Source organism: Motacilla alba, chromosome 20 (assembly GCF_015832195.1).
Source record: "Motacilla alba alba isolate MOTALB_02 chromosome 20, Motacilla_alba_V1.0_pri, whole genome shotgun sequence".
Classification (NCBI taxonomy): domain Eukaryota; kingdom Metazoa; phylum Chordata; class Aves; order Passeriformes; family Motacillidae; genus Motacilla; species Motacilla alba.
In genome coordinates, this window is record NC_052035.1 from 9,105,570 (window position 1) to 9,208,184 (window position 102,615).

The 102,615-nt window shown below is 49.0% G+C and overlaps 1 protein-coding gene across 7 annotated transcripts; it reads left to right on the forward strand.

The window, feature by feature from the left end:
* The first annotated feature begins 37,451 nt into the window (after positions 1-37,451).
* MYT1 (myelin transcription factor 1) lies at positions 37,452-102,380 on the forward strand. 7 transcript variants are annotated; one of them, XM_038159169.1, is made up of 24 exons: positions 41,277-41,349; positions 42,003-42,467; positions 59,877-59,977; positions 67,019-67,073; positions 69,352-69,382; positions 72,574-72,636; positions 73,340-73,587; positions 74,414-75,286; positions 75,922-76,056; positions 77,418-77,508; positions 77,982-78,095; positions 79,534-79,748; positions 82,266-82,471; positions 83,475-83,744; positions 84,464-84,618; positions 86,534-86,596; positions 86,825-86,893; positions 90,889-90,951; positions 91,532-91,615; positions 95,826-96,047; positions 96,759-96,850; positions 97,728-97,831; positions 97,930-98,073; positions 99,674-102,380. In XM_038159169.1, exons 4-24 carry the CDS (start codon positions 67,019-67,021, stop codon positions 99,812-99,814), a joined length of 3,438 nt encoding a protein of 1,145 aa, XP_038015097.1. In that variant the 5' UTR covers positions 41,277-41,349; positions 42,003-42,467; positions 59,877-59,977; the 3' UTR covers positions 99,815-102,380. The 7 variants fall into 7 exon arrangements, with proteins under 7 accessions (XP_038015095.1, XP_038015099.1, XP_038015097.1 ...); XM_038159167.1 differs by lacking the exons at positions 41,277-41,349; positions 42,003-42,467 and adding an exon at positions 37,452-37,548; XM_038159171.1 differs by lacking the exon at positions 42,003-42,467 and having other exon boundaries at positions 41,247-41,349.
* Positions 102,381-102,615: the final 235 nt, after the last annotated feature.

Sequence of the window (102,615 nt, forward strand, 5' to 3'; positions counted from 1 at the left end):
TTTCCTTGTGCATCCCCAAGCCAAACCACTTCAGAACTAACTTCAGTGTCATTTATTACTGTTCTTTTTAACCCCCCTTGCGTTAGATTGGATCCCTTTGAGCTCTCCAGCATGAGCCCTGTTGCTAGTTTTAGGACAGTTCTGGCCTGGGTGGCAGCTCCTTTGGGAAGCCACTGCTTGCTCTGGCTCCTGCTGCAAATCCTTGGTCACCTGAGGGCTGTGTGTCCCCTTGTCATTGCTCCTTGGCTGGAACAGCTCTGCCCTGGCCTTCTGGTGTGGTTTGGCTTCCTCTCTCCCCTCTCTTGTATGGAGAAGGGACCCTCTCCACGCAGCCCACCACCCAACTAGCACAGGGAAGGAGAAACAGCAGAAAACATGCCTGAGGAGGATGAATGTGCAACTCAATCATGCAGAGGAAGCCCAAGATGATACAAAATGGGATTTTTTGACTCTAAGCCAGGAAGTTTCTCAGCCATTCTACTCCTGTCTCCTTTCCTCCTGCAGAGGCTCTGCGTGGTGCCCAGGGAGGCGCAGATGCAGGATTCTTCCATTTGCCATCAGCTGCTTCTGGAAGAAGATATGCAGGAGACTAAAAATGTTGGTGCTCCTGGAGGAGGAACAGGACTGAAACCCCATCTGGAGTTTGCAGAGCAGTTTTCAGAGTTGAGGGGGATGGCATTGAGAGGACCTTGTTCCCTCATTTCCTCTGACCAGGAGACCAGGGCAGGGGAGGTGAAGACCAACCTGCTTCAAAAACAGCGTAAGGGCTTTCAGTTCTGGGTGAGTTTTTGGGAGGAAAGGAGAGGGGCAGGCATCTTCCTGGACACCCAGCCCTGGATGTGCATGTCTTGTTCCCAGTGTTTTGGCGTGGCAGAGCTCTATTCCACCAGGAGTTTGGAGAAAATTCCTGGGGACACCAAAAATCCTGTTGGAGTGGTACAGGGTGGTGGTGGGGACCACAATCACTGGGGTTCAGGGTGCTCCTCACAGCAGGGAAGGACTTTTTGCAGTGACAAATTAGTGCTGGAAAACCCAGCTCAAAGAAGCCCCAAGGAGGTGCCTGAGGGGGTTCCAGCCTTTGTCCTCCCACGTCAGCCAGGGAGAAACTGCTGAGCAGGACACACTGTGCAGCACATCAAGCTTGGGGCTGGCTTTGGATCTCTTCTGATGGAGAAGATTTTTAGAGTGACGACTCAGTCTCCTGTTGCAGTCTCTGGGGTGTGTGTCACTCGTGTGCCATGAAGTGATTTCCATGCTGCCTGTTGATCCCTGTGCCCGCCGCCCTCACATCAGCAGATGGCAGCAGCTTCCCGGGAGCTGGCGGAGGAGCCTTGGCTGGGAAGAGCTGAGATAGACACTGGAGTTCAGCCTTTCCCTTCCCTGCCTTCCCCTGGCTCTCGGCCCAGCCTCCTGCCGCACTCCAAACTGTAGATGGCAGCAGGAAAAAGATTTTCCTATTTCTTTGTGGCTTCTGGGTAGTATTTTCCTGCTGCTGGCTCTGGGAGCCTGCTGGCTCTGGGTTTTTGGGTCAGATCAGAGCCCGGCTGACTTAGGTCACTTTGAAGGCTTTGATGAATGGGGTGAAAGAATTTTCTGTGCATGCTCCTGCTTCCAGCAATCTGCATGGGAAACTGCTGCAAGTGTCCATGGGGATGTGAAGGGGGAAGCTCCCAGCAAATCACACAGCACAGCAGTCCAAAAACTGCGGTACAAACTGGTGCCTCACAGCCAAGAGGGCAAAGTGGCTCCTGGTAAAGGAGACAGGGTTTAAACAACAGTTGTGCAGGTAGAGAGATTTTGTCATTTCCATCCTTGGAGGTTTTCAAAGCCTGACGGGGCAAGGCTCCAACATCCTGAGTTCATTTCAAACCCTGGTCAGAAAGGAGGTTGGCTCAGGGATATCCAGAGGTTTTCTTGTCAATCTCCTCCCGGACTTTCTGCTCTGCTGTGCTGATCACACTCAGCTGGGCTGATGTAACATGGTTTTCAGCGCCTTGTATGTGACTGCATCATCTGAGACCCCTTCTTGACCTGGGATAGATGAGTCTTCAGAAACTCCATCCAGGCTGTTTGACCCCTCACAAGTAACAGTCAGTGTGTCCCAGGTGTGTCTGTAGGACCCTGAGGCCACATCCATCCATCCATCCATCCATCCATCCATCCATCCATCCATCCATCCATCCATCCATCCATCATCTCCCAGGTATAGCCATAAACCTTCCTGAGATGCTTTTGAGACTCTGTTTGGTGAATTTTTTTAAAGTTTCACTTTTGATCAATGCAACTGGAGTTTAGCAAGCTCATGTCCTAAGGAACTTGGATCATTTGAGGAAAATACCTTGCATTGGAGGAGGAAATTTCACTGTGGCACTTGCCAGATAGGAAGAAAAATCTAGATTAAGGTGAATCACAGAAAACGCTGCCTTGAAATGAGAGCTATTAGCTATTAGAGTAACTCATGAGGAGAGAATATTTAGGCTATTTAATGCACCATAAATTACACAGGAATTCTCCTGCTTTAACTCAGTAGTCATTTGATTTAAATCTGCTTCTCTCCCCAGCTTCCTATAATTACAGCATAGCTACCAGCCACGTCCCAGCCACCTGCAGTGCCTGTTCCCAGTGAAAGGGACTCCCAGATGTTCGACACCTCTCGGCACAGGGTCCCACATCCATGGGGTCTCTGTGCTGGAGCTGCTGGGTCCCACTCCCACCCTGCCAGCGGCTCTTGAACCTCCCGGCTGCTTTTCACTCTGCCTCTCTCTTTGTGGAGCTGGGAAAGCATCCAGAGCAGCTGTGGTAGGACCTGTCAATCTCAAATTGCAAAGTCATAAGGAGGGAAAATAATCATCGTAATAATAATAATAATAAAGCCATCAACTTGTCTTACCCTCTAACAGAAAAAAAGGTTTTGGTTGGAGGTTTGCATTAGCTATAATTTTCTCCAAGCTGATTTCTCTCTGTGATGCCACTATACAGCCTCTAAACGATGCTCAGGCGAAATCTCCTCTGACATTCATCTCTGTTTACAGAGCTCATCCAAAAACAAGAGGCCTTTTCTTCACTTTATTCAGCATTGCCACGACTCGGTTGCCAAGGCATCAGCCTTTGATTCCTGCAGTTTGGCTCTCCCAGCGATGTCCCACACTTCCCATCACTGGCTGGTGAGTGCAGCCACCCCAGCATCGGCAGCGATGGCGCCGTGTCCCCAAGGTGGGACATCTGCCCTTGGGGAGCTCTTTCCTTGGCCTGGCATCAGGACCTGCCTTCAAGCCTGATTTGTCAAGGGCTAAAATGCAGGTGGAAAAGACTCTGGAAAAATATTTTGTCAGAACTTGTGCATTTATGGCTGTTCAGCCAAAATCAGCCCAATTCTCTGGCTGAATGGAAGGGCTGGTCAAGAAGACCCTGAGGCAGGGCCCTTGGTGGGTCAGGAGCAGAAGTGTGGCTGTTGTAAACTCTCCTGTCTGCTCACTCTCCCAGCCACACCACCTTCACCCCCTGAAGCACATCTGTCCTCCAACACCCTGGGATTTCTGGAAAAACAGTCTCTCCTTGCATAACCCCCTGTCCTGAGTCAAACAGTTGTTCAAGGTCTGAGCTGATCTTGGATAGGAGAGCTCTCTCAGCAGCCCCTCTAAGCCCCTCATCCCTGCACTGCTGCTATTTATTTATTAATACATAAATTAAAACAACCTGCCATTATTTATTAATAGCTCTGAATCCGAGTGTGATCCATGGAAAATTATGTTTCTCCTTTTCTGGTTTTCCACCAAAACAGAAACAGACATGTTCTAAGCTGCACAGCATGCCAAGGGAAAAGAGTGGAGGGAGGCAAGTTGGGAAGGGACAGAGAGTGAATCTTGATGCCTTTAAGTCACTCAGATGAAGTTCATTTCTCCTTGTCTGTACAAGGTTGGACTCTTTGCATTTTCATGGTAAATTTGTTTACTGAGCCGTTGTTGAAATTCTGGAAGCAGAGAAAATGCATTTGCTCCATAACCTTTCCGGATCTGACAAGTCCTATAAAATCTATTAAAGCCTTTAATGAAATCCCCGCTCGGAGCCAGCTCCCATGAATGAATGTGGAATCGGAATTTAAATTAAAATGTTGTTTTTGTAGTCTGTGGGCTTTAGCCTTGACAGAAATTAAAGGGACAGTTCACATTTTGGGGTCTGTTGCTTTCTCCCTGTACATTTTCCTGCCACAAAATGCCTCTCCTTGCAGAGGATGGGTGTTTGAAGCTCTTTTCCTCCTGCTGAGCCTGTGGCCAGTTGTGAGCACTCAGCTGCAAGAGCAAAACCTGCTATACTGAATAATTTTAATTAGAAATGAGTAAATTGCTTAATAGGCTGCCCTGTCCTTTAAACAGGATGCAGAACTCTCGTTACAAATGGAGGGGTTTGGGTCCAGTCCCCACTCTGAGGAGCACGGAGCTGGCCTTGCTGCAGGGATAACCACAGTGCCACTGTGGCCAAGAGCATCCTCAAACCCTTGCCTGTCCCCTGCCATCAGCCACTCGAGGACACTCTGGGGCTCAGCCCAGGAGCCTTGGCACTGTGGAGACACTTCCAAGCAAGCCTCAGTAAGGAGCCTGGTGTAAATCCACTGGCTGTGCTTTGCCTACCCAAGGATTTAATTTCCATATGTAAATACAGGTCTGCATATGCAGGGAGTGTGCAAGCAGCTCATTATTTTTGATCTCCTCTGCACTGAGCAAAGAGAAGTGTCCCACAGTGGAACATGTGTCTGAGCCTGGAAAAGAAAAGGCTGCTCAGGGCTTGGATCTCCTTCTCCTGAGCTCTGACCCTGCTCCAGCCTGGCCCAGCACAGGTCAGCAGCAGGCCAGGGTTATCTGGGTCTCTGACTCCTTTCCCCAGTGACATTTTGCCAGGGTTTGCTGGGTTTGGCTTCCCAGGGAGTGATGCCACCAGCTGTCCTCACTGCCTCTTTGGGTGTGTGTTTTCCAGCAAGAAGTGACAAAAGTCTGCCTTTGTTTCCTCATACAGGTTTACTCTTTTTTGACCTATTTTGGATTTACACATTTGTCCAAAACTGCATCAGCTCTTTCCGTACCCTGCAAGGAATAAACTCTTTATCAGCTCTGGGAGGAAACATCCATCCTCCTTTCCTAGGAGCCAAAACTTCTCCAGCTCTGGAGCTCCCCAGCTGCAGCTGCTCATCCCTGGGCTGGGACCTCACCCAAGGGGGCTGCAAAGGTACCCAATTCCCTTCATTTTGGGAATTTGAGATTCTAGTTACTCTTCTCACAGCTTGCAACTCCTTCTGTTTATGTTTCCCCTTTTGCAAAGGTTATTTTTATCCAGAGGGGCCCTTTGGCCTGGATTTATGCCATGTGGGGGCTCCTCTTGCCAGGCTGAAGAATCCTCACCCAACGCCTCAAACCCAATGGAGGATGCCTGGTACTTCATGGTGCCATGGGCTCGAGTGTTACTTGGCTGCTCCTTTATGTCCTTTCCCTGCAGGCTGATTCCAGGAACACTTTCCCAATCCCCAAGCCTGCCCTGGTCAGTGTTGGACTGCAGGGTCTCAGCACAGACAGTGACTGCTATGAGCAAGGCATTAGGAGGAGGGTTGCAGACCACAAATAAGTGTATAATAAACACATGTAAACAGTCATTTGGTTCATGGCTGATAAACTTTCATGGTCCATTTTATCACTGTGTGTGCAGAGGAGGAGGGCTCAGGATGCTGCTGGCTGTGGACCAACCCTCTGCTCTCTTTCCTGCAAGAGGTTTGGGTGGAATACCAAGTCATGAATCCCAGAACAGTTTGGATTGGAAGGGACCTTAAAAGACCATCTCATTCTTCCATCCCCCTGCCATGGGCAGGGACACCTTCCACTATCCCAGGTTGCTCCAAGCCCCATCCAACCTGGCCTTGGACACTTCCAGGGATGGAGCAGCCACAGCTTCTCTGAGCACCCTGTGCCAGGGCCTCAGCACCCTCACAGGGAAAAATTTCTCCCTAATATCCAATCTAATGCTGATCTCTGTCAGTGTGAAGCCATTCCTCCTTGTGCTAGCCATGCCCTTGTCCAAAGCCCCTCTTGATGTCTCTTGGAGCCCTCTTAGGCACTGGAAGGGGCTCTAAGGCCTCCCATTATTCTTCTCTTGTCCAGGCTGAGCACCCCCAGCTCTCCCAGCCTGGCTCCAGTACAGAGCAGAGCAGCTCCAGCTCTTGTAGCATCTTCATGCCCTCCCCTGGACTCCAACACGTCCACATCCTTATGCTGAGGGCTCCCAAGCTGGGCCCAGCACTCCAGGTAAGCCATGGACTCATTTGGATCATGCACCAGTTCCTCCAGCCTGGGATCCAGGCAGATCCAAAGTGTGGCTGGAGCCAAAGCAAAAGGATGATTTCTGGCTTGGGGGATAGCACAGAGATGGGTTTCACTCTGCAGGATGCTCAGCACCTGACCAGCAGAAGAGGCAGCTCGTCTTCCAAGGAAGCTGCTGGTGTTGAAACCTCTTTGGGCCAGAGGAGCAGCAGTGGGCAGGAGATCCTCCAGAAGGCAAGAGCCTGTTTTCAGTGCAGGAAAGGAGGGAAACTCATTAGTGCAATGTGAAGTGAAACAGAAAACGCCTAAATTTGTTGGCAAAATGACAGGAAGAGGGAAGAAAATGCTCTTTCTATGTCAATGTGTTGCTGGAAGGATGGTGAAAAGTTTTCTCCTTGTTCCTTTTTCTTTAACTCAGGTTATTACAAAGCAATCCATGATGTTACTAAGAAAAAAAATCATTAAGTTTCACTTTGAAAATGTCAAAACAAAATGTTTTGGCATTTCTGAAGTGAAACATTTCATTAAAAATGCTGCATCTGAGTGTTTTGACATTTTTAAAATTCACTCTCCTCCTCCTCCCATTTTCTCAGCCTAAATTTGTTAATATTTTTAGTCCTTCTGAAACTTAATTTCCCAGCAAATATAGTAGCACTGGAAAAATGAATTGCAGCTTTGTGTATACTGAAAGCTGTGAGCAATGGGCAACCTGGGCAGCCGAGCTGAGGTTGCCACTGTCTTCAGCCTGGGCTGTCCTTTCCGTGGTGCAAAAGGATTGTGTAATCATGGGACTGTGCAGTGAGAGCTTTGTTCCCTTTCGATTCCTTCAGAATCAGACTGCATACCTGACATGCAAAAGGTGGGGAGTGGAGCTGGAGCAGGTTGGGAGCTGGGTGATGATGCTGATGTCCCTTTCCCTTCCTCTTTCTCCCTGGTGACACTACTGCTTCAAGCAGTGGCTGCCTTGGAACACCAAAATGACCACAGGGAATTGTCCTGGTGCTTCATGCAGGGGAGCGTGTGGGGGTGGAGGGGGGGCAAACAGCCCTGCAATACAACAGGGTGGGCTGTTTCTGTGTGTTTCCCACCTGACAGCAGCCACCGCCACCCTTCCAACCCCCTGGCACACCCTGGGCATGCACGGGGCCCCTCCAGCCAGAGCCAACCACTGCTGCTCCGAGGCTGTTCAAAAATGGGCCGAGTCAAACGCCATCAAAAGCTGCCTTTCAAGTGATGCTTTTTGTGCAGGGGAGGGAAGAGCTGGTGGGACGTGTCACTTGTGGCAGAGTGTGATAGTCACCTACAAAGGCTTGAGGTGTTTGTCAAAGGGGCTGGGGAAGCCTCTGAAGCCAAGAGATGCTTTCAAGAGGAGAGCGCGCCGTGCGCGCCCGTCACTCGGAGATGAAAGGATCCAGGCTCCGCTGCATTGCTTGGTGCTGCAGCCCCAGCAATTGCACACCCTTTCCCTGCCAGAGCCTCAACACTGCCTAAATGAAAGGGGAAAATGGAAGAAAATGTGGAGGTTTTATATCTGGGTTCGAAGCCCCTGGCTGCAGGAGCTGGGATGTTGATGGGCACAGCCAGGACAAGCTCAGGGTAGCGCTGCTGCCTTGGCTGGTAAATCGAGTCAGTTCCCCCCAATCCTCTTGTCAGGAACCTGCCTGCAGCCAAACCAGAGTCCCACCACCAGCTCCTGCCACAGGAGAGGCTCACACCATGTTATAGATGGGGGTGATGGAATTTGTCACTTCGGCTGCTCAAACACAAAGCACCTGGTGCAGTGCAAAGTGTCCCTGCTCCTGGCTCCTGGCTCCTGGGGCTTGGATCGAGATCATCTTTAAGGTCCCTTCCAAGCCAAACCATTCCAGCATTTCTATGGTGACTGCTTGCCTTCTCAGGGCTGCGATGCCTTTGTCCTGCACCACTGTGCACTCGACCTCTGCAGAAATGACCTTCAAAGGTCCCTTCCAGCCTAAACCACGCTTTACTGTGCTCATCCAAGCCCGCCTGTCTCCTTGGAGCCCTCCACTTCTCTTTCCTAAACAAACATTAAGAAAATAAGGCGGAAGGGAGGTGGTGGTTCAGGAACATAAAGTCCCACAAAGAAAATTATCTCCCTTTCACTTGAGTTTTTTGAAAGCTGCTGGGTTGCAAAGGCGGTTCTGTTGATTGCAGTTTTAGTCCTTGATTATGCAGTAATGGAAGCATCAGAAATCATCAAGCTTCCTTCCTCAATTTGAGTTTGCCCTTCATCCCGTGGTTTCAGACTAAGGATAAAATGGTCATTTGGAAGAGGAAGGAAGGGAAAAAAAACCCAACACAATATTGTTTATCTCCCTTAAAGTCACAGCTCTTTATTTGCCATTCCCGTTTTACAGCTTGGCCATTTGACAGATCAATTAGCAACTGCCTTGTACAGCAGCAATAAAACCTTTCAGAGGGAAACTTTTCCCCAGGCTGAAAAGTACTTCTCTGTCCTTCTTAAGAAAGTGGAAAGGTCAGGTGGCTCCTCAAACCAGGAATTCCCAGGTAAGAAGTTCACAGAGGGTTTCAGAGGGGCTGTCACCCCCTGCTCACTGGGCTCTGGGCTGAGGATTGGCATCAGTGAGCAAGAAACGAAATCAGAAAGTGAAAAGAGGGGGAAAGCACCTGTAGTGGGAGGGTTTAGTGAACTTGCCCATCCTCTCCCTTTCAGTGTGTTCATTCTCTAATGGCTGGGATCACCTGGGTAGGGACCAAGCAGTTAAACCACTGCATTAGGTTCATTCTTTCTGGGGCAAAAGTACAGCTTGTATTTTAAAGTTTATATATGTGCACATCTATTTACCCACAGGATTTATAGATATTTGTGTAGATAAGGATGTAGATAAGGATGATCCAAAGTTCACAAAACAGGGCCAAAATTAATGCAAACCCCAATTTCAGGGCATTGCAGCTGAACAAACCCCTGGATTTTGGTGTACTGGAGCTGCTGAGAGTGACTCTGCCACCTTGGCACCTCATTTCTGGGGAGAAGGTGAAGCTTTGGCCATCTCCTGCCATTCCAGGGAGACTGCTCCTGCTCTCGTGGTGCCCCGGGCAGCTGATGGGTCTGCACCTCTCACATGGGCTGAGCACTTTTCTCTCTCTTGTATTCTTTTTTTTAAACTCCAATCTGTTTGCACTTCTCCCCCCTCCCCATCACCATCCCTTAGGCCTTCTGGGGAAAGAAAGAAACAGCCTCTCTGTTTTTAATCAACCTAATTAGTGTATCTTTAATACAATTAGAGGGAAATTTTACCGCTCCCCCCCCTCCCCCTGTATCAATTAAAGCCCCACAGTTGCAGGGTAAATTTTTAATCCATTTAGGACCATCTCCCCCAGCCCCACGTCCCCCTCCTCCTCCCGCCTGGCAGAGTGTTGCTTCCTCCTCCGTTTTCTTTGGGAGTCTGTTCAAACAGCACATTGTGAGGAGTAAATAAATTACTCTCTGCCCCCTTGCCCTCTCCTGCACGGCAGCCGGCCCCGTTCCAGGCAGCTGCCCTGATTGTAGGGCGGGCGCAGGGGGGAAGGGGCTCGCACAAAGCCGGGGCTGCACGCTCCGGGTCAGGGGGGGTCGCGCTGTTCATCCTCCTTTCTTCTATTCTTCCTCCCCTCTTCTGCATCCTGATGGGGTTTATTTTAATTTTTTTTTCAGATCTGGGGGTGGTTGAGGATTAGTGTCTGATTTTGAGGCATGTTTTCACCCCCCTTCCCCCCCCGTGGGTTTTTCTCCCCTCGGGGGTCTCAGTGGGGTGGTGGGTTATGGTCCTGTTGCAGTGGTTGTGGCTCCTGTCCCCAAGATGCTGCATGGGGAGTTGTGGGGTGCCAGTGTGCCTGGCTGCCTCCCCACAACTCCACTGCCATTCCCATGTGGAAAGAGCCTTGGGCTTAGCTAAATTTGGAGTGACCAGCCCCATGCCATCACCTACAGACCACCTGGCTCAGCCCCGTCCTGCCCTGCACCCACGAGAGCAGCCTGGGGAGCACGAGGAATCTGCAGGTGGAGCAGCACCTAAATAATGAGAGCATTTTCTTGGGTTTAGGATCTTTTCGTGTAATAAACACAGATGGCTGCTGGATCTGCAAATTGAAAACCACCAAATGTGGCATCCTGCAGTTGGAATCACAGAATTTCCCATCTCTGCTCCTCTGAAGCTCCCCGAGATGGTCCCTGCCTGGGATGCTTCGCTTCAGTTTCTGCAGGACTTGAGGAGCCATCCCAGAGAGATGCTTAATTAGTGCATGTTCATTTGCAGGCTCCTGGGATAGACTGGGGGCTCGGGGCTGGGTACCTGGAGCATGGCACCCCGAGGGGATGGAAGCTGGGAAGGAGCCAGGAAGGAGAAGGCAGGATTCCACCTTCCGCACTCTTTCCATGTGAGTGTAAGAGTTCATTCACAGGGGTGTGAGGGAAGCTCTGGGTGCTGTGGGGACGGGGGCTGACCCTACACAGTGCCTGCCTGGTGTCCCAGCGTGGGGTGGTGGCCTGGCAACCCAACCACAGCCAGCAACTGAGCTGTCCTCCAGAACGTCCTGCCAGTGGCTCGTTATCATCATGCAAACACAATTAGCGGCTTTGCTGCTGCCTTTTCGAGGTAGATGAGTGAGATTTCCCCTCTCTGAATTTCTCCCCAGCTGGCCCACAACTACAAGGTCCTGCCTTTATGGATCACCGAGTCCCTGCGCTTTCTTAATGAACCTGAGTTTAATGCTTGACTTCTCCGTGTCATGTTTAATTACAGCAGCTGTAACTTCCTCGTTGGCTGGCTTGAAATAATATCTAAGTGCTTCTGAGCTTTAGAGCCTTGTTATTCTTCTATAATTAGAGTTTTAAGGCTGGTGTGAGCCATCTCTGTAAAACAGGCAGCCATTTGCCAGGCACGCTTCGTGCCAGGCTTCAGGTTTCCCAAAGATGGGAAAGAGATGCTGGTAATGAAACCTGGCAGGTTTTGGTGGAAGGAGAGGTGAGCCTGGGGTGCAAGAGGTGGCAGCCATGATCTGTGGCTTGCTGGCACTGGAGCATCTTGCTGAGCATTTCAATACTCAAATGTCATCAAGGAATAGACACAAAACTGTTCATCAGGGTATGTCAGACACAGGAGCATGGGGTTTCTTTTGCTTCAGGTTGAGTTTGCCTCTTTTCATCTTTGAATATGCTGCTTTTCCCCTGGGAAGGGCTGGGGTTGGGGGACCTTTGGGGTCCTTGTTGTCTCTTCATGTCCCCTCTGCTTCAGTGTGTGCCTGGTGACCCTCCTGGGAACGAGGATGAGCATCAGCCTGTGTGAATGATCTTTGAGACCTGAGGTGACACGAGGGGTGAGACAGCAGCCAACTTTGCAGAACAAGTGGCCTTTTAGGACCTGCCAGCTCGGGAGAGAGGGGGCTTTGAGCGGGCAGAGAGCACCCCATTTACAGCACATCTGCGCTCCCACAGAGGGGCCCCAGTGTTCCTCCTCTCAATCTCCCCCTCTATATTTGCTGCCTTTTAAAGGAAGGGTTTTATTCCAGCTAAAGGGAAGGGATTGATGCCTTTTTCTTCACTTTCTCTTCGGGTACCTGTGTTGTTGAGGCAGCTGCAGCAAGAGGTTGAGCATGCAGACACCCAGCCCAGCTGGAGGGGCTGGTGTTGGCCCATGGGGGGGGGACTGAGCCCCAGTGACCCCCCAGCTCTGTCCTTGCTCTCTCTGGGGGTCTGGAGCTTCACGGGGGACACGGGACTTCTTGGCCCAGGAGTGGCTCCTGCCCTGGTGGGTACGGTGTGTTCCCAAGTGTTCCAGAGCCAGTGCAACCCCCAGAAACAAGGTGAGAAGAGCTCACATTCTCAAATAACTTTTCTGGTTTATATTAAACTCACACACTTTTAAAATTCCCAACAACTGGAGGGTCTCATTGCCCCAGATGAGGCAGAAAAAGCCCCAGCCTGTGATGGATTTTGAGCTGCCTCCAGGGTACAGTCTCAGCTGTGGTAAATGTGAGGATCGAGCCCCAGACCCCACAGGATGGGACAGAAATTTGGGAATAGACTGAGCTGCAGAGTGAGGGAAGCACTGGGCTCACGGGGCTGGGGCAGCTGTGGACAGGACACCCCATGGGCCACAGCAGCTCCTCAGTGTGGCTTAGGGAGGAGCTGTCCCCTCATCCCTTTGGAAAGCTGTTCCTCGGCAGAAAAGGACAGCCTGCTGAACCACCCTTAAATTGGGATTAGTTAAAAAAGTCCAGGGCAATCCACTCTGATCCATCAATTTACACTGTAAACTCTTCCCTGAAGCATCTGCATTTGGAGGCAAGATCCCAAATCCATCAGAGCTCAGGATGAGGCCACAGCATAGGACTTTGCACTCGTGGCCACGGAGAACCTCATCTCCTGCCAAGATCCTCATGAAGTACTGAGTATTAAGAGGGCTTTTTCCAGCGAGAAGGGGATGGTGAGGAGTGACAGTCTCTGAATTGCAATTTGAAACGTTTACAGCCCAGTCAATCCTAATTCATTATTAGCTGTAATTGTTTCAAAGAAAGTGTCCACTGTTATGTAAAATGCAGTCCCAGATGCTGCTAATGGTCCAGGCTCTCTGATTGCTGTAATTTGCAAAGCTTTCGCCTTTTTTTTTTCCCCCTCCCTCTGTAGTTATGATGTGCCTTTTATGAGCCAGCGAGGAAGAAAGAGAAAAGCAGCCATTAGAGGAAAATAATAATGTTGTACCTGAAAGGCCATTAGTAAGTCTCATATAGAAGTATGCATCTGGTCTGTGCCCGATGCTCCCTCACTCCCGGACGCTGCCTAGGGACTCTGGGACGGGGACACGGGAGGCTGGGGACAGCCCTGCTTGCAGGGACAGGGGCTGGACCCGGGCGTGCAGCCAGAAGTGCTGCTGCCCTCACCCAGGCATCAGCATATATCAATACCAGCATGCCTTAAAATTAATTTTCACGATTAATTTTCACAATTAGAGATGGATGTATGGGTGGGAAATCAGCTGGGGCGGGGCAAATTTTGGCTGCTGAATTTGTTGTGGGGGGTGGTGTTTCTGGTGAGAGGGGTTTTCTCTCTTTTTGACATGAAGGAAGCATCCGTTTCCCATTTGCAATCTCTGATTCTCCTTTGTGCAAAGGCAGAGCCACAGGGATGTCTCTCACCAGGACACCCAAGCTGTGAGCTGGGGGGCATTTCAAAGCTCTCATGACTTGCTGTCTTTCGCCTGCACCTCTGCTTTCAGCTCAGGTGTTTGTTTTAGCCTGTCTGTGTCGATCCTGTCACCAGGAGCTTCTTAAGTCCATAATATCAACCTAATTTAAGGAAGGCTCTACTTGATGAGACAGGTTTCAGCCCCTGCTGTGTGCAGAGGAAAGAAATGAAGGTTGATTTGGTGTTTCCATCACACCCTAGCCGAGGCTGAGCTCCCATGGGATGAGGCATGATCCTTGGGCTGAGTTTGTCAGTGCGGCTTGCCTGGATGAACTGTGCTACATCTGCAACTGGGATCAGACAAAGAGGCACTTTTAGTTTCTTTGGGGGTTACTTTTAGGCAAAAAAAGAAGAAAAAATAGAATAGAATAGAATAGAATAGAATAGAATAGAATAGAATAGAATGTTTCAGTTGAAATGGACCTGCAGTGATCATCTAGTCCAACTGCCTGAATAACACCCAAACTGACTGTGAGCAAGGCTAGCGGGTGTGAAAGCTGAGTTTGAGTCCAGCGTCCGCCCCATGCCTGGCAGATGCCGTGTCCGTAAATTATCTGGGGGAGACATACTCCGTGAATTGTGCTGGGATTTCCCTGGTTCCGAGGCCAGGCTGGGGGAGCAGCAAGACGGAGGAGCAAAGGGCAGGAGGAGCGCTGCGGAGGGCGGCTGGTGGGAGGGGAGCGCTGCCCTTTCACCCCTGCTCTCCCAGCGCTCCTCCAGGGCTCTCTGCCGAGCGACCCAGGCTTGACACTTCCCACCAGACAGCGCTGCCCCCTCGGCAGGAGCCGCTGCCAGGCAGGCTTTGTGCGGGGAAGATGGAGAGGCTGCGGAGCGGGGCGGCTGCCCCCCTTCCCCTCCGAGCAGGGTGGTCCCGGGGGTCATTGCCGGGGGCAGCGGGGCAGGGCGCCGTGCCATTGTCTGCTCGGGAGCCTCGGGACAGACCTTTGGCACGGAGAAAGGCACAGAGCGCCCATTCCAACACTTTCCTTGTGGCAGCCCCTGGCGTTCCTTGCCCTGCCCCGCTGCCGGAGGTTTCCCGGCGCTGCCAATAGAGGGGATAACTCTTATTCATAGGGAGGGTTTTACACGGGTTAGCACGGGGGCCGTGGGTCTGGCTCTGGCAATTAGCGACGTGCATGGGCTTGGAAGTGTCAATTAGGCTTTTGAGTCATTGTTTACTCATTAACACAAGGTCTCTAATTACCCTGACCTGATGCTATGGGGCTGCTGAAGTTGGCTAATCAAACATGTAGAGCCTTCAAAAGGAAATTAGGGCTCGGCATTGAGCGCAAATACCCTTTCCATGGCTAAGCCCGTGTTGCTCGGGGATTTATAACTTCGCACTCTCCATCCCAGCGGAGGGCGAGGAGGAGGGAGCGGATGGCCGGGCTCTCCAGGTGTCTCGCACGCTGCCGGAGCAGCCGGCAGGGCTGGGATCGCTTTATCGCCTCCGCTGTCTGCGGCAGAGCGGGGCCGGCAGCCCTGGCTCCTGCGGGAAGTGTTAATGCAGGTCAGGGCACGGCTGGACTCGCCAGCTCCGGCGGGATGCGGTGACAGCAGACAGGCAGCAGGGACATTCCCGCACCTGCACCGGGAGATGGGGTTCGTGTGGCTGGAGAGCTCAGCTTTGCACCGAAATGCGGATTTTTGGGGTGAGGTAAAACACTCTGAACTCCCCAAAATCGGAGCTAGAAAATGGATACCACGATCGTGAGCACGATGGTCACACAGGAACAGAAACAGCCTTCCTTGATTCCCCCACCCCGGCCCCCCCATCTCAATTAACTCTCTTTATTATTCCATCATGGCAATAGTTTGTGCCTTTAACGAATGGGAGGAACACTTGCAAATGCCTTTTTGTCTGAAAGCAAAGCTGCTTGGTGTTACTGAACTTCAAGGGATCATTCCCTGTTTCCGCTCCTCTCCCTTTCTCTGCTGAGGCAGAATGTAGCGTAACTTAAAAGTCAGTGATTCAGACTGCAATTATAACCTAAAAGCACAAATAAAAGATAAGCTGGCATCCTACTGTTCCCCATTTGCATCTGCGTCGCATGGGATGAAGGGAAAAATAAAATCTGCTTTTATAAAGTGTTGAGCCAGAGAATCTCGTCCAGCAGAAAGAAGAAAATAAACAGATCCCCCGAGGCACCGGCTGTTTGAGTTGCAAATGACAACTGGGGTGGAAGATGCACCAGAGAGGCACGAGGGGTTTGAACACAGGTTGGTCACCCTGGCCACAGATGGAGCCAAACCATAAACCAGACGCTGGTAAAAAGACACCTTTTGGGATTTTTTTTTTGCATATCCCGTAAGCACCACGCACCTTAATTGGGTATTTCCCATTTTCCCATTGCCCTCCCCCCCACCAATATTTGCTGTAATTTTCAGAAGTGAGGAAGGGAGGTGGTGGCTGCCCAGGTTTGCCCATCCCATCAGTCTCCCCACACAGCTGCTCAGGACCAGCAGCTCAAACCTTGGTCTGTGTTTTGGGGAGCAATGGCTCCTTTTAGCATCAGCAGAGATTTCTAATGCTCCTGTCTTGGTCGATTGAAAAATCACCTCCCAGAGTGTCTCAGGTTTCTCTGTTTGCAGAGACGGCTGGGAACTCACCAGGGCCCTGTAAATCCTCTTGCTGAAAATAAACAGATTTTTGAGACAATAGACACTGTTGGGTTTGTTTTTTGTTTTTTTTTTCCCCCAGAATGTGATGGGTTTCTAACTGAAAAAAAAAAAAAAATCCAAAGAGAAGGCAGAAGGAGGAGTGGTTTGCCTGGGACACTGAAGAAATCCAAAGGTGTCATATCTGGGGAGGCTGTGCTTTGTGTCTCAGGCTGGAGGGAACTGAAGCTCTGCCACCAAGTCTCAGCTGCAAGAAATTGTCTTCCAGCCCGGGAGCAGACTTCTTCCCAGCCAGGCACTGGGCTGGACAAGAGGAGCCACATCAATACAAAAAAATACTCTGGTTTGGTCTTCTAACAAGGCATCGTCCTTCACCTTCTGCTTTCCCAAAGACCTACACCGGTACTTCCTAAAGGCAGCTTGATTTTGCGCTGTCCCTATCCAAGACCCTTCAGCCATTCACGGCAGAGCCTGGCTGTGGAACGGGCAGCAGTGGAGCCTTTCCCTGAATTTGTGCCCTGCTTTTTTCGGGATGGCCGCGTCCCGAGCCCCGCGGTGTGCCTGGCCGGAGGGGCTCGGGCCGGCCCGGCCCCGGGAAGCGGAGCAGCTGTGCCGGGGATGCTCGGAACAAAGTGCCTCCTCTCCCGGTGCGTCAGCCTGTGATTTGCATACAGATGCGTAGGAAATCCTGTCAGTCCCGGCCTGAGGGGGAAGGGGAAGAGAGGTGAGGCTACACAGTGTGTGCCCCACAAACCTCCATCATCTTCGGGCAGACTGGGGCCCGTCAGCCAGGCTGGCCCAGCCTCCAACCCAGCAAGCCTGGGGTGCGGGATGTTCCCCCCAGTGCAGCACCATCCTGCCCTGTCTGTCTTTTCTCTCTTTCCTGACACTTCTCTTGTTCCTCCTCTTCCCTTCTCCCTCAGCCTGTTCTCCTGTACCCCCCTGCTGTTGTCGTATGCTGAAATTCCCGGGTAATGCCTCAAAGAGGTGTTTAGATCCTGCTCACCAGCTGTCTGACTGCTCTGCTGTCTCACCCAGAGCAAACCCCCACCTGACTGTGCAAATGATCTCAAACCCTGTCCCAGCACCTTTACTTTTTGAGTCCCATCCTATGTCAAAGGTGACCACCAGCAGTGGATTTTGCAAGTTAAGGAGAGTTGAACAAACCCTCTATCAACAAGCGGGGATCAACTGCAGCCTGTCATCCCTTCACCTCTCCTCAGCAGAGAGACTCCAACTGGAGACTGCCATGGTCCATCAACTCGCTTTACTTTAAAGAAAAGTTATCCATCAAATCTGTTTGAACAGCAAATAAATGCAGGGAAGCTGTGAGTGGCCATGAAGGGTCCTTGGGCAGAAGGGGAGGATGAATTTGTCAAACCCGCTGTTTGTACAGCTGAATCTCTGAGTGTTTTGCAGCATGCAGAAGGCCAAGGCTGACTATGAATGAAACCCTGAATTCATTCCCTGTTTTTCGTGTTCTCTTCCCCAGATGCCGATGGCTCCGAGTTGCCTTTGCTGCTGGACTCCAAATCCCACCTGACATGGCACTGGTGACAGAGGGACTGCTGACAGAGGGACACGCAGAATTGTGCAGCAGCACACGTCGCTTTCCCAAGCTTTCCACAGGTCTTGGAGAGGCAAAAAAAAATTGAGATACAAGCATCACATCTCAGTGAGGAGCTCAGAGAATCCCTCTCCTCCACACATGCAATTAAAGAGAACAAAACCCCACCACCGTGGAGGTGCTGGAAACGAGGCCACTCCCTCGCTGTCCTTGTCACTCCCATTAACAAATACTGTCCGTGTCACCCCAAACGCATGACCTCGGCAAACAGCAAATTGAGTCTGTTTGTCACGTGGCTCCTTGAGAGGTGCTTGCCTGGTGAATGGCCTTGGCATACATTAAGTGAATAAACCACCCCATTGTTCTGCTCCTTCAGCCGCTCTGCTCAGTTGACCCATTCAATAACTGTTTGTTTGCACAGATTTCCCCATACAAGTGCAACAAGCTGAACCCTGGATCTGAGCAGATGTGTTTGGAGTAGGCTCCCTCTCTTCGCTTCCTTCCCATCAAGGTGTATTGTTATGTCTTTTGAAAGCTCAAACTCTCCCGAGCATGACTCATTCAGGCAAAATTTCTGTGCTGTTCTCAGGCACCCTCAAGGAGTTCCAGGCATGATTCACCTCTTCCGTGGCCATATTTTGAGGCTCAAACCAACCCAAAACTTCCCAAGAGTTTTCTTTGTCTTTTATCACGGCGGATCTGCTCGTGAGAAAACAGGGAATGCAATGGGGAATGGAAAGGATGTGCTACTGTTGTTTAAGATCAGAATGTCATCAGATGTGCCAGCATCTCCTCTGCAAGGCTGTCTGGCTCTGCAGTAGGTGGCCTGAATTCCTCTGGGAAGGTTTCCTCTCAGGCATCCTTTGCCTTGGCCTCACAGCACTGTGAGGTCATCCCAGCCCTTCCCAGCAAACTGGAGCTCTGCCTGGCCTTGGAGGTAGGGAAGGCCCAATCTGTACTTCTGCAGTGCTGGGAGTGCTGCGGGTTGAGCTTCTCATTGCCCAAAATGATGTTAAACCATTTGGTTAAACCCCTGTGCTGTGGCCAGAGCTTGCAAGTGCCTTTGTTTCAGGAAGCCCATTTTCCAGACATGGGATCAAGAGGAGTTTCACAACTGCAGAGCTTCTCGGTCTGAAAATTGTAGTTTGACCCCTAAATCATCTGACATACAGAACCAACTGCTCACAGCTCATGTCTTGTACCCAGAAGCACTGGGTCAATGTCATGAGTTCAGGCTGATCAAGCACAATCTCGCCTTGGTGCAGGGACGTAGCAGCTGCAAGATTCATGGAAAAACAGTTTTCAGCAGGAAAAGTGAGGGGGTCTACCCTCGTGTTTTAAAAATGTGGGTGACTTGGTTTGCAGAAAGGGTGCATTCTTTAAAACAAAGAAAAGCTCTGGAGTGTGGGATGTTGCTGCCTGAACTCAAAGTCAGCTTGAGGTTGGCTAAAAATACAGTAGGCACGTTCTGTGGGACTGTGGGTGCCAAGGCTCTGTGAGCTATTAAAAGTTCTGGAGATTTTAAATCCTTTTTTTTTTTTTTTCCATTGATGCATCCCATGAATCACAAATACCCTCAAACGAGCCATTTGTGCATCTCCCTCCAGACGGAGCTGACAGGGGGATAAACCAAACGCATGCAAATATTATCTCAGGGCAGGCTGAGATTGGATGGGGTGAAAGAGAAAAGTTAAACATGGAAGCATATTTATTTCTGCATAATTTTGTCAGCTTTCTGCCGGCAGTGAGAGACTAAACTTCGGAGGAGCCTGACCCCGGGATTATCCGAGGGAAGACATGTGCTCGCTGTTTCGGAGTCACCATCTGCGAGGGAGATTTCGGGCAGCGAAGACGCGTGGCAGGGACACGGCTGCATCTGCCCAGCCGGGAGAGGAACCGCGGCTCCCTCAATTCCTGAGCATCCTCCCAGCCCTGCCCCGTGCTTTTATCGCCGCAACGAGTTTCTGCTTGACAGGAGGGTTCTTCAGCTTTTCTATTCCTTCCCCACCAACCCTCCAGCCCAGCTCCGGGGGACTTTCCCCCCTCCCTCAATCAGCCCCGGCGGGTCCATTTGCTTTTGTCTCCCATTAATTGCTTGCTACTTTTCATTGCCTGCTCCTCCCCCTTTTAAAGATAAATTTTAAAGCCCGAGCGGGGTGGAGAATGGCTGAGCCCGCTGTTATTTTTGACATTCGCCCCAGTGACAGCTGGACCTTGCAAGGCTGGGGCCGTTCGCACACAAAGCCTATTAGCTATGCCCACTCACTTAATGAGCCCTGAAGTCTGGAAGGAAAATTTCCTCCCCTAAGTGTGGCAGAGCCCTTTGTCATTGTAAACAGGCGCTGCTTGCCGAGCCCTGCCTTGCCTTTCTCCTTCCTGCCACCGTGGCTTTTCTATTTACTCAGGGAAACAAAAGCGAAGCCGTGTCAGCGCGCAGGGAAGAAAATGTACCCAGCGACTGGGGTTCACACGGGCCCGCCTCTGCCACCCACCCACCGACCGGGCCCGGGGCTCCCCGGTGTCACCGGCAGCGAGGGGACACCCCGGACGGGCTGCGGGAGATGTGCCCGGGTGTGCAGAACCTCCCCCTGCTCCCTGCAGCTCAGAGCAGCCCGGGGAAATCCTTCACCTGAGCGCCTGAAGGGTGATTCGGGTCTCCAGAAAATCCTGCAGATGCTCAAAGTTGGTTTGGAGGGGTGTTCTCTTCTGTGAATTTCTGTCGTTATTTTCTGGATTCTCTCCCAGCCCTACAAATAATTCACACAGGAATCTTTCCTTCTGCCTCTTTTGAACTTGCAGCCTGCCCAGGCTTGCTGCTTTTTCAGCCCAAACATGTTCTGTTTTGTGCCCATTTCCAATGCAAGTCACTACCCAACAGAATAAAACCTTAAGTGCCAATAAAGCATGGTAGAAATGGGAACACTTTGGTGTAACTGGCAGCACGTATTTATTCAAACTACTGGCAATTGCAAGAAAGTGGGAAAAAACCCCACCCAATTGCTTGCCCTGAGCAAGGCCATGTCACAGATGGGCTGAGGAGTGACCAGTCACTTGACACAGACCCTCTCACCAAGGGCAAAGTTACTGGGGTGAAAGATCTGGAATAGAAGTCTTGATTTGATTAAGAAGGTGAAATCTCTAGGTCTCATGATTTGCAACATAATCTTCAATATCTGCCAGGTGTAAAAACGAGCTGGAGTACCTGGTCTTCATCCAGGCTGGGAAAGAGCTGTCCCTGCTTTGTAGTGCCACTAAGGGAGCCTAAAGAACATTTAAATATCCTGCTCTGAGTGTGTGTGAGGGCAGGCTGAGGCTGCTGCAAGCATCACAGCCTGCACAGCCACAATTTGCTCTTCAGGTTCAAGTGTGCTTGAGAGCTGGACCTCGAGGATGTCCTCATGCCATTGCTTTCCTGGGCTGTCCCTGGTGAGAACTTCCAAGAGGCTTCAGAAAAGCAGCTCCCAGCCTGTGACATCTCTATATTCACTGGCACCCCTTCCCCCACTTCTTTTTTGTTCCTTCTTCTCCAGGGATTTGCTTGGTAGTTTTTAAATATTTGCATATTTCAGTGCTTTCTTTCTGTTGGTAACCAAGACTGTTTGGTAAAAGCTGAGATGTTTCTGAATGTAAGTCAGGCAAAAAATTACCTTTTTTGTGTGCTTTGCAATTATCACAGCAAAATGATTCCTTTCTTCCTCCCGCAGTCAGTAATTTATTTTTTAACAGAAAATCTAAAATGTTACTTCAAGAATGCTGGGTTAATGCTGTTCTTGTTTTGCCTGTGAAGTTAAGCTGGCTTCGTGACTGAAGTGTTTGTCTTCAATTTATAAAATTGCTTGTGGGTATGTCCCAGTTTGGGAAGACACAAGAAGCATTCACAAGCAAGAAAAGCTCAGGTTCCAAATTGGCTGTTTGGTAATGAAGGGAAAAGACCAATCTTCATCCCGTGTTTTCAACTTGCCTTTGCCAGCGTTTCTAAAGTGGCTTTTCCGTGTTTACTGCAAAAATCTTAAGGTGTAAAACTGGCTGTCAGGATATTCATAGGGATCTTTGATCAGCTCTTTCAGCATCTCCTGCTCATTCCTGACACCAGCCCACACAGATGAGGATTCCTGTGCCCAGCTTGTGGCAGCCTCTCCTGAGCAGTGTTCCATTGAGATATGATGGAGACAGAACTGGAATAAATAATCTTGGTGAGAAATTGCCAAGTCTTTCCCTTCCCAAAACCCACAATTGTCTTTCTGGTCCATTTGAAGTTCTGTTGGAGCAGAAAAGGGGATTTTCTTCTCCTGTTTGTCTTTGTGTCCACTGCTGGGACTTCTGTGGCTTTTGTGGGGCTCTTTAGTGACCACCCCACCCTGATTCCTGCCAGCTTGGGCCAAGACCACCCTTTGCAGCAGCTTAGTCTGTTTAGGGTAGTGAGGTCCTGACAAGCAACAGTTTGGCAATCCGAGTGCCCCAGTTTAATGAGTGTCCAGTTTAGGGAAATGTGGGTAAATGCTGATTGCAGAACAGGAATATAAAGGCCAGGGCTAAAATATAGATTTTCTGACTGCTTGAGTAAACTTTCCAGGTGTTCTGCTTGGCAGCTGCTGCATGTCCAGCACATGTGAAATCCTCTCAGTCACAGTTCTTCATAAATGCTTGGAAGTTTTCCCTAATGGCAATAGAGAACCATTTTGCTACACAGTCACCTTGTTATAGAATCATAGAATAGTTTGGGTTGCAAGGGGCCTTAAAGATCACCTGGGTCCCATCACCTTGCCTAAGGTGGTGACTGGGGGCAAGCAGTCTGCTGTTGCTCATTCCTGCTTCTTCTGCATAACTTGGGGGCTGCATTTTGACGTGGAGAGTCGATAGAAGCCCCTCTTTCCTCCGGGATCATTTAATCCCTGTGCACGGGGATTAAGACATGGCAAAGGAGCTGCAGAAGTCAGGAAGGAGGTCGAGCTACAAACCAAAGTGAGGGCCGGGAGCCTTTCCCCACCACTGTGGCCCCTCTGTCTCAATATCCTTCTAATATCTGCTAATCAGCTTTCCAGTGGTAGGCTCCGTTTTCAATCACCGCTGTCCGTGCCTCCGACATTAAGTTGGCAAGCTCGTGTCTGTGTAAAAACTGTAAGTCAGGACTGGCCAAACGGCTCCAGGAGTGCCGTGAGCCTGGCGTGTGTCGAGGGGATTTGCATTTTGAAGACGGAGCTAATCCCTTTTCTATGGTCTGCACTCGTAGGCAGCTGCCCCAGGAGCGTTTTGCCCGTCCTCTCCTCCATCCACCCTCGCTGTTGGAGGGGATTTCAGAACAAAGAGGGCCGTGGGTCAGGGCTGGGAGCACAGACCTGGCATGCAGGGACCTGGCTGCAGTCTCTGCTCGCACACAGCCACTCAAGGTGACCCTGGATAAATCCTGCAGGCTGCACCTACCGGGCACCAGGGTAGGCTTACGCATGCGGACACCCGATCCACCCATGAACCTGGCCCCCAGCCCAGCCCTGGCCCTCTTGGCCAGCCCAGGCCAGGAGACCTGCTGAGGGACACTGCTGGACCGGAATAAATACATAAACACCTTAGCAGCACTTCCAAGCAGCCTGTTACGACTTGAATTGCCTCCGCTCGGTATTGCTGGGGTTGTGTTGAGAGCTCTGTGGAAATCTGGGCAGGTTTCTGCTCCTCTGATCTGCAGAGCTTTCTAAAGAGCTGATATCGAGTGAGGGTTGTGTTTCATATCATCTCAGCTTGGTGATGCACATGCTGCAGAAGCTGCTCCAGCCAGCAGCTGACGGGGGAATGTCCAGGGTCCCTGGATGAGACACGATGTTCAAAGTCAGCTGCAGAATGCAGATCCTCAGCTCTCCCAGAAATGGAGTGTTAGAGCTAAATGTTCAGCTGGCTTTGCCAGGCAAGCACAATTCTTGTGAATATCCCTTTTGCTGCTCTTTCATTAGGGGAATTAACCTCGAGGTCTGTCCTGAAAGTGGGAGGATTGAATGCCAAGAAATTTGACTGGGTTTGACTTCTGTGCTTCATTTACAGAGGCCACAATGATCTTCCCACACTATGGGCGATTATTTGCCCCAGCCATGTGCAATGACACTCTTACACAGTTGGGATGAGGGATTTGGAAGCTGTGGAGGATTTTTGGAACCATTTCCAGCCCTTTCTGTGTGACTCTGGAGTTACCTGCCAGGTTGCTCTTAGATTCACAGAGGGAACGCTGCCTGCTTACCTTTTGTGGAGGAAGAGCTACAACACCAATTTCTGTTCCATGAATTCTTCCCTTTCCAACCTACATTATACAGTTGTGGGAGGGAAAATATTTCCCTTAGAAAATCTCCCAGCAGTTTCACAGCTCCACACCAAGCCCATCACTAGGTCAGGGAACTGTCATTATCAACCTTCAAAAATTACAAAGTTTACAACTGTAACAAACAAATATTACCAAATACCCAAAATTTAAAAAAATTTAAATAATCACGTGTCTAGAAACACTTTTTCAAATACAATTTTTACTTCTACACCTACAAAAAAACCAACCAATCATGTTGGTAAGTATGACAGTGTTTGGTCTCTGACCCCTTCTCTTGGAGTGGGAAGACTTGCACCAAAGCAGACAGTCCTCACCTCTGTGTTAGACCTGGGGAAAAAAGCCCAGTGCTGTCAATCTTTGATGTGATTTATTTCATATCACAAAGCTGGTGGATGCTGCCAGAGCAAGGAAACCACCCAGCACAGCGCAGGCAGGTGGCTCTTGTTGGCCATGCAGGATTGCAGGGGAAGAAAACAGAGATGGGTTGCATTTGAAATAAAGCTCATGTGAAAATTTGCATAATAACATGTAAAAAAATGTGCCATGAAACTAAATATAGTGCAGTGCTATTTTACCAACCTCTGGTTAATCAAAGTTAACAGCATTATAATGTAACAGACGTTGTCTCACTGCATATCAAATTTCCGTTCCTCCAAACCATTGGCGTGGCTCTACATAAAGAGTGCAGTGGAAAACAGAATCCCAGTGATACTACACTTCAAATCATGCCTAAACTCGCTTTTACATGATTAAAAAAAATTTCTTTCAGTCTCACCATGTGATCTGAAGCAAACCTTGGGGAAAGGATTGTGTGGAAGGGCTACTGGAAGGATACTCCTGTTTCCAGTGCTCTGGAAATCGTCAGGTTTGTCTGTCGTGGCTGGAACAGACATACAAATATTTACTTGAATCAAACCCACAGTTTTCTGTAGAAAGAAAGAATGTTTGCAGGTAAAGCCTTTCAGCTTGCTCTATTTAATCTGCAGTGTTTTGAGGCTCTCAGAGGAGCATTATCACTTTGAGCATTAGCCAAGGCTGGTCCTACAGGAAAGTCAGAGAAGAAAGCACCAATCCTTTCTTTGATTTTTTTGTTTCTTTTTTTTTTTCTTTTTTAAGAAACTTGTCCTCTAAATCTCACATCTTTCCATTTTCTCCTTCAGTTTCTATCACAAAGTGTGATCTCTGTCCTACCAGCTGCTTGCTGTGCATTGCACATACTTCTGTGTAATCTTGGTTAGGAAGCAGAGGTTGTGCTGTAAATCAGAGGCCGGGCAGTAACCCTGTGCAAGCCTCTCTGGCCAGGACAATCCCAACCTCTCCTTGCTGTTCCTGCAGGAGCTGACAGCAGCTCTGATGGGCTCTGTGGTGTTAGATCCCACACAAACTGTGCTGAGTGACACTCTCCAGTTTCTGAGCCGATGGTCGGGTGCCCTCAGCCGCGTTTGACGCCACGAGGGTTGGGCACGTTCCTGGAAAAGCCCGCTCGGAGCCCCTGTGGGCTGAGCTCCTCCACGGTGCTGTTAATAGGTTAATGAGCCCCTCGTCTGGCCGAGTTAGAGTGCCTGGCTTTCCAAGATAAAACTATCCAGCCACATTAGGAGGATGGGCCTCTTTATGACTGAACGCCATTCATCCTGAGTACACAAGAGCTCGCAAATTTAATAAGCAGAATCCATTTCAGCCCCGTGGCCTACCATGGCAACAGGAGAGAGGGGCTCCAGCCTCCGCTGCTCAGGCATCATTATCTCCAGGGCCATCTGCTCCAGAGAAGCACAATCCCAAACTCATTTAAATAGAGCCAGCCTGAAATATGTGACGACTTTTCCCAGTCTCCCCCTCCCTCCCTGACGGCTTCCCCCCCTCCCCACACACGTTACACCTCCGCTCACAAGCGGGAGGAGATGTAATATTCAAAGGGTGAGGAGAGGGTACAGGAGATAAGATTATAGTGATAATGAACTGAGGGAAGGAGGACGGGGGAGGGAGGAACTTTCTGCCTTTGGCTGCTGTTCCCTGACAAAGCAAGAGGTTGCAATAAATTATAAATGTATTTTTTCAAATTGTCTTCTTGGAAGAAATATTTCCTAAACAATGATTCATCATCTTCCCCAGAACTCTGCCTCTCTGGAACAATTAAGCAGTGAAGAAAACTCGCTCAGTTAATTCATCTCTTTCCATGTTTTCTGACTGACGGTTTACCGTCTTTGTCATAAGTGGATAAAATAAATTACTTAAATGTGTTCACCCCTTGTAACTGGTGACACTTCAGAAAGCAAATGGGAGGGGTTGGGGGAAAAGGATCCAGTGCTTTCCCTGTGGTAAGGATTTGAACCCATGCACGTGCTGTCTCATGCTAAGGGCTCCCAAGCCAAACTCTGGGACAGGGACGTGTAACAACTCGCTGAGATTGGTGGCCTCAAAGGACAGGGGCTTTGACAGAGGGAGATGAATAAGAGCGTGCAAAGTCTCACCGTGTCTCTGCTTCTGGACAAAGTTTTTCTGAATGGATCTTGCTTGTTTCAGATACAGGCATGGAGGCTGCAGGAGCTGTAAGGAGCCAAAGCAGGAGCAATGGGGATGCTGGCAGGTGGTTCTACAAATCATTGCTCCAACAGTGTGTAAAGTTTGAGGAGCACTTCAGGCTGTAGCAGGGAGGATATGACCAAGAGCAGGCACTGAACAGCCTTGAGGAGACATCCTGGTTGGCAGCCAGGCTGAGAAGGGTCTCTCTGCTTGGCCTGTCCCACATGGATGTTCATGGTGGGAGAAATGCAGCAGCCAGAGGGAAAAGAAACAACTGCAGGAATTTCTGAAAGATGCCATTTCTCGTTTGTTTGCTGTCAGGGCCTTCTGACCTCTGCTTGCTGGGTCACAGGAGTAAATCTGTCACGGGCTGAAAGCTGAGCAGAGCAAATTTCCTCCACTGAGGCAGAGGCAGCACCTGCCCACTGGCACCCCTGACCCTCCCCAGAGTCTGCCCTGTGTCTGAAAAGCCCTGCCCTGCTCTCACATTTCCAGGTCTGCAGGACATGAACACCAGTGCAAGCTCACATGCTTTGAGGTGCTCAGGTGGTGGGTGGGATGGGATGGGATGGGATGGGATGGGATGGGATGGGATGGGATGGGATGGCAGCTGCATTCCCTGTATCTTTCAGGCCAGGCATGCAGTGGGGTATATGACATTTCCAGCTCATTTCCATGCCTGTGTGGTGCCAAGGTGTCTCTCAGCTGGAGCTCTGACCTCCCAGATCTCCCAGATCCACTCTGTGGCACGTGGAGCTCGTGTGGATTATGCAGAGTGAAGCCTCAGTACATCAACAAGACCAAAGTGCAGCAATGCATCTAGTGGAGGGGGGAAATGAAATCATATATATTCATTACATTTACTTAGTGATGTGAAGCCTCCCAGAGCCCACAGCACCCCGTACCTGCCACCATCATTCACCCAGAGCGTGGCAGATGGCCAGGAAGCCAGCACAGCCCTGCCAGGGCGGGACGTGATGGATGCCTGCAAGGACAGGCATCTCCACCCCGGCCCCAGGGAGAGGGCAAGGAGGCAGAATGGAACTATGTAGCCTGGAAATAGGAGGGTTTCCCCCATCCATTGAGTCCTGGGGTATTTCAGTGTCCCCTCATGTGGAGAGCAGGCTTGCTCAAGTGAGGGAGTTGTGGTGCACACAGGTGCAGGAGGATCAAGGTGCCCAGTGTCCCCTGCTGGAGGCTGAAATGCTCTGGTCACATCACTTGGCACAGATATAACCTTTAAGTGTTCACTAACTCAAGGTGTCAAGTCATTGATCAGGAATGCAGACTCAGCAGACCCTGGCTGATAGATGGCCTGTGACATATTAACTTACACAGAAAGCATCTATTGCTTGGGAATCTTTTTAGGGTGATAAATTGAAGGATCTACCACAAAATCCATAATAATGTGTTTTTCTCTGTAGCACAGTTAGAAATGATAAGGTACCAAATGTTATCAGAGATGAAAAAGCTGCAAAGTATTTGCAGAGGTATTTTAATTTATTAAATCTGCAGAACAGTTGAAAATTTAATAAAAGTGGTTTTGCTGCAAATTTCTCAGCTTTTTCTTTTCCTGGACTGGCCAATGCCTTATAAAGACCTGAACCTAATCAAGCCTTTGAGTTCTCATCCTGGGCAAAGATTTGGAAAACAAACAAAAAACCCTTAAAAAGACACAACTTCAGCTCCTGCTTGGCTCTTATTTAGAAGAAACACTATTTCCTTTAAAGGAATTTTGAACCTTTGTATCTCCTCATGTAAATCCTTGTCAGAAATGTTTCAGGAATTGATGTTCACAGCAACACTCGGTGTCTACTCCAGATAACAGGAAATGCAGATATCTTCACAGAGAGACTGGTGCTGCCAGCTCCAGCTGATGCTCGGTGAGAGCTTGGCCTGGAGTCACCAGCCAGCCTAGACCTTTGCCTTAAGCACATGCATTCAATTATTTAACAAGGAAAATGGGCTCCTGTAACTAATAAAATATCTGATTTAGCTCCTTAATCCCACACAAACATCTTTAAACCACTGCCAATACAGGTGAGACCTCTGGGAGAGGAAAGCTAAATATTGCTCCCTACCCCGTGGCTTGCTTTCAATCCTACGTTTCATTCCATCTCTGTTGTTCAGAATTAATGTTGCAGGGAGAGTGGCAGAGAGCTTTTCTAGGAAAGCATGGCAAACACCCAGCTCCAGCAGGAACCAGCCTACCACCGTGCAGATCTGCTGGAACACGGGGAATTCATCCTGGATGGCAAAGGCTGGGCTGGTCTCTTTTTGCTTTTTGTTTTTGAATGCTCAGCTTTTAGAATTATGAGGAAACCAAGTTATGGGTCAAAGCTCTCAGAGCCAGTCTTTCTGCCTTATTTTTCAGGTTTTAAGAGATGAAGCCCAGCAGGTGGGAAGGGAGAGCTGGAACAGGGCAGTTTTTCATTCTTGCGTGAGTAAATTCTTGGTTGCAATCTCTCCAGCTCCTGGAGCGGGGGCCTGACGTAAGGAGACAGCAGAGCCCCAGCCTTCCCTGCAGAGCTGTGTGCTCGGCTGGGCTGACACCAGCAATGGATTTGGCTCTCCTGAGGCTCAGCTGGAGGTGGGGTGGCTTTCAAAGGGCTTAGGTTCTGTCCCAGCGTATCACCCCACACTGACTGATCACTTTTATTGCAGACTCTGACAAGAGGTAGGAAATTATCATTAAAGATGCCCCTCAGAAAGGCTCTGAGACATTTTCTATCAGATTTACACTGTGTTGGGAGGAGGAAGGCAATGAGCTTCTCCCTTCACACCCTGTCCTGTGTAGCCCATGGAGCTGGCTGGGTTAAAGGGATGACCCAGAAGGAAAACTGTGCTGCGAACCAGGTCTGGGAGATCAGCAGATACCAGTGCTCTGCTTTTAGTCTGATTCAGGTCAGCTCTCAGATTTGATCACATTAGCAAGAGTAAAAAAAAAAAAAAAAAAAAAAAATAGGCAGAAAGTTTGATATTTTCTGATTAAAAAAAAAATAACATTTGGGATGCTCATAGTGAAGAAGCATTGGGTTAAAAGTCCAGGAAAATGTGGGGCAGGCTGTAGCTATAAATGTAGCGAGCATCCTTCCCGGTATCTGTTCACACACAGCCTCGCTTTCTTGCGTATTTTCTATTTTTGTTTTCTTTAATGGGTTTCAGCCGTGATATTTTTAAGAGCGCTGTTCTGTGCATAGCAGCTGCCATTGCCATGCTCCCAGCCTGGTTGCCATGGCTGATACACGGGGCTTGTGCCAGCATTTTGTTGGTCAACAAGTCACTGTCAGCGCTGTTGGGCAGCGTGTTTCCATAGCTATCCGTGGAGAGGGGCATCCTCAGGTGATGGGATGCTCAATCTCCTCTTTAAAGGACTCAGCCTAAATGCACTGCAGGTCTGTAGTGTTTAATGTGACTATTTAGCACCCTAACAGCTGAACTCTTTCCAAATTAGCCGGAAAAGCAAGTGAGACAATTTTTAACACAGCACTGGTGGAGCAGCTCGTTTGTGCTAATCAAAAGAGAGTGATCAGCTTGAAAATGTCCCCTCTTAATTTAATTCATGGACTTCAAAAATAAGTTTCTTCAGATGCAGGTGCCTTGAGAACATCCGTTTTTAACTCATTTGAAGTAGTGAATTCCTCTCACTGGACTTAATTAGGGACAGGTATTAAAACAAATTGGGCAAGAAGACCTTAGAAGAGAAGTGATTTTATTAGGAAAGAACTGTAGGGCGCTTTAATTAATGCCAGAACAGCTGTCCTTAAACTGTTTCTCTCTTACGAACAGATTATCCCAGCAAAGGCTGAGAGGCTGTGGAAAACAAGGAGCAAGTTCTGTTCAGAGATTCTGGTCCCTGCCTGTGCCACAGTTACCAGAAATCACAGAGCATTTGTCAGGTCCTCCCTTGGATTGCAGCATTTCTCTGTTTTCTTACAGTGTAGACTCATCCCAGTTTGTTTCTGAGCAAATTGCTTTTTTGTTCATGTTGCATATTCCCCAAACAGTCGTATTAGTGGTGGCAGCATGTCATTTTGATGGTGTTATGACAGTGTGACGCCAAACTCGTATTAACATAACATTTCTTTTTAAATCTAGTCTGGAAACATATTGTTCTCCCTTGCCAGCGCTTCTCTGCTTCTCTCACCCCTTGCCATGGTTCTGGGTTGTCTTTTGCTTTAACTCAGTTGTTGCAAGAGAGTCAAAACACTGCATGTACAGAGAATTTTACTGATCATTCAGGTGATGGGACTGAGGGAAAAAAAGAACAAACCTGTTTGCCCAAAGCTGTCCAGAAGCCTCTCTTGCAGGAGATCTCCAAGCTCACATTTTTCTGGCTGGCATCCTCGTTTCTCTTATGCTTTCCTTTGGTTTATTGAGATTTATTGAGTTTAGATTTATGAAGTTTAGGTTTCAAGCGCTCCCATTGCTTCCACAGAGTTATTTATATTTCTTTGGTATTTCCTTCTACAGCCTCAATTAAAAGGTGGACTCTGACATCCCCAAATGGTGAAGTCAGTCTTAAATTCAAAGAACTGCACCAGGAGCTGGCAGGGAGCCCCAAGAGTGGAGGCTCAGCCTCCCTGTGGGACTGAACCGGCAAAATCTGGTGGAATCTTCCCCCAGGCCACCTCACCTCCCCAGAGGGGTGAGGATGCTGTGCTCCAGGATGGCTTGGAGTACTGCTGGCTGCAGGATTTTCCTGGCTCTCAGCCCATTAGTGATGAAGGGAGGATGGGATGTGACATGGGAAATCTCCCTGACAGTCACTGATGGGGTGAAACACCAACTCTGCTCTGCAGGCACCATCCCCACCACCCCTCCCTCTGCACCCCACAGCTCCTCCTGCCCCTTGTGCCCAGCCCCTTCCTCAGAGCAAACCTTTGCTCAGGTTCGATTTTTACCTGTTTGTTTTCCCCTCCCTCTGCTCCCTGACCTGACAAGTGCTCCTTTTAGCAGGATATTAATTATCACTGCAGTGCTGGGACTGGTAATTATCCCTCCCTTGTGCTTTCTGGGCTTCCCAGCACGAGTTGTGATGAGGACAGGGTGAAACAGCTCAGCTGGCAAAGGGGCTCAGGCTGTGTGTGTCTCAGAGCTGTGGTAATTTTCCTGTGCCTTAAAGACCAGAAAGAAGAGGAAAAGGAGAATTGTGTCCTGTAGTTAATGGAGAATGGAAGAACTCAGCCTGTAGCCTTTAACCAGGGTACTTTCTTCCCAGTGGCTCCCAGAGTTTATAATGGAGGAGAAAAATAGGAGTAACTTCAGACTGTCCACCAGGAGAGGGAGAAGCCCAGGAGGGCTGCCAGGATGATGATGTTTGCCAGTGCTGAGCTACTCCCTTGTAACAAGGAGCATGAGAAAAAAAATCAGCATAAAGCTCTTGAGAGGGGTCAGAAGATTTCAAGGATGTGGGGACACCTCTTCCTCTGTGTTTATATGGGGCAACTGCAACAAGTTTTGTTTTTTGGGGGATCACTCATGATTCCTCACAGGGCTCACATGGGCAGAGCAGGCATTGGTTCTCTCTGGTATTAATTACCATGCTCGTGCCTGGTTTACTCATTTAGGACCTTGCATTTCACTGAACATTTTAAATTAAAAACTCTGTGTTTAACTCTGCCCCCTCACTCCAGCACAGTAATTCTGTAATACTTTGCTGTATTTTGGTGCCAAAATTACCCAGCTAGGGCTGATGCTCTGAAATGTTCCTCATTCCAGTTCTGCCCTGGCCAAAGGGACCTGCTCTGGGAGGTGAAGGCCAGGCTGAGCCCAGAGAGGAGGCACCATGTGGGATGGCAGAGCCAGAGAGCATCGAGGCAGGAGCCCGGCTGCCTTCCAAGGCACAGAGCCACTGCCACTGCCAGAAATGCAACAGCTCTCTGACACCAACAGAGTGAAAAAAAAAAAAAAAAAATCAAAGAAAATACTCCTCTCTGGCCAAACCCGTGAATTTTTCTTCGGCAAAATGACAACACTGTGCTAGTGAAAATTGCCTTTCCTTGCAGCAGGGAGGGGAAAGAGAGATTAAAATGAAATAAGCTGTGCTTTCCTCCCCTTTATGTCTTTTTTTGCAAACATATAAGGATTCTTTCTGTGTTTGTCCCCCACCACAATTTTCTGCAACAATGAGAAGTTTTATTACAATTTATTACAATTTATTGGGCACTTGCCTAGTAATTTAGGGGTCTCAAGCAAATCACAGTCCCAGCCTGGTAAGCACAGCTAATAGTTGTAGTAAGAGGCAGGATGTGCTCTGAGCACCTTTTATTTGAAATAGAGAAGCCAGGTGTTGGAAGGAGAATGGATGAAGACCCTTTCCCATAGCCACCCCTCAAAAATCAGTGTCAGCAGTAGAAATGAAATTCACATCTCCCTCTGTGGGAAAATCTGTGCAGTGGGGAACTTTTCCCCCAATATTATGGATTAATTGCAGCAATGGAGATGGGATACTGAAGTCCTAAGCAAGAAACCAGCAACCTGCCCTGGCTGTTTCTCTGCCCCATGCTTGGCTTTGGGACAAATGACACATGGGAGACTTGAGGCCCTGCACTGCCCCACTTGTTCACTGTCAACAACATTCCCACATGCAGCATCTTGGAGGTGGGATCAAACTCTGCAGCTTTTCCCTATAGTGGTGCAGAGCACAGGAGGTTCTTGACTCCCTGGAGGACATTTATCCCACAGAGATGCCCTGAGCAGGTAAATCCCTACCCCATCCAAGCTGGACACCTTGTCTCTGGGGAATTAGGCATAGCTGTTTGCCCATCATTAATGGGAGCAGACAAAAACACCCAGGTGGTGATCAGCCCTTGGGCCAAGATAGAGTTATCCTGGGACATTTAACCCTCCAACACATAAACCTGGGAAATGTAACCCTCAGACACATAAACCTTTGCAGCAAGGGAACTCTGAGCCTCATCTCTGACACCATGGAGCCAGCCTGGCTCTTGGCCTGGGGGCTAAGGAAGGTGACTCTTGGCACTGAGCTCTGCCTGCGACTCTCGGTGTAACTTTGGTCAAATCACCTTGAGGAGGATGGAGGAAGGTTCAGTGCAGCAGCTCCTGAGGGTGGGCAGCCCAAGCTCCTGAGGGTGGGCAGCTCCAGCTTTCCATGTGCTTGAAGGATTGGAGCAGGTGGGCACCAAACCGGAGCTGCTGAGAGTTCCAGTATGGCTTCATCCTCCTCCTCCTCCTCCTCCTCCTCCTCCTCCTTCACGGCTGGTTTGGGGCAGCCATGGATAACAGGCAGTCTGCTTTGGCTGCCTCTTTTTTGGCTGCTCTGCCTCCAGCTCAGCAAAGACAGTCCAATACAATCCAGGATCACCACGTGCCTCAATTTCCCCATCTGTTAAGCAGGGACAAGCCTTGATTCCAGCCTTGTGCTGTCAGCATTGCCCTGCCATGCAGAACCTGACAGAAAAGAGAGGGGGATCAGCACCCTGGAACTGAGCAACTCCCCTGGCTGGGCATCCCCCATCCACGATGGCTCTGCTGATTTTGGGAATGTGCTCATCCTTTCTTCACGCCAGATAAGGAACTGGCTCAGGAAGCTGCATCCATCCTGCATCTCATGTGAAGGCAGATTGTTCACGGGCGGAGGAAATCTCCTGGAGAGTGAACCTTGTCAGCAAAAATGCAAATATTTAGAGACAAAGTGTTCATTACAGCAGAACTTGATTTCAGGGTCAACCCTTTTTGCAGCAAATTGTTAGCCAGCTAAAATGTTTATTGTCACCACACTCTGGCAGTTTTGACAGTACCTATCAAGTTGAGCTTGACAATATCTGCATACGGCTTCTCCAGCTTTCCCTCACGCAGCCATGAAAGGGATTTAAGACAGAATAAAACAGTCAAGAGATAATTGGAGCTATCCCCTCCTTTGTGGAAAAGCTGGGGTTGCCATTGGCCAGGGGAGATATTTAGGTTGCTGGTGAGATGCTGCTGGAGTACATAGAGCAATATCTTGGTGATTTTATTTATTTCAGATGCAAAACTGCACGCATGGAACAATAACCCCCTCCCAGTCTGGCAGTGCATCAACAGAAATCAGACTACAAAGGGATGGTGTTTCCTTTGGTCTTTTTCTGTGTGAGCCACATGGCTTCCCAGGCCCCTCAGCAGGGAACCACCCAGATATTAGTGGAGTTTCTGTGATTCCTCTCCATTCCCATTTGTGTTCTCTTCTGCTCCTCTTAATGCCTGCACAGGACTAAGACCAGTGGCACCTGGGAAGAGGATCACACTGCTGGCAAGCTCAGAGCTCACAGGGATGAGCTCCCATCTCTGCACTGTGCTCCAAGACTGGGGGATGGATGGGGCCAACTCTGCCTCGCTGCTGAACTGGGGAAAGGAGAGGCAGCAGCAGGAATTTTGGGGAAAAAAGAACCACGGTGAGATGCTGATGAAAACACCCAGGAGTGGATGAGGCAGCTACAGCCACATGGCCTCTAATAAAATTTTGGGGCTTGCTCTGCTAGACAAAAGACAGCAGCTTTGCAGACTCTTTTTATCCTGCTTTTGCTCCTCCATGCCTTTACCTTTTCCCCTAGCTAATGCTCAGGGAAGGTGAGCCAGTCTGGAGCCACTGTGAAGGGGTTTTGTTTCCTTGCTTGCTGGAGCTGAGTGAAGGCTGTTTCATCTCAACAGGCTGCTCCCAACACCCCTTAATTTGAGAACTCCTGCATGCAGGAAGCAATGGAGTTGAGTGACCTTGCTGAATCCCGGCCGCTGCAGCTGCTGGAGAACAGGGGAGGAAAAGAAAAGAGGGGAGGAGGAAGAGGCACTTTGCTGTCTCCCATTAAAGCCCCAAGAGGCTGAAGATGAGAGGGCGGAAGTTTCAAATTGCCAGAACGTAATTCTGAAAGTCATTTTCCAAGCGCAGAGCTCTCCGCAATGTCACCTCTCATCTTCCAAGGTGGGGATTGAAGGGACAATAAAGCACAGAATATTCTGCAAAGGCAGAGCTGCTAATTCAAAGAGGGAAGAGGTGCCAGTCCCCAAACGGGCTGTGTCACACCCCTTTCTGCTGGAGAGCTGTGCAGTCACATGGAGCTGTACAAAGGGCCCAGCTCCAGCTCCTTTCCCAAACCATATCCAGCCTGATGCAGGACCCAGCTGCCTTACCCAGCCCCTTTCAAGAGTGACAATTTCTCCCTATTCAAGAATTAGATTTTTAATTTGACTCAAACTCCTGACTTTCAGTCCAATGGCAATGATAATGATTATTGTGATCATTATTTTCTCAAACCTCCCTGAGACCAGCAGAAGACCATGCGTAGCAGAAAAGGTGCACTTTGATATTCACACCCCTTCTGCCTCAACCCATCAAAGCTGTCCCTCCCTGCTCTCTCTTACAGCCCTCTGCCTGCAAAGAAATCTGAATTAAGGAGTTAGATATATTCAACAAAGAGTTTGGCCCAGGGTCTTGCCTCAAAGAGTGAATTCTCCTCTTTTTCTGCACACTTTATCAACCTTTATTCCAACTGCATCCCCCACTATGTTGATAAAAAAAAAATCCAAATATGCCGGCATGTCCTGCTGAGATGAATTGCTTTCAAATCTCCCTCAGTTAACATAAGCTTTGTCCCATCTTTCTTATAATTGGTGCCAACTGTCCCTCCAAGCTCAGGTTTTTGCCCTTTCCCTTTCCCAAATTACTGGAGCTGAGACTGGGCCAGGTTTGTTCTCTTTTTGTAAATGCACTTATTTGTCCATCCAGGTGAAGGTGCTGAGTTTTTACACTGACAATCAATTTTCACCAGGAAATCCCTTCTCTCTCTCATTTTCAGAAATGTCACTTTTCCTTCTCTTCAGGCCAGGGGTGACCCATGGAAAGAGCTGGCCTTGTTTTAACCTCAGGGGATGAGCTGGGAGCAGGAGGACCACAACCTGGAGAGAGCACTTTGCCCTCTAAGCCAATGGGATATCAAAGTTCAGTGCTATCTCTGGTTAGTTTTATTATTATTATTATTATTATTATTATTATTATTATTATTATTATTATTATTATTATTATTATTATTATTTCCTGGTAACTATTTCCCTGCTTTTCCATCTGGGAGGCCAATGAGAGTAGCTGGCCTGCATCCAGTTTTCTCCAGCTGGGATCAGTTCAGTCCAATGTTGCCATCTGTCCTTTGAGGCAGGGGGACATCCTCTTCCATTCTGGATCTCTCCCAGAACCAATTCCCCCTTTCCCTTCCCCAGTACACCCTGGACTCGACCAAAGCATCCAACAAGTTCTGTGTGACCATGATTAGACTTGTGCATTTCTGAATTGACTGGGGCACGTCAGAGTCCAGTGACTGCTGGCTGTGCGGAGCCCTGCAGCCTGTGGGTTGCCTCAGGACAGTGGCTTCTGTCCCTGTCCACTGGGTCAGCTGTGGGCTCAGGTGTGCACAGGGTGCCCAGAGAAGCTGTGGCTGCCCCATCCCTGGAATTGCTCAAAGTCAGGTTGGATGGGGCTTGAAGCAACCTGGGATAGTGGAAGGTGTCCTTGCCTGTGTCAGGGGGTTGGAATGAGGTTGGGTTTAATGTCCCTTCCAACCCAAACCATTCCGTGGCTGGGTTCTCTGGGGATGCTTCGCCCGGGGTTGTGTGTCTGCCCCACGCCCCCCCCGCGCTGGGATGTGCCCGCTGTCACATCTTCCGTCCCCTAATTACGGGCAGGAGGGATGCGATGCGCGGAGCCCCCGCCCGCCGGGAGGACGGGTCCCTTCCCCTGCTCCCCCCGCCGCCAGCCCGCAGGGAGGGGGGCCCGGGAGGGGCCGGGAGGGGCCGGGAGGGGCCGGGAGGGGGGTGCGCATCCCCGGCCCGGGGGGGAGCGGATTGGCCGCCGAGTGCGCTGCGAGGATTTTGCGGCGCGGCCCCATTGGCCGCCGCCGCCCATAAGTTTTTGCTCCGGACGGGAACTTTTGCCAGGGATGATGGAGTAACCCCGGGCGGCTCCGCGCCCGCTGCCCCCGCCACCCCGGGCCAGGCAGCCACCGCCACCCGGCAAGGATGAAGCTCTGCGGGACCTTCCTCGGTTCGTAGCCGCTCGCCGGCGGATGCGGGGGGTGCGGTGGGAGCGCAGGGAGGATATTCCTTAGCGTGTCTCCCTCGTTTCTCCTCTCAAACTCTTGAGTTTCTCAATTCCGCTGAAGTCACGCCTTGGCAGAGGGGCTCGGTGGCCGAGGGCGGGGGAATAGGGACCGGCAAACCATCCCTCCTTGTTTTACAGCATTTTCCCCCAGTTAGGCGGCAGAAAGAGGTTCCCGAGTACATCTCGGGGCGCAGGTCTCCCGGGTTTGCGTTTCCCCAGCGAGGTGCCGGTCTCACCCCCGCCCCTCAGGGCTCAGCTGCGAGGGGGCTGCGGGTGCGGGGGGTGCGCGGCCCCCGGCGCTGCTGCTCCGAGGCACCGGAGGGGCTTTGTCCCCGCTGCCGCGGGTCTCACCTAATTGCAAAGGACGAGGAGCGCAGGGGAGGGGGACGAGGAGAAAATCCTGTTTTCTGCAGCTTCTGGTCGCAGTTCTGCCGGGCAAGGGGGTGGCGGTTGGTTTCGTTTGGCTTTATGGGCTTTTCCCACCCCTCTTGCACATTGCTGGGTAATAAAGGGGTGAGGGCGATGTTATTAAATAAAAAGTTCGTTCGTGCCCGTTCAGCTGGGTGTGTGTTTCAGCGCCTGCATTACCCGAGGCACAAAGGAGGAAGTTTTGGGATAATGCGAGGTGCCTTTTGCAAAAGATGGTGATTGCTCCAATTATTGTTCTTCAGGGAGAAAAGAGCTCTAGATTTGGCTTAGACAAAGGCATTGCCTCTTCGGGAAGGACCCGCCCAAATCGGAGCGAAGGGGAGCGCTGGAGAGCGAGCAAAGGGTTATTAAAAGTTTTTTTTGTGCCTGTGCATGTTGTTCCATCTGCCAGGGGCCTGTAGTGGGCAGGTTTCTTCGCAACCCTTCAGCTGTTCCATATACAATATTAATGCTGGCCATTTCTATTCGGCATACAACAGCACTAATTGTAGTCTGAGGCATTAAGGCAGCCAGCCCATCTGCATAGAAGCTTTCAGAAAGAAACAAGGAAAAAAAAAATCTTTCACCCCCAGCTGGTAACCGGAGAAGTTGGTGCCAATTACAAATGCGCAAAGTTTGAGATCTAATTTTCTTTGAAACAGACTCAAAGAAGCCAATGAAACACAGTGCGGTGGGTTTGTGGTTGTGTTTACACAAGCAAATGGAGTTTTATTTTAAATAATTTCCAACTTGAAGAGCTTGATCTGAAAACACGAGGGGGGAAAAAATGGCATGGAGAGCAGGGGAGGGGCGTGAAGGGAATCTGCTTTTTAAAATCCTCTCTGGGTTCGGCTCTGCAGGCACCCTGCAGGCAGGGACTCTCGGAGCCCCCGTCTTAAACCCCCCGAAGATGAAAATACACGAACATCTATTTTAGACCTCTTTGCTGCGCGGCTCCCTTTAGGGAAGCGACGGCTCTCTGAGACCTGGAAACGCACGATAATTATCTCCTCCCTGCAAACAGCTGTGGAGTGACTCCGGAGAGGTTTAGGGAGTGCGTGTGGGAGAAACGCTATTTAAAAATGGCTGGAAAAGACTTTAAAGGGCGAAACTGCGCGGGAGGGAGCGGGCGGAGCTGTCCGTGGTGCTGACCCGCCGCTCCCGGGGCCCACTCGTGGCTTTCGCGTTCCCCCCCGGGCTCCTCCAGCGTTGGGTGTGGGGCATTTGGCCTAAGCCGGAGATTTTCTGGGGGTAGGAAGGGATTTGAGGGCTGCGAGATGGGAATTCCTGCCGCTGCTAAAGTTGGTAGCAGCGAGAAACTCCGGGAGAGGCGCAGCTTCTTTGCAGCGTTTTGGGAGGAGAGCAGAGGGGAGTGCGGCGAGTTTGGGAACAAAGAGAAGCCCAACACCCTCTGGCAGCCCAGAGCTCAGCCGGATGCTATCAGAGCTGTCAGCTGCCTTGGGGCTCGTAGGTGCGTCGCGTGTTAATAAATGCAACAGCAGCAGTAATAAAATCCCTCTCTTAACGCTCGGAGAGGCACATGTGTGCGCTCATATCCATGCAGGCTGCGTGTGCTCCCATTTACGGGGGAGCACACGCAAGTAAACACACTTCCCCGCTGCCTCCCAGCCCAATCTATTGTGCTTTTGTTTCTCAAGTTTTAGCATTAGGGCTCTAAATGAAGCCGCGGTGGAGAGGAGCGGGCAGCATTGTGAGCGGAGGGGAGCCGAGTCCACCCAGCCCTCCCTTTGATTCTATCGCGGGTGCAGAACAATGGAGATGCAGTGTAGCACCAGGCCTGCTGCCTGCAGATAAGAGTTTAATAGAATTTCTGAATGCCAAAGGTTTAGGATGTAAAATATCCCTGTCTTCGTGGTGTGTCCAAAGGAGATAGAAAACAGCTTTTCAGGAGTACTCTCTGCTGAATATCTCCTTTATGTTAATGGTTCAGGAGCACACCAGGCTGGCGAGCCAAGGAAATGGGCATCCTAACAACCTCCAAAGCGGCCTCAACAGTTTAAAATTAGTATTTCTGCCACCCTCTCGTCAATAAAATTCCTGAGATGGGAAATGAAATCCTTCCTTCCTGCCATGTGCCCTGCAATGGCCTGTGAGTGACACGGAGCTGCCGGCAGCACCCACCCGAGACAAATTTGCCAGGTTTTGGGCAGTCTGAGCGGCTTTTCCCCCTCCTGCCTGCCCCTAACCCACGCAGGGTGGGGGTGAGCAGGAGAGGAGCCTGGGGCCCTGCCGTTCTGGAGCCGGAGTTTCCCACAGGAGAGTGCATCCTCAGCAGGATTCAGCTTTCCCTGCCAGCCTCTGCCTCCGCTCTCTGAGGACTCCTGGGGTTTCTGTCCATTTGTGAGCTCCCGCGTCTTTTTGGAAATCTTCATTAAGATGACAGGAAAGTCTTAATTGTCTCGGCGAGGCTGGGGATGGCACGAGGGTGCAGGGGAAAGCGCTGGGTAGGAAAGTGTCGCTCCCCCTCTCCTCTCCCAGCCCGTGGGGCTGCAGCCTGGCTGTGTTTTCCCTCGCTATTTCCGAAAAGTTGCGATCCAAGTGCTAATGCTCCCGTCTGGCAGCGGGCAGGGATGGGATGTGCTAATGCCCTTCCTGCCGCTCCGTGCTGGGGGCTCTCCCCAGAGACAGGCACGTTCTGCTCCCGGGGTGGCCGGACCGCCACGAAACAAGCATTTTTCAAGGAAAGACGATGCTAACTCCTGGAAAGTATGACTCTTTCTGGGAGGAAAAGATGCATAATGCAAGAACGTGCACTTTTATCACTTAAAACAACCCCTGAATGGTTTTAGTCACCGTTTTCTTTTAGGACTTTTCCTTATGTTGTTCTTCCCATCTCAACATCTATAATGTAAAATGTAAACCACTTCCCTCGGCGTGAGAAGTTGTCTGCTGGGAATACATTGTGTCTTTATTTTTTTTTTTTTTTTTTTTTTTTTTTTGCTTTTAAGGGGAGGCAAAAAAAAATTAATTAAAATATTTATACACCTTTTAACCACCGGCTTTTGAATATGTACATCAGCTAATATGCAATACTTCCAGGTTCATAGAGGCGATAAATTTCCCAGTCTGTTCTTTATGGTGATAGGTCATCTTCCTAACCACCAATAAATATTGTAAAGTACTTTCGCTGGAGCTGTGCTAACCCAGGGCATCTGTCACTCGCTGCTTGCTGCTATTAGGAATTATTGGGCCGTACCACGCGCCGGGATGCGCGGGGGGGACACGGAACGGCGCTCGTCGCGCTCGCCGTCCTTTTGTGTTGCCGCTGTCAGAGGAGCCCCGAGCCTCGTGCATATTAATTATGAATCAGCTCGGGTAAAATCATTCACCTTCTGCTGGGTCTCGGGGAGGGGGGAGCGCCGGGAGAGAGGGGCCGGCGGGGCCGGGAGAGCCCCAACTCTCGGTGCACTCAAGGCAGCCGCTCCATCTCTCTCGCTCGCTCTCTTTGATGCTATACTGTAAATTTATTTCACCTCAGAGAGTAAACAGATATATTGCAACCCCAAGGGTTCATGGGTAGTGTATTTACAAAGGGAAGGCGCAGCAAGCCCCCTCTGTGCCATTTCCATTAATGAGAGCGGTCATTAAGTAAATGAGACATTGCCTTTAGCAGGCTTAAGAGTTCACACACTAAGGAGTATCAGATATTTAATTGAAACCAACAACCCGTCTTACACGCGTGTTACTGGTGTAGGGAAGTGGGCTGCCCTCCAAGAACTCTCCCCCCACAACCTCCCCCATGCAAATTTCATGATTGGTTTCCGTGATGTCATTTTGTAAAGGGGCAGACAATAGCTGTGGGGAAAGGTAAGTCAATATTATGTTCTTTCGCTGACAAAGGCAGATAATGCTGGCTTTTTTTCTTTTTTTTTTTTCCTTTCTTTTTTTTCCCCTCTTCTTTTTTTTTTTTTTTTTTTTTTTTTTTTTTTTTTTTTTCCCCTCCCCTCCCCTCCCTTGGATTGAGACAGAGGGGAAAGGCTTTCGGAGCACACAGTTGATGTAAACAGACGCAGGCGTTTCGCCTTTACAGCACGAAGGCTGGGTTGTTGTTTTGAAAATTGCACTGGAGAACCGAGGGGATTTTTATGATGATCATCATGCTCCTAGGTCCATCTTTGCTCGCTCGCTCTCTCGCCGGCTGCGAGACGCTAGTGGACATGTTATGCTTCTGACTGAAAAGAGGTTGAATAAGATGAGAAAGGAGGAGATCTATTAAACAAAAAAAAAAAAAAAAAAAGGAAATAAAAAAGGCACTACGTCGCATTCAACCGGGAAACTTTCTGAATATTTCTGGAAGAGGATGCTTGCCGGGTTTGTGAACCGCGAGATCGGTGGATGTTTATCCGGAGGGAGGTGTTAGCAGAAGACGCTCCCGGGCGCCGGGAGGAGTTTGCGCCGGCGGCGGCGGCCCCGCGGCCGCGGAGCTCTCGGAGGTGCTGACCGGGCGGGACCGGGCTCCGCGCTCCCTCCCCGCGCTCCCCTCACCGCGGCCCCTCCTGCCCGAACTCCAGCCCGGCTCCGCGCTCCTGGGGCTGCGCAGCTCCGCGCCCCCCTCGCCCGGGGACGCGGCTGCGGAGGGCAGGCGGCTGCTCCCTCCTGCCGCCGCCAGACTTTTCTTTTTCTCCTTTTTTTTTTTTTTTCCCCTTTCCCCCCCTCTTCTTTCCGATTATTGCCTACTTTAGAGCTCTCTATTTATAGCAGCGAGGCGCAAGGGAAGTGTGCCATGTTTGTGGATTTCTCTCTATACGTTGACCACGACAGAAATCTGCGCGTTCTTATTTTTAGCTTGCTCGGAAGAGGCTTTGCTTGGCTAATCTCTTTATCAATTTTAGCAAAGTTTGTTGTGGTGGTTGTTCCGCGGTTATTCGCAGAGGGAGCGAGGGGCAGGGGACCGCTGCCTGAGGATGTGCTTGCGCTGCCATCGACGCCGGTCACTTGGGCTGAGTTTGGGGTGCACTTTGCCGCCGGGTAGGACGGACCCTCCTCGGGGAGGCGGCCCCAGAGAGGGGTCGGCACCCTCGGAGGCTCTCCCACACAAAGGGGCAGGTCGTGGCCATCAGCGCTCTCGGAGCAGGAGCCTTGGGGCATGCCAGGCTCCCCGGAGCTGGGCAGAGGAAGGGGGCAGGTTGCCCCCCTCGATGCGGCCGGGCAGCGGTGCGGGGGCAGCCGCTCTCCTCCCGCTATTGTTGAGCCCCTCGCTTCGAGCAGCCGCTGAAAACAAGTGCGAAAAGCCCCGGCTAAACCCTCGCCATCGCCCTGCCGCTACTTTTAGTTATTCTTTTTTTCTTTCTTTCCCTTTCCCTCTCTCTCGTTGGCTCATCTGCTGTTATTATCAGCCTTTTCCATATGGCCACTTTAATTAATGGCAGACAAAAGGGAGTTTGCGGGAGGGGGGAGGAGGAATCTAGGAATTAGAGTTTATAGTTGGTTTGTCTCTCTCTGATGCTGTCATAGAAACCAGAAGCAAAGATGCCGCCTTTCCACTTCTTTGTATGATCCTGTTTATTGTTCCCGAGCGGCGCAGATTGGAGCAGGCGCGTGTTGCAAAGCACAAACCAGCGCCGGCTGCTACCGCCGGGAAACCCGGGCACAACTTGTCCCCTTCGGCTCTTTCAAACCTGCCTGCCCTCCCCCCTTCTGTCCCCTCTTCACCTGCCTCGGGAAGAACAAGGAGAACTTGGTTTTCCTTTTTTTTCCCCCTTGTTTTCCTTTTTTTCTTTTTCTTTTTTTTTTTTGTTTGTTTTTTTTTGTTGTGTTTTTTTTTTTTTTTTTTTTTTTTGTGAGTTTATTTTTTTCCCCCCAAGTGATGTTGTGAGTCTCTGGGATCCCCGCCTCACAAAGAGCATCAAAACTCTCGAAAGTTGAGGTTTTCCCTTCCCAGAAAGCAGACGGGAGCTGTCCCCTGTGTCCCCTGTGTCCCGCTGGAGCTGGGGTCCGGAGCGGCGGGCCCGGCTCTGTCCCGGGTGCTGTCCCCGAGCAGTGCCCGCTCCCCCGGGCTGGGTGGCCGCGCTCGGGGGTGGCGATGTCCCGGGGGTCCCGTGGAGGAGGGGTCTGGGCTGGCAGCGCCGCTTGTCCCCTGCTCGGTCCCCGGTGAGGGGCGGGCATCCCTTGGCCCGCAGGGTCGCCGCTGTCCCGTGGCAGCTCTCGGGGAGCCAGGGGGAAGCGGGGACACCTCGAGCTGTCCGAGAGACAGAAATTCGGCCCCCTCTCCTCCCGCTGGGAGTCCTGGGGCTTGGCACGGCTGGAGGGGTGTCCCGCTGCGGGATGGTGCTTAAGGTCACTGCCAAGGGTGGCCTTGGTGACTCTGGGACCGGGGTGCTCCCTCCCCCTTTGGCAGGTCCTGGGCTGGAAGTGGGCGAGAACCACTTCTTCTTCTTCTTCCCTGAAGATCCCAATCCTCCCTCGTTCTCCCTCCACCACCTCCACTCCTGTCTGTCTGAGCGGCCCGGTCCCTTTGCCCCCCGGAACATCCTCGTCCCCGAGGCGGGGGGCACACGAAGCAGGGGGACAGCAGCCCGGGGGTCGGGACAGCTGTACCACCCTACATGTCCCGGTTCGTGTTTTGGGGAGCCGGGCTACACCCGCGAGTGGCCCGCGCTGGGCTGGGAGAGAAGGGGGACACAGGGACCTTCTGGCCTGTGACTGCCCCGCGGGGCCGGACTGTCCCCAACAGCCCGGAGTGACAAACTGGGGGCTGGGGTGGCAGGGGCAGGCGGAGCCCCCCCGGGTCTGCGCCTCCCCCGCCCCGTCCCGCAGAGCCCCGGGAGCCGAAGCTGTTCCCGGCAGTCAGATGATGATGATGATGGTGATGATGATGATGATGAGGGCAGGGCTGACTTCGCAAGACGTAGCTCGGCGTCAGAGCAGCTGCCATTTTAGCACACGGTGCTAAACCCCCCCTCCACCCCCCGGAAGGCTCGGCTTTGGGGTGCTGCCTCCAAACTTGGGTTCTGGATGGGACTTGCTGCTCTTCTCGGGCTTGGGGAGGAGCAGTGCGCCCTAAGTCAGCAATACTCTCAGGAGAGGCTGAATGACACAGCTTTAGAGCTCAGGAAATAGAAACTCTTTTCCCTTCCTGAAATCCCACCGCAGTTTTGCCTCAGGGCTTGAGGAGGGCAGGTGAGGTTACACTCCCGAACCCCCAAAACCAGCTGTGTAATGTAAAATGGTCTCTCCCTGCCCGGCGGGGGGCACAGCCCTCCTTTTGCAGCCTCGGGGGGCTGATTTTGCCAGGGATGCTGCCATCAAAGGTTGGGGGGACCGGGACCCTCTGTCCCCCGAGAGCAGAGCGTGGCAGGGGCAGGGGAGGATTTACAGTAAAGGCTGGAGCCAGGGCTGGGCTGGGCTTCCCAGAAGACACGAAACGAGGCGTGTGAAGGGGAGGGAGAGGCGGGGAAGCATCGCCTTGCCACGGGGAAGCCAGATGTGGAACTTTAGTGGCGAAGTGGGGTACAGGACCCGCTCTTTCCTTTGCTTTGTGAGTTTGTAAAGGCAAGGGTTTATTTTTCCAGCTGTAAGCTGAGTTGTTAGAGCCCTTTCCTTAATGACAAAGTGCATCTCCTCTCCTCACTTTATAGCTGTTCCTCTTTCTTATACACGGGCGCTGAGCATGGAGGATCCACGCTTCAGGCTCCCAGAGCTGTTACTGTGCCACTGTGTGTTGCTCTTCTTTCCCCAACAAATCCCCTTGTGGGTTATTTATTGTGCAGATGCTGTTTGCTCCCTGGCTGTGCGGACAAGGAGGGAGGCTGAGGCGCCCCACACTCCAGGTTTATTTGGCTTTTCTGTCCTACAGCAGCTATGAAAGTTTTATCAGCCTGGGGTTAATTGCCACACAGCCTCTCAGTTCCCAGGTATTTCTGGAGTTTTGGCAGGGTGGCAGTTGCTGTCAAGAAAATTTTTCCACCTTTTCCTCTGCCTTTTCCTTCTTTCTCCTGTGTTTTACTGGTTTCTATAAAGAATAATTTCACCCATGGTCTCATGCTGGTCTTCCTGGGTGTGTGGTGCAGAGTCCAGTGGTGTCTTTGACACCCTCAAGGTGGGATTGTATGAAATTTTTCCCATGTTGAAGTATTTTTTACCACTTCTGAGCCTATTTAGCTTTGCAAAACAGAAGTTTGATCTGTAGCCCAGGCCTTAGAGAGGAGAATCATGGTGTGAATAGAGAAGTGAAGTGATAAGCACAGGCTGTGAAAAGTTTCTGGAGTGCAGAAAGGCCTCAAATTCTTTGTTCCTAGAATGAAATGAATTTATGTGAGAGTTTCTTGTCTGGGATCTGGGAGCAGAGAGCAGAGCTGGGACATCTCTTCTGCTCCCTTCAGAGCTGGGAGGGGAATCTGTCCCCTCCAACTCCCCACAAATATTTTCACCAAGGAGAAAAGGGCTTTGTGGGTTTATAATTGGAGTTTCCCCTCTTGGCAGGTTAATCTGTCAAAGGGGATTTCTGAAAGTGCTGCATTTGCCCTTGCAGAGCTCAGGAGCTGCTTCTCTGGGAGCAGCTGTGGGGTGGCTTTGCCCTTTGGGACACGGCTGACACGCAGAAGGTGAAGAGCAGTTTCCAAGCATCTCCTCCCCATGCAGGTGCCCTGGCAGCAGCAGCACAGGAGGGCATCCCTCGGCTTCCCTGAGCTGCTTTCCCACAGTGTCTTGCCTGGAAGGGTTGTTGTTTCTGGTTTGGGAATAGCTGAAGTTGGGCACTGAGGTGAGGACATCTCAGGGGCATGAACATGTATTGAACAATTGTGTTTAAAGACTGTAAACATTAAAAATCACCAGAGTGGAGCAGATCCCCAAAAACTTTAAACGCTGTGGATTTTCTAAGGACTGTTTCTGAGAAGGCACAAGTTGGAGTTTTAAGGAAAAATGGCAAATACCCATCTCAAAATGAATGATTTTCTATTGTTGAGGTTTTTCATCCCTGCAATGCTCCTGTGACCCTTGCTTGGGTTTGCGGGACTGGGTGGGGAGGCAGAGAAGATTTCTGGGCTGGAGAGGTCCAGGCAAACACACTGCCCACTTTCTGTGAAATGCTGGTCTCTTGAAGCAGGAGTTTGCCCTTTGAGAGGCTGCATTTTGAACAGCTCTGGCTGCTTTTTAACACCATGCACCCCCCCATGCTACAGCAGCCTTTGGGGGGCAATGCCTGTAGGAAACCGGTCCAGCAGTGCCTGGATGGACCCAGCCGTGGGACCTGTGGCTGGTTTTGGGCAGACCCAAGAGGGAAAAGGCAGATGTGGCTTTTAGGGACAGGATGTGGGCTGGGGCTCCATCCCAGTGCCCTGCTCCTCTGCTGCTCCCATCAGAGCATCCTGGGTACCCACTGCCACACACACTTTCACGTGTGACTCCAATGCCAGGTGTGTCTTGTAGCAGCAAGGAAATGAATTAGCTGGGAAAGTTTGCCCAGGGAAGGTTGGTCTGGTGTGAAAGGATGTCAGGAAAGGGAAATAGGGAATTCCCAGGCGTGGTTTGGTTGAGGAAAAAGTGGCTGGGATCACCATGTTCTGCCAGTTGGGCTGTTCCCAGCAAATGTCAGTCTTAGAGCAGAACACTGAAGTGCTGTGCTCTGCAATCCTCTGATTTTCAGTTTGGTTTTGTTTAGGAAAAATAAAAGGAAGAAAAAAAAAGTTCACCTAAATTAAAATACTTTTGATCTTTGTCTTTCATTGAACTTTTTTGCTTCAGAGAGAATAGATTAATAAACACTTTCAAATGGAAAAACATAGTTTGGAAAGGTTCCCCTTTCATCTTTAACACAGAGTTTTAATGCTAACCGGAGTTTGAGTAGGCTGTTCCCCCATTCCTTTTCCCTCACCTATTTTTTTTTTTAATCTTAACAACAATAACTTTGCTTTTATTGTGATCATGCTGGCCTTTACTGGTCACTTTTTATTCTTTCCTTTTTTATTTTGAAGTCAGCACGTTAAAAGAAAAAAAAAATCGCAATGTTATTTTAATCAGACCAAATGAAAGAGCAAATCAGAGCGAGAATTTTAATCTGCCCCAAGCAAAACTGCCTTGTACATCTGTCATGTTGGGATTAGTGGAACTCTTTAAAGAAGCTGCAGACTTTTTAAACAAAGTATTAAACATTTGTGACCTGATTTCCATTCTTACAATATTCTCATTAATAAGAGTGCAGGCTGAGAAGACATCTGTTAGGTCCTATTTGTTTTAAGAATATTAAAGGCTAATAAGAATATTGGACAGTGGGGGTGGGTGGGGGGGGAGTTTAAATGTAATATTTAGAGCCAAATCTCAGAGCTGCAGTTTTCCAAAGTGATTTTGGGTCTAACTTGGTGCAGAGTACAGGGAAACACAAATCTTGGACCTCGGGTTGGATGCTCTGTGTTGTTGTTTGTGATTGATTTAGGCTGATGGTTCTTGTGTGAGCCTTCCCTTTGGGCTGGGAGCTTTGCCTGGGGCTCCATCCTTGTTTAGTGAGTGGAGAAGGGGAAACTCTGCCTTTCCAAGATAAAATTTAGGCTGAAATGGTGCAGAAGCAGGGAAACAGTCTTAAATTGTACACAAACAAAACTAGCATGCATGTCTCACCTGCACTCATCCAATGCTGCTTTGGACGAGCCAGGAAGCAGAGTAGAGAGGGGGTGAAAATGTCCTTCATGGGCTGGCTGCTTGTTTTTTGCTGAATGGGAAGGCAGTTAAAGTAAATGGCCTAGCTTGGACCCCTAAGGAAAAAATAAAGCCAGGCATGTGTTGGGTAAAGCACTCGCTGAAAGAAGCCTTCAGTATTAACGTGCATGTATGGTTTAAGAGAAGGTTGCTGTCGACTGCAATCTTTGCATCTTGTTTATGCTTGCTGGGTAAAATATTAACTAAAGCATCTGAACATAAAGTTCTGGTGTGAAAGAATATCAGCAGGGGAGAGCCATATGGTGCCAGGCTGCTAACAAAATACCAAACGCTGGAGATTCCTTTTTGCAGAAGCCTGAAAACTCTCGTTCCCATCCATAATACATGAGTTCACGCCTTTGATTACTCCAAACATTAGTCCAAGTGGTGCAGGAGTCTCTTTGGAGCTTACACAACTTAGGGCACGCTGTGCTCTTCCCCCCTCTTCCTTTACATAAAAGAAATCGATGTTGAGCTGTTAAGATACAAATATCCAATATGCTGTAAGACAATATGTTTCTGAAACTGCTGCGTAAGCTGCCTTCCCTCTAATTAAATATAAACTGCAGCAGAGACTCGCCTTTCTTCATTCCTCTGCTTGAAATTGTTTGGCAAGCATGTGGCTCTCCCTAGGACAGCATCTGCAAGCGAGGCTGGTGCCAGTTTTGGGGAAGCCTCTTGCTCCTTGTGGGTGCAATCAGAACCTCTCTGATCAATGCTGGGGGCTGTGATTGTCTCTCTGAGCAGCAGCTGCCAGGCACGTTTATCTGAGCCCTCTCTGCAAGCCCAGGTCGGGTGCATTCAGCAGCAAAGGGTTCAAACCCAGCATTAGGAGGATTCCCTGGGTGAATATTATTATAAGGTACAAGAGATGGCTCATGGGAGCTTTCATGCATGCAGTACTCAAAAAAACTAGTTATTGATGGCAAAATCTATAGGTGACAGTCTGAAGACTTTTGAAAATCTTCTCCCTCCTTTTAAACAATCCCTTGAAACCAACAATTTGACGCTGAACAACTTGTGCGTGTCACTGGGCTCCCTGAGAGCGTCTGGTTAAGGTTTGTGGTGAGCACCCCCTTACCTGAGCACCTACAGAGTGCAGAGAAAGCTCTCCAGCAGCTGCCTTGGTTAACCCACCTTTCAGAGCTGGAGCCTTTCCCTGCTCCTGGTGTTTCTGCAGCCTGGGAGATGCAGGTCTGGGGGCTGGAAGGCCGTGGCTCTCTGGCAGCCGTGGGTTTGGGGCCAAAGATTGCATTTCAGTCACCTATTTCAGGTCTTGGACATCCAAACCCTCTGGAAGCACATCAGGTTTAGCACCTAAATGCAGAATTAGGCTTTCCTTTCTTCCCATTGTGTCTGTGTGGGCAATGAAGGGTGATGGCATGGAATTAAGTCAGTGCCAAAATGCTGCTGGTTGAATGTTTGGCTGAAGTTTTATGGCAGGGAAGGGTTAAATCTGCAATACTGTGTCTCAAAGAAGGGCTGCTCTGGTGAGCTGCTGGGATAAGTGAAGGTGTCAGGTGAGCTTTGAGAGAAGTTGTCTGGTTTCAGCCTAAAACTGAATTCTAGTGGGGCTTGAAGGCTAAATTGAGCCTTCCTGAGGGACATGAGTCCAGTCCTTGCTCCCAAATACCTGTGTGGGAATGAGAGGAAAATAAATGAATTCACCTCCACAGCAAAGGAAAAAAATAGTCTTTATTTGTAGGAAATCAGAATCTTTGAGTGGGTGAGATTCTGGGTGAAGTTGGGTTGGGTGAAGTTAGCCCAACTTGAGTAGCTCTGCTACTCAAGAGAGGAAAGGATTCATCCCTTTAAAAGCTGATGTGGCCACGAGCACGTCTGGAGTCCCAGCTTCTCCTGCTTTTGCATACGTTTCTCTTTCATAATTCTGAAGCTTTGCAGCTAGCGAGCTTCTGGCAAGTGGAGTTAAAGGTTTGTTTGCTGCCCTCAATATTTTGATGTAATTAGTCAGTGAGCAACTCACTGCTTTTGCCCAGAGAAACGCGCTCTCCAAGAACACAAGTGACAGGAGAGGATTAATAGCCTTCTGGAGAGAGCTGCTCCGTTTTTTATTTAATAAAAAAGAAAAAAAAAAGTGCCTGGGAGCAATGTTGTTGCTTTAAAAAAAATGACATTTGAAATGGTTAACTCCGCCTGTGGTGTCTCAGTGGAGCACAGAGTTGTCAGCTCCTGTCCCACATTCCCTAGAAACTTTCATCTCCCTCTCATCACGGAGCAGCTCTCCTGGCTCCCAGGGAGGCAGGTGGCTCCGGCAGGCTGGCTGCTCCTGCTGCACTCACCCACTGTAAGGACACCCTGCCAGAAAGGGGGGGATTGGGAGAAAATGATTTGGAGAGGAGAGAAACTTCCAACTTGTGGGATATGAGCTTGGCTGTGGAGCCTGGGGGTGACTGCCCTGCTGGGGACTGTGGGCTCCCCCTGCTCCCGCCTCAGTTTTGGGACAAAACTGATGCAGCACAGAGGGCTCAGCCTGGGAAAGAGGCTGGAGGTGGGGGTGAAAGCTGCTCCAAGAGCAGTGCCCATGGGCATCCAGCTGCTGCCTCATCCTCCTCCTTGCTGTCCCTGTGCTGCATTCCCAAGCACGTGAAGGCTGCAGGAAGGACAGAAAGGTATCACTCGCCTCTGTTTAATTTCAATTACACAGAGCCTGCAGGAGCGCTCAGAGCAGTGCCAGCAGGGCTATAAACTCAACATATCTGATGATTCTCCTTTTTTTTCCAAGCAAATGGTGCACAGCAGCCGCCCCATTCAGCAGCAATAATCCTGGGGGGCTGTGACACTCGTGCTGCAGTGGTGACTGCTGTTTAATGAGCTGACCCTTCAGAAGGCATTAATTGCCTCATTTCATGGTGGGCAGCGTGGTACCCTGTGCCTGCCCCTGGTCTGGGGGTTCTGGTGAGGGAATGGTTTGGTTTGAGTGTGCCAAGCCCAGGAGGGTGAAGCTGGTGGGGGCTGAGAGCCAGCGGGCACTGAGCAGAGCTGCCTCGTACCCCTGGGGAGCTGTTGCTGCACGATGATCTCACCTCCTTTTATGCCTTATTGCTTCTGTCTCCCTGACTCCATATGACACACGCTTACGTGTCAACTTTTCACTTCTTATATGGCAGCAGAGAGAAAAGGCTTAATATCGTAAAGACAAGCTGGCAGCTGGGAAGTAGCCCATTTAGTCATCTAACTCTGCGTCAGAGGCACTGCCAGCCCCTTCCCTGGCTCTTCCAGGCAGCTTCTCCCTCCTCTGCCTGACCTGGTGTCACATGTGCTAGAAATCCCTGTCAGGAAAACACTTCCCTGAGCAAACACTGCTGTTGGACCCCAGTCCTGTGCTGGGGGAAAGGCAGTTTGTGCTCCACAAACACATCTGTGTGCCCAACTGGGGCCAAATTTGGGCAGAAACAATGTGGGGTTTTGTTTAAGTTTTTGGGGTTTTGCAGTTGTTTCTTACCCAGAACCTACAGGGCTGAGGGTGAAGTGTCACAGCAGAGTCCAAATAACTTGGGCTGTGACAGTCAGCACTGGAGTATCTCAGGAGATTTGGAGCTCAGAAGGAAGCCAAGAATCATTGACAGATAAATCTGTGGATGGCTAAAATGGCAGAGGAAAGACCAGTTCATATTTTCCATTTCTTCTACTCTTTCCCTACACACTGGGGAAATGTGTATTTGCTGCTCAGAAGCAGGTGCTGAACCTGTGCTGCCTCATCCCAGGAAGGTTGTCTGTAGCTGGCTTTTTACATTTGGCTTCCCCTCAGTGCTCAGCCTCGTGCAAGCACTGTGCTTGGTCTCTCTCTTCTCCCATGCCTTGGTTTCCAAAGTGATGATGGAGTGCTTTGGCTGCAGTGTGTCAGATACTCGCGCTGGATCAACGCCTCCAGCTCAGTCTGTTTGACATCCATCCATGCTGGGAGCACTTCCCTGTGCAGGCTCACAGCAGCTGTGGGGAAGGGGGCTTTGGTTTCAGCAGATGCTGATGCCTTCTTTCACCCCCCAACGTGTTGGGGTGGGCTTGTGTCACCAGTTTGGGGACACCCTGTCCCCATGCCCACAGGTGAGGAGATGCACAGGGGGCTGGTGCTGTGACTGCTGTCGTGGTGGAGCTGGAAGCTGCTTTCCACCAGAGGGGTCCCAGCAGCTGGGAGAAAGAGAGGTGAATTAGGGGAGCCTTGGAGCTGAAATCCCCACTCTTATTTGTTCCTCTGAATCATTGTGGCTCCTTCGTCACCAGCCCCTTCTTCAACCACCCTTCTCCCTGTTCATCTTCAGGCCCACGGTCCTAATGCTGACCTGGAGCCCCTTTGTACAGCACAAAGAGCACACACAGCCCTGAAGGTTGTCCCAGACCTCCTCAGGTGGGGAAGGACATCCTTACCCAACACCTGCACTGCCAGTGGACACACTCCTTGTTCCTGTTCTCACCCTGGCTTACACAGGTCGTTTTCCCACTCCTGAGGGCTCCTGACCAGCAGCACCACAGAAAGGGTTTTACAAGACCCTTGTTACCTCACCCTGAGCTGTCAGGTGGTTTCCTTCAGCAGCAGCTGTCTTGGGGCTGCTTCCTTCCCACTGGCCCAAGACATGCTTGCCCAAAAGCATCTCCAAGAATTTATCCACACAGAATTCTCCTGCTGGTGTTTCGACACGTTGGCTCCACAGAAGCTTTCAATTTGGTATGAAAAGTAATTATTGCCAGGGTGCAGTTTAGCTGTTGTGTTTTACAGTGCTGGTAAGGTTAAAAGAAATAATAATAATAATACAAGAAAGACTCAGCCAGAGTAACTGCCTGCAACATGCTATTTGCATTTTTAAGGAAATACTTCTTTGAGACAGCTTGGGTGAAAGGTCGGCATTTGCATATAAATGGAAAAGAAAGTGTGTGATGCTGGAAGTTACATCTATATTATTTTCTCAGCAGTGAGCTGCTGTTCTGGAGATTAAGGGACGCCGTTTGCATTTGGCTTTTGTTGAATAGAGAAGGTACCAGGAAAGGCAAATTAGAACAAAATAATGAGGGGAATGTGCAAGAAGAAAGAAGCAACATCCTGTTTCTGAGAGATGCTCTCCTGCATGTCTGACTCCTCACACCCCTGCTTGCACAGGCGCTGGGCACGCGTGGATGAGTGTGGCTGAGAGGGGCTCCCCTGCATGTACAAAAGGATGGATGCTGGGGAGGGGTCCCTGCTGTGCTTAAGCCTGGCAGAAAGGAGGATGATGGTGCTCATCATTTGGAAAGGATATGCTGGGGTTTGCTTGTTGTTTTTGGTTTTTTTTTTAAAATATTGCCATTTTCTATTTTCATCAGGCTCAGGTATGTTTGGGGAGGAATTATCAGCCATCTCAATGAGGTTCCTTCAATTGCAGTAGGAACATTCACACTTTGTGGCTGGCAGAGCAAAGGCAGGAGGCAGAGAAATCCTCAGCTCAGGTATTGCTCTTGCCTTGAAGGGGTCCACATTGGCTGAGGGATTTTCCAGGCCCTTCTGCTGCTGTCCTGGGCCTTGGAAACACCAAAAGGATTCTCTGGTAGAGAACCCCAGGGCTTTGTTTCCCCTCTTGTTGGTGGCCTCCCTCACCACACTCTGAGCAGCTTTGTGCTCTGACAGCTCCCCCACAGAGCTGGGGGAAAATCAGATGTTGAACAATGTTCACTCTTTAATCTTTTTGATCAATACTTAAGAACACCGTGCAGACAGCAGCGGTGCTGTGGGCACGCGGCTTTTGTTCCTCTCTGAAGAGTACACAAGTGGTTCAAGGATGGGAAGTGAAAAACACCTCCTTTTATACCTTCTGCTGTGTCCTGCTGCTGTGTACTGCGCTGCTGCCACTTGGTAGGAAAAGAAAAAAGGCTCTAATAAAAAACTCTTATTAACTGGCCGTGAACACTGGAGCATGAATATTGCTCCTAATGAGGAGACACCGCAGCCTCATTTGCTTCCCTTGCATTGTAGGTGCACAGGGCTTCAGCTCCTGCAGCCCTGGGTGACACAGAGGAACAGGAGGGAATGGTGGTCCTTCCCTAGAGCACAATTAGCTGTGCAGAGGTGCTGGGCAGGGGTGGAAAGAGGAGCCCAGATGAAGAGTGGCACAGCCATCACCAGGGTCTGGGGATGGCAGGTCCCATGGCAGGGTGATGTCTGTACCCTGCTCCTGGTGGATTTTGAGCTTGTAAATAAACCCCACACTGAGGGTTTTGCTCCCTCTCCAAGGAGCAGTTTGCCATGGTTCTTCACATTGCAACATGTTTTTGCATTTGGCAAATCTGAATCTTTTTGTGATTGAGCTAGCTGCTCACCGTCCTGTCCTGGAGCTGTGGGGAAGGGGTGATTCCCTGCTCCCACCGAGGACCTGACAAAGAGTTTAGGAGAATGCAAAGGTGCCAGGTATGACAGGACAAAGCATGAGCTGGCAGGGCTGAGGTGAGCACAGGGGTGACACAGCTGCCAGCATCAGAAGCAGGATGAGCCCAGAGGTGAGGTGGCAGGGGCTGGGAAGGAGGACATGAATCACTTGCACTTCAGGCAGTGCTGGAGGAGAGAGCCGAGGCTGGGGATGCTTCCTGAGCTGCAGGAATGGCTGGAAGGAGAGTGGCAGGTTCTTGTGGCTGGAAATGGGGAAGCAGCAGCACGGTGCTGGTGGCGAGCTGTCCTCTTTCCCTTGGCACAGTCTGGTGCTCCCCTCCTGTGTCCTGTGCCCCAGGACCCGCAGAGCTGAGCAGGCTGTGCTTGGCCGTCAGCACTGAACACCTCGGAGCTGTGCTGGTGCTGAGCCAGTGGCTCAGTGTGTCAGCAAGGCACAAGCTGCAGGGGGCTGCTTGGCAGGGAAAGCACTAGAAAGGTTTGTTCCCACTGAAATCAAACCCTTCCTTATAATAAATAAAAGGTCAGAGTGTGCATCACAGATTTCATGACGTCACAGCATGTGGTTTGGTGGCAGGGTAGGCTAAGCCAGCACTGTGTGTTTGTTGGGGCCGTGGAATCACAAATGCAGTTCACTGGTGCAGTGAGATTGGGGTCTCTGGACAGCCATGTGGTGCTGCAAGGCACCCTCTGGCTCTGTGCTGCCGTGAGAGGAGCCACGGCTGGGAACGTGGGGCTGAGGAGCAGAGAGCCCAGGAGCAAACTCCGTGAGCTCTGCAAACACAGTGACAGGGTTGGGGCCCCACAGCTCAGCCTCAGCTTTTAGGAGGAGACTGCATGTGACCCCTTAATTTTTCTTTTTATAGAGATTACAAACACATTGGGACTTCTTCCAGGGGAGAACGTCAAAGCTCAACATCCCCATCCCTGGAAGTGTCCAAGGCCAGGTTAATGGGGCTTGGAGCAACCAGGGATAGTGGGAGGTGTCCCTGCCCATGGCAGGGGATTGGAACAAGATGAGCTTTGTCCTTTCCAACCCAAAACATTTGATGATCTCCCTGGTGATTGCCCAGCTCCTCTCTAAATGTGATAAGGAAAACTATCTTCAGTTTAGCAAATGAACAAAGTAATCCACAATCCAGCCAGCCATGCTAGATCTCCCATCCATACATCCCATCTTAACTAATTATTAAATCATATTTGCTGATAAGTATGAGATGTAATATCTATTACACAGCTGTTAAACCTCAATTAATATGTTTTAATGATCAGTCGTGTACTGTGCAATATACAATTAACATCCGGTATTAGATCTTAAATTAAATGCGTGTTTGGGAAGCTAAATTTGCAGCACTGAACACAGCCCTGCTTCAGTAAACAGAGATAATTGCCTGGAATAGGCAGCACTCCTGTGCCCTGAGAGGGGGCTAAACCAACCCTCCTGGCATCAGAGACGAATGGAGGAGAATTGCTGAAAAAGCTGGGTTCTACTTGTTCAGTGTATTTTGATTCCTACCGAGGTTTTAATTCCTTTCCTTTGGAAAAAAGCACCCTGATGCAGAGCTGCTGCTCCTGCAAGTGGGAAGGTTGAGGTGCGTGGGGTGCTGGCTCAGAAGGGTTTTTACTTGGTTAATGTTGAGCAGGAGTGTGGAGCAATTAATTGTGCTGAGTCCTGGGGCTGTGTGAGGGTGTTCAGTGCTGCAGTTTGGAGCTGAGACTGAGGGCTTAAATCAAAGATAAGGCTCATGTTACCTGCCAGCAGGAAAGCTCTCATTGCACCAAGGGCTTGGGGCCGTGCAGGGAAGTAAATTCACTTATTGGTGTTCTCCAGGCAGTGGCCACAGAGCTGCATGTGTGGGCAACAAACTGCAAAATCACAGAAACACAGAATGGGCTGGGTTGGGACTTTAAAGTTCATCTTGTTCCAGTTCTCTGCAGTCAGGGATACTTTCCATGACTGCAGATTGCTCCAAGCCCTGTCCAGCCTACTTCCAGGGATGGGGCAGCCACAGCTTCTCTGGGCAGCCTGTGCCAGGGCCTCCCCACCCTCTGAATTAAGAACTTCTTCCTAACAGTGGACCTAAATCTCTGGTTTAGTTTTAAGCTGTTGCTCCTTTTCCCATCACTACTCACCCAAGTAAAAAGTTGCTCTCCCTGTTTTCTATAAAATGCAGGGGTGTCAGGCAGCCAGCAGTGCAGAGGGGTGCAGCAGTCCAGGAGTGCTTTCTCCAGATTAGAGAAGATGCAAAATTTGGTTTTGAGATTTTTTTTTTAAATTCATATAAAAGTTGGAGCCACAAAATGCTCCCTCTGATCCCTTACACTGCTGCAGGTGTCTGCTCTGAGAAGTGGGCCCACATTGTCTGGTGGGATGCTGAAGGACCAGCCCACTCTCAGCATGCTGCTGCCTCCTTAACTCAGGATTCACCTTTCCTGTGAAAAATGTGCCTGAGCAAAAATGAAGAAAAATTTTCCTCCCTTCTTTTTTCTTTTCTTACTCTTGGAGGAACAAATGAAGATTGATATGTTTTTCCTCTAGTCTTTCAGTTTGAATATGCAGTGATGCATCTTGCAAGGAAAGGAAGCCTTCAACCCCCCATTTTCTCTACAGAACCTTCCCCTCACCCCATCACTTTGTTATAGCAGATGTAACCTCTGCAGAGATTTGGGGATGAGGTGGGGCTGCAGCTGGGGCTCCCCTGGCACTGCGAGGACATTTGTGAGAGCTGACTGCCACGAGGCCCCCCCTTCCTCATTTTCTATTCATCCTCACCCCAAAGCTTCCTATGAGATTTGCTGTGTTTATTTTGGGGGGACTTTTCTGTGATTCTTTAGAGGGTTAATTTTTTATTTCCTGCCAAATTAATGCTTTCGTCTCTCTTTGGAAATGTGAAGTAAAACACACATGAGTCTGATTAACACTCCAAATTGCTGTGGTCTCCCTCCCAAGTTTCCACATCATCTTGTTTGGGGTCAGATGAAGATGTCTCGAACCTTTCAAAGAACTTGCTCTTTTGTACCAGGATTCCACACAACTTGCAGTGCTTTGGCTCACAGCTGTAGATATCCCAGAGGGGGACGGATAGATTCAAGGTTTGGGAAGAACCTCATCTGGCAGAGCATGGTGATGGCTTGTCATGAATGTTGATGGGGAAAAGCAGCCCAAGACTCCAGTGTGCGCTCCAGTCCTGCCTGGGTGGATGACACTGAGGAGGGAGGTTTCATTTGGGATTGATCCATCAGACCAGCTGAGCATCTCAGTCATTTTCCAAGGGGGTGTGGATGCAGGTGCTCCATGCTCTGACTTATCACTGTCCAACCTCAGTGTCAGGAGGGACCCCAGAATGTGCCATTCCCTCTGGGATCTGCCTCCTTGGGCTTAAAAAACGTATTTAAAACCACATCCCACAGCTGCTGGTGGGTGGCCCAGGCAGGGGTTAACAGACATGTCCTTCACACAACCAGTCAGCTTCGTTTCTGCTGAAGCCAGGATCCAGAGGGAGGTGGAAAGGGCAGAGCCGGCAGTGCAAGCTGATCCTCCCTGGAGACCAGATGCATTTAAGCAGCATGGAATAGAGGAAATCTGATTCCAGTGTTGACAGAGCTGCCTCGGCCATTCCAACTGGGCTGGGCAGAGGGTCTGGAGCAGGCTGGAAGGCTCTGAGCTGGTGTGGGCAACACACCTTCAGCCAGGCCAAGGCTCCTTGCCCCAGTACTCAGCCCTTTCCCGCCTCTTGCTTAAAGGGATGAAGGCATGGGACATCAGGATCCTTTGGCAAGGATAAGATGGCACTTTGAGCCAGATTTAGCCACAGCAGCTTCCAGGATTCACCCTTTACTTGGGCTCACGTGAGAAAACAGGCCCAGAGAGGATGAATCTGCACGTGTTGCTAATTTTTCCTCCTTGTGGTTGAATCTCATGACTTCTCATCCTTTCAAAAATCTTCTAAGCTATCTTTCGGGTTATACAGGATCCATTGTTTGTACAGTTTAACCCTCTCTTTGCTCCTGCCCCTACTGCATCCCATAGAGGATGCTCCTGTTTCAAAATGTGCAGCTGGGAGAAGGATGCTGAGGGAAATGCTTTAGAGAAGCAGGCAGGCAGTGCTGACCTATGAATGTGCTATCGAAACATCTTTATTTCTTCTTATTTGATATTTCCCCCCTCTGTTCTCCTTTCTTCTGTCCATTTCTAGCTTCTTTCCCTCATTTTTTTTTTGGTTTTCATCATCTGCTTGGCCATCTGTGCCTCCCCACTCCCTTTCCTCAGAGCTTCTCCAAAGCAGAATAATATTTCAGCAACTCATGGATTTTGTCTGCAAGCCCTGAGCCTTTTCTGAAGGTCCAGGCCAGAACAAAGTGCTTCAAACATGGTTTGGAGTCTCTAACACAAATGATTCTCCTGTGACACCTACAAAAGTTCCCCCAGCTGCCCTCTTGGCTTCAGAACAGCTGTTTTAGGACGAATACACAAAGGGGATTTTGACAGTCACCTATCTTAAGAACCATCTTGGATGTACATCACCCTAAGTCTGAATTATCCCAGTCTTTCAATGCTAATTTTCAACACTTAATAGTGTGTTTTCCAACTGAGGATTGAGCTGAGCAGAGCTGCAGTGTTTGGGGTAGGCGGAGAGTGGAAATTATTTATGGTTTGGGCTCTTGACCTTGGCACAGCACCCTGGGGTCCTGCTCGGGGCATGGAGACCCTCAGGATCTGTAAGGCCATTAAAGAAAGCAGGCAGGGAATAAACACTGCATTTCTACCTCTGGTGGGTGCTGCTGAGCGGGGCTGGGCTGACTCTGGGTCCTGACCCTGTTTTCCTCTTTCCCTCCTCAGAAAATGAGTTTCGGGGTGAGCTGCTGAACCAGAGGTGGACGTGTGGAGAGAAGATCAGCAGCTGCGAGGGAGCCGCCGGCCTGCACGGCACACGCATCAAGGTGGGTACACAAGCAAGGACATTTTTAGGACAGCGACCCTCCCACCACATGAGTTGGCCATGGGATAAGGGCTACATGTGCTCCAGCTCCTTCTGGACCAGCTGCTCCTGGGGGAACGGAGCCTTTCCGGTAGCCACAAAGTGATGGGCAGCACTTGGAAACCTCTGTCTCCTTGCTCCAGCCAAACCTCCTGTACAGTGAATCCGGGCAGGGAGGGCTTCCAGCTGTCGAAGTTTGGCTTGGAGTCCAGATATTTAAATTCTTGCCTTCCTCTCCGGTGCCATCCTTCAAGGGTGGCTCAGATCTGGGTATTTAGGTCGCTCCCAGCCTGTTAAAATAGGCCTTTTCTGCAAGGCGCCGGCTGGTCGGAAGGAGCCCCTTGAACACCAGGTGAAGCTGTGGTGCCTTTGGAGGGGACAAGCGAGCCATTCATCCCCACCGGGACCCTGGACAGCTCCTGGGGCTCAACACAGCCACTCATTTACTGCTGCAGCTGTGGCTGATGAAAGAGGTACAGCCAAGGCTGTCAAACCTCCCGGCAGATTCACTGCCAGCAGATTAGGAAGCTTCAATTAAGCAGAGAACTGGGCTGTTCACTGCACAAATGGTGCTTCCTGTCCTATTTTGGCCTCTCAGTAGTCAGGCACCCTGTCCAGTGAGTGGATGGACCCACCTGGATGATGAGGAAGCTTCCTTAGGTGACTGATGTTACCAGCATTTCCTGTATCCCTAGATAAACCAAACCCTGGGAAAATTCCAAACCAGCAAAAATCCTCACTTTAAAACATCCTTCTTCCCTAACAAGCTGTCAGCTGCATGCAGGTGTCGCCAGGAAAGCTCACACCTTCTTAGAAAGCAGAGTAAGCAGTTGTTGCTATATTTAAAATGAGCTCAATTAAGGCTTTTCTATTGAACCTGCCAAATAAGCACTTAGGTTAGATTTAATAAGATTGTCGTATGTTAATAAAGTAATGATTACAAAAGGTAACATTCCCAGTACCTGGCGCTCATCTGGTTCTCTGTCTCTAACAAGCACATCACGAATATTAACCATTTCCTGCAATCCTCAGCTCTGCTTATCTGTGTTTTATCTGAGTGCCTGGCTCAGGGGTGAGAGGAGGGGATGGGGAGGGGGAGTCTGAAGGGAGCCTGCATATTGTGTGAGTGTGCAACCCTCTTACCTCACAGGGGGAGAGGTCCTGATCACTCTCTAACCTTTGGATCTGCATTGTGTGCACATGCTTGCACTTCTCCGTGTGCTCATAAATACATATTGTATTTAAATGTAGTTTTTCATGCCAGTCACAGCTCGTAATCCACAGGGTGCACAGTGATGAAGGACAAGGGGATGTGGGGCACGTTTACTTATTTATTTTTGCCTCTAAAGAAGTCCAGGCATGGGATAAAATGTCCTGTGACAGGTTTGAAATGAGATCTCCGCAGTGCTGGGGAGAGCTGATCTCTGCACGGAGCCAGCTGAGCCCAGACACTGCTGCCAGGGCTCATCCTGGACCACGGTGTCTGGTGGCAAAAATGAACTTTTGCCTCCCAAATCTCTATTTTCCTGTGCCATTGGGGTGTAGCTGGGAGGCAGCTGAATAGCAGGCGGGTTGTTGGTGAGGGCTGACTGCTGTCAGGACAGGTAGGGTGGATGGTGGTGGGGTCACCAGAGCCCATCCCTGCTGTCCCCTTCACAGAGATCTCAGCAACCCCCTCACATTGTGCCACCCAAGGATAATCTCATGGAAAAGGCAGCTGGCTTATCACAGAGCTGGAAAACAATGAGGTTGAAGAACTACAATTATTTCCCCCCCTCCTTTTTCCTACCCCTCCTCTTCTGGCACGAGAGCCTTTGGCACGTACGGAGCCGCTTCGGTCTCGCCGGCGTTGGGATTGCGCGCTGTAGCGCTTCCCAAGAGCGGAGAGGAAGGTGTGTGTCAACTCCAGCCACGGCCTCTGCAATCAGCCAGCCTAATGCTGGGCTGTCAGCGCTGTGCAGGCAGCGGTGCAGCTGCGCCTGTGTCAGACGTGATGCTCAGGAGCAGCTTTTCTGCTCCGCTTCCCCCGAGTGTGGAGGATGCCGCTGCCATCGCGGCAGCGCTCGGGAAGCGCTTCACTCGCAGCACTGGGTGATTTTGGGGGGGGACTGGACCCTTTCTGCAAATGCAAAGTGACAGCACGGCTTCAGGAGGATGTTTGTGACACAGCTGGAGTGTCAGATTCGAGGTGGGTACAAGCTGTGGGTTTGCATCTCGACATGTCAAGGCAAAATCCTCCCCCCTCCCCGACTGGGAGCCCGGAACACCGTGCAGGGTGTCCTTTCCTGGAAGCAGTCAGAGCAAAAGGCAGACGGGAGCTTATTCAGCTGAGAACAGGACTCACAATAGGTGGAACGTCAGGAGGATTTAAATCAAGCAGCTTGGAAGACCCTAAAGGAAGGAGAGGGAAAAAAATCCCTCTAATCTCAGAGTGTGGTTATAAAATAGCAGCTGGGAGCTACGACTGAGCCTTTTTTTAAAAGTAGAGGCACTCTGTTGATCAAGAGTATTTCTTCCTCCATCATCCCTTATTTATTTATTTTAAAAATTCACAGCTAGAGAAGGTCCAGCAGGACAAAGTCCTCCTCACTTTCTGCAATGAACAAATATGCCATGGTGCTTTATAGAGAGGAAAGAGGAGAAATTTGGAGACCCAGATCCAGGTTTCTCCAGCTGTGCTCAGCCTGCAACAGCCAAGGAGGAATTCCTCATAAGAAACAAAAGGGAGGAGAAATCAGGATGGGCCATTCAAACCCATCCTCATTGAGAGGCAGTTTTGCTGCCTTTTCCCTTGAGTAGCTAAAGAAGGGACTCTTTGGATCTTCAAGAGGGGAAGAACCAAGCAGAAAACTCCTTTTCAACAATTCTGTAGGAAAAAATGTCATTTCTTCTGGCATTTTCCTTCTGCTGCTAGGCAAATATAAGTTGGGGGGGTTTTAAAAATTAAAAATAGAGGCACTGTGTGTCTGTCTGTCCCTCTAAAGCACAGATGCTGCTTCTTGCAATTGGCATTTTGCTACATCTACAAACGAGCACCGATGGAAGCTCTGCTGCTTTCAGTATAAAATAAATATTCCTGCTGAATCCTCACCTCCCTTTGTCCAGCTGAAGGGTTTTTCAGCATGTTTATTTTCTCTGAGCTCCGTGGTGCTCTTGAATACATATAAAGTATTACTGCTGACCGGGGGGAATTTCAGCAGGGCCTTTAATGGCAGATTTGCATAGAGCTGTCGAAGCCCAGGCACACCTGGGCATCAGCACGTGCTGGGCTCCCAGTGGGTTTGTGTTCTGTTATGTTCCTTGGGCTTCCAATGCAAAGGAAATGTGTATTAAGACAAGAAGAAAATGTCAAGCCTGTAGGTACTTCATAAAATGAAACTTCAGATCCGTGCTGTATTGCTGTCTTGGCAGCAGAACAAGACCTGGGCTGTAGAATCTGGCTGTTAAAATTCACACTGTGCTTGGGTTAAACTCCTTTTCAAGTTTATCTGTCTGAACATCATTGATTTAAGTCTGCAGCACTGACAAATTATCACTATAACTTGTATTCTGTTCATGTCAGGGAGCTCCTTAGTGAGGGTAAACAGGATAGGGGGCTTTTCTTACTTTTAGAGAGAAAAGAGGGGGGGAAAGAGGAACATGGAGATGAAGTCACGTTCCCAAGGTTACCCTGACTACCACTGATCTGAATCCTGAAGGGAGTACCCTGAGACCCAGCATAGGGTCCTTCCTTGTAATGTTGGGTTAGGAAACTTTCAAGATGCTGATTTTGATTTAATCTTAGAGATAACCCATGCATAAAGTGAGGATGTGTGGAATAAACCTCTGTCTTTTTCAGCCAGACTAATGTGCTTGTGACTGGCATCTGGCAGCAATAATTTATTCGCAGGTTTCCTTTTGGACTGCTTTGTTTTCATTCAGAGTTAAAGCAATAAGACTGAAATCCAGACAGCTCCTCAGCCTGGCTGTTATGTGAACAAGAGAGAGACCTAATGAAAATAGCCTGTCGGTCTCCAGGACTGCAAACATGCACTGTGTGACCTGAAATTTCACATTAAAACGATCTGTCTAGAGGGCTTCTGGCTGAGAAGGCAGCAATAAAGGACAACGGTTTCATGTAACCTTCCTGCATCTGAGCCTGATATCACAGAGGCTCCAGAAGCACAGTCAGGGCTCTGCCAGTTGTTTAAGTTGCCTGGGAGGAGCAGGGGCTGAGCTCCATAATGGATCTTATTCCTGGTGTTTCTGCACTTTGGAGGGAAATGAGGATTTTTGAGGATGATCCTGATGTTGGTTTAAGCTAAAAAAAAAGGAGCTTGATGGTAGAAAACAGAATCTGGGAGCACAGAGCTCGCCCCATCCCAATGGTGATGGGAAACATTATGAAAACACAGCAGTGAGGCTGTGTCAGGGTCTCTAAAAAAGCAATGTGGTGTTCCCTATGGAAAAAACTCCCAATAATCTAAAAATTTGGAGTTGGGTTGTTGGGTTGTTTTGTTGGGTTTTTTGTGTTTTGTTTTGTTTTGTTTTGTGTTTTTGTAGAACAGGCCAAACAAGGCAGCCTATTTGTCTTTTCCATTCTTTGGTCCTTAGCAAGGTTGGGTCACCAGATGTCCCTTCCAGCCCTGAGAATTATGTGACTCTGTGGGTCTGTCCCTGCCTTAGGTGGCTCCTGTCCCCTTTGCCCATGAATCTGCTCCTGCCTTTCCAGGGTGTTTGGTCCTGGCTTGAAGTAGGAATGGGAAGCAATGGGAGGAATTGCTCTGAGGTGCTGTGGTGCAGTGAGGAGCCTGCATGCCAGCTCACATGATATTTAACTCCCAAAGACAAATGTGACCTGAAATGGGATCTCCCCTATTTATAGATAAGCAGCTTGAGCCCGTCCCACCTGTCTGGCTAAGAAAAATGAAATTTTGCTTTGCTTTTCCATGCTGTCTGTGTGGGTCCTGGCCCCTCACAGGCGCTGCCCATTGCCCTTCCCACAGCCTGACCTCCTCTGCCCCTTTGATCTGCAGGAAACCCATATTGTCCTTACACACACCAATTCCCTAGGAGAATTGTCATAAAAGGAAATAAAAAAGAGAGAAAAAAGAAAGCAGAAGCCCTCTCTGGCATTCCTGTTGGTTGGAGGCTCCCAGCAATCCAAGGTGCTGCTGCGTTGGCGGCGTGCGGCGGCATCAGGGAGCGAGCTCAGCGCACGCCGGCGCTGGAAGGCTCATAAATGTAATGAAGTCCCTGTGACACCTGCTCCTCTCCACACTTTAAACGGGAGCCATTGGTCCACAGGGAGCTGGGGCTTTAAAAATACAAATTATAGTAATTGTCTGCTGTGTTATTGGGAAGATTGTAATAAACGTGGAGCACAACACTGCCATGCCATGAGCTGAATGCTGACAGGGTGCATAAATTGCTCCAGGTTTTGATTCCTTTCACCCCCCCTTATTTTTTTTCTTTTTCTTCTTTCCTCTCCAACCCCCCCATGTAACAAATCATTGCATGTTAACATTGAATTTCTGGAAGGTGGCAGTGTGAAGGAGAGAGGTGCCTGGGGAAAACTTCATCCGTCCTCTGTGGGGTTTTTAGCTGTGATGCCCCAAGGGCTGGAGACCTTGGTCCCCTCTCGCTGCCTGCCCCAACAGCCTCCCTCCCTCTTTGCTGCTCCCAAACTTCAGGGAAAGCACCAAGCAGTGCCTCCTTTGAGGGTGAGGAGCCCTGGCCCTTCTGCTGGGAACTGAGAGCAGCATTCATCAAGATGTTTGTAGGGTGCATGTGGGGATTCAGCAGCACGTACCCCACCTGCACCATCCCTACTGCCAGGGGAGCAGCACGTGCTCTACCTGCATGTCCCTTCCTGCCCCTGGAGCAGAGAGAGCAGAGGTGGTGTCCCTGCTCTGTCAGAGGTGCTGGAGCCATGGGACCTCCTCATTTAGGAATGATGCAGGAGCTGGTTTGTTCCTTCTCTAACTGGACCTGCAGCGGATAATCAAAGAGAGTTGGTTTTATTATGTCAAATCCCACTTGCAAATGGTTCTTTCACCTCCTTTTCTCTCTCCTTGTAATCTCTGGAGGAAGCGTCCCATGTGGTAATGCTGCAGTAAAACCCAAATTATCTTCCCAACCTAGCAGGCTCTGACCCCCTGCCCTGCTCACACCCCCATCTTGCCATTCCCCCTTGGCATTTACTGCCAAACACTCCTGCCTGCAGAGAGAGCATCTGTGTCAAGGGTGACACAGAAAGCAGTTCTTTGACCACTTCAGCTGCTCCTTTGGCAACGTTAATGAAATCCCATTTATATCATTCCAGCCATGCCATGGAGGTCCCTGCTTTCCTGCTCCCACCTCCAGGCACTGCCTGGTTTCAAAGGTGCTGTACCCCAGAGGTGGTTGCACTTCAGACTTCTGCTACCTTGTGGCATGTGGTGATGTTTAATTAATATCCAGAACTTTGAAGTCCCCGATGTTACTTATTCATGCCCGTGTTCCCTGCAGACCTTGTGTTTGATGTCCACGTTGTGAGTTATTTAGATGCAGTCATCTTTGTGGCGAATTTAACCAGAGAGGAGAGGTTGTTCTTTAGGGCACTTGTGAAAAATTGCCCTTTTTCAGGCAGGACATCAGCTCAGACACATATTCAGAGATTTCTGATTCTGTGTTGGCATTCCACCCAGGTGCTCACAGCAGTTCTGTGCTGTAAATCCAGAGAAATCAGCTCTGCCCTTAGCAAGGGCTATCTCATGCACAGCCAACACATCTGGGTGTTTGTTCTTCTGTGCTACTCAACAGACAAAGTCCTTCCTGTGTCCCAGGATGTGGAAACTAATTTAAAATTGCTAAATCTGGGCACTGTGGGTTGAACAACAGCATTAAGGTAAGAAGCCTCCGTCTCAAAAACACGGGAAAGTTTTCCCAGCCACCCACAAAACCACAACCACACACCAGCTTGTCCTTTAATGATGATTTTCTGGTTACCTTTCAGTAATGATTTTTTTTCTTTCTGTTGCAGATGAGTTTAGAAAATGATGATAAGAGAGCACGCACGCGATCCAAGTCTATCCGAGGTGAGTGGGAGCGCTGGGCTGTGCAGACCTCAGCTCCCTGCACTTCCCTTGTTCCAAATAGGCTTTGGTTTTTCAAGTCCAGGCTTAACTCTTCAAGTTATGCTCACTACCCTTGCCCCAGCCCCAATGAAATTTGTCTAAAAAAAAATCAAAATTCCCAACCACAAAACTTTATAGGTCTTTTTGATATTTAACCCTCATCCTCTACACTCAGCTGAAGGAAAATAACAAGCAAATAAGGAATAAAAGCCCCCGTGCCTGCTTTGCTGTAGGGGATGGCAATCACTGGAGCTTCAGATCAGCTCCCAGGGCTTTCATCAGGCTCATTCTGCCAGCGGCTTTGAAGTCACACATCTGAGAGTGCCTGGCAGAAGTAGCTCATGCTGGAGAAGCAAATGGGCCATGCCCCGGCAGGGATGGGAGGACAAACAACTGGTTAATGAAAAGATTGATTGTGATTTATTTCTGGATAAAAAAAAAAAAAAAAGAAAGAAAACAAAAGAAGAACTGAAATTCTGTGCATGTTTTCTCTCTGGGAGAAGGTGAGAGGCTCTGATAGAGCCCAGGGTGTCACCTCAGGTAGTCCCATAGCATGGGTCATGGTTACAGACCAGCCTCTCTATATTTTGGTTCATTGTTGTGGCTGTAGATGTGACGAGTCACAAAGGTAGCTGGAAGTGAGGAACCAACAAGGTTGGAAAGGTGGGACGGCTGCAGGGACTGCAGCCTCATCCTACAGCTGGGCTGGGCCACCTTCCTTTTGTCCTCACCTTCCTTCCTTCTGCTCTTTACAGCATCTGCACTTTTAAAAACAAAACGAAACCCAGATGTTGCCAGCTGTGTTGAGCTGAGCTTGAATATTTGGATTTCATTGCTTTGTTGCACATACACAAAGGTGCTCGTTCAGGTTGCAAATGAGACTGCCCTGATTCTATTTATTTTCTCACACCCTGCCTTTTCCACACTTGAATCTGGGTTTCTCGATGTGAAAAGGTAATTTATTGCCTGCACCCTGGGACTCGTCACTGCCTCCAGTTTGTTGAAGCTTGTGAGTCATCCCAATGGGAACTGGATCCCAGGAAACCCAATTAGCTCAAACAAATTGAGCAAACGTGTTATGGTTTTTAGCCTGGGCAAATTTAGACTTGTGCTGAGGGATTTTTTTTTTTCCTCTTGATTATTTGGATTCCTGGCTGGATGTAAGGTTTCAGCTGTGATGTGAGGTTGTTGTATGTTCTTGTTGTGAGCAGTGAGAAGCCCTATTATTCACAAGTGGGGAATAATCCCTAAAAATCCCCCAAACCCTTGTTTACCCTATACCCCAAGTAACAAATCCCCACCGTATGTCCGAGCATTGGCAGGGACTCCTGTGTAGGAATGTGCCCCCTATGGACAGAGTGACAGAACTTTCCTGTGTCCCCCAAAAAGGAAAAAGCCCAGAATTTTCTCCCAATGATCAGGAAGGAAAATCACCGATAGGACATTGGGGACTTCACCCTGGGCCATTTAGTAGAAAAAGACAGAACAAAGAAGCCAAATCGCTTTTGTGAGGTGTTTTACCAGGAGCACAAACCTGTTGCACCTGGCTCGGTTTTGTGTTTGTTATTTTGCCTTTTATTAAACCTTTTTTGCTCCTGATGCTGTCCTGTCACATAAGCCTCCTGCTCCTTTTGTGCCTTCCAATGAATGCTGAGGGTATAATGTTTGGGTGTTGAGAGCTTATCAGATCAGCTCAAAACCCCAGGCAAAAATGTTATACTCCTGCATCAGTCGGATGGGACAGGGAGAGGAGAAAGATGCTGGTGTTATAGGGGTGAATGTGGCCATTGCAGGAAAGCAGTTGTGAAGCGTGAAAGAAGAAATTGATGAGTAGCTTTAAAGGGAAAAAAAAAAAGAAAAGAGATGAAGGCATTAGAAAACTCAGCCTTTATTTAGAAGTGTTTGAGTTACATGCATGCATGTCAGAATAGTTCCACTGACTTCAAAGTCATCACGGATTCAAAGAACAGAGGTAGTCCCTGATGCTGCCAGTGTGCACTCACCTGCTTGAAAATCAGCACAGGCGTGAGGATTTACAAGGCAGGATTATAATTTGCTACAGGCTGGCATGCAACAAAGGACAGCAGGATGCATTGGCCCTTTCTTACCCAAATGGGATGTCCAGGGAGGAAACAGAAACCCAGCTGGCAGGAGAGCTTCAGTCTCGGGGGGCTGGGCACCTCTGGTTTGTTTCTGACCTTGTGTTTGTTTCCATTGCTGCATCCTGCCCCTTGCCCAGTGCCCACGGAGCTCATCGGCCAGGAGGTGAGGTAAGGACCCTGCTCATCCTTGGCCATGGGAGGGATGGGGGGGCACATGGTGGGACTGGCTTGAGAGAAGCCCCTCAGCTGGGAAACCTGGGTGAGGGGAGCAAACCCATGGGACTAATGGGGTCTTGCTCGGGGGTTTCTATTGGTGGTTGTGTTCAAGTCCTCAGGGTACCACTAGACAGCACTCAGGGGAATCACAAGAGTTAAAGAAATAAACTGCAGCTCTGGATGAATGACATTAGACTGGAGACCCTCCAGCCATCTGCTGTCCCACCCCAAATCTAAACCCAGTCAAATCTAATGCCCAGGGTTTGTGTTTCAGGATCATTGGGAACACCATCCTACTAACCAGAGGTTTTTTCCACGTATTTGTCACATCAATTCTGGGTGCTGGATGCCCCTTCAGCCCCTCTGTCCTTCTCTCAGTCACCGAGCTCCTGTTGTCACTAATTTAGCCGTGCTGGGATGCCAACAGCAGCAGCCAAAAGAGCAGGAGCAGAGCCTGTGCAGCCCTCCAGAGCTTCTCAATAGATGTCACAGCCTCCCCCACCTGCAAGCTGCCACTAAACCTTGCACAGGGGCTTGTGCCAGGGGTAGGAGCCTTTAACCTGGACAGGCCCTAAGAGCAGGGGCTGCCTCTCCCTGCAGCCTCCCGCGTGTGTCAAAGAGTAATTGCACCTGAACCAACCCAATTTCAGAGCATTTTGCTCCTCCACTCTCGGATTACTCTGGAGAGCCGGGAGGAGCCAGCGCTGGGCATGCCCCTTCTCCAACTTTTATTGCTGAACACTTGAGTGGAGGTGGTAATTGGAGCAGGTGACATATCTAAGGGGCAGGACAGAGTGCTCCACAAAGCCATCTCTGCAGCTGTCACCTAATTGCCTGAATAACTGGACGATTAATCGACTAATTGGAAGCAGGGCATCGTCTGCATAACAATAAGAAGCCCTTTTGTCAAGCAGATGAAGGCAGCGGAGAGGGGGGGAGCTGCTCGACGTGGTGGCTCTTGAGGGATGGAGAGCAGCTTTAATAGACCTCGAAGCCCGTTTTCCCTTTCGGGACTCGTGCCAAAATACACGAAAATTCCCCAACGGAGAGTGGGGAGGGAAAGCCTGGCCCAGAGCATGTAGAGCATCACCTTTGTGCTGGTGCTTTTTAAAGGCATTAAATCAACAAAGTGAAGCCAGAAACATCCCAAATCGACACCTGCTTCAGCAAACCTCTATGCTGGACCACTTGTCTCTTTCCTACATACTTTGTATTGCAGGCTTCATTAAACCACATTAAAAATGGGGTGATGGGTAATCTGCTTTAATTGAAACAGGAAAACTTACAAAAGCCTGTAACATCTTCATCAGAGCTGCTCCTGTTTGCCATTGAATGAGGCCTTTTTCAGGCAAGTCACTGGTGACATAAACACTGCTCTGTCTTTTGGTGTGCAGTCACTGAAAGCGTGGCTGGGGCTGCTTGGGACAGAGCAGCCTCAGTCAGGCCTGAGGACAATTAAAATTAAATAGACTTTTAGATCATAAGCAGCAAAGAGGGAAGCTCCCTGTAGCAACTGCACACATTAGTGGGATGAGATCTTGTTCTCTCTGACCTCGAGCGTCCTGCTGCAGAAGGGACACCGTGCTGCCAGAACAGACCCCAGGTGTGGTGGGGCTGGGGCTGCGTGTGGATGCCAGAAGAGCCGGGAGCCATCCCACAAGAGATGGCACTGGAGGATGTGCAGCATCACGGGTTCAAGCCAGGTCACAAGCAAAGGGGACAGCAGGAAGGGAGGACTTATCTGGAGGAGCCATGAGGGGCAGCTTCCACCTCCCCAGAGCACTGCGGGGGATGTGGTGCCACAAATTGCCCTCTCAGCATTTGCTTTGCTAACCTTAAGCCAGTTCAGTCGCCCTGAAGGAAGGATTCCTACTTCCTGACAGCTCAGCAGTCCTGTCCTGCCCCAGTTTTGGGTTTTTGAATTTTGAATTATAGTTTTTGAACACAAAGACCTGACTTGTATTCTAGGGAGTCGAACCATTAATAACCTGCCAGTGTTCCCAGAGCTGCTGCACCCATTAGTGCAGCCAGACCCTCTGTGTCCTCAGCTTTCTGCAAGGGCTGAGCTCTGCTGAGAGCAAAACTCTGAGTCCCTAAAGCCTGACTTGGCACTTGGTACTATTTAATGTGGTCCCATGTCTTTTACTCCGAGAACAACAGGCTGGCCAGATCCCCTCTGGGCTGGTGATGCCTTCTCCCTTTGCACTGTCATCAGGAGATTTCATTAGCGCTTCCAGCTTCCCAGGCTGAGGGTGATACAGTGCTAAATGAGGTTATTAATCCTACACGACTCCAGAATTCCTCAGACATCAGGCAAGTCACTTGGGCATCCTATAATCAATGCCATAATCTGGTTTTGCCAGAAAATGTTTGCTTTAATGCTTCTTATCTGGAGCCCTTACAGCTCCTGAAGCTGGGACTAATTACCCCTGCAGGGGAGACGTGTGGTCCCGTGTGAGGGATGCTCAAGTGAAGGCAGCAGTGGCTGTGAGCAGGCTCAGAGCTCCCTGCCAGCCTTTAACTCATCCTCTTCTGCAGAACAGCAAGAAAAAATTGCAGGGATTTAGGAGATCTCGTCACCTAAATGCCATCCATTCCCCCAAAAGTGAGGTTTTGAGGATTTTAGTCCTGGGGATCTCCATCCAATGTGTCTGGCTAAAACCTCCCTGATAAAGTCCCAGGCTGCTCTTCCCCAAAACACACATATTTCTCACTGTAAGTGGCCCCAGTTCCCTGACAAGCCACCAGATAAGGGAAAATCCCATGTTTTCCTCCTGAGAAAAAGAAAACTGGAGAGTAGCAGCAGGGAGGCAGAGTGCAGTAGCTGTCTGCCTTTAAAAGCTTGCTCTCACACATGCAAATCTTTAATTAAACATACTCATAAAACTATAGCAAACTGTTCATCTAATTAAATGGGGTGAGTAATTTCATTAATTTTTAGCAAGCTGCAAGGCTGCTCTCCTGCCCTCCTCCCTTGGAATTCAAAGGGACAAACGGAACCATTTGAAGGAAATTAACTTCCTGTTTGCAGTCAGCTTGTTCCTTGGGCACAGGGCCTGTTTAACTGACTGTAGGTGATACAATCCTAATTAATTCTCCGAGTTCTCTTGCTGTTCCTGATGGTTGTTTGTTTCCCTCCCAAGCTGTCCAACCCCAGGCTGTAACGGCTCAGGACATATCCGTGGGAAGTATGCCAGACACAGAAGGTGAGCTGGGGTTGGAGGTAGAGGGGATGGAAAAATGTGAGCAACAAGGCCAAAGACAGGCTTTCACTGGAGAGAGTCTAGTTCAGAGCAGCAGCCTAACTTGCTGCCCCAAATCTTCTTGTTTCTGGCTCTCCACCAGTCCCCAAGGGATCCTGGGGGGATCTGCTTCTCCAAACTCATAGCAGCCTGCCTGTAGACCCCAAACTTGGCCACAAGTGCCAGACTCAGCTGTCTGGGGTTGGTGGGAGCTGCTGATGGGCAGAGATTTTGGTCTGCCTGTGCCTCTATGGATGGGGAAGGCAAATGAGAATACATTGGCTACCTTGGAGGTCATGCAAGCCTTAACTGAGGGTTTTCATCACCCCATGAACTGTGAAATTGGAGCAGTTGGTGGATGTGTCCCAGGGGCTGGTTCTGCACCCTGTGCCTGGTTTTATGGTGCCCATCACCAACATTAGTCCTGGGATGCCACATCCCAGCATTTGTGTGCTGATTTCTGGAAAAAGAGTTGATGTAGTTGCACAAAGTCAAGGTCTAAGAGCACATCTGGCCACAGAGGTTAAACCAGCTAAAAATCTGGGGTGATGGATGACTCTTTTGGTACTATTTGTCCCACTTACATTTGCCTAACTGGCTGGGATGAGGTAGGCAGGCCTCTCTCACTCAGCAATGCCTCCTCTCTGCTCCTTCATCCCACCTGCAGTTTACAAAGCTGCCCTCTAGCCAAGAAGAGGAAACTTCAGGATGCTGAGGCCGAACACCTGGTGTCCAAGAGGAAATCCCATCCGCTCAAACTGGCCTTGGATGAAGGCTACAACGTCGACAGCGACGGCAGCGAGGAGGCCGAGGCCAAGGAGGAGTCCGGCTCCGACGAGTCGGAGGGGATGCTGGAGGAGGACGAGGCAGAGGCGATGGAGCAGGAGGAGACCCGCAGCCCCGAGGCAGCAGAAGGTGCTTTATCATTATTGATAATGCAGAGCTGTGCTCTGCAGATGAATAAAGGGCAGAGAGGGTTAACAGCCAGGAGTTACAGCTCCTCTGGATTTTGTACAGGATGGGTCCCTCAGTTCCTGGGGGGACCTGTTGTTGGGCAGAAGCACAATGGAAATGCCTGGTTAAGCTGAGAAGGCAGAGTGCCTTCAGTGTTTTAAAAGTGAGAGCTTTTCCTTCAGGGATGCTCCCTAGGGAAGGATCCATGGAAAGCACAGAGGAGATTGCTGTGTAGTGGGGGAGGCAGCCAGGGTCCCACACAGGTGCCATGAGGGGCTCAGCAGGATCCTCCTCCCTGGACAGATCTGGCCAGTATTCAAGAGCAGAGGAAAAAGAGGAAAAGAGCAGGAAAAAGACATGGAGAAGGACGTGGATTTTCAGCTGAGGTCCTGACACTGCCTTGCTCACTGGTTTGGAGCCCTGGCCTGGGGAGCACAGGCAGCAGGGGTGGCAGTAGGAAGATTGTGAATCTGAGACCCATGTGAAAATCCTCTTTCCACTTGCCATTCCCAAATTCAATAAATTAGGATGCTCTAGAGGTGGAACTTCCAGGTTCTCGTTTCAATTAAATTTATGTGCAACAAAGCTGTATTTTATGAGTCTGTATAATTACTTTCTTTGCCTCCTTTTTTATTCCCTCTTCTTCTCTTTTCCCCATCCTTTCCTCTTTTACTCCTTTCTTCTTTTTCCTCCTTTTCTCATTTCCTCCCTTTTTTTTTTTTTGGTTCTTTTCCATCTTTTCCTTCTTTTTCCCTTCTTCTTTCTATTCCTTCCTTCCCCTCTTCAGAGAGAAGCCCAGCAAAATCAACCCACTACGGACAAAACACAGCAACAAGTACATCTGGGCCCAGCAAGGCCAACTACAGCAGCTACCAAGAAATAATCGCCAACTCTCTCCTAAACTTAGGCCAAATAGCAGAGGAAACCCTCGCCATCGAAGGGCAGCTGCCTGAAGCAGAGCTGCAGGGCTCCAAGCCAGCATCCAACGTCGTGCATTTGGTCCATGAGGATGCAGGAGAGGAGTTGGTGGAGGAGGAGTGCGACAAGGAGATCATCATCCAGACGGAGGACGCGGAGGAGGTCATTGAGGTCACCAGCGAGCGCAGCAGCGAGTTGTGTCCAGAGCCCCGGGACGACACCAACGGAGAGGAGTCCTGCAAGCTGGAAAAGGCTGAAGCAGAAGAAGAGGATGAGGAGGATGATGATGAGGAGGATGATGAGGAGGAGGAAGAGGAGGAAGAAGATGAGGAGGAGGAGGAGGAAGAGGAAGAAGAGGAGGAGGAAGAGGAGGAGGAGATGGCTCCTGAAGTGATCTGCGAGGAAGCTCCTCACACTTCTCAGGACCCCCAGAAAAGCCACTGTGAAGGGCAGTTCAGCCCCAAGCCCGAGTACTCGGTCATCGTGGAGGTCCGGTCGGACGATGACAAGGACGACGATGCCCGCTCCCAGAAATCAGCCGTGACCGATGAGTCGGAGATGTACGACATGATGACCAGGGGCAACCTGGGGCTGCTGGAACAAGCCATTGCCCTGAAAGCCGAGCAGGTGAAAATCGTGCGGGAGCCCAGCCGGCTGCCAGGAGAGCACGTGAAGCACTTCCAGGCGGAGGACAAACAGAACAAACCGCTGGACAGCATCCGGAAGAGCTACTACGGCAAAGGTACGGGACCAACCTTTGGGTATTTCCCTCCTTCCCATCCCTGGTGGAAGAGCTGAGCTTGTCTGCTCAGCATGGACCATTTGGCTGATGTGGGGGGAGTTCACAGCCCACAGGGGGAATTCAACCACAAATCCTCAGTGCTCAAAGGGATGGGGACATCCTTGAGTTCAACAGTGAATGCATAAAATGATGGTGTCCTCTACACCGCCACGAGGGTTCCTCCCTCTGAGTAGATGAATTGCTTGGCTAAATTGTCAGTTAACCTTGAAAATTTCAGCCTGAGCAGAAGGGCTGGTTTAAAATCCAAGTGGGTTTTAAAGTAGTGGTAGGAGTCTGACCACAGAAACATGAGGGCAGGGACTTCAGCATCCTCCTAGCTCAGAGCCAGGCTGCCTGCTCAGTCGCTGTGAGTGTCTCCATGCTGTGAGCTGTGTCAGTTCCTAAAATCACTTTGCCAATTTCAATTTTTGAGACTTCCAGTGTTATGCTTCCAACTCCAGGAAAAAAACCTCCAACCCCAAAGGTTTCCCCCTGCTTGATTGGAAAGGCAGTGAGAAGAATCCTCAGCACCTTCCACTTCTTCCCCTCCAAATTCACTAACCTGCTTCCCTCTGCCCTTTCCCCACAATCCTTAGATCCTTCAAGACCTGAGAAGCGAGAAATCAAATGTCCAACTCCTGGCTGTGATGGGACTGGACACGTCACGGGACTTTACCCCCACCATCGCAGCCTCTCCGGCTGTCCGCACAAAGACAGGATCCCCCCCGAGAGTGAGTACATGGTGGGATACCAAGGGCTGCTTCAATTAGTCTGGAGCCTAATTTTCTTGGGAGAATTTCTCAAATGGTATGGATTGTATGACCGAGTCCCTAGACCAAGCATGATGTTATTCCTTGGAGTTTAACAACAGGTTTTGGCGTGGGATGGTGCTTTTCCAAGTTGATCCTGGATGCTGTTATCCACCAAAGTGTTATCGCTAATCACAGGAAACATGACGGGGATTTACTTGGAAGTCCTGTCCTTCTTAAAGGATTTTTAGCACCATCCTGTGGAGAATGAGATCCCTTCTCTGAAAATCAAAGAGGGGCTTTAAAAACACCTGCCCATCTCCAGAGATGTGTTAAGCAGTGCCCACCTTTACACTGGAAGTTGCGTATTTTTCCTTACTTGGAACCTCATGTTGGGAAAAAAGGGATATTATTCTACCTTGCTGTGCAAATATTTGCCATGCAGGAAAGAAGAAGAGTGATGAATGATTCAGGATGTGGAGGATTGCTGAGTCTCCTGTGCCCTAATCTCTCCAGAATTCCCAAAAGGCCATACCAAGATTCATCTATTCTACAAAAAATATTTATCATCCTCATAACAGATTTTTTGTATATACATATGCACAGAGAGAGACTGTATTTCCACCTCTCTACCAGCATCCTAAATAGCTTTCCCTATATAGATACATAAAAATCAATGTTGTATGTTTATGATAATGGCATAATAGACCAAAAGAAAGAGGAGCCCTTCCTTATCAGTAATTTCAAAGGTTGCAGAACCTGACATAAACACAGAACTGGAAGAAACAAGGAGAAAGGACAGTTATCTTCACAGGCTGGAATGCAAGCAAAAATATTAATAAATAAATAACACAAGCCGTGGGCTTTAGAAAAGCTTGCAGATCAAATTATTTTCTTTACTTTTAAGGTCAGCGCTGCAGGAAGCAATAATCCTGAAGATTAAAAATAAAAAAAAAAAATCAGACAAAGACTAGTCCTAAGGATAAAAGCAGAGCTACAACTTCAATCACTTAAAACTACCTGAAACTGGAGACCCGGTTCCAAAACAGGGGTGGGGAGGAGGGACCTGGGTGGGGGAAACTGGATTGCAATCAGAAAATGGGGAGAAAGCCCAGGCTGTGTGCAGAGATGCTAACCTAGTGCTGACCTGGTCACTGCTGCCTTGAAAATATTTTCTTTTTTTCCTCTGCAAACTCTAATTACAGCATTTCACATTCCCTGATTTCTAGGAAACCAGCGTACAAGGCTTGATGATTTTCTCTTTTTTTTTTTCTTCCTCTCTGATTTTTATTAAGTTGTTTTTCTTTCCCTTCCCTTCTCCCCTTCCCCTTCTTGCTCCCAAGTCCTGGCGATGCACGAGAACGTGTTGAAATGCCCCACACCCGGGTGCACAGGACAGGGTCACGTCAACAGCAACCGCAACACGCACAGGAGGTACCGGCTTTGGCTTCTTCTTCCACAGGCATGGGGTGACAGGATGGGGGAATGGCTTCAAAATGACACAGGACAGGGTTAGATTGGAAGAAATTCTTCCCTGTCAGAGTGGTGAGGCCCTGGCACAGGTTTCTCCATCCTTGGAAGTGTTCAAGGCTGGGTTGGACAGGGCTTGGAGCATCCTGGGATAGTGGAAGGTGTCCCTGTTCATGGCAGGGGGGTTGGAATGAGTTGAGCTTTAAAGCACTTTCCAACCCAAATCATTCTATATCATTCCATGATTTTGTGCTGATGAGGTGCAAGGTGAATTTGTCTTGTTTATTGAACTTGTTCAGAGTGCAGAAAGCAAACACTTTTCTCACAGGCTTAGTGTAGATCTGGGTCCATGAAATGAAGGTTACTGTGCTCATTCCTCATGTTTGGTTTCCTTCTCTTTCTTCTCCTTCAAAAAACCCCCCAACCAACTCCCACAGTTTATCTGGGTGCCCCATTGCTGCTGCTGAGAAATTAGCCAAATCACATGAAAAGCAACAAACCCAGTCTGGTGATCCTGCGAAGACCAGCTCCAATTCTGACCGGATACTCAGGTAAGGGGGACAGGAAGGCTCAGCTCCACGTCCCCACACTGCCCCAGCCCTCTGTGCCCTGCCACGCTCCAGGAACAGCAGCCATGGCTCCAGCTGTATTTTGATACTGCTGAATCCTGTTATTATGATCATAGGTCTCGCCAAGGTGGGGAGATATTTAATTGATGATCCCAGGGAGAGCATTGAGGACAATGAATTGCTTCTGTAGCATCAATTAATGCTGAGGCTACAGGCCAAAGGGTTTTAGCAGTGCAGCAGAAGGCACTTGTGCCGATTGCTCTGCAGTAGAAACTGCCAGCGAGGGCTGGTTATTATATCAGAATTATAAGAAGGGTGGGCTCAAGGAGGGGGGAGGAGGAAGAGGAGGAGATTTAGGCTACACACAGATCACTCCATGGCAGTTGTGCATTAAAGTCCACCTGCTTTTCTCCCTTAGCCCGCAGGTTTCAGAGGAGAGGAACCTGCTGCTCGTTTCCAAACCAGTCACATTAATTTTGATACTTTGCCCGTCTCTCTCTTCCCGGGAGAAAGGGCTGTCTCCCATTAAGGATGTCCCTGATAGATGCTGGCTTCCGTAGCTGATGTGATTCATGAGGCTACAGATGGATTGGAATACGGTTGGTTATTTTGCAACGAGAGCAGGATAAAAACCGCGATGTGAGCCCTGAGCAGCCCTCCCACAAAGGCATCGAGCTCTGATTCATTTATTTATTTGCTCCCCAGGACTGCTGGGCACCCTGGTGCTCCAGCTCTCGCTACTTTGGAAAGGCCATTTAGAGTGATTACTTATTTATTTGCAGCAGAGCCCGCGCAGAGCGCTCTGAGCGCATCACGAGGACGGTCCATGCTCCAAGGAGCTCCCGCTCCGAGGACTCTCTGGTGGAAAGAGGTCACGGGAAGGAGAATAACAATAGGCCATTTATATACAATTTATATGCAAGACAAATTGATTCATGATAGGCAGCCCCGTAGCAGCGGGTCTCTAGGAGGGGCTGAGGCAGGGGAGAGGCCCTGGTGCCTCTGCAGTGAACCTGCAGCAGGGAGCCGAGCTGAACCGGGGTCCTCATGCCTTTGTGTGCCCCCTGTGTCATGGGTACTATGAGGGAGTTATTGCCCAGGTTTGCTCTCTTCTGGAAAATTCTGCCACGCCATGACAGCCTGTAAGAACATTGTGCTGAATGAGGTTGACAACTCAATGTTTTGCTTAAAAAGACAGGAAAAAAAAATGACGGTAAAAAAGGATAGAAAAAATAAAACTGGTGTCTGAGAGATCCAAATCAGATGCGGACTTGCTGAGGGACAGCAAAAGGGCTGTCACTGCCTCCTCGTCCCCAGGAAGCCTTTAGGAAGAAGGTGCAGCTGTGCCCCCATTGTGTCTGGTCCCCTCTCAACAGTCACCTAAAACAGAAATAATTGCTATTCGTTGTTTCATCCTCAGGCCTATGTGCTTTGTGAAGCAACTGGAGATCCCTCAGTATGGAAGCTACAGGCCCAACATGGTCCCAGCAACCCCCCGGGCCAACTTGGCCAAGGAGCTGGAGAAGTACTCCAAGGTCACCTTCGATTATGCAAGTTTTGATGCTCAGGTTTTTGGCAAACGCATGCTTGCCCCAAAGATTCAGACTAGCGAAACCTCACCTAAAGCCTTTAAATGTAAGTTGGGAGCAGGGATGGACTTGGTTTTTGCATTTTCTGCTTTTCTCAGAACGTTGTGAAGCTCTTGTGATTATGGTTTGGGGTGATGGGAGACTCTTGGGGCTGAGCTGCTGGACCCTCCTGGGATGGGGAGAGTGAGGTGGGTCCCAAGGTGGGCGCCTTTGATGGTGAGGGGAGTCCATGGCTGCTGGGAAAGCTTTGTTTTGAAGAGAGTCTCTTTGGCTTTGGCTTTGGGAAGAACTGTGGTGGGAACATTAGGCTGAGTGATGTCTCGAGGTACGATAAGTTACACAGTTGTCCTCAGTTGGTCCCCATTGCTTGCAGCTCATATCTATTGATCTGGCTTTCCTCATCTAGCTAAATGGATTACAGTTTTCTTCTATTCCATCTTATATATGACCCACTCCCCCCATTTGTCTTCCCTGCTGTGCTCTGCTCTCCAGCTCTACCTATCGATCACCCACCTTTATCTTCCAGCTCTTTCCTATCGTAGCTACCCACCTCTGCTCTGTTCTGAGGACTTTGCACTGGTTATAACTCTGGGTGAAAATGAAATGGCTGAATAAACCCTGAGGGGTCGGGCTGCCAAAGGCAAGCATGGGGACACAGCCCTTGCAAATGTCTTACTTGACATGAGCTGCGCTCCTCAAGACATTTTTTTGAGGGGCAAAAGAAAATATTTAGGAGCCCATTTTGTAGAAGTCAGTGGCCTCAAGAGGGCTTTCTGTCTGGCTAATCCCACCTCCACAATCCTGTTTAATCCTGATGCAGCTGCTCTCTAAAAAGTGCTCGTACTACTTGAAAGCATCCCGGTTGTTGCACTACAATGGGAGCGCTCTTTATTACAGTACTAAATCTGTACAGGATCAGACAATGAAATTGGATGGAGGCCAGAGAGCACAACTGCCACTGTCATCCCGGGTTAGGGCTGATGGAAAAGTAATTTGTTTCCCAGTACAAGTGATTCTCTCGCTGAATAGATTGTGTTATTTGCAATATTAGCAAAGAATTTTCAGGGTAATTGTACTGACAAAAATAATTCCAGCAGACCCACTAGGATAATCCTTTCTATTTTTTCTCATCACTTATTTCACTAATTTGCTGATTGCGAGTCTATTAGTGCTAGAAATACTTATGAAATGGAAAAGCATCGCTGAGCCTACGGTGTGAAATTGAAATTGGCATCTCCCGATCCTGGATATTGTCAGGTTGGGTTGGCAAATACTCGCACCCCGCCTCGAAGACATGGATTAAACCGGACAGGAAAACAAGCAGCCAGACACAAGAATAACCATGTGGGCAAACCTCCAATGAGTTAATCAAAGCGACAGGATGAATATGATTGCCAATCATAGCAGGGAAATCTGCTCCTTTCACTGAGAACTTATTTTAAAGAGATCTTCATCCAGAGGGATTTATATTCCCCCGCATGTGTGTGCGTAACTCCCATTAATGTCAATACGCATTATATACGCACGCAACGAGGAAGAAAGCAGGGCTGGGGAAGATTAGTATTTTATAGTGTCTTATATTACAAGTTTGTAATGGGAATAATGAAATCACTTTGCTCCGTGGCTGCATCAACTGAGGCTGGCTTTGTTTTGCCATGATCAGGCCAAAGCTTATGAGTCTTCCCTGGGTAAGCCTCGCACTAAAGTGGGAATGGTTTCCCCCAGAAAGAGCATGGTGGAATGAATTAGGAATTTGAAGATTTTGATAATTGATTCAGAATACAATCCTGTGACTGTTCTAAATCAGATGATCTCCTGTTTGCACCCAATGAAACTACTGAGGGCCCCTAAATGGGATCAGCTTCAAGTTTTATTAACAGGGAATTATTAGTTGTTATTATTAGGGAAAGTTTTATTGTGAGTCCACCCTGAGAAATATTTTCATTTCACAGGTTATGAAGAGAAATTGCATCTCCAGGCTGGTTTGCTGCTGCTGTGACATAAAGAAGCAGAGCAGCAGCGTGGCTATGTACAGCTGTGCAATAAATCCTGTTACTCTGGCATATTTAAGTGATATGTCAGCTGTCAGAAAATCCATATTTCACTACTGTCATCCTTGGAAGCTCATATTTTATGACCGTGTGTTTTCTATTAATGTAATTTTATAAATTTAAAGTTTTCAAACACGCTGCTAGAAATCGCCCTGTAAGGCAGCCCTGCAGATAAGTTATGGACAGAGAGAGAACAATAAAAAATGAGTCAGGAAGCTTCTCTAAGCTTTCTCCTTTAACTGCTTCCACCGAGGAGCAGCTCTAATGAAGAAAAGCACTTGTGTTTCGGGTATTTATGGCAGAGTCAGTTAATGAATTAACCTTTCACACCAAGCACAAGCTGCAGCCAGCACTGCTCCTGTTGCAAGTCCCAGCCAACAAACCAGCCCCTGGATTGGGAATAACCCCAGGAACTGTGCATACATTAACTGTGTCACACTGACTTAACCTTCCCCTTCTGCTCATGCCGCTTATACATTAGCCGTGTGTTGTTCCTTCTCTTTTTATTCCAGCCAAACCTTTTCCAAAGGCCTCTTCCCCCAGCCACAGCCCCTCCAGCAGTTACGTGAAGAGCACTTCATCTTCCTCCACAGGCTTCGACTACTCCCACGACGCTGAGGCTGCGCACATGGCAGCCACTGCCATCCTCAACCTCTCCACCCGCTGCTGGGAGATGCCCGAGAATCTCAGCACCAAGCAGCAAGAGGCCCCTAGCAAGGTGGGGGAATGTGGCCAGGGACCACTGCCCCGAGGTCAAACTTGAAATTCAGGATGGGAGAGACACCTTGGTTTACCCTTCCTTTCATTTTGTTTTTTTTAAATATGGAGGCAATGCAGGCACTCATCCAAAATCACCCTTTATGCTCCTCACTTTGGGTTTGGAGGAGGGAATCTTGGCTTTTTGAGTGGTGTGGAGGTGCCTCATGGTTCAAATTTCCCGTGTGAAACAAGCATCAATCCCAAGTCTTGGGCTGAGACTGGATATTAGGAAATATTTATGATTTATGATGGTCAAGCCCTGGAACTGGCTGTCCAGGGCAGTGGTGGAGTCACCATCCCTGAAGGGATTTAAAGGACATGTGGATGTGGCACTTGGGGACACGGTTTAGTGGTGGGCTTGGCAGTGCCGGGTGAATGTTTGGGCTTGATGGTCTCAGAAAGCTTTTCCAACCCAAACAATTCTGTAATTCCATGATTCTCTGAGCCGGTTTCAATCGTTCCCTGATCTGTATCTGATGCCATTTGAAGTTCCCCAATTGCGTCCAGTCTGATCTCCAGCTGTTTTTCAGAGGAACACAGGTTTTCCCAAAGTCCCACGGAGTACTCCCAACCTTGGGCAAAAGTTTTGGATGCCATGAGGCATCCTAAGTGGCACTAGATGCCTGCATTCAATAACTGAGTCAAAATGCCAAGGCTGGGTTGGGACTGGGAGCAACATGGGATAGTGGAAGGTGTTCCTGTTCATGGCAGGGAGGTTGGAATGAGTTGAGCTTTAAGGTCCTTTCCAACCCAAACAATTCTAGTAGAGAGGTACCTTTGCATGACATGTTCCTGAAATATTTAGGAAAGAGCAATGCTTTTCATTCAGTTCCTCCTACCTGACTGTGGAGAGGATGGGACACGAATCCCTGCCCACTGCACTGCAAAAGACAAACAGAGGCAATATCCCCATGGGGACCTTCTGGCAGCTGCTAACATTGGTTGTGTTTCCAACCTTTCAGTCCATGGACATTGAGGTGGATGAAAATGGGACTCTGGACTTGAGTATGAACAAACACCGCAAGCGGGAGAGCACCTTCCCCAGCAGCAGCAGCTGCAGCAGTAGTCCCAGCATGAAGTCCCCAGACGTGTCCCAGCGCCAAAACAGCACCAGTGCCACGAGCAGCACCATGACCTCCCCCCAGTCCAGCCAGACCTCCCGCCAGGACGAATGGGATGGGCCCATCGACTACACTAAACCAAACCGCCAGCGGGAGGAGGAGCCAGAGGAGGTGAGCTGTGCCTCTTGATGCTTGAATAACAGCTCAGGGGACATTGAATGCCATGTTTCCCTGCACAGTTGTCCTGTTTTGCCCAGAACCCCCCAGTTTGTCCATTGAGCCAAGGAAAGAAATATTCCTGGCTTTGTCAGTTCTATCAGATATCAACCAGGCAGGAAGCAACTGGATCTGTTGAGATGCCCCTGCAAAGGAAGAACCCCCCATTTTACTTGTCCTGGGTCTGCAGTGTTTTCTTCATCATAAATCCTGCCAGCTCCCTTGCAGCAGTGCTGCTCCTGGTGATGTTTCTCAGGATGATTTATATCTGCCATTAGCAGCTACAGCCCTGCATGGCACTGACATTAATCCTGCAGGTGGGGAATTCAGCCATGACCCCCAGCTGGGGTGGGGGTTCTGTCTCTGAGAGCATCACCTGCCTCTCTGCCCAGGGGGAGGCTGCTGAGGAACAGTGTGAGGGGGCTGCACTGATCTTCATTCCTTCAAGACCTTGGGAAAGCTGCATGTAAATCCCTTTACAGATGTGGTTTACACTCTTCTCCTAAAAACCCAGGAAATGACAGGCTGTTGGATCTCTGGGCTGGGTGCTGTGAGGTGCTTACAGGGGGCTCAGGAGCACTGGCACTAACCCTTAGCTGCCATGAACTTGGGATTCTTTCCCACCACAGCTCAGCAGTAATGACCACACCACAACTCTGCCCCTTTCCTTGCAGTCAGAGCCTGCTGCTCACTCTTTTGCCTCCTCGGAAGCTGATGAGCAAGAAGTGTCAGAGGAGAACTTCGAAGAGAGAAAATACCCAGGTGAAGTTACTTTAACCAACTTCAAGCTGAAATTCCTCTCCAAGGACATCAAGAAAGAGCTGCTCACGTAAGTCCTGCCTTCTTGTCTCTTCCTCCCAAATCTATTAATATGCACTTAGCCAGGATGGTTGGAAACAAAATTAGTAAATACATTTTAAAAATAGGAACTGTAGCTCCCTTTCCTACTGTGATTCATCTTACTCATCCTCCTACAATTGCTGATCAATGAGGCCAAATATGTTCCGACATTACTTTGCAGTGATGAAGGGAACCCGAGAGCTTCGTGCTCTGGATTCACAGACAGGGTTGTGGGAAACTCCTTTCAGGGTCAGTTTTTCCCAGTATTTTTCCTGCAAGAGTGTTTCTGGCACGGTGATGGCACCTACCCAATGTCCTAATTCCCTGTTTTGGAACACTGGCTGATGTTGTGGAGCCAAGAGCACCCAAGGGAACTCAGCACCTTCTTGAAGAGGGTGTTGAACACAAGATGTCTCATTGAGAAGACAGGTTTTGTTGGCTTACAGCAATGGGTCCCAGCGCCGTGAAACTGCAGGAACACAAAATGTGACCTGAGGCTACAGCAATTTTCCTGTTGTGTTGCATTTTGCATTGGAGAGAGACCTTGACCCAGCTCACATCTGTCTGTCCATCGTGTGGGTGGAAGCACAGACCCAGACCTGCCCTATTGGATGGAGTATGGCTCTGCATCCACACCAATTCCCACCGGCATGGTTGATGTTTAAGGGTTTGAGCCAAACATGGCAGCTTGGACCTGGCTCTGGTCAAGGATCAGCCTGGAGGTTGTGATGGGGAATTTCCCCTCCAGGCACCCCAGCTGTTCCTGGCTTCTTTCCTGTGCATCTGACCCTCCCACACACTACACAGGCAGTTGGTGGGCACCGTTTTGCTGATCTCATCCATCCCACTCGTTATCTGCAGGCAGGAGGCTGAGGGAGCAGCCAGGCAGGGATGAGATCTGTGGGGGCAGAGCAGCAGCAGCATCTTCCCTAAATGAGCAAAGCTCAGATCAGCTGCCCTACACAAAGCTCTAAAGGGTTTTTTAAAACCCACTAGTGATGTGAACAGCAATTTCTGAGCTAGAGCCATGAAGTCCTCCTGTGCTTTAATTTTATTGTGATGGTAGAGAAATTTCCGAAATGGAAACAGCTCTGGAATAAATAAATGGTGTCATGGGCAGCCCTGAGCCTTCCCTCTCCATTTAATATCCTTGTTCCTCTCTGGCCCAGGGGCTGTAATGAATTAGCTGTAGTTAACTCAGGAGCAGACTCGCCTGCTGTGTCTGATGCTCTGTGTCTGGGTGCCGCTCTTGTGCCACTTCCAGGCAGGTGCCCCTCACCTGTATGTGTCCATCACCCCCAGGCACAGCCAGAAGTTACTGTCATTCCCTTTCGGCAGCAAACGGTGTTTGCAAGCTTTTCTTTGCAGCTGTAAGGGCTGGGAGGAAAAAAAAATCATTTCAGAAAGATGAAATCTGAAGCACCTTATTCAGATCTGAGATCTGAACAAGATGATTCCTGTAGCCAGAGTATGGCAGGAATGATCCAACCTGGCAGCAGCAGCCAGGGGCCCCATCTGTCAGGCCATGCCACCCATCAGGCTGTGTCAGTCCCCCACTGCCACCAAGCCCTCCCCTCAGCTGAAGGCTTTAAACACTTTCTTTGCCTTTGCCACAATTTTTTCTCAATTTTTTTTTCTAATTTTGTTTTTAGGATATTTATGATCTTTTAGAATTAAAAAGGGAGGAAGGGGAGCTGAAAGGGGAACAGGTGGTTTATATCCATGCAAACAGAAACACACACCGAGCTCTGATGGAGGGGCTGGTGTCAGGGGTCTGGCAGCAGGGCTGGACTGAGACACCCCAGACAGGCCCTGAGGGGGCTCTGCTGGCTCTGCCCACCCGTGGGTCTTGGGGAATCCATTCCTTTCCCACACTTATGCTCTTTGTTGTTGTTGTTGCCCAGTTGCCCAACCCCAGGCTGTGATGGCAGTGGACACATAACGGGGAACTATGCCTCTCACCGCAGGTGGGTCGACATTTTCTACGTGGTTTGAATTTTAAAAACAACTGTTTTTTTCTTTTGGTATAGTTTGTGACCATGGGGATAGTTTGGTTCTGTTTTCTCCCCCCTTCTGTTGCCCCTCTCCCTCCCCATGCCCCAGCCCTTTTTCTTTTTCCTTTTCCTTTTTCTTTTTTTTTTTTTTTTTTTTTTTTTTTTTTTGCTTATCCAGATATTCCATCTCTTCTCTTTCAGCCTTTCTGGTTGTCCTCTTGCTGACAAGAGCCTCAGAAACCTCATGGCTGCCCACTCTGCTGACCTCAAGTATGTTTGCGCTCAACTTGGAACTCCTTTTTTTTTTCTTTATTTCCAACCTTTTTTTCTCTCTTCTCCCTTCCTGCCCCCACACCTCTTGCTCTGCTTTTTGCTTTTCCATCCCCTCCCTTCTCCTTTCAAAGAGCTGATCAAAACCTGCCTGTGAGGAGCTCTGGTGGAGCCCAGCTTCCAGCTGCTGCGTTGAAGAGGCCATGGCATGGAGGAAGGACAATTCTGGGGAGGGGGCTGATGGCAGTGATTGGAAATAACCTGGATGCCTGGCAGGTTTCCTCTGGGCATTGTAGACATGTTGTTTTCTTTTTCACTTGGCATCTTCTCCCCAGCTCTTGTTGCCTAGTTTGGGCCATAACCCTTTTCATTTAACATTTTTGTCCATCTCAAATAATCCAAAGCCTGGATTTATTTTTGGGTAGGGACACAGCTGGGAGCTCACTGCCAGCACACAGCAGAGCCAACTCTTTTGGAGAACCTGGGGTGCTATTTTTATGCTACTTTTTAGGGGCTGTTTGGGATGTAGTGAGAGAGATTCCTCTTTATTTGCATGATTTGTGAGAGAATGAAAGAAGGAGTGAGCAAATGCTTGGTGAGGCCAGACCCTGAGCCAGTGGTCAAGGGCTCACAGAAACCCAAACTTCCCCATTCCCATTGCTGTTTCTGAATGGAGGAACCTAGTTTTGACATTTTCATTCAGATATCTTCCTCTGAATCCCATATTCAGCTTTGCTGTCCTCTCCAAACTCCTCTTTTTCAGTAGGAGCTTATCCTTCACAGGTGGGTTTCCCAAATGTTCTCTTAGGTTGCCTTCCCTAAAGGAAGTTGAAATTGTATTTAGTTGGGAGCACTGGGGAGACCCCAACTCTCTCCACCCAATCTGCATCTCTGGTGTAAAGCCCATCGAGATTTTTTTTTCAATCATCTCTTTCATGGGCCCAGCCCATCCTTGCAGGCTGAGTCTCCTCTGAGTTCCCAGCCTTGCTGAATCCAGTTTTTGGGCCATTTAGACCCTGAGCTTACTGAGGAGCCTCCACTGAGAGTAAAGCCTCATGAAGGGCTTTACATTGCACAGGGTCATAATGAAAAAACCCCAAAGTTCTGTGCCCTGTGTGCAGTCAGGGGTTTCTGGAGGTGAGCCAGTGGCAGCTCCACTGGTCACTAAGGCCATTGGAGAAGTCCCAAATTCCTCTGTGGTGGCTCCTGGGCTTCTCTGTGCCCCACACCAGTGTGGGGCTGGTGCCAGGAAAAGCATTCGTTAACTACCTGCTCCTTATCACAGAGGTGGACGGAGTGGCAGGATTAGCTGATATTAATAGAATTTGCTGGCGGATGGCAAGGACTGCTGTGATTAGAGCTAAGTACACTTAATCACACACTATAGACCATACACATTCTGAAAGGACCTCTTCAAAGAGCTGTGCTGAACTGGTGTTTCTCCAACAGTTTGAAAGAACAGCCAAGTGATCAGATAATTAGTGTTAAAGATATTAAAAGCTCTCAGGAGCAGTGGCCATTCCCAGTAAGGGCCAGACAAAAAGCAAATGGGCTCATCCCTGAGACTGAGCATCGTGTCCAGCCTTGCTGTGTTCCCCTCTGGCATCCAATGTCAGTGCTTTTTATCAAAACACTGTGTAAAAAGGAGACTTCTGGCCCAAAGAAGCTTGTTAATATTATTTCTTCAATTACCACTTTTTTTTTTCTATGTCCTGGTGAGGATGGGAGCAGAGGAGGGAGGAAGGGATTTTGAGATGTTATAGATTGCACAGTCACAGCTTTTCAGAACTCCAGATAAGACCATGTCAGTGTTTCTATTATAAATTCTATTTCAGGGGTTAATATCCCTGATATAAAAAAAATAGCTCCAGGCTGGAACATGCAATAAAAGGTCTCTGTTGGTATGATTTGTCTCCAGATAATTAAAAATAAAAATCAAATTACTTCTCTGTCCTCTTTAAAAATCCTGAAAGGAAGAAAGAGTTTGGTGTTAGTGTTTTCATAATTTCCTCCCACCCTGAAGCTAGAACAACAGAGAAATAGTTTTTCTTTCTACTGTAGCAGTGTACAGCTGGGAAATACCCCAGTCATCTCCCAAACCTGCAATTTCTAAATGAGTTTAAGAATTTGCACCCTCATTGAGGTCCTGCTGGATGTGTCCTGCCCTTACTGCACCAGACCCACGTGCACTTATGTTCTCCTGGCTCTGAGCCTCCCTGTTACCCCTCTAGGACCAGGCCATGTCCGTGCTCTCTTACCCGAGGTGAGGTGCCAATTTGTTTTTGCCAATGGAGATTATTCAGTGACCTGCAAACACCAAAGTCTCCCTCAGAGCTGCTGCAAAGAGGAGAATTTTGGTATTTTCTGCGCAAAAAAGAGAAAACTTTAAAAAAAGCTGTTTTCCAAGCTGCCAGACTAAAGTCACCTGTGGAAACCATTGCTGCACTGGCTCTCAGGGGGCAGAGCAGCAGTGCAGAATCACAGAACAGTTTGGGTTGGAAGGGACTTTAAAGGCCAAACCCGCGGCAGTGAGCAGGGACATCTTCAGCTACACCAGGCTGCTCAGAGCCCTGTCCAGCTTTAGGGAAAGCATCCTGCCTTTCCCAAGGGCCCTGAGCTCAGGGGCTGCCCGTGCATCACCATCCCTTCACTGCTGTGTCCTGAAGACACCAACCCGTGCCCGGCTGCAGGTACCACCCAGCCATCCAAACCAGGCACCGGTGGCTTTAGAAACAGGGCTGGAGAAAGTGGTGACACCAAAACCCCTCCCCCGAGGAGAACGGGCGCTCTGGAAGCTCCTGGATGTGCCCTGAGCTTTGCTGAAGGAGCAGTGAGCATCTCCCGCAGGTCCTGCGGCAGCGCCGCGCCTTTCCTCCCCCGGCCTCCATCACTTGACTCAAAAAGCCCTGGCTGACGGGCAGGCTGGCGTGCACATCCTCTGCAAACACTCCTCGCCTCTCTTCCTTGTCCCCATGACAACTTTTATGTCCGCCGCGTCACCTCCAGCCCCGGGAGCGGATCTCTGTGCTGAGCTCCTTCCCGTGCCTGGCCGCGGATGATGCCGTGCTGAACCCGGGCCGGTCTCCACTGCCCCTGGTGCGGCTCTGGGTGATCACAGCAGCGACCTCCAGCCTCTGCTGGAGAGCTCTGGATGCTCACTTGGAAACTCACGGCCGCGGAGGCACCCTCAGAGGTCACTCTGTAAGACAGAGGCTGACTCTGCACCAAAAGGCACCGTCTGTGGAGACCCGGTGATCCCCAGCCAGGGTCCACAGGCTGTCCCCTGCTGACTGTCCACCCTGCTGACTGTCTGCCCTGCTGACTGTCCACCCTGCCCACGGTGTTGTGGAAGGAGGGGTGCCAGGGCTAACCTCACCTTTTTCCTCCTGTTTCTCCATCATTTGCCATCAAAAGCACTGCGCAGTTTTGCTCTCTGCCGACCCTCCTGCCATGGGCTGCCCACTTGCCCTCACTGAGATTATGCTCCCCAAGTCACCCAGACCTGAGCCAAAGCCTTCTGTTGGTGGTGGCCGTGGTGGCCCTGCTGTCTAGAGCTGTCAGCTGTTTTTCTGGTTTCTGGTCTCTGCTTGGGTCCATCCTGCTGGCCCTGGACGGCCCTTGCTGTCTCCTTATGTCTTCCTAAAGATGACAAACACTGTCCTGGAGGGGCATTTTAACTCATTATCAGCTCCTGAGCTGTCCCCTTCACAAGGGTGGGGACACAGGCTGGCACCTGTGTCCTCTCATGGGACAGCAGCTCCTCACTGTGCTCCCAACATCCCAAGATGTTCCTCTCCAATGCCACAGGGATGCATTGACCTCAGTACCACGGATATTACAGACCAAATCTTGTCCTTACAGAGGGGGAAGGGGCAGGAAGGAAAAGCCTGCTCCGTGCTAACAGCGTCCAGATTTCTCTTTGAGAAGAGCTGTCACAAAGTGTCGATCCCCTGCTCACATCCCCAGGCTAATCCGAGCCTCCCTTGCCTCTGCAGGTGCCCTACTCCTGGTTGTGATGGCTCTGGTCACATAACAGGAAATTATGCATCACATAGAAGGTAAGATCTCCCTTAAATTATTTTCTGTCTAGTATCTTTCTGTGTTGCTTTTTTTTTTTTTTTTTTTTTTTTTTTTCCCCTGCAGTGGGCAGAGTTGTAAAGTTCTGAATAAAACATTAATGTTACTGACAACTGAAGCCTATTTTCATCTCTTTAATCTGACTTCTTTTTTTTTCTGATGTTTTCAGAATCTGATTAGAAACTCCTTTCAACAGAATAAAAGACAAAGGGTCAGATTTTAGCTGATGCAATGTTCCTGTTAATATTGCTACCTATTTATGACTTCTATTATCACTTTAGAACATTAATAGCACAGATCTGAGCCTTCTGTTTCAACAATTCCATTAAACATTGCAGGCTGTTAGCAGATATCTTCTTATCTAGACACCATTAATTACTGTCCATCTCCCTCAATTTTTTACTATTTTTTTTCCTTCTGACTTCTCATGATGTGAAGCTGCAAAACGAGAGAGATCAAAAACACTGTGCCAAATTCAAGGGAAAGATGACTGAAGCGGGGGAATAGCAAATGCAGAGATTCTGCCAGTGAGACAGGCCTTTCTTCTCTTTTTAACCACAGTCTGTCAGGCTGCCCTCGTGCCAAGAAAAGTGGGATCAAGATCACCCCGACAAAGGATGATAAAGAAGACCCAGAGCTGATGAAGTAAGTCTGGAAATAACTCCTGAGCAGAGCTTGTCACTCCCTCCACTTCACCTCGCACAGGTTTACGTGGGGCATCACTCAGCACCCACCCCACATCCCCCCTCACTCGTGCTGCTTTGAGAATCCTCTGCCAAAGCTCCGTGCTGTGTTTTGGTGTTGCAATTTTGATGTTTGATGGAAAAATTGGGTGGTGGGGAGGTAATGGTGTAGTTTTCTTGCAGACGTGAAAGGTAGGTTGGCAGGGCACAGTTTCTCTGCTAGCTGTACTTTGTGAAAACCACAGCAGTGTTGTAAATGAGGGTAAAACCCCACAGTCAAGTCAAACACTGCAGGTTTTTGGGAAGCAATGGGCAGGCAAGGGCTGATGGAGTAGAAACTACCCAGCCCTGAGTTGGGTCAGGATCTGGTAACCCTGAATAAGCTGTGTTTTGTGGAGTCTTTGCCGGGGCAGAATATTCTAAGTGAACTGTGTAAAAAAACCCTCTCTCTGCTGCCTCAGGCTGAAGTTTTCAAAACATCCCAGGGGGTTTATTCCTGTGGGGAATAGAGATTTGAAATTGCTTAGTCCACCTCAGGAGTTTTCATGAGCTGTGAAATCCATTTGTCCTGACTTTTAGCAAGTCTGAACATCACAGGCTCAGCATGTGGGATCTGGGATCTGTATCTCCTCACACAGCTACAGGACATGAAAGGCAGCACTGACTACAGGACCCTATTTTACTTTTTTTTTTTTTTTTTGTTACCTCAGAGCATCTCCAGCCTTTCTGAAGCCTGTACACTCAGCCAGCAAGTGCAGGTGGAAGGGAGTAAAAACCATGGAAAAAATTATCAACCACTTCCAAGAGTTTCTGGTTGCCCATGAGTGCTGGCATGCTGGCATATCTGTCCAAACCCCTTTGGCTCAGCAGACTGTCTCCAAATTGAGCTTTTTTTAAAAAAAAATATTTAATTCCCAGGGCAGGTCCAGAGGAGCAGAGGTGGATATTTCCATGTGCCCAGGTTTTGGCCTGGAGCAGAGGCTGAGGCAAAGCAGGACCCAGTGGGGGTGGAAGAACCCTGTGGGGGCTGTGGGAAGCTGGGATGTGCCTGCTGGGGGGGAAGGACCTTTCAGAAAAAGATGATATTTGAGCCATCTGCTCTGTTCTTCCTCCTCAGTCTACAGGAAGGAAAGCCTCTCAGTTAAATGAGCCGTGTGATAATTAGCAGGAGTTTGCAGAGTTTATTAAAAATTAAGCAACCTTCTCGAGAATCTGCAGGAAAAAAGCCTCTTTTGGCTCAAATACTCTGAATTGCTGGTGGTGTTGCAAGGCTGTGCCATTAACTAGTGACACAGAGAAGGAAAGGGCAGGCAGCAAACTGGTGATGTGCAACTGCTGGCTGTTGTACCTTTGCTCTCACCATGGTTGGAGTCCCCAGGTGGGAGGTCACCCCTCTCCATGGTTTCCCCAGGAACATGTGGCCTGCGGGGCTGGGGAAGCTGTGGTTTTGCTCATTTGTGCCTTCCCCATTCAGGGCAGGACAGAGCAGTTTCCCCAGTGTGGTTTCTCTGCACAGAAATCTCTTCCCAGTGCAAGGAGAAAGGAGTTTTTATGTGGCTGTTTTGTTGTGGGCCACATGGGGTGGGCTGGCAGGACACCCACGGCAGAGTGAGGGTCACCACCAGCATCCTCACCAGGGGCTGGGCTTCTCCTGGTCCACCCTAAAGATGCAAACACTGGGAAGATAAAGTTGCAAGAAATAATTTAATTGTTTGGGTTGGAAGAGATCTTAAATCTCACCTCATTCCAACCCTCTGCCATGGGGTGGGACACCTTCCACTAGACCACATTTCTCAAAGACCCATCCAGTCTGGCCTTTGAAACTTCCAGGGGTGGGGCATCCATAGATCCTCTAGGTTCCAGGCTCCAAATGGGGCTGGATTTCCTGGAAAGCTGGTGCACTCCCCCCAGACAGGTCTCAGTGGAACCATGGACATGGGTGCAGGAAATGTGAGATGGAAATGTGAAATGTGAAATGTGAAACGTGAGGATCTCTGCAGCAGCAGCAGGAGGAGGAGGCATTCCTTAACATCCCATGGCCCAGACAGCAGCCCCCCCTCTTCCCGTACACCCAGGAGGAGCAGAAGCTCCTCTGAGATGTGCAAAACAACGTGGCACAACAATCCCTGGCTGGTGCCTCCCCCCAGCCTGTGGCAGTGTTTGTCCCACCACCCACGGCAAGGTGCGCCTGGTGTGGGTTTATGTTAAGGAGCTTTGGCTCTAAATCCTTCCTCTGTCTGCACTGAACTCTACTTGGAACCCGGCCGAGTTTTGCACATCATCACCGAGGAGAAAGTCATTTAGACCCTGTTGTTTGTGCTGTTCATCCTTCAAGTAATTTGCTGCAGACGTGATTGAACAGATCACCTCAACCTTCAGCCCAGCCCATACAGCAGAAGCATCCACAGGTGTCTAATTGATCAAACGCTACTGGTGCTCCCATTAAATAATAATAATGTTAAAAAAAATTAAAATATGTCCAAGACAGCTGTTTTGCACAATAAGGCTCTGGTTTATTTTTTAACAATGAAAATGTAATAAAAGTTAAATTAACGGTGTAAAATATGTAATGGTTGGGCTGTAATGGCTGCATACCAAATGCTGGGGTTTGTCTCTTTCTCTCTTGCTCTTCCCCCCTCTCCCCCTTCTCCTTTTCCTCCTGAGGATTCAGTAATTTGCTCGTGATCATATAAAAGCAATGATGTTATGAATTTACTGAGGATCCTGCTGGCAGGGATATTATAAGTGAATTGTGCTGCATTTGCAGCTGATTAAAATCGAGATCAGCATTTTTCAAATTATCTTGGGAAAAGGCTGGGTGTAGGGCCCCCCCTTTTGCTGTCATCTCCCTTTTGTGTGGAATGTAAACAATCAGGGCAATAATTTCTGCGGTGAAACGCAGCTTGTGATTTTCAGGAGCAGCTCCGTGAATGCTTTTGCTGGAGAGCCTCAAAGTCCCTAATTGCTTCCAAACTAAGGGCATGGGGGCTATTTTTGTCATTTCTAACCTCCTTCCACCTCCCTTATTTTTGAGCAACCTCCATCAAGTAATAAACTTTTAACTGTATTTATAATTGACAAGCATTTCTAAAACAAATGCAAACCACAGCAGAAACCCTGAGAGATACACTGGGCTTGCAGGATGGCAGGATTTAGGGAGAATGCCATTAGGTGAGGAGGGAGGAAAGAAGTGCCTTTTAGAGAGCCACTCGTGTGCTTGGCAGTAGCACAAGTTGTGTTGGTACTTCCACAAGGCTCCTCACAGCCCCTGTGTGTTTCAACTGGCCATAAAGAGGCAGAAGTCTGGTAAGGGCAGGGCTCATGTGCTGCCTTGATGATAATTCCCACTTTATCCCCTTGAGAGCGTGGGTTGATCTCCCCAGAGAGGCAGGATGTGAACCAGGAGGAGGAGGAGGAGGCAAGTGAGGCCATGCTGTGGCTGCAGGGTGAGGGGTGGCCCAGATTTGTCCTGTCTGATGGTGTGCAGGCTCAGAAACCCCTCGGATGCCCTCCTGGGAGGAACAGGGCTGCAGCTCTTTGTGCACAGCCTCACCAGCTCCTGGGACTGGCTCCTGGGGAGGGCTGTGTGCCCAAGGGCACAGACAGGGCTCCTATGCTGTGTTGACTGTGCTGGTGTAGGGTGATAAGAGATGAGCCTGGGTTCATCACAGTGACACAGGGCAGAGCCAGCAGTACGTGTGTGATGGTTCAGTGTGAGTGTCAGCCTTGGGGTAGATCAGCAGTGACACAGGGCAGAGCCAGCAGTACGTGTGTGATGATTCAGCGTGGTATCAGCCTTGGGGTACATCAGGATCCCATGTCAGGCAGCCCAACCTGCCATTTTTGTCACCAGTGAGGCACCAAACACCTGGTTTCTGACACCACTGGGACCTACTTTTGCCACATGTGACGTGACCTCCACAGACTTCCCTCCTGCAGAATTCTCCTTGATTCTCTTTGGCTCTTTTGAAGGAGCGCTCGTAGCTCTTAATTTCCCATCTGCTATTTCCATCAACCACGTATCTCCCCTATAAACTCCAGACGAGACCCAAATACAAATGCTTTCTCCCCAGGCTTCCTCATTCCTTCTCATCAATAATTTCCTTCCTTTCTTTATTCCTTCCTTCTGCTCCTTCTCCTTGGTGTAACTTTGGGTCATTCCCCGTGCCCAGGTGTCCCGTTCCGGGCTGCGTGGGGCTGGGACACATCAGCGGCAAGTACGCGTCTCACCGGAGCGCCTCCGGGTGCCCCCTGGCAGCCCGCAGGCAGAAGGAAGGATCCCTCAACGGCTCCTCCTTCTCCTGGAAGTCCTTGAAGAATGAAGGCCCGACCTGCCCCACCCCAGGCTGTGATGGTTCTGGCCACGCCAACGGGAGCTTCCTCACTCACAGAAGGTAAATCCCGGGGTTCACGTCAGTGTGAGCGCGATGATTTTGCTGTGGAGAAACCTACCTGCCCGAGGATGCTGCTCGAGCAGCGTTCAGCTCCTCATGCCAGGCTTTTGATGCTGAGTTCAGTCAGGTTGAAGTTTACTGAATGGAGAAAATGTGTGGTTGTTTTAATAATCACAGAACCACAGAATGGTTTGCATTGAAAGGGACTTTAAAGATCATCTCATTGCAACCCCCCAACACCTTCCACTATCCCAGGTTGCTCCAAGCCCTGTCCAGCCTGGCATTGGATGCTTCCAGCAATCTTCCACAGCTTCTCTGGGCAGCTCTGGCCCCACTACCCTCACAGGGAAGCATTTCTTCCTAACCTCAAACCTAAATCTCTACTTGCATGCTGGAACAGAATTTGAGCACCACAAATAGGAGCTTGGTGCCCAAGAAAACCAGCCTCATCTCACCCTCCTCACCTGGCACACCTTCTCTTTTAGGAAGCAATGGGTTTTTAATCTTTGCTGAAAGAAAATCACTCTCACTTTTATAAATGGGGTGTTTTGTGGCATTATTCATAAAGCAATTTCCTCTGTACCATAAAAAGCTTTTAGAAGAACTGTCTCGCAGCTTGAATTCCACCAAATGGCACATGTTCTTATGTTGGGAACATAAGCACCTATAAATACTGAGAGTTTATGAAACCCATTTTTACTTGTTTTTCAGTTTGTCAGGGTGTCCAAGAGCTACTTTTGCTGGGAAGAAAGGAAAACTCTCAGGGGATGAAATTCTCAACACAAAGTTCAAGACCAGCGATGGTAAGATTTTCACTCCTTTGTCTTGCAGGTGTGTCAGGGTGTTGAGCACATAGATCTTTTTCTTTTTAGACTCGGGAGGTTTAAGCTGAAATCTGGGCACAGATTTCAAGGACGTCGTGTACTTTGAAGACCCATTCCTTGTGTTTTCTGGGTGTTTGTGCTGGCATGGTACCAGTCTCACTCCTTGAGTCACACATTTTAAGGGAGCAACAACAAAGAAGGCAAAAGAAGTAATGCTGAAATTCTGATTTTATTTTTTTTTTCATATATTCACTGGCATTTTTACAAATCCCTTGCAGTCATTCAGCGATTTTCACCTATTCAGGGCTTTTAATACTGAGATATTTCTGGATCTGGAATTTTGTTAGCAATGGCACTTTGCATTTTCAGTGCTATTACTGAGCTTTCTGTGGTATTTGACAAGGTTCAAGCATCGAACTTGATAGTTTGGAACCTATAAATACCTGCACTCCTCTAGAAATATTGCTTCATTTTATGGACCTCATAATTTCTCATCAAGATATGCATTAGTTTTTTAAATGGCACCATTCCAAACTCAGGATCGGAGAAAGTGACCTGACTGTTCCGGACAATCAACCTTGCCGGGTGTGGGGATGTGTTGGACTCCAACTGCTCTGCTGTCCTTTGCTTTTGCATTTACATATTGACCTGTTCAAGTATCATTGAACTGTGATAATAAAAATATTAATTATAAAGAAATAGATAGAAAAAGACAGGTGAGAGGTACGTCCTGTTTCGAGGATGTAAAAGGCAAGGTAAGGACGGTGCAGCAGGATGTGCTCAGCAGAAAGCCCAACACTTTTGCTTTTCCCAAGAGCATTTGCTGACTGCCCATGCATGACCTTCCCTCCTGCAGTTCTGGAGAATGATGAGGAGATCAAGCAGCTGAACAAGGAGATCAGTGAGCTGAACGAGTCCAACTCGGAGATGGAAGCGGCCATGGTGAAACTCCAGTCCCAGGTTTGTGTCCCTGGCCATGCATTCAAGCCCAGGGGTGATGGGTGCTGGTGGGTGCACTGGTGAGGGTTGGTAACCCTGCCATGCTTCTTGCTCCACAGATCTCCACCATGGAGAAGAACCTGAAGAACATTGAGGAGGAAAACAAAATCATAGAGGAGCAAAATGAAGCCCTGTTCCTGGAGCTCTCAGGGTTGAGCCAGGCTCTCATCCAAAGTCTTGCCAACATCCGCCTTCCGCACATGGTAAGAAACTTTGACAGTGCTCAGCCCAAGCTGGCATCATCGAGGGAGCTGTGCCAAACCCAATTCATGATAAGGCTTTTTCACAATTAAAGAGTGGGAGAATTTCTTTCCCTACACCTATGTGTCCTTTATAAGATCAGTACTTTTCCCTTATCTCTGAAGCTTGCATTGTATCTCCCTTTTGTTGTCATTTTCTGCTGATCTCCCTTTTTATCTATTGTTCTGTCTCATTACATCTGGGAGCACTATCACAAAATAGGAAACTTTATCAAGGGCACCCAGTGCCTTTCAGGCTAAGACAGCACAAGCAGAGATCAGGAGGGATTGAATTTCAACGTCAGAAAGATCTTAGAGCTCCTATTACAATGCAGGTAGTTTCAATTCAGTTTTGAATAGCTGGCAGCTAAAGAATAGCATTCTTAAAGAGAGTGTATTTTGTTTAATTTAACAAGGTCTAACAGCCCACAGCACGTTACCACAGAGTTACTGAGAAATGAAAAGACTGCATTAAAATAGTAAAACCACAAAAGGCTATTAATTACCTTCTCTCTATTCCCAGGAATGTAATTACTGTTGTCAAAACCAGGTGTGTGGAGGTGGGGCTCATGTTGTTGAGGAAGCTGTCCTCTTACAACTCATAAAAGACCATTGCAATGATCAGAGGAATAAGCTTTTGATTTATTTTTTCTTCCATCCTTTTTTTTTTTTTTTGGGAATCCTTTTCATTGGGGTTTGTATTTAAATTCAGGCTGGTTGGAGAGAAGCCATCCTCCAGCAGAGCAGTTTTGGATAGTATTCACCCAGCTGCCTAACTGGCAGAAAACCACTCGCTGAGAGCTTTTTTGTAAAGTATTTGACACATAAAGGTCAAATAAACTGTTCAGCAAATATTTTTTCAAGGTTTCAGGCAACTCTAATTAAATGATGCCCATGAGACTTTTTTGCTCATTTCATTCCTGTTCTTTTTCTTCCTTCTCCCTCTCTTTTTTCCCCCATTAAGCCCAAGTTAGATATTTGCAATGCCCCTCAAAAGCAGAAGCTGTACTGCAGCAGAGAGCTGGGCTGGGCAGCTGTGAGCCCAAGGTGACCCGACTTTGCCTTTGGTTCCCTCCGTGACGTTTCAACAGTCCTGTTGTCCTCCAGCCCTTCATTTCCATGCCTTAATTCAGCCTCCAGCCTGTCAGGCTGCCTGCACATACTTAACCCGATGCTGTTAATGGCTCCACAAGGCCTGTGCATAAAATTAAGGACCTGGTTAAGATCTGCTGGGATTAGGGCGATGATGAGATCCCTGTAGATGCAGCACTGCACACAAAAAGGCTTTGATGTGGAGACCTTTGGCTGTCTGTACATACAGAGAATCATGGAATGGTTCGGGTCAGGAGGGACTTTAAAACTCAAACTGGTCAAGCCCTCTGCCATGAGTAAGGACACCTTCCCCCAGACCTGGTTTCTCCAAGCCTGGCCTTGAGCACTTTTAGGAATGTACAACTTCTCTGGGCACTAAAATAAGCTGATGATTTATTGCAAAGACTCTCATCCTCTTCCTGCTCTTCTACTAATGCTTTTATTTGACTTTTTTTTTTTTTTTTGGCTGCAGGATCCAATTAGTGAGCAGAACTTTGATGCCTATGTGAACACGCTGACAGACATGTACACCAACCAGGAGTGCTACCAGAACCCGGAGAACAAGGACCTGCTGGAGAGCATCAAGCAAGCTGTCAAGGGCATCCAGGTGTAGCGATGGAGAGCAGCAAGCAAACAGACTGTAAGATGGAACTTCCCCTCCAAGTATTCAGGTTTACAAGTTAGAAAACTTGTTTAATGAATGAAAAAAAAAAAAGAAAAAAAAAAAGGACCAAAATGTAACCAAGAGGCCATTCTGAGACATGGAACTGATCAAACTCAATGTTCTCGTTTACTTAACTTTGGACCTTCTTGAGAAAAGTGGGATTTTTTTCCACCTTGACCACGAAGTAGATCAGGATGGAAAGTCAAACTCTCCAGTAGGCTGTGGGGCTCGGTAGCAGGTGAAGAGCAGGCATCTTCCATGAGTTGCTTGTTCTTGCAGAATAGATCCAAGGGTTAAAATGTTACAAGAACAGGGTCTTGTCTGATCCAAGACTAGTGTATGACTGGCTTAAACCCTCATGTTGTCTATGGTCGTATGTCCAGATCACCTACTCACACATGAGTTATGTTCTATGTTGCTACAAGTGCTGGAGCTGCAAGCTACCTGTAAATCTGAACCTGTGCTGGGCCTCCCAACCCTGAAGTGTTCAGATATCCACTGGGCATGGGAACTCTGAAGTATTATAAAGTAGCTTATTTTTATTTTCTGAAAGAAATCTGAAGAGCAGTTCTGGATCTCCAGTGGAAAGCGCAATGGAAAAAAGGTTCTCAGGGAAGCTTTTGGAGTTTGCAACTACAGTATTCCTTTGTCTGTCTTAAATATAAGAGTAGCTATTATGAATAGGCCAATTCCAGATATTTCAAACAGAAGAATTTCTTTAATGTGTCATGGTCCGGTGTATATGATTTTTTGGAAATCTGTTTGATGACAGTTCTGGTTATTTTCATTATTGTGATCATCCCTACAGTGGCGCAGTACTGCCAGTCCAGAGATCATACATCAATGCCAGAGAACGGTTGAGATTGTGATGAACAAAACAAAACAAATCAAATCAAAAAGAAGCAAAAACCAACAAAAAGAGAGATGTTAATTCATGGCCAGAAAAGTGCTTATGTACCGTGAACCAGGAGTTGATTCCTTGCACGTACCCACAGGGCAATGAGGATGGTTTGGTTTGGTGTTCTAGGATTTGCGCGAAATCACAGCACGAGCGCCATTCTGCAACAAAGGAAAAAAAAAAACGGAAACAAAGGAAAAATAAAAGAGGATTCAGGTATTGGGAATTCTTCCAAAGAAGCAGTTGTAAGCAGCTGGGTACACGCAGCCCTCTGTGCACTTAGAGAACAACTCTGTGAATGTCTTCGGGGCGCTGCTCTGCAGCACTGCTCCATGGCCAGGGCCAGCTGTCACCCCATGGGGCTGCTCCCCCTCTTCGCTCCCACCTGAGCTCACTTCCTTCCCCAAACACTTCAGTGGGGCAGAACCCCCAGCATGGGGGCATCCCATATCCCACATCCTATATCCTGCATCACTCCCGGCCATGGGGCAGGCAGAGCTGGGGAGGATCTTGTTGACCCCAACAAAAGGCAAAAGTGTGGTGTCGTTTCAAGCCAAATCCTGCAGATATTTAGGGTAGGATTCCCAATTTGGGGAAGTCAGTGGAAAGTCCCAGTGGCTACCATGGCTACTGGATCTGGCCTGGAAGCCCATGAGTGGGCTGGACTGGAGTTGTTCCCTGTGTGAAGTTCCATAGGGCAGGTGGCCTGGGTGGGCTTGCTCCCATACTTAAGTGTTCGCAGGATCAGACTCCACGAGTTCACTTATTTTAGAACCCATTCCAAGTGCAAAAATACAAAAAAAAATAAAAAAAAAAAAAGGGAAGAAAAGTATAAAATTTGAGGTGTTAAAAACACAACGTTCTTAACATGTAAATAGAGTCCAAATTGATTGTGACTGCAATTCAGTTAGTATTTAAAAGTAGAGAAATTGCACTTACTGGAAGAAAGAGAAGAAAAAAAAAAAGTAGTTAGTTTAATTATGCTGTAAATTATTTAATTTTGGCAAGATGTATGTAATTTATATTTACAACACCTTATGTTAACTTTTTGCTATTTATTTAACTTTTTTATTTATTAATTTTATACTTATTTTAAACTGGACACTGCACCATAGAAATGAAGATAAAAGAAGCAAAAAAAAAAGTTAAAAATTAAAACTTTGACCGTAAAAAAATGATATTCCAAAAAAAAAAGAAAAAAAAAGAAAAAAACCCTATCTACAACTCCTACTTGTAATTTTGATGCAACCAAGTTATTTTTTATATATTTTGTTATTTATTCTTTTAATGATGGGAATTTTTTTAAAGATATTTTATAACTGAGACATTTTGATAATTTTTTGGTTTGTTTTTTTGTGGGGGCAGGGGCACTGGGGGAAAGAGAGACTTTTTCAGTTTTCCTTTTTTTTCATTCATATTGTTTCAGGCACTGATAACAGGAAATGAAAATTCTGTATTTATTATTTATTTAATATTTAAGTCGGGAAAAAAAATGAACTGTGCTCTTGTTGTATATTTATTTTGTTGTTTGTGTGTTGGTTATGTGATGACTGAGTACTTGTTTATGTGAAGGAATACTGTTAATATTTAAATAATAAAGAGTCACATTGAAAGTTATAGCAGGCTACATGTTATTCTGTGAAAACAAATACTGTGATCTACTTTCCTCAGGAAATGTATTTTGCAGACAGAACTTCCTTATGTACTGGCAGGGTTATTTCATAATAAAGCCCAGTTCTGTTTGTGACTTTAGTTCCTATGGTCTTTCTTCAAGCTGTTGCCAACGTGTCCCTGCTAGGCTTTGTCCTTGTCCTGCACAGTGGCTTGGGGGTGGTCACTGTGTCCCTGCTCT

Bases quoted from the DNA above. Each gene is read 5' to 3' on its own strand.
- MYT1 (XM_038159166.1), top strand. From the start codon at position 42,939: ATGTGCTTGCGCTGCCATCGACGCCGGTCACTTGGGCTGAGTTTGGGG. The intron at 86,597-86,824 runs GTGGGTCGACAT...CTTCTCTTTCAG, and splicing joins AACTATGCCTCTCACCGCAG to CCTTTCTGGTTGTCCTCTTG. The intron at 91,616-95,825 runs GTAAGTCTGGAA...CCCCGTGCCCAG, and splicing joins GAAGACCCAGAGCTGATGAA to GTGTCCCGTTCCGGGCTGCG.